At 39.7% G+C, this 138,956-nt stretch overlaps 17 protein-coding genes, 1 long non-coding RNA gene and 1 pseudogene across 40 annotated transcripts in view; 15 read left to right on the top strand and 4 right to left on the bottom strand.

Moving 5' to 3' along the window:
- The first annotated feature begins 2,262 nt into the window (after positions 1-2,262).
- Positions 2,263-4,764, top strand: LOC135336680 (uncharacterized). The gene is made up of 10 exons (XM_064532541.1): positions 2,263-2,404; positions 2,453-2,745; positions 2,793-2,952; positions 3,028-3,162; positions 3,215-3,328; positions 3,394-3,615; positions 3,670-3,780; positions 3,829-3,948; positions 4,047-4,170; positions 4,389-4,764. The coding sequence occupies exons 5-10, from the start codon at positions 3,237-3,239 to the stop codon at positions 4,602-4,604; spliced, it is 885 nt and encodes a 294-aa protein (XP_064388611.1). The 5' UTR covers positions 2,263-2,404; positions 2,453-2,745; positions 2,793-2,952; positions 3,028-3,162; positions 3,215-3,236; the 3' UTR covers positions 4,605-4,764.
- An 85-nt stretch (positions 4,765-4,849) lies between these two features.
- LOC135336701 (uncharacterized) lies at positions 4,850-6,404 on the top strand. Of its 3 annotated transcripts, none has more exons than XR_010394911.1 (6): positions 4,850-5,007; positions 5,064-5,367; positions 5,460-5,622; positions 5,674-5,808; positions 5,855-5,965; positions 6,014-6,080. XR_010394911.1 is itself a non-coding variant. In XM_064532560.1 (6 exons), the coding sequence occupies exons 2-6, from the start codon at positions 5,077-5,079 to the stop codon at positions 6,186-6,188; spliced, it is 870 nt and encodes a 289-aa protein (XP_064388630.1). In that variant the 5' UTR covers positions 4,850-5,007; positions 5,064-5,076; the 3' UTR covers positions 6,189-6,404. The 3 variants fall into 3 exon arrangements, 2 of the variants coding, with proteins under 2 accessions (XP_064388630.1, XP_064388636.1); XM_064532560.1 differs by having other exon boundaries at positions 5,460-5,617; positions 6,014-6,404; XM_064532566.1 differs by having other exon boundaries at positions 5,460-5,617; positions 5,855-6,080.
- A 1,946-nt stretch (positions 6,405-8,350) lies between these two features.
- On the top strand, positions 8,351-12,103 carry LOC135335996 (uncharacterized). Of its 3 annotated transcripts, XM_064531756.1 has the most exons (11): positions 8,351-8,547; positions 8,635-8,918; positions 9,013-9,170; positions 9,239-9,373; positions 9,424-9,534; positions 9,582-9,803; positions 9,865-9,972; positions 10,023-10,142; positions 10,244-10,370; positions 10,559-10,797; positions 11,965-12,103. In XM_064531756.1, the coding sequence occupies exons 1-10, from the start codon at positions 8,502-8,504 to the stop codon at positions 10,772-10,774; spliced, it is 1,527 nt and encodes a 508-aa protein (XP_064387826.1). In that variant the 5' UTR covers positions 8,351-8,501; the 3' UTR covers positions 10,775-10,797; positions 11,965-12,103. The 3 variants fall into 3 exon arrangements, with proteins under 3 accessions (XP_064387826.1, XP_064387818.1, XP_064387836.1); XM_064531748.1 differs by lacking the exon at positions 11,965-12,103 and having other exon boundaries at positions 8,352-8,547; positions 10,559-11,605; XM_064531766.1 differs by lacking the exon at positions 11,965-12,103 and having other exon boundaries at positions 8,355-8,547; positions 8,635-8,906; positions 10,559-11,589.
- LOC135335905 (uncharacterized) lies at positions 12,004-16,480 on the top strand. Its single transcript, XM_064531593.1, has 10 exons — positions 12,004-12,146; positions 12,305-12,597; positions 12,704-12,858; positions 12,916-13,050; positions 13,103-13,213; positions 15,137-15,358; positions 15,422-15,532; positions 15,589-15,708; positions 15,765-15,891; positions 16,071-16,480. Exons 1-10 carry the CDS (start codon positions 12,098-12,100, stop codon positions 16,287-16,289), a joined length of 1,542 nt encoding a protein of 513 aa, XP_064387663.1. The 5' UTR covers positions 12,004-12,097; the 3' UTR covers positions 16,290-16,480.
- Positions 13,708-14,773, bottom strand: LOC135337581 (uncharacterized). Its single transcript, XR_010395190.1, has 2 exons — positions 14,322-14,773; positions 13,708-13,917 (listed from the first exon to the last, which is right to left on the bottom strand). It is a non-coding gene; the product is annotated as an uncharacterized LOC135337581 (long non-coding RNA).
- Positions 16,481-16,837: 357 nt separating the features above from the next.
- LOC135337016 (kinesin-like protein KIF3A) lies at positions 16,838-23,986 on the top strand. The gene is made up of 10 exons (XM_064532914.1): positions 16,838-17,096; positions 17,653-17,752; positions 18,142-18,299; positions 19,008-19,105; positions 19,744-19,830; positions 20,047-20,139; positions 20,446-20,607; positions 23,281-23,407; positions 23,695-23,770; positions 23,924-23,986. The coding sequence occupies exons 1-6, from the start codon at positions 17,074-17,076 to the stop codon at positions 20,070-20,072; spliced, it is 492 nt and encodes a 163-aa protein (XP_064388984.1). The 5' UTR covers positions 16,838-17,073; the 3' UTR covers positions 20,073-20,139; positions 20,446-20,607; positions 23,281-23,407; positions 23,695-23,770; positions 23,924-23,986.
- Positions 20,654-22,928, bottom strand: LOC135335487 (uncharacterized). Its single transcript, XM_064531004.1, has one exon. It carries the CDS (start codon positions 22,880-22,882, stop codon positions 20,795-20,797), a length of 2,088 nt encoding a protein of 695 aa, XP_064387074.1. The 5' UTR covers positions 22,883-22,928; the 3' UTR covers positions 20,654-20,794.
- A 1,413-nt stretch (positions 23,987-25,399) lies between the features above and the next one.
- LOC135336188 (uncharacterized) lies at positions 25,400-28,056 on the top strand. Of its 4 annotated transcripts, XM_064531934.1 has the most exons (11): positions 25,400-25,450; positions 25,537-25,842; positions 25,928-26,082; positions 26,173-26,331; positions 26,395-26,523; positions 26,572-26,682; positions 26,734-26,955; positions 27,011-27,121; positions 27,173-27,298; positions 27,345-27,468; positions 27,641-28,052. In XM_064531934.1, the coding sequence occupies exons 3-11, from the start codon at positions 25,988-25,990 to the stop codon at positions 27,854-27,856; spliced, it is 1,293 nt and encodes a 430-aa protein (XP_064388004.1). In that variant the 5' UTR covers positions 25,400-25,450; positions 25,537-25,842; positions 25,928-25,987; the 3' UTR covers positions 27,857-28,052. The 4 variants fall into 4 exon arrangements, with proteins under 4 accessions (XP_064388004.1, XP_064387996.1, XP_064387987.1 ...); XM_064531926.1 differs by having other exon boundaries at positions 26,395-26,682; positions 27,182-27,298; positions 27,641-28,056; XM_064531917.1 differs by having other exon boundaries at positions 26,395-26,682; positions 27,641-28,053.
- Positions 28,057-28,897: 841 nt separating this feature from the next.
- LOC135334732 (uncharacterized) lies at positions 28,898-69,244 on the top strand. Of its 3 annotated transcripts, XM_064530031.1 has the most exons (34): positions 28,898-29,067; positions 29,462-29,619; positions 30,261-30,358; positions 30,647-30,733; positions 30,895-30,983; positions 31,256-31,414; positions 34,512-34,636; positions 35,002-35,077; positions 35,531-35,706; positions 35,950-36,060; positions 36,350-36,419; positions 36,604-36,705; positions 36,897-36,956; positions 37,132-37,208; positions 37,828-37,912; positions 38,000-38,030; positions 38,131-38,181; positions 38,462-38,576; positions 38,819-38,906; positions 39,063-39,137; positions 39,308-39,403; positions 39,557-39,605; positions 39,871-39,964; positions 40,257-40,388; positions 40,706-40,836; positions 40,933-41,039; positions 41,234-41,352; positions 41,475-41,552; positions 41,759-41,894; positions 42,093-42,191; positions 42,510-42,613; positions 42,942-43,101; positions 51,946-51,966; positions 69,199-69,244. In XM_064530031.1, the coding sequence occupies exons 1-34, from the start codon at positions 28,954-28,956 to the stop codon at positions 69,223-69,225; spliced, it is 3,300 nt and encodes a 1,099-aa protein (XP_064386101.1). In that variant the 5' UTR covers positions 28,898-28,953; the 3' UTR covers positions 69,226-69,244. The 3 variants fall into 3 exon arrangements, with proteins under 3 accessions (XP_064386101.1, XP_064386087.1, XP_064386094.1); XM_064530017.1 differs by lacking the exon at positions 69,199-69,244 and having other exon boundaries at positions 51,946-52,137; XM_064530024.1 differs by lacking the exons at positions 51,946-51,966; positions 69,199-69,244 and adding an exon at positions 43,364-43,519.
- Positions 31,802-34,181, bottom strand: LOC135336533 (uncharacterized). The gene is made up of 2 exons (XM_064532382.1): positions 33,275-34,181; positions 31,802-32,248 (listed from the first exon to the last, which is right to left on the bottom strand). The coding sequence occupies exons 1-2, from the start codon at positions 34,107-34,109 to the stop codon at positions 32,010-32,012; spliced, it is 1,074 nt and encodes a 357-aa protein (XP_064388452.1). The 5' UTR covers positions 34,110-34,181; the 3' UTR covers positions 31,802-32,009.
- On the top strand, positions 44,993-67,786 carry LOC135334236 (uncharacterized). Of its 7 annotated transcripts, none has more exons than XM_064529358.1 (31): positions 44,993-45,330; positions 45,470-45,625; positions 46,132-46,269; positions 46,400-46,540; positions 46,594-46,797; positions 46,872-47,012; positions 47,080-47,292; positions 47,399-47,572; positions 47,642-47,851; positions 47,905-48,036; positions 48,086-48,274; positions 48,326-48,517; positions 48,572-49,798; positions 49,842-49,967; positions 50,025-50,150; positions 50,218-50,357; positions 50,404-50,712; positions 50,792-51,342; positions 51,397-51,611; positions 62,384-62,586; positions 62,636-62,990; positions 63,246-63,491; positions 63,829-64,197; positions 64,492-64,647; positions 64,864-64,983; positions 65,222-65,344; positions 65,493-65,618; positions 65,832-65,948; positions 66,102-66,242; positions 66,406-66,978; positions 67,299-67,786. In XM_064529358.1, the coding sequence occupies exons 1-31, from the start codon at positions 45,096-45,098 to the stop codon at positions 67,625-67,627; spliced, it is 7,677 nt and encodes a 2,558-aa protein (XP_064385428.1). In that variant the 5' UTR covers positions 44,993-45,095; the 3' UTR covers positions 67,628-67,786. The 7 variants fall into 7 exon arrangements, with proteins under 7 accessions (XP_064385428.1, XP_064385420.1, XP_064385448.1 ...); XM_064529350.1 differs by lacking the exon at positions 51,397-51,611 and adding an exon at positions 62,003-62,217 and having other exon boundaries at positions 44,994-45,330; XM_064529378.1 differs by lacking the exons at positions 46,132-46,269; positions 46,400-46,540; positions 46,594-46,797; ... (12 more) ...; positions 50,792-51,342; positions 51,397-51,611 and adding exons at positions 56,666-56,803; positions 57,044-57,184; positions 57,232-57,438; ... (12 more) ...; positions 61,322-61,872; positions 62,003-62,217 and having other exon boundaries at positions 44,995-45,330.
- Positions 69,245-69,386: 142 nt separating the features above from the next.
- LOC135337400 (uncharacterized) lies at positions 69,387-78,541 on the top strand (annotated as a pseudogene).
- Positions 78,542-80,096: 1,555 nt separating this feature from the next.
- LOC135334343 (uncharacterized) lies at positions 80,097-90,478 on the top strand. 6 transcript variants are annotated; one of them, XM_064529517.1, is made up of 27 exons: positions 80,097-80,458; positions 80,599-80,754; positions 80,854-80,991; positions 81,201-81,341; positions 81,385-81,603; positions 81,647-81,820; positions 81,886-82,098; positions 82,288-82,458; positions 82,523-82,729; positions 82,803-82,931; positions 82,993-83,178; positions 83,252-83,443; positions 83,549-84,754; positions 84,811-84,936; positions 85,003-85,128; positions 85,187-85,326; positions 85,373-85,681; positions 85,760-86,310; positions 86,437-86,651; positions 86,815-87,017; positions 87,071-87,425; positions 87,689-87,934; positions 88,283-88,835; positions 89,371-89,427; positions 89,620-89,842; positions 89,894-89,985; positions 90,061-90,478. In XM_064529517.1, the coding sequence occupies exons 1-23, from the start codon at positions 80,224-80,226 to the stop codon at positions 88,684-88,686; spliced, it is 6,042 nt and encodes a 2,013-aa protein (XP_064385587.1). In that variant the 5' UTR covers positions 80,097-80,223; the 3' UTR covers positions 88,687-88,835; positions 89,371-89,427; positions 89,620-89,842; positions 89,894-89,985; positions 90,061-90,478. The 6 variants fall into 6 exon arrangements, with proteins under 6 accessions (XP_064385587.1, XP_064385579.1, XP_064385592.1 ...); XM_064529509.1 differs by having other exon boundaries at positions 89,623-89,842; XM_064529522.1 differs by having other exon boundaries at positions 89,637-89,842.
- Positions 90,086-92,420, bottom strand: LOC135336509 (uncharacterized). The gene is made up of 2 exons (XM_064532345.1): positions 91,730-92,420; positions 90,086-91,685 (listed from the first exon to the last, which is right to left on the bottom strand). Exons 1-2 carry the CDS (start codon positions 91,885-91,887, stop codon positions 90,761-90,763), a joined length of 1,083 nt encoding a protein of 360 aa, XP_064388415.1. The 5' UTR covers positions 91,888-92,420; the 3' UTR covers positions 90,086-90,760.
- Positions 92,421-93,227: 807 nt separating this feature from the next.
- On the top strand, positions 93,228-94,752 carry LOC135336960 (uncharacterized). Its single transcript, XM_064532853.1, has 6 exons — positions 93,228-93,417; positions 93,464-93,543; positions 93,596-94,079; positions 94,147-94,215; positions 94,281-94,431; positions 94,480-94,752. Exons 2-6 carry the CDS (start codon positions 93,479-93,481, stop codon positions 94,677-94,679), a joined length of 969 nt encoding a protein of 322 aa, XP_064388923.1. The 5' UTR covers positions 93,228-93,417; positions 93,464-93,478; the 3' UTR covers positions 94,680-94,752.
- An 845-nt stretch (positions 94,753-95,597) lies between these two features.
- LOC135336012 (fibrillin-3-like) lies at positions 95,598-100,398 on the top strand. The gene is made up of 8 exons (XM_064531778.1): positions 95,598-95,814; positions 96,019-96,138; positions 96,380-96,502; positions 96,648-96,773; positions 96,961-97,077; positions 98,743-98,883; positions 99,040-99,612; positions 99,900-100,398. Exons 1-8 carry the CDS (start codon positions 95,613-95,615, stop codon positions 100,019-100,021), a joined length of 1,524 nt encoding a protein of 507 aa, XP_064387848.1. The 5' UTR covers positions 95,598-95,612; the 3' UTR covers positions 100,022-100,398.
- A 5,210-nt stretch (positions 100,399-105,608) lies between these two features.
- LOC135334227 (uncharacterized) lies at positions 105,609-118,817 on the top strand. Its single transcript, XM_064529339.1, has 33 exons — positions 105,609-105,976; positions 106,164-106,319; positions 106,446-106,583; positions 106,844-106,981; positions 107,045-107,251; positions 107,304-107,444; positions 107,502-107,714; positions 107,965-108,138; positions 108,196-108,393; positions 108,455-108,583; positions 108,643-108,828; positions 108,894-109,085; positions 109,139-110,338; positions 110,396-110,521; positions 110,574-110,699; positions 110,761-110,900; positions 111,015-111,323; positions 111,424-111,974; positions 112,131-112,345; positions 112,512-112,714; positions 112,783-113,137; positions 113,371-113,616; positions 113,972-114,334; positions 114,407-114,562; positions 114,739-114,858; positions 115,055-115,177; positions 115,355-115,480; positions 115,993-116,109; positions 116,281-116,421; positions 116,522-116,662; positions 116,763-116,903; positions 117,072-117,644; positions 118,311-118,817. The coding sequence occupies exons 1-33, from the start codon at positions 105,733-105,735 to the stop codon at positions 118,637-118,639; spliced, it is 7,917 nt and encodes a 2,638-aa protein (XP_064385409.1). The 5' UTR covers positions 105,609-105,732; the 3' UTR covers positions 118,640-118,817.
- Positions 118,818-121,414: 2,597 nt separating this feature from the next.
- Positions 121,415-130,775, top strand: LOC135334441 (uncharacterized). Of its 2 annotated transcripts, none has more exons than XM_064529598.1 (20): positions 121,415-121,781; positions 122,040-122,195; positions 123,049-123,186; positions 125,266-125,406; positions 125,453-125,668; positions 125,718-125,858; positions 125,919-126,131; positions 126,229-126,399; positions 126,460-126,666; positions 126,729-126,857; positions 126,921-127,106; positions 127,152-127,343; positions 127,391-128,611; positions 128,663-128,788; positions 128,849-128,974; positions 129,028-129,176; positions 129,252-129,557; positions 129,643-130,184; positions 130,235-130,449; positions 130,599-130,775. In XM_064529598.1, the coding sequence occupies exons 1-20, from the start codon at positions 121,550-121,552 to the stop codon at positions 130,607-130,609; spliced, it is 4,818 nt and encodes a 1,605-aa protein (XP_064385668.1). In that variant the 5' UTR covers positions 121,415-121,549; the 3' UTR covers positions 130,610-130,775. The 2 variants fall into 2 exon arrangements, with proteins under 2 accessions (XP_064385668.1, XP_064385676.1); XM_064529606.1 differs by having other exon boundaries at positions 126,921-127,103.
- Positions 130,776-132,953: 2,178 nt separating this feature from the next.
- LOC135330789 (activin receptor type-2A-like) overlaps positions 132,954-138,956 on the top strand; it is a 12,196-nt gene continuing 6,193 nt past the window's right edge. The window contains exons 1-7 of one of the 2 annotated variants that reach the window (XM_064525732.1): positions 132,954-133,138; positions 133,325-133,358; positions 134,942-135,058; positions 137,237-137,436; positions 137,878-137,997; positions 138,180-138,296; positions 138,723-138,862. In XM_064525732.1, the coding sequence (XP_064381802.1) occupies positions 133,327-133,358; positions 134,942-135,058; positions 137,237-137,436; positions 137,878-137,997; positions 138,180-138,296; positions 138,723-138,862 (726 nt within the window). In that variant the 5' untranslated portion in view covers positions 132,954-133,138; positions 133,325-133,326. The remainder of the gene's footprint in view (positions 133,139-133,324; positions 133,359-134,941; positions 135,059-137,236; positions 137,437-137,877; positions 137,998-138,179; positions 138,297-138,722; positions 138,863-138,956) is intronic. The other variant, XM_064525733.1, reaches the window with a different exon arrangement.

Consider the following 138,956-nt stretch of genomic DNA (forward strand, 5'->3'; position numbering starts at 1 on the left):
TGGGTAACTCAGTTTGCGCATGTGCACTATCACCCATGCAATAGAGACCAGGCCGTATTTTAATCGGCGTGGCTCAAGGCTAGACTATACTATGAGCCCCCCTTACAAAAAATCTTCGTACGCTATTGGTACGTACCATAGATTGTTGTACGTGCTCAGAGATCTCTCCATGGTGCTTAAGCTTAATTTTACCAACAGGAAGCCACACACATTATTATTATAACTAGGAGCATATATACTGATATGCAGAGCATGTTTGGGGCGAGCGAGCAATTTGTGTATTTGTTGTACAGTGATTAGGTACAATGTGGTAATTTAAATTTTTGAATCGAATGAAGTATCAGTGATTGTGGAGCAGTGAATAACCGAATAGTCTGATGCAGTGGATTAGATACGACTTCCCTGTGCCAGCTGTATACCCGTGACAAGTCACGGTGTAGGGTTAGGTTGTGACTGTGCATGATGTATAATTATAACATCAAGTTGAAACATATCTATGAGTGAAAGTTCAGCATGAAAGAGCTGGCTGTACAAACTAACATGAGGAGCAAGGTTTAGGAGCAAGGATCACTTTTTGCTGGACCCAAATTACAACAAAATAATTACAAGGCTATATATATATATATATAGCAGTCTATACTCTGACCTGCATGTTGTATTAAGCGTGCCTGCATGTATGGCCTCAGAAGTTTCCATCTGAGCTGGCCTGACCTGCCTAGTGCTGTGTTTTCTAAAGGTGCCTGTGCAACTTCAAAAGTCTCCGTCTGAGCTGCTCTGACCTAGAACCTGTTAGTGTATGGTCTTTGTGTTGTTCTGTTGAGCTAGCAGGTTTATTATCACAAACACAAGACTTGAAGTGATATATAATCCAGCTCCTCTGAGTCTATCAGAGTCTCTGTGTCTTTGTCTATAGATAGAGTACGCCTTCGTTGCAGAGTGTTAGTAGACTCGCAAGTCGTCACTGTTGCAGGCGAACAGTACGCCTGCAACAGTGATAGTCGAGCGCCGCTGCCCTCCTTGAAGGAGGTCGGGAATCAAGCCTATCCACAGTTTTGTTCTGGCCTGTTACGCAATAGTATCATGAATATCATTCATGCTATGGTGCTAACCAATAGCATAGATGCCAATAGCGATGAATATGTATTAGTTATTGCACGAGTGATTATGCAATAACTGATTTGTTGTGTGGGAGAAGCATAGTTATAATGACATTCATGCCTTCTGCATTCCTTGTTTTCATACCACAAAAAGTGAGTTGTAGGAACAATATAAAAGAGATCATTCCAACTTTTGTGCAAGCTTTCTGGCTGTGCAAATTAATATATGCACTGTGGAGACTTGTTAGCTTTGTGATGTGCCTGGCTTCACTGTGCAATATGCCATATATTTGTACTGTGGTTTCTTTGATCTTTTGCTCAAACATGCAACAACATTTATTAAAGCCTCGCCCCTCAGTCAATCCAACGTGTGCAAAATAATTCACACGTGGTACAGTTGAGTGGGTGTGATCAATCCCCTTGAGATACGGCAATCTGATTGGAGCTGGTAGAATTGTTGGATTTCCAACAACAGAACAAAACTGTGGATAGGCTTGATTCCTGACCTCCTTCCGGGCAACGGTAGAGGGCGGCGGCGCCCGACTACAACAGTGACGGCTTCTTGCGAGTCTAGAGTGTTAGCTAGCCTCGATCCCAGGCCGAGTTTTGTTCGCCTAACCGTTATAAAAGCGAAAAACTCGGCCTGGGATCTGCTAGGGAAGTGCGGCCTGGGATCGAGGGTAGCCTCGATCCCAGGCCGAGTTTTTCGCTTTTATAACGGTTAGGCGAACAAAACTCGGCCTGGGATCGAGGCTAGCTAACACTCTAGACTCGCAAGCCGTCACTGTTGTAGTCGGGCGCCCTTCCCACTGCTAGGGAAGTGCGGCCTGGCCGGTGAAGGAGGAGGCTAGGCTAAGTGTAGCCTCCACCCCAGGCCGATCCGTCTCCAATTGAACGCTAGGTCGCCTACTACGTATTTTTCAACTTTGTTCTATTAAAAAAAACATCGGCCTGGGACTAAGGCTAGGCTAAGCATAGATTTCTACACTATCAAAGCAGAAGCTAAAGACAAGTACATGTACACAGATCTATCTAGCCATCCTTTTGATATTTTTCTCCCGCCCCCGTCCAATCAGAGAAAAGGGAGTGGCTTGCGAGTCTTCTAGGCTAAGTGTTAGCTAGCTTTGTGCCCATGCGCAGCTTTCACGTAAAGTTGGCACCCACACTTCTTTGTTTAGCATTTATAATGTGAAGTCAGCACAAACATTGTAAAAACGCTACATCTAGATATAACTTCAATAGAGACTCAGAGTCTAAAATGGCTAGCTGTCACAGAGTAACAAGATCTGTCAGCATTGATCATGAAGGTTGGAACATCTTTGTGACTTCTCTAATTATATAAAAGTATTCCATAGAGAAGCCACATATGAAGTCAGCGCCTGTGCTAAAGGATCTAATGAAGGAACTTGTCTCTGTTGTCAACTGGCAACTGCTCATGATCAACATGGGAGTGGAAAAGTTTGAAAATGATAAGATAGAAATTAATTTCCGGTGCGATATTGATCGACAAAAACAGGAGGCCTTTGACAAGTGGTTGAGGATGAAACCTGATGCTTGCTGGAAGGATGTCATTGATGCTTTGTATAAAATGAATGATATCACACTAGCTAGTAGTCTTGCTAGGAAATACGACTGGAAAGACCCAAGGGTACGTACAATTATACTATTATGCATTAAATGTGTGCGCACATGCAGAAATTTGTAAACTGGAGTTTTTTAAGTGCCTCAAAGGCTGCTCGCATCACTGCCAAGAAATTAGTGATATTCCGTGTCGAAGATTTCTTCCTCACATTCGTCCTGGAAGAGATTACTACACCTTAAGAGATGAATCAGTGCAACCAATAATTGATGAAAGGTATAATATCATACTGTACTATACTCCATTATTACACTGCTGTTGTACTCCCCCCCCAACACAACACATACACAGATCAGCAGCAGCCAGGACAAAGCGATTCTCACGTATCTTACAAACTATTCCACGCCCCCACAGTCTGGCCGATTTCTTTAAGAGCATTGAAGATAGTAGCAGTAAGAGTGACTTCAGAGTTGGACTTGAAGCAAGGTAAATTTATTTGCAAGTGCCGTAGTATGCTGAATAAAGCAAATTTTTTCAGGTTTGGACATGTGTACTTGAAAATGTACCCAGAAAGTGCAGAACGTCACACAAACTCAACTGAAAAGGAGTGGATAAGTTCCCAGTTGCTCAAAACAACATCTTTCAGCACTGAGTATTACTTTTTACTATAATTATAGTTTGATTGACTGTTCTGCCATGCTTACTCTATATACTCAGAGTGGAAGAAGCTGATGTTGAGCAACTGTTCACTGGAAGGGAACAGCTCGGGAAAGAGATCACTAGAATAACCTTGAAGTTCAGAGTAGAGGGTCAAGATGAAGGGGTCTACTCAGCTGTCATTTCAACGTATGAAGATGGGGATATGATCTACCTGGATGCTGTGTACAGAGATACAGACACTAAGAATAAAGCAAGATTAAATGTTGCTTTACCAGGACAGTGAGTATATCATAATAGTGATTGATGTTGCTTTCTGTTTCTTTCTTCTTTTAGGAAGTATGATTTGAGGATGTCAGAATGTTCTCAGTGCATCCTGTTAGCTGAGCACCAAAACAGTAATCCATATCAGATGGCTCAAACCATTACTAATGCATTGTGCAGACTGTGAGTTTTTTGCCACCAGTTGTGCTGGTCATTTGATAATTTCTACAGTCCGAATAGAAAGTTTCGTGTCATTCTCTATGCGTCCTTTCGAAACAAGGAAAGCACTTGGAAAGTCAAGTACATTCGACAGCGCGTGCAAAGGCAGTACAAATGGAAACCAGAGAAAGGGTATGTCGAAAAGTGTATACAGTTAGTGTTTTACTGTGTGCAATACATGCATGCATGGGTACCACGTTTACTCAATGTGTGTACACGTCAATATACAGGTGGATTCTGGCCCGGTATGATGTCGATATCTTAGACTATGACACAAAGCAAGCTGTTGTTGACTCTGCCCCACTGAATGAAGGAGTGGACATTGAGTTTGACTACTCAAGGAAAGAAGTTGAGGTTTGTTGTGACTGCACTGTACACCAGCTAGTAGTGTATAGTATGACTGTGTAATGTACAACCTAGTATGTTTATGCAGGACTATATATGGCAATTTAGAGATCGATGCACATGTGTATACACATGCTGTAAACATAACGGAATTTTGCATAAATTATACTCAATTATTGTAGTGGTGGAATGCATTGCTGATTATAATAGTGGTATTTTCCCGGCAGCTTTGGGGTCAAAACATATTCCCAAGAAATGTTAGTGACACCCACCCCTCAAAAGACAAGTACTACTACATGGAAGGGATTGAGGGAGTGCGACTGCCTGGGGGGGAACTCAGGGAGCCGTACAATTGGACCACTGAGAAACTGTTGAAAGATTTCGAGGAGTTTCTGGGAGATGCATTCAAGATTGCTCACATCCTCGATGGGTCACCTAACTAAAATGCCTTCTGTCAATTTTTTAGTTTATTGAACACTTAACTATTGTGTACGTCAGATAGACCACAAAGCACATAAAGTGGTGTGTGGTGTAATTATTAAATATTTGTATAAAGAATTTTCAAAGTGTACGGTGACTATTTTTAATCCTGAATTCCCAACACTTGTTTTATTTCTACTGGGAAGCCAAAGTTGCATGACGCCCACTCAAAGCTAGTGCTAGCCCCACCCCACTTTCTAAAAGAGGTTGTGTCACCTTTGTTTTTTGGAGGCAACAGAGGGCTTGCTGCTCATCTTGTTTTACGTTGCTAGCTAGAGCAGCTAGCAGCTAGACTACTCGAGAGTGAGTTTAAAATGACTAGCCTGGCTCAGGGAGTAACAAGAGCTGTCATCAAAGATCATGAAGGTTGGGAAATCTTTGAGTCTGTGCTATAAATTATAGCCAACAAAATTTATCCACAGAGAAGCCAGATGCATGTATGAAGTCTACTCTAGGCCTATGATGAAGGATCTGATGAAGGAACTTGTCTCTGTTGTTGACTGGCAACTGCTCATGATCAACATGGGAATGGAAAAGTATGAAAACGACAAGATAGAACGAAATTTCGGGTGCGATATTGATCGACAAAAACAGGAGGCCTTTGACAAGTGGTTGAGGAAGAAGCCTAATGCTTGCTGGAAGAATGTCATTGATGCTTTGTATGAAATAGAGGAGATCACTCTAGCTAGTAGTCTTGCTAAGAGGTACAACTGGAAAGATCCAAGGGTACGTACCGTGATTTATAACTGCTACAATAACTCTCAGTTTATGGCTGTAATTAAATTGCTACCCTTATAATGTTTGCGGTATGTATATAGGTATATGTGAACAGCAGCTTTCTAAGTGCCTCTTATTGTGCTCGCATTACTGCCAAGAAAAGTGACTGTATACCTTGTCGAAGATTTCTTTCTCAACCGGCTTGTGGACTAGAATACTATACCTTTAAAGATGAATCAGTACGACCAATTAATGAAATGTAAGGTATTTTGCTAACTCTATGGTGATAGAGAATTGCATTGTACCCACACACAGATCAGCAGCAGCCAGGACAAAGCGATTCTCACGTCTTATACAGACTCATCCATATCCCTACAGTCTGGCCGATTTCTTTAGGAGCATTGAAAATAGTAGCAGTAAGGTTGACTTCAAAGTTGGACTTGAAGCAAGGTATATAACTTATCGTTAACACAAGCTAGTGCCTTTTTTTGTACAGGTTTGGACATTTGCACTGGAAAATGCATCCAAGGGCACTACTTCCCCCATACTCAACTAACCAGGAGTGGATAAGTTCCCAATTGCTCCGAAAAACAACTTTTAACCCTCAGTAAGTTACAATTAGAGACATGCACTTTTCATGCATTTACTTACACAGTGTGGAAGAAGCTGATGTTGAGCTACTTTTTGCTGGGAGGGAGCTGCTCGGGAAAGAAATCACCAGATTGCTCACATCCTCGATGGGTCACCATACTGAACTAAAACATATCTTTTTTTATGCTGTAAGAGCATGGATTTTACTGCTGCATGCACTGCCACCAAATTTCATTTAGTATATTCTATGACATCACTGCATGAGAGGCATCATTTATTTTATTTTTATAACAATTCAAGTATAGGATATACACAATTAGCTAGTAGCTAGCTAGATTTAAAATGCATCCTAAAGAATGTGCATGTACAGAAATATTTAAACACACTGACAGTAACAATATCTTCTATATTGTGTGTACTAACAAGTTTGTTCCATAAAGTTACAGCTATAGCGTGTGGGAAGAATTAATGAGTATTGATGCATTGATGTTTGAAACCTATAATTGGTACCAGGGATAGCCCATTAACTGAACGGCTATTGTAAACAATCTCTGTTCTTTCAACTCGTGGGTTGGGAAAGTCTATCATGTCATGTAAAATTTTGTACAAGTGGCACATTCTTGCAACTAATCTTTTTGTCTCTAGACTTGTAAGGCCAGATGCTGACAGTAGTTCATCCTGCTTTAGATGAAATTAATTCTTATCATGAAACCTTCGTCTAGGAAAGACAATATCACCGTTTTTATGCATGCTATATAGGGAGTGGGTGACAGGCCCTGATAAATTATGTTCAGAATAATTTTAGCATAATAGGTGTCAAGAATGAGTAGATAATCTACTCTTGTAGGTGTACGTGTCTAAAGAATAATTGGGCATCAATGTCCATTTTTGGTAAAGATCATTACATTAAGTTTTGCATAACGATGTTTTTATGGCAAAAAATGGCTGAAGGTGAATATTTAATCAGCCGCCCTTTTAGTTTATGGATATATCAGATAACACGATAATAATATGTCTTGAGTCAGTTGTGTTGTGTTTATTTCTACGTCTTAATTTTCACCTTTTTTCAGAGAATAATCGGATTTTTTATGAGAATAATAGGCACATTATTTTTTCAAGAATAATAATGGGTGAAAAAAAGCATAATTTATCAGGGCCTTAGTGGGTGACTGATTTGTTGGTGAAGTGTATGTAATGGTATCTTTCTTCAATCTGTGATGGCATAATTATTATAGGGTATAACAACTCGTATAAGGCCACTCAAACTGACAAATTAGTTTCCCGTTCATGCTTCCTTGCAAAGAGGATGAGGGAGCGAGGGTATTGTGTATCATGTACCGTATTTCGTGGGTTAGCAATCCTACACGAAAATTAAGTCCACGAAAAGTAGCTATAACGTTGTAAAGATTAAAGGTGTGGCTTCCGGTAAGCAGTCATTCTATGAACATCGTGCAACGAAATGCTTTTAGAGGCCATTCCATGAAATATAAGTGCCTCGAAAATTGTGCACTATAATAATTATTGGATCATGAATAACATTAATATTGGATTACATCATCGTTAATAAAACCACAGACGTTGCTCCAGCACCCCCCTCTGGCCTCAGGCTCTGCTCCACATTTACTTACTGTCTTATATAGCTAGCTAGCTGATATGACAGACTCCGTGCTCAATAACTACGTTGCCAATGTAATATATAGTGTAATGGTGGGTGGAAAGTCTATATCTCTCTGCGCTTATGGGACTCAGCATGTCAAGAAGTTATGATCGACTTCACCCATTTTCGTATCCAGACGCTGGCCGCGTGTTTTTTTTACTTGTAGGTCCAGCCTCTTTTGGAATGTTTGAGCAAATGGTATCCTGAAGTAACATCATTGCCCCAATACCCCCATTATTCTTGTGGGAAATAAACTCGATCTGAGGGATAACCAAGAGACAGTTGAGAAGTTACGAGTGAAACATCAAAGCCCCATCACAACAGCACAAGGAAAAGAAATCAAGAGGTCTGGCGGAGGTATTCCATGAAGCAATCAGAGCAGTGCTCTTTTCTGTTACTGGCAGAGAAGTGTTTGCGTATTGCTTTAAAGTCGTTCCCAAGACGTCTATATAATTGTCTATAGCTATCGTATAAATAAAATATGTCACCTCTTGCATGTTGTAGCTGAATTGTTGTGGCTAGTATAAAGTAGTGATCAAGTGAGTCATTTGAGTGTCAATGAGTGACGCATAACTGCACTATATATATATATATAATTATATACGATCATAATGCTTGTAGCTATGGCCTATATCATATTATCATCAGGAGTACAGACTATTTAGAAATGTGCTGTATAGTAATACCAAGGGCGTACGATCTTGGTAATACTATAATTATATCCAATGAATTTATGGTATGCAGTGCACTTATCCATCTGTGGGAGTCAACCCTCAATTAAATGCATGAGTGATCCATGCAGCTATAGATGCTTTATAGAGCTATTGATGAGTGCATATGTCGATATTTCTAACAAAGTCAGTATCATTCAAGCTTTAGTTGATCTATAGACTAAATGGCTAGCAGTCAAGGAAACTGGAGAGCTGGCAATGATCATAATGGTTGGTAAATAGATGTTTAGATAGCTTGCATGTCGCTTCTAGCTCTGTCAGCAAAATTAATACAACCGTTCATTTTGTTACACACAGGGAAGCCACATATGAAGTCAAAACCTGTGTTGAGAGATCTGTTGCAGGATCTTGAATCCTTCGTTAACTGGCAACTGCTCATAGAGAAACTTGAAAGCATAGAAGGAAATTTCCAGCACAATATTGATCGACAAAAGCTTGAGGCCTTTGACAAGTGGTTGAGGAGGAAACCTGATGCTTGCTGGAAGGATGTCATTGATGTTCTGTATGAAATGGAGGAGATCACTCTGGCTAGTAGACTTGCTAAGAAGTATGCCTGGGAAGATCCAAGGGTACGAAAAAATGTAACTGCCACCTAACTTAATATAGATTAGTCTGATTCTACATTACTAGAATCTATATACACATGCATGCATTATGCTATTGTCCTGTATGCAGGTTTTCGTAAACTGGGGCTCATTAAGTGCCTCAAACGTTGCTCGCATCACTGCCACAAGAATAGGTGATATACCACATCGGAGATTTCTTCCTCAACTTGCTCCTGGACTAGAATACTACACCTTAGAAGATGAATCAGTACAACCAATGAATGAAAGGTAAGTTATTAGTCCATGATAAAGTATTGCATTGCAATCTATACACCCCCACACATGCACACATGCAGATCAGCAGCAGTAAGGACAGAGCAATTGTCACGTCGCTTACAGACTGATCCACGCCCCTACAGTCTGGCTGATTTTTTTAAGAGCATTGAAAATAGTAACAGTAAGGGCAACTTCAAAGTTGGACTTGAAGCAAGGTAAAGGTGCCATTGTAACACTGATCCATGCAAAAAGAAACTTTTCACAGGTTTGGACATTTGTACTGGAAACTGGAACCAACATGTGTACTTCCCGCTAATTCAACTAGCCAGGAATGGATCAGATCCAAGTTGCTCAAAAAACGGGCATTTACCTCTGAGTAAGATAAAATGGCATGTAACTTTTAGTTATGATCACTTTACCCAGAGTGGAAGAAGCTGATGTTGAGCAATTGTTTGTGGAGAGAGAACAGCTTGGGAAAGAGGTCACTAAAATATCTGTGACGTTTGTAGTAGATGGTCAAGATGACGAGATCTATTCAGCTGCCATTTCTGCTAATGAAAAGGGTAACGAATTTCGCCTGGATGCTGTGTACAGAAAACAACCGCTTGAAAAGAGAGCAAGATTAAGCATTGCTTTACCAGGACGGTAAGTATATTTATCACATTAACACCGAGTGTCCATTTTCTCTCCTCTTTCTTCTCTTTAGGAAGTATGACTTGAGAATATCTGACTGTTCCGAATGTATGCTGACGGAGCACCAAAACAGTAATCCATATCAGATGGCCCTAACCATTTCTAAGGCATTATGCAGACTGTGAGTTGCATGATGTTCTGTTCATGCATAAATGAATAAATTATCCGCAGTCCTGATAAAAGACTTCGTGTCATTCTCCGTGGATCATCTCCAAATAATGAGAGTTCTTGGAAAGTCAAGTACATTCGACAGCGTGTGCAAAGGCAGTACAAATGGAAACCAGAGAAAAGGTATAATAGTCTAAAGTCCATATTCTTGTGTGTTCTTTGTTATGCTGTGTGATACCGTGCATTTTTACTTTTAATGTGTTCATCATCAACGGATGTGATAGGTGGATTTTGGCCCGGTACGATGTTGATGTGCTTGACTATGAAAAAAATCAAGCTGTTGTCGACATTGCCCCACTAAATAAAGGAGTAGACATATTGGAGTTTGACTACTCAAGAAAAGAAGTCGAGGTGTGTCAAGAATGTGTGTGCACTTGGTAGTGTAAATAATTTATACTGGTAAGCAAATAAGATACAATTGATGTGTAACCATGTACAGTAAGTCCTGATCGTATTAGTATACTTAGACATGTAATTACCACAGTAGCATTATTCATGACTGCTACAAAGCTAATACCGGCAGTATTTTAACTTTACAGTTTTGGGGTCAAAATATATACCCAAGTAATGTCAGTGACACTCATCCCTCACGAGACAAGTACTACTACATGGAAGGGATTGAGGGAGTGGGACTGCCTGGGGGGGAACTCAGGGAGCCGTACAATTGGACCACTGAGGAACTGTTGAGAGATTTCGAGGAGTTTCTGGGAGATGCATTCAAGATTGCTCACATCCTCAATGGATCTCCTTACTAACTATATGTCATATAAAGTGCATGGTGATGAACTAGTCAGCGCTATAGTCAGTAGAGCTTAAATAATACCATTACCATAATAGTCAGTTCTGTATAGTGATCTAGTGATGTGCGCAGAATCAAGTGGCTATTCATTTCAATCCCCATTCAAATTTACCTATTCTTTTTATAGCCTAAATATGTAGGTCTAAGACATAAAGAGGTATATGTATTTTTGTTCATGAGATCAATCTAGCTCTGATGCATGTATAGTGCTCATTGAAAAAGTATTACAACAGCTCTGTGCTTTTGCAAGATTTATAATAGACTTTAGCTGATCAGAGGTGTAGACCTAGTGTCACATGACTGCATTCTTTTTTATATAACCCATTTTTTCTTGCCGGCATTTAGTACCTATACTGAAAGCAAAAACTAGAAATTACTATATACCAATGATAAGAACATGCACGTATTATATGCTTAAAAATGTACAGTACCAGCATGCATGCAGTATAGGTGTAGTCAAGAGTAGATAAGAGTAAGAGTGTTGAACTGCTGTAGTAATCGTGGAACCGCATTTGCCTTGACATGCGTCATCACTGTCGTCACTATTCAATTAAAATGAGTGCTGTTAAGTAAACTGTGGTCTGTGGTTTGTAGCACTGAACTGTGCAATCGCAGCATGTGGTTTCTGGGAAGTGTTGCTAACATAACTAATCAGTACTGATTACTATCAAGTGATGACACAGGAGCAGGAAATTGCTGTTACTAGCAGTTCAACACTCTTACTCTTAGGCCACTCCAAGTGATACTCTGGTTTCTGGTCCACCGCCCGCATCAGATTTTATTCTTGGATTCTATCTCATTATTGGATTTCTATCTCATTATTTCTACTACGCATGCGCAGAATGGTCCATGTGGGTACGAAATAGTGTGATAATGATATTCATTTGCAAAATAATGAGTTCATAAGGTGAAATTGATAATGACATAATGAGAAAAACCGCCCGCCCGCATGTAATTAGAAAAACTTCAGGACCAGAAACCAGAGTGTCACTTGGAGTGGCCTTATCTACTCTTGGTGTAGTGTATTGTGATCCCATTTTATTGTGCTTGTGGATACTGAGTGGTTTCATGTACTTGTGCAAATGCTTACATATTTCATGCTATCTATAGTCTGCCCACCTGGTCACAGAGTACTCCTGATTTCAGGGCTTGTTGTTATTCATGCACTCCTGGATGGAATGTAAGGACACGCCCACACAAAGCCAGTCATCAGCTCCACCCACACTTCTGTTGAAGCCAAATAAACATTGTAAACAAAACGCTAGCTGATCAGAATCTGATGGCTAGCTATCAGCGCGTAACAAGAGCTGTCAGCAACGATCATGAAGGTTTGTATTATTATAACATTAACTTTGTGTATTCCGTGGGCTTCTATATAAATTATCATAGCCTATACCTGATTACACTGAGCTATGAGCCTATACTATAATAACTAAAAGCCTATACTATATAACTAAAAGCCTATAGATGAACAATTTATCCACAGTGAAGCCACATATGAAGTCAAGGCCTTTGCTAAAAGATATGTTGAAGGAACTTGACTCTGTTGTCACCTGGCAACTGCTCATGATCAATTTGGGAGTGAAGAAGTCTGAAAATGATAAGATGGAGAAAAATTTCCAGGGGGATATTGATCGACAAAAACAGGAGGCCTTTGACAAGTGGTTGAGGATGAAACCTGATGCTTGCTGGAAGGATGTCATTGATGCTTTGTATGAAATGGAGGAGATCAGTCTGGCTAGTAGTCTTGCTAGGAAATACGACTGGAAAGATCCGAGAGTGTGTTATTATTTACTGCCACATGATGCATTCATTATCATAACGTAAATACATTAGGCTATCCTATTAGCTGTATGTATAATAATATAATTATATTGGCATGCAGGTATCTGTAAACTCAAGCTTCTTGAGTGCCTCTTATGCTCTTATCACTGCCAAGAAAATTGGTGATATACCATGTCGAAAATTTCTTCCTAAACCTGCTCCTGGACTAGAATATTACACTTTAGGAGACAAATCAGTACCAAAAATTGATGAAAGGTATTACTCCATGCATGGTGTTGTACTGCATTTATATAACCACCACTTCACATACAGATCAGCAGCAGTGAGGACAAAGCGATTCTCACATATCTTACAAACTGTTCCATATCCCTACAGTCTGGCCGATTTCTTTAGGAGCATTGAAGAAAGTAACAGTAAGGGAGACTTCAAAGTTGGACTTGAAGCAAGGTGCATAACCTATATAATATCTAACCTCACGCAAAAGTGACTTTTTTTAAAGGTTTGGATCATTGTACTGGAAGCTGAACCCAGAGACAATACTTCCCCCATACTCAACTAACCAGGATTGGATCAAATCTAAATTGCTCCGAAAAACGTCTTTCAACCCTCAGTAAGTTATATAATTATATAGGTTAACCTGAGGCGCGTGGGCAGCCACGGGTTATCGTAAGTAGTCCCATTAGTTATGCCTCGAGGCATAACTATAATACTTTTTCACAGCGCAGCTTGCAACACTCGTTTTAGTCATAGATAGAAGAAGGAAAGGGATTGGAAACGCAATAGAAATCCTGTACTATAGGCTAGTTGCGTCATGTGACAGGAAATGCCATATTTAACCCCTAACGCACCATAATTTAACTGGTTCCACATGGAATTTGATGGAAACAAAAAAAGAACAAACAATCAAAGATCAACACAAGAGGCAATTATGTATATGGATACGGATAGTATATCAAATTTGTATTTCATGTTGAAGAAGAAGAGAAGAAGTTGACTGCCAGAGAGACGGTCCAGACTCCCTGAAAGCTTCTGGGAGCCTTCTAGAGCTTTGTGATTTCTACGATAAACACACCATGGATAGAAGACACCAATCATGACACTATGATTATACAACAATTGTATCATTTATGTGTGACATTGAACAATGCTTATACTACGTACTTAGCACATGTATGTTGGTAAAGATTGATCTGGATATAGCTATATCTACTACAGAAATGCTCAATTTATCACAAGTTCTCCTTGGCTTGACTTGAAAGGACCACTTCTATCTTTGTCTAGCATTCCATATTCCCTCTTCAGGTTCCCCATGTCCTGTGTTTGAACTGCTGATAATAAGTTTGTATCGTAATACACAGTACTAATAATAATGGGCATAACATAAAATAATCCACAATAATTGTATAAAACCACAATTGTAAAACAAGTGATTGAGCCTTCATAAATAAGTGTATAGCTGTCTAACCGTGCTATTCCCATTCTACTGTTAATAACGTATGCTACTGTAAAACTATAGTGCTATTGCTCATCGCTGGATAAGGTAAGAGGAACGGAAACATGCTGCTATATTTTGTTCTGTTTGTACCATATGTTTGCTAATGTACCTAGGAAAACTCTACAAAGTAGCTATTCCCATTCTATACATTATAGGCTTTCTCCTCATACTAAATACAGCCTATTACGCAAACCAGGGGTGATGATATAGGAACAAAACTTACAATATAGCAGAAATCCAAGAGAAAACTCCTTGTAACTCAGTAGCTAGAAGTCTGTAGATAGTCTACTATGGCTCTGCATAGCCCTGTGGGTGTTGACTACCCAATACATTGCTGGAGTTTCTCATAAAACGATCAACTGTTCAGACAGTGAGCGAGTTACCAGCTTTCCAGTAGCTGAACAAGCGCAACTAGCCTCTAAAATCATGTTATGACGTCACACGTACAATTGATAGAGCATCATGTGATGCATTTCCAATCCCTTTCCTTCTTCTATCTATGTTTTAATAGTGGCAGATTTTGATTAAAGCGCTATACGTTGTCGAAAAACAACGAGCAACACCATGCACTATCAAGACTTGCACATTGGCCACCATAGAGCTAGCTATATATTATATACACGGCGTTAATTCAAAGCATTTTATTACACATGAGCACTATTAACTGTAATGGGAAAAGACTCTATTGCCTTCTTTGCTGCATGCATGGCTATATAATTATACTGTGCCTACTCCGTCCCACTGCATGCATGTCAGCCTGCATGTGTGTCTTACTTTTAACACGTGCACTCCATACCTCTTTAATTGCTGCATGTGATCTTCTACTTGCATGTCAAGTGTATAACATTATAGGCTTCTTTGCTGAATCTGCTCTATAGTGTATTATACGATCATAAAAATTATAATTTATATGCACTGCCGTTTTCAAAACTTTGTCATAGCGTTCAAATTGTGCCATGTTCGTATATACATGCTACTGATTTTGTAAATCTGCTGAGGATTTAGTAATTCGAGTGCTCTAGTTTTTACTTTATACAGAGTAGAAGAAGCTGATGTTGAGAAACTATTCGTTGGCAGAAAGTTGCTTGGGAACGAAGTCACTAGAATGAACTTGAGCTTTGTAGTGGAGGGCCAAGATGAAGGGACCTACATGGCTGTCATTGCATCATATGCAAATGGTGATGTTTTTTATCTGGATGCTGTGTACAGAAAAACGGACATTGACAAGAAAGCAAGATTAAATATTGCTTTACCGGGATGGTAAGTATAAATTAATCGTAAAACATTGGAACCTCTTTTTTCACTCTGTTTCTTTCTCTTCAGGAAGTATGACTTGAGGATATCTGAATGTACCGAATGTATCTTGTTGGCTGAGCATGAGAACAGTAAACCATATAAGAATGCTCAAACCATTACTAGATCTTTATGCAGACTGTAAGTTGCCTATATAGAAACACGTTGATCATCTGATTAACAATAAATTGACACAGTCTCGATAGAAGACTTCGTGTCATTCTCCGTGGATCATCTACAAATAATGAGAGCTCTTGGAAAGTCAAGTACATTAGACAGCGTGTGCAAAAGCAGTACGAATGGAAACCAGAGAAAAAGTAAATCTATATATTAAGTGGACATTATTACTATTAATGTGCGTGTACACATGCAGGTGGATTCTGGCACTGTATGATGTCGATGTCTTTGACTATGACACAAATCAGGCTGTTGTCGACACTGCTCCACTGAATGAAGGAGTGGAAATATTGGAGTTTGACTACTCAAGAAAAGAAGTAGAGGTTGTTTGAATTGTATGCACGTACATAAGCTTATATATAGTACTTATACTATTGCAGCTTGTGTAGTTGGTGTATAATATACATGCCATGCAGCCATGGAAATTTTAGACGCACAAGTGATGAATAATTTACCATTACATGAATAATACGATATAGCTATATACTTATATTTTTGACAGCTTTGGGCTCAGAAAATATTTCCAAGAAATGTTGACGACACCCACCCCTCACGAGACAAGTACTACTACATGGAAGGGATTGAGGGAGTGCGACTGCCTGGGGGGGAACTGAGGGAGCCATACAATTGGACCACTGAGGAACTGTTGAGAGATTTCGAGGAGTTTCTGGGAGATGCATTCAAGATTGCTCACATCCTTGATGGATCGTCACCTTACTGAACTATAAAACTGTATGTGTCAATGTTTAGTTAATTGTTATGCTATGAGAGTGTAACTGTTACTCTTTTACTCTTTTAGCTGTTAGGCCTTTGTATATATATATAGATTATTTATGCTTTGCTATAATTATTCTTTTATTCTCTCGAAAAACAGCTATATATCTATAGCCTATAATTATTATTCTTTTATTATCTCAGTGTTATTCCTCAGTTTTAACCATACCTGCATGAGTAACAGTTGCATGCATATAGGTATAATTATATATGCATGTGGTGCGTTTGGAATGAGGGATGAATTTCTCTATCAATGGTTAAGAGTGCAATATGGCATCAGTAAACAGCACCATATAATGTACCGTGCTGTTTTGGAATGAGGGATGAAACATTAATTAAAGCTGCATGCATACATGCATGTACAAGCTGCACTACTAGCTTCCACTGTATGTATATGTAACATTTTATAGTATGTTCTGTGCTTTAACGGTATACCATTGAGACTATAATTATATACAACAGGAGACTGCATGCATGCAACTCCATGCATGTACAACTGGAAATGCTGTGGAGGAGCAACTGCCTGCTTTGGAAGCTAGCTGCTCTTAATGCAGAGCTGAATTTACTGGAAGTAAAAATTAGGCTGATTGTGTTTTTTCAGGGAGGGGAATCAGTTGGCCATGCATGAAGCTCTAACTTTCTATAGCAGAAGAAAAATTTTTGCAAAACGTATGGACACATGACATCTTGCTGAGATTATTTTGGAGCTTGGAGAAGTTGTTTGGCTGATCATGACCAAGTGTGTACAGAACTGGTGAGTGATTCACAACATTATGATTATACTCACTCTGATTGATGTATTGCAATCATAATTATTTGTAGCTGATAGTGATCCAGTGTACGCACCCATACCATGACTGGTTGCTGTTGGAGACTAAACGGTAGACATGACATTGATATTTATCAGCTATATGCTACAACTGAGTTCCCTGCATATGTTGCATATTGGGATAACAGTTAACTGTGTCTGCATGGTTAATGTTGAGCAGAGGAGAGCAGCTTGTATCAATCTAGGCTTATTTGACACAGGAGAGGCCAACAAATTTATATATATGATCGAGACCACTTTTCGTATCCATAGCAGACCGATGCATACGTTCTTGATAGTTTTTCGCTTGTTTCTTATGAAAATGACATGTCTATAGCTAGCTTGTCATGGTATAGCGTGTATAGACACATAAAACACTTGTACCTGCATGTACATGCACCATACTGTCACAGTGTGTAGATCTCTAGTTTAAGGTTTGAAAAAGGATATAGCAGCTAGGTTGTCTGCATGCAGTGAGCCCCGCCCTCCCAAAAACATTTAGGTCTTCTGGTCGGAAGGATGCTGCTAAAGGGGACAACTTTAGAGTGGCTGTTAGAGTGAGGCCGCGCATAGCTAGAGAGATCAAGGGCAATGCCGGAGAGGTGAGTTTCTAGTGAGCTGAGAGACAAACAATTCAGTGCCATTTCAATAAATTCTATAGTGCTGGTCTGCATATCTGGCTACATGTAGAGTAATAGGCTGTCCTTAGCATATATTTACTGCTCCACTGTGGCCCTGGAAAACGTTGACTATAGTACGTTGTATGGAGATAGTGGGAAAGAGTGGGCGGATAGTAGGGAAGAAAGGGGAGACAGTGGGCAAGGGATATTGGAAAGAAATGGAAAAGGGCTGCGGATAGTGGGGAAGAGGGGGGGATATAGTGACAAAGAAAGAGGTAGAGTGTCTAACCAGTTGCTATAGCCATATTATAGTTAATTGTTGGCCATTGACATAATGCCATCACTAAGTATCACTTTCCCTCCCCATGCAGTGTGTCCTAGTGAGCCCTGAGGGAAATGCAGTGACTGTTAATAAGCCAGAGTCGAGAAGGAGACAGTCACAAATTGGAATCGATGATTTCAGAGAACTAGTTCGATCGGACACGAACAACACCCACAATTTCTTCTACGATATCGTCTTCTCCCCTAAGTGAGTTTATTTGTAATTGGCTTTACTACTTGAGTGGAGTTAATGCTATCAACATTGCCAGAGCCGTAGCCAGGGGGGATGCTAGGGGTGCATGCTCGAACTCCCAACCAGCCTGAGTCAAGTATACAAATCACAAAGAAATGTATCTGATTATCCAGCTGCATGGGCACCTCTTCTCTTCCAGATCTTGCTGCAGTTAGGCTGTTAGCTAGCTAGTATATAGGTATGGAATACGATTCAGTCTCTATAAACTGTGGCTTAAATCTATAAACTAGTTCTCTTTTGTGATTGTGGCCAGCTTTTCTCTTTTCTATGCAAATAAAGATTCAGCTACGCCTAACTTGGCAGATAAGTTAATTATAGTGTCGTTAAAATAAGAGGTGTGGCGTCCGGTTAACTAAATTCGGTGCTGCACGACTAAAAATCGGGCACTTTGCGCCCTCTTTCATTTATGATATCACCCCTTTCTCCAAAATCCTGGCTATGCCCCTGAGTGCCCTTATAGTTCAACTCAATTAAGCTTCTTAGTTTATAGGCACGGAGTGAGCTTTTAAATACAAAGCCTTTGTTGCTATTTTGTCCGGCTAATGTTCTAGATAGCCATTTAGCGTACAGTTTTTATATAGAAATGTACATGCATGCAGTCAATTATGTTAACATCTATCTCAGAATTTCCCTTATCAGTTGTGTTTTATTTTCTCTTCTCAGTTCAACACAAGACCAGATATTTGGTGTGTGTGCTATGGAGATTGTTGAGAGTGTTCTACAAGGTTACAATGGCAGCCTGATTGCTAGTGGACAAACAGGTTAGTAGTGGAGTCCATGCATGTATAGCCACTAGCAATTCCTATGGCAGGTAAACAAATAAAACTTTAATCGTATATTCATTGAGAGCATTTGACTGTCAATAATGTATGATGTTCATTAGAAGCAGTTGTTTCTAGAATGTACACACAAGGAAATCAGTTCCAACCAGCCAATTTCATGAGCTCGAGTTTATTAAGCTCGTTAGGAAAAATGAAAGAGGGGTTTCAAACTAACAAGCGCGCAGCGTGAGTAGTGAAAGTCATGCGCAGCGCGAACATTTTTGGGGTTACGCCCACTTCTGGTCACACGGTGTACAGTAAGACTATAGGGAAAATCCCATTCTTATAGCCAGGGGAAGTCCCATAATAAGTAGCTAGCCTAGGCTAACCATGCATTGACTTTGATAACTCTTTTGGCAGTTGATACGTCAAAACAACAGGTACAATCATTGAATCAAATTACAATAGCTACAAAAACTGCTAGCTGGTAGCTGTAGTTAAGCCATAATAGCTAGACTGAAAGGGGGGATCCGTGGCACCCTGATCTCCCCCTGGATTCGCCACTGCATTGACTTTTGGTTCCAATCTTGCGAGTATAATTATAATTATAACCTGTCTTCCCCCCCCCACTCACACAGAATCTGGTAAGACCTTCACCATAGAGGGAGGTCATGAGGAGATGACTAGAGGAATCATCCCAAGAGCTACTAAACTCATCTTTAAACGTATCCACAAGTAAACCTATAATATAGCCTGTCTATAGCTAGCTAGCTGTCAGTAGAAGTAGGTCACCTATATATAAGATCTACAGATTTTGTACTGTTTTTCAGGTAACTTTTAAGAAGTTTTTTTGTAGTATTGCATGCAGGCCATCTTTTGTGCAGTATAATTACATCGCAAATGTATTAGGCTATGACTATCTTAACACTGAGTACATGCAGACATTGAGAACTATATATCCCAGTAAAAAGGACAGGTTTCTAGTGAGGACTTCGTATATGGAGATCTACAATGAGAGGCTGTTGGACCTCATGGTATACACGTCTGTTTGTGATTGTGTCACTATACATACGATTGTACTTATACAGCTACTATTCTCTACATGTATGTGCACGAATGGTTGCTTTCTCGAGTTCATTTCGATATTACAATGTGTACGTGTACAGTATGATTATCAGCTAGTAGTATAATACTACTGAGTCCCTATATATGGTGTATACATGCACGTACACACATGCACGTCACCCCTATACTTGCTTTCTTGAGCTTTAAACTATTTATTCAGCTGAACACAAAAGGTTTATTTGAAGTTACAATTCATCCACCGTCCCTCTCTACAGGCATCCCAGTCGTGACAATCTTCGTATTCATGAGGATGGTGTGGGCAGAGTTTTTGTGGATAATCTATCAGAGCACGTTGTGAGGAACACGGCTGGTATATCATGTCACTACTGAGAGAGGGGGCTAGACTCCAAACCACCGCTACTACCAAGATGAACAAGGTGAAACCTATATATAGCTACACATTATTATCTTGAGCTATAGTCTTAATCGATTCCAAAATCAATAAAAACATAACATTAAAATCTGATTGTGATGTACAAAGTTTGAAGTGTCCATGTGTTAGCTACAGTATAGTCAAAGCAATTAACTAACTAATTAATGGTTCTTATAACACAGTACAAAAACTCATGTGCTTTTGCCACATATTTTATCATGCATATCACATAAAAATAATAGTGGTGTGACAATAATTGTAAATATAATAAGGATAATAAATAGCACCACTGTTATGATAATAAAGAGCGAAACAATTGCTACAACAATCACATAAATGTTGGCAATGGCTGTGTATATACTAGCTCCTAATATAAATACACCCCATTCAAAAGAAAGCGCTTCGAACTGAAAGAAGCTTTGAAGAAAAAACGACTCTTCAAAGCTGTATATACCACAAACCAAGAATGTGACAAGAAATGTAGTGTAGACGATGCAGATAATAGCCACAACCGGACTCTTAAAAGGAAGGCGAAGCTTTTTACACACATTCACGTTGTGCAAATTGTCAACTTTTTTAGCCAATAGGCGTTCTGGTATTTTTTTTTCTGATTTGACTGCCGATGAAACTAATGCCATAAGTATAGGGAACTCTTGAGTCCAATATTTCGTCATCACAAAATAATTCAAATAGCCAAACAAAGGTAAGAAGCTCATCACAGCTATCATATACCACAGTCGCGGGCTAACATACACACCCATGTGATCATTGCTTGGAATTCCTGTTTCGTTGGTTGGATTAACCATGGCATTTAAACGGTAAAAAATATCTATTCCGTTGGGAATTTCTGTTCCGCTGGTTGGATTGACCCCAGGCCGATTCAGATGATCGTAACGAATGCGGCCTGAAATGATCACAAGCATAAAAACTTGGGTCACCATTTGAAACATGACGTAGATAAGGAAAAAAGAAGCATACGTAATAACTATTGATTTGTACTTTCTAGAATTCTGATCATCCTGAATGTGTTTGAAGTGTTTCTTGAGTCTCATTATAGCAGCTATTATCATGTACAGTCGTGTCAGAAAAACAGTTACAATAAATATTATTGAATCTACTGCTAACAGCACAAGTCCGATTATACTAGCCACCGTTCCAACGTTTCCATCAGTTATGCTAACCTCAAAGAAGTTGCATATCAAAAGTGGAAACAATATAATCTCGGTAATAATCAATCTAAACATATCAAAAGGATGCTTCTTATTTTCATTTGTTTTTTGGCAACTGTTGTAGAAGACCATCAAGCTATCGATAATCACTAGCACTGTGGAGAATATGGAAAGAGCCAGATGGAAAATATTGAATGCTTCGTTATTTCCTGCCACAAAAACAGCGATAGAAAATCCCAAGTTTACTATTGCAAAAATTAGCTGTAAAATTACCCAGGTCCTTCGAAGTGCATCACCTAGTAGTGAGAAAAGGATATTCTTCACTTCCTTACCTCCCAAATGAGAGGCTTCTTTCAACGTTTTATCTGAAATAAGCTGCCTTTGATGAAAAAGGTTTCCGATCTTAATCGTGCATGAACAATCATACGATGCACAGCAACAGTCTATACATTTCTCAAAACAGGAATCCTCCTCCACCTTAACATCACATTCGACTTCTTCTACTCTCGCTTCGATTGCTAGTGGTTGTTCTCTAACTGCATGGCCAACGACAGTAATCTCTTCAACTACAGTTTCTATACGTGTCACATGCATTGTAAACTGCCCTTGAGTAGCTGGGCCCAAACCTGCTGTGTTATGCTCTGGTGCAGATATGTGACCTTGCACCATTTGAACTGATTCTTTCCTAGCAGTAAAAGCAAATGCGTTTGCGCTAGGTGCACTAGGATTTTGAGGTTGTTTTACATTGTGTTGTGCAGCTGAGTACGCTATAGGAGGAGCTTGCTGCGAATGTGAGTGATGATAATTTGCTGCATAAGGCACCATTTTCTGACTATTTTCAAAGGATGGGTTAGTCGCATGTGGCAAACTGTTACTTTGGATACAAGCATCTCTGTCATAGTTACTCTTATATGGAAATGATGGTTGCGTGCAGCTTACTTGTTGTGTTTGGGCAGGTACCGCTTGGTTGGGTGGTCGTAGCGACTGTTTCCGGGGTGGTACTGGTGGTTGTTGTGGAACAGCATGGCCGTCTGGTCTCAGTGAACAGTCTTCCGAATTTGTCGAATACTGCACCTCATTGTAATTTGGTGGAAGATTATCGTAAGCCATTGCTCTTGGTGTAAAACTTGATACTGTAGAAATGTGTTCCTTTCAAAAAATGAGACCCACTTTATTTATATTTTCATGGTTTATCACAGCTTTTCTTGGTACCTGATTCGAATTGAAAGCTAATTTTCTTACCATGCACTTATTGTTTGTGTTGTGATATTTTACAAACTGTCAGTTGGGATCTAGTTTGTTTGTCAGAAGCTACATAAACCTTCACAACGGATACACGTGTTGTTTCATCCCTTGTTTACATCAACTGTTGAATTTCTATTTGCCTCACACTTACAATAATTCAATTTGCTTATTGCATTGCTTTCTTAACTGCTCTGGTACAATTGCTCTATATTCACAGTTCATAACAATTAATTTATTCTTCTTAATTCTTCTTGTTATTGCAGGAGAGAAGTCGTAGTCATGCAGTGTTCACGATCATAGTGGAGCATGCAGAGCACCAGGCCGACTCCGGGGGTAGCGTGGTTACTATATCTGGAAACTAAGACTGGTCGATCTAGCCGGATCAGAGAGGTATGTGTGAGAAGGGGAAGGGGGGTTGACAGTGTTCAGCTGCGCAATATAGATCTTGGAAACATATAATTTCGTGGATATAAATGGTTCACCGTTGTATATAAAGATTATAAGTAAGAAGAAGACAGCCATTGTAAAAGTTTGTTAGGTGGTAAAGTATACAGTCAATTATAATGGTGCAAGCTGAATTCATAGAGTGGCAAGGTACATAGTGTTATACTATAGCTGTAAGGGCTACACCAGGAGTAAGATCTAGCTGCTGATACTATAATTACTGCCATCACAAGGTTGAACATAGATGCTCAGAGCAAGCAGCAAGAAGAAACTAAGAATATCAACGTCTCACTCCACACATTCGGGAAGGTGAGCGTGCAGTTTGAATAGGAGCTTTCTACTGTAACTGGTCTTTACATCCATTATAATCATGCATGCATCCCCACTAATTTTAAGCACCTCCCACACACACACACACTCACATTTATCCCGGCCCCAATCCCCATTCACACATCCTTACAGGTCGTTACTGCCCTCACGACTCCCGGTGTTGAGTATGTCCCGTACAGAGACTCTAAACTCACACGAATACTGCAAGACTGCCTCGGGGGTAACTGTAAAACAACGCTCATTTCCACGGTAACTGCATCTTCGTCGTGCTATATGGAGTCTATGAACACACTCAAATTTGCAAAGAGGTAATCTCTCCCAACACTGTGCATGCATGCATAGCCTTCCTATTTCTTCGTGTGTGGTACAAATATATGCATGCATGCATGTGTCTATATCCCCATCACTTTGTTACTTGTGATTATATACAGATTCCACTGTGCACATGCAAACAGTGCATTTGGTGCCTAGGGGGCCTTTGTACAGTAGATCATCTCTACAAGTAAATGTCGATTCCATGCTCATTTTAGCAATGATAAAAGTATTTAGTGCGACAGTGCATTCAGTGCAGCTGTAGTATACTGTACGTTAACACACTCCATGTTGCAGGGCCAAGAACATCAAGAACACTGCTCTGGTGAACAAAGATGTCTCCCAGAAAGCTCTCCTCTCAGCCTACCAGAAAGAGATACACAAGCTCAAGGAGCAGTTGGAGCAGAGGTCAGCCACACAACTCAATTGTTTAAAACAAGTAACCAGCCAAACCAACTGTTGAGAGATTTCGGGAATTTCTGGGAGATGCATTCAAGATTGCTCATATCCTTGATGGGTCACCATAATTACACTGAACTAGAACTAAAATGCCTTCTGTCATACAATTTTTGGTTTGTTAAGCAATTATATCATGTTTCACCTCAAATATAGACCACAAATTATCTTCTTGATTCAAAGCATATAAGTACAAGTGCAAACAACGTTTATTGGGGAAGAGTAGGGTTGGTATAGTCTTTGCATGGCTCCAACTAGTTAATTGGGGGTGGGGCTCAATCTTGTCCAGCGTTATAAATGGTTAAATAGAGCTAGGGGATCCAGCGTTATTAACCTGCATGTGTTAATTTCGATCTATAAGAATGATTCATTTGAATGAGGCCTTCGAACTTTTCTTTCCTCTATATATATTGGAACCATGCTGTCCATGCAGCACCGAAACGCATGGTGTAGACTCTATACAGATGAGCCCTGCCCACCAAAAGTCTGCGTATTGCTGTCGGTATTATAGTTAGTGAACAAACTATTTGAGTGTTTGTCGATTCAATGAGACGTATAGAACTATTAACTATGAGGTCGTGTATCTATTTTCCTGCCCTCCATAATTATTGCTTGGCAATATAAATACGGCCTATAATACTTAGATTGGTGTGCATGCATATGCTATAGTAACTGTATCCCAGCATGAATTGATGGTATGCACTGAATTACTTATCCATATGTGGGAGGGAGTCAACCCTCAATTAAATGCATGGGTAATCCAGCTATATGTATGTTATAATTATTACTAGATCTAGCTAAGTGTTTCAGTATAGATCTATATCAGTATCATTTACAGCAAATGCTTCTAAATGGCAAGCCCTCGAAGCAATGTCAGCAATGATTATAAAGGTTGGTGTAAGATACATGCATGGCTTATAGATCTATTATGTAAACTCAGTATACAATGTTATCTCATGCAATATTAATATCCACAGAAGAGGCACATGATATACAGCATAAACATAGGCCTTTGCTGAAGGATCTGGTGAAGGAACTTGACTCTGTTGTTGACTGGCAACTGCTTATGATCAATGGAAGCAGAGAAGTTTGAAAATGATAAAATAGAGAAAAATTTCCCGAACGATATTGATTGACAAAAACAGGAGGCCTTTGACAAGTGGTTGAGGAGGAAACCTGATGCTTGTTGGAAGGATGTTATTGTTGCTCTGTATAAAATTAAAGAGGATACTCTAGCATTTCGTCTTGCTAAAAAGTACCCCTGCCACTGGAAAGATCCAAGGGTATAGCATGACTTTATAATAGCTATACTTATAGTATGTATAATAGGTCCTTGTTTTTATCACATAAACTATAATATAATTATAGGGATCTGTAAATGGGAGCTTTTTATGCACCTCTTATGATGCTCTCATTACCGCCAAGAAGATGGATGAAATTCATCGAAAATTTCTTCCTCAACTTGCTCCTGGACTAGATTACTACATATTTGAAGATAAATCAGTAGAACTAATGAATGAAAGGTAAAATTAATGGTATTGCACTTTTTCTGTGTGGTCAACTACCCCCTCCAACCCCTATCCCAACACACAAACACAAACACACACACACAGATCAGCAGCAGAAAGGACAACTCGATTCTCACGTATCTTACTGAACGTTCCTTTCAAAGTTGGGCTTGAAGCAAGACCAGGAGAACTACTTCCCGCTAATTCAACTAACCAGAAGTGGATCGAGTCTAAATCGGTTCGAAAAGCAGCATTCAACACCCAGTAAGATGTAAAGGCATGAACTTCGTGTATTATTTTACTTTTTATACTCACACACACACACAGATCAGTAGTAGAAAGGACAACTCGATTCTCACGTGTCAAGGTTCCTTGTTCCAAAGGTCTGGAAGATTTCTTTAAGAGCGTTGAAGATAGTGGCATTAAAGGTGCCTTCAAAGTTGGGCTTGAAGCAAGGTATAACATAAGTACCATTGTAATGATGCATATGTTCCAAGATTATAGGTTTGGAAATATGTACTGGAAACTGAAACCGGGAGAACTACTTCCCGCTAATTCAACTAACCAGAAGTGGATCGAGTCTAAATTGGTTCGAAAAGCAGCATTCAACACCCAGTAAGATGTAAAGGCATGAACTTCGTGTATTATTTTACTTTTTATACTCAGAGTGGAAGAAGCTGATGTTGGGCAACTGTTTGTTGGGAGAGAGCAGCTCGGGAAAGAGGTCACTAAAATATCTGTGACGTTCAACGTGGAAGGTCAAGATGAAGGGAGATATTCGGCTGCCATTGCTGCATATGAAGATGGTGACATGTTTTGCCTGGATGCTGTGTACAGAAAACAACCCCTTGAAAACAGAGCAAGATTAAGTATTGCTCTACCAGGACGGTAGCTAAATCACATTATAGCACTCATAGATTCTCATTTCTCCTTCCTAACATAGAAAGTATGACTTGAGGATATCTGATTGTTCTGAGTGCATCTTGTTGTCTGAGCACCAAAACAGTATACCCTATCAGATGGCCCTAACCATTACTAATGCATTGTGCAGACTGTGAGTTGCATGTTCATGAAAAAAATGACAATTTAATAAAATGTTCCACAGTCCTGATAGAAAACTTTGTGTCATTCTCCATGGATCATTACCAAATGATGATGTGAGCTCCTCTTGGAAGGTTGAGTACATTCGACAGCGTGTGCAAAGGCAGTACAAATGGAATCCTGACAAAAAGTATATGCCTGTATTATTTGTATGTATTGTACGATCAATTATGTAGGTGGATTCTGGTCCGGTATAATGTTGACGTCTTTGAATATGATACTAATCAGGATCTTGTCAACACTGCCACAGTGAATGAAAAACAGAACATTAAGTTTGACTACTCAAGAAACGAAGTCGAAGTATGTTGAGAATGTATGTGCACTTAGTACTAAATGTAGCGTTAATTGCTTGACAAGCAATGTACAAGTACTTTGTATATGCATGTACATGCAAAAAAGGATACAATAGCCGACCACAGTATAATTATAACCATAACCGTGCCATACTATTAGTATAATAATTTCCCGGCAGCTTTGGGGTCAAAAGATATACCCAAGAAATGTCAGTGACACTCACCCCTCAAAAGACAAGTACTACTACATGGAAGGGATTGAGGGAGTGCGACTGCCTGGGGGGGAACTCAGGGAGCCATACAATTGGACCACTGAGAAACTGTTGAAAGATTTCGAGGAGTTTCTGGGAGATGCATTCAAGATTGCTCACATCCTCGATGGGTCACCATACTGAATTGTGCTAAGAGCATTGTTTTATACTGTTTTAGCTGTAGTATTATGCACCATTAATAACGTTTATTCACATAGCCATAGCCTTGTCCCCAACCTATATATAGCGCTCCATTAGACAAATTAAACGTCGGCCTGTTAACGAGGCTATATATTATAATAATATTATAATTATAACTCTGTGCATAACGTTGCTGAGAGTTATTTGTATCGTATATGAAGCTAATTTATAGTTCACTTATGTCGACGAAAACTTGTCTTTCTGCATGTCTGAGACACTTTTGATATGCATGCTGTATAGTGTAGGGAGTGGCCTGGGTGACTAGTTTGTTGGATTAGGGTTAGTGCTAGCCTCGAGACCAGGCCGATTAAAATGGATTCGAGGCTAGGTTAGTGCATGTCAACCGTTTTTGTCACAATAAGCACAATAGCGCTGCGAGGTTGTTTTCCTTGCGCTTTATACGTATGATTAGTAATCCCTGAGGGCTTCTAAATCCTATAAGCATTTGTTCTAACATGTTTTAGCTCTGGCGATTGTAGCATAATTGATTCTTTTTGGAGACAAAACTATAACATCAATGTTATACTCATCCATCAGCTATAATTATACTACTAAGAATACCACTCTACTATGTTTAATAATTACCGTGTCAACGTTACGTTAAGCGGAGTACATCTGTGCTTATTAATTTTGACATCATGCAAATATAAACAATTGCGACTTTTGCATCCACAAAAGATGTGTTGTTGACAGTTTGCGCTTGTTTGTATTTTCAGTTTGAGCAAAACGGTATATCCTAATTTTAAACATGATAATGCAATACTCTCATAATAAATTATTGTTCTCGTGGGAAATATTTGAGGGAAGATAAAAATTAAATTTACAAGGAAAAAATGTCAATCACGTCTTGTCATGGTAGCCATTGGTAGGACGTGTAGACAGGTAAACACTATACAGACCCTACTACGGTTGTTGATCAATTAGTGGAGTGTTGGCATAACATAAACCTCAAGAGGTTTTGCACAGAGCGAGCCCCGCCCCCCCAAACAATTTTGGGGGCGGGGCTGCTTGCAATTTTATACATGTAGCTAGCTAGAACCATGGCGGTGAGATCCTCTTCTGGTCGGAAGGATGCTGCTAAAGGGGACAACTTTAGAGTGGCTGTTAGAGTGAGGCCGCTCATAGCTAGAGAGATCAAGAGCAATACGGGAGAGGTGAGTTTCTTGCTAGTGAGCTGAGAGACAAACAACTCAGTGCCATTTCAATAAATTCTGTAGTGCATATCTGGCTACATGTAGAGTAACAGGCTGCCCTTAGCATATATATACTGCTCCAGCTATCTACTGTGCTGGAAAATGTTGACTATAGTTGTATGGTAAGATAGTGGGAAAGAGTGGGCGGATAGTAGGGAAGAAAGGGGAGACAGTGGGCGGGGAGATATTGGAAAGAAAGGGGAGAGGGCTGCAGATGGTAGGGAAGAGAGGGGGATAGTGAGCAAGAAAGAGGTAGAGTGTCTAACCAGTTGTTATAGCCATATTATAGTTAATTGTTGGCCATTGTATACGTACATAATGCCACCACTAAGTATCACTTTCCCTCCCCATGCAGTGTGTCCTAGTGAGCCCTGAGGGAAATGCAGTGACTGTTAATAAGCCAGAGTCGAGAAGGAGACAGTCACAAATTGGAATCGATGATTTCGGAGAGCTAGTTCGATCGGACACGAACAACACTCACAATTTCTTCTACGATATCGTCTTCTCCCCAAAGTGAGTAATTGGCTTTACTACTTGAGTGGAGTTAATGCTATAAAAACAGTGCCAGAGGCGTAGCCAGGGGGGTGCTAGGGGTGCTTGAGCACCCCCAATCAGCCCGAGTCAAGTATACAAATCACCACAGAGAAATGTATCTGATTATCCAGCTGAGCACCCTTCTCTTCCAGATGCTGCAGTTAGGCTGTTAGCTAGCTAGTATAGGCAAGGAAAACGATTCAGTCTCTAAACTGTGAGCTATTCTCTATAAACTAGTTCTCTTTTGTGATTGTGGCCAGCTAGATTTAGCCACGCCGCGCCCAACTTGGCAGATAAGTTAATTATGATGTCATTAATAATAGGTGTGGCTTCCGGTCAACTAAATTTCTTTATGACATCACCCCTTTCTCCAAAATCCTCGTTACGCCCCTGAGTGCACTTAGTTCAACTTATTAAGCTTCTTAGTTTATAGGCACGGAGTGAACTTTTAAATACAAGGCCTTTGTTGCTATGTGGTCGAGAATTTTGTCCGGCTAATGTTGTAGATAGCCATTTAGCGTACAGTTTTTATATAGAAATGTACATGCATGCAGTCAATTACGTTAACATCTATCTCAGAATTTCCCTTATCAGTTGTGTATTTTATTTTCTCTTCCCAGTTCAACACAAGACCAGATATTTGGTGTGTGTGCTATGGAGATTGTTGAGAGTGTTCTACAAGGTTACAATGGCAGCCTGATCGCTAGTGGACAAACAGGTTAGTAGCGGAGGCCATGTGTGTGGATCACTAGCCATTGCTATGGCAAGCAAACAAATATACACGTTTAATATTCATTGAGAGCATTTGACTATCAATAATGTAGACAGAAATGATATTCATTAGAAGCAGTTATTTCTGGAATGTACACACAATTAGGATGAAATCAGTTCAACCCAACCAATTTCATTTTGTTTTTGAGCTCGAGTTTAGGCTCATTGACTTCTGGTTCTAATCTTGCAAGTATATAATTATAACCTGTTTTTCTCCACTCATGCACTCACACAGGATCTGGTAAGACCTTCACCATAGAGGGAGGTCATGAGGAGATGACTAGAGGCATCATCCCAAGAGCTACTGAACTCATCTTTAAGCGTATCCACAAGTAAACCTATTAAGCTTGTCTGTTAGTAGAAGTATAATTAGTATAACTGCATGCATACAGGCCATCTTTTGTGCAGTATAATTACATCGCAAATGTATATTAATAAGCTATAAAATATATATATAGCGATTAATCTTAACACTGAGTACAGACATTGAGAACTATCCCAGTAAAAAGGACAGGTTTCTAGTGAGGACTTCGTATATGGAGATCTACAATGAGAAGCTGTTGGACCTCATGGTATACACGTCTGTTTGTGATTATGTCACTACATATACGATTTTACTTATACAGCTATTCTTTGCATGTACGCATGTGCCTGCATGGTTGCTTTCTCGAGCCATTATTATTATTACTGTACAAGCATATACACATGAAATGAGCTCGATAAAGCAGGCACATACATCTGAGTACGATTACCGCCAGTACTAAAATACGCCTGAGTCTCGTTTTAAACATCAGTCAAACATAATTATCGCCAAAAGGTTTTAATTCATCCACCCTCTCTACAGGCTCCCAGTCGTGACAATCTTCGTATTCGTGAGGATGGAGTGGGCGGAGTTTTTGTGGAGAACCTATCAGAGCACGTTGTGAGGAACACGGCTGGTATCATGTCACTACTGAGGGAGGGGGCTAGACTCCGGACCACCGCTACTACCAAGATGAACAAGGTGAAACCTCCACTGTATAAGACTGCACTATAATTATCGTATGAGTTATATCAGCCACGTTTTTCGAGTGCGAATTGCTTAATTAACTCACAATCGAAAAAAATCACAAAGAGTGAGCATGCGCATGCAATCTCCAATGGAAATTCTAAATGCAACCAACAGTTGCAATTGAGTCGCATTCGAAACCTTATTATGGGATTAGTGCCGGGATTCACGGAGTAACAGCGATGGCAAGGCCTTCCAATTATTGAGGCAAAGCGATTATCAGTGCTATTAATCCTATGAACGACTGCGAGTAATCGTATTATGAGATCGGCAATTTTCATTAGCCGTGTGGAGATATACCAAACATTCCCCTTACTTTGAGAATAATACAAATTTCTGTACAATAATAGTGTATCATAATATTTAATTCCAATTCAGTAGAAATTTGCGTACAAATAATGTTTACGTGTAGTATACTAACGTCTTAATGTGTCTCAAAAGTATCCATACTGTATGTAGTACACATGTGCAGTATATAGCTAGCTATAATGAGTGGTTGATACATACACATATACAAAACTGAATATTTATAATTATTACTAGCTATCAACTATACACTACATTTCTTTTTTAAATAATCGGAAATAAAGCTCAAAATGATAATACTCACCATATATATGAACAACGCTATGATAATACACGTCCAAACGAATACTATAGCGAACACGTAAAGGTTGGCAAGAATTATGAATATACCAGCTCCAAATACGAATTGAGACCACTCAATAGACAGCGCTTGGATATCTATGCTCAAGAAAAATAAGAGCCCCTTTCCATCAAACTGGACCCCTGCACAAAGGAAGAATGCAACAACAAGCGTAGTGTAGGCGAAGCATATAAGGACAACAAATGGACTCTTAAAGGGAAGGAGAATTTTTATACACACGTTCACTTTGTGCAAATCATAACATTTTTCATCTAATGAATTAAAACCTTCGTCTTCTTTCGTGTCTTCTTTTTTTATTATTGCTAAAACAAATCCCATAAGTGCGGGAAACTCCTGAAGCCAATATTTTGTCACCACGAAATAAGTAAAATAGCCAAATAATGGTAGGAAGCTCATCACAATCATCATGTACCACAGTCGTGGGCTAACATACACACCGACATCGTCTACACTTGTTCCGCTAGTCTGATTAAATACACCACCCATTTCATCAGTGCTTCTAATTACTGTTCCGCTGGTCGGATTGACCCCAGGGCGATTTTGATGATCGTAACGAATGCGGCTTGAAATTATCACAAACATTAAAACTTGGGATATCATTTGAAATATGACGTGGACAAGGAAAAAATAAGAGTAACCAATAACTGTTGCTTTATAGTTTTTAGAATTCTGAACCGTTGCTTTATAGTTTTGAAATTTTTTGTCTTTAAAGTGTTTTTTGAGTCTCATTATAGCAGCTATAACCATGTACAGTCGTATTAGAAAAACAGTTGCAATAAATATCATTGAATCCACTGCTAGTAGAACAAGTCCGATAATAGTAGTAGCCATGGTATCTACGTTTCCATCAGATAGGCTAACCTCAAAAAAGTTGCATATCAAAAGTGGAAACAAAATAATCTCAGTGATAAGTAGTCTAAAGAGATCAAAGGGGTGATTCTCTTTTTTTGGTTTCGTTTTCTGGCAACTTCTGTAAAATACAACAAAACTATCGATGATCACTAGCCCTGTGGAGATTATGGAAAGGACTAGATGGATAATATTGAATAATTCATTATTTCCTGCTGCAAAAATAGCGATAGAAAAGCTCAAATTTAGTAATGCGAAAATTAGCTGTAAAATCACCCAAACCATTCGAAGTGCATTACCTAGTAGTGAGAACAAGATGTTTTTCACTTCCTTACGTCCTTCACGAGAGGCTTCTTTCAACTTTGTATCTGAAATGAACTGATTTTTATGGAAAAGGTTTCCGATCTTAATCGTGCATGAACAATCATATGCTAAACAGCAACAATTCATACATTTCTCAAAACAGGAGTCCACCTCCACCTCAACATTACATTCGACTTCTTCTGAATCTTCTACTCTCGCTTCGATTGCTAGCGGTTGTTCTCTAACTGCTGCATGACCAACTCCTAAGGGGACACTAGTAACAGCAATCTCTTCAAATACAGTTATTTCTCTACGAATCCTGCGCACTGTACACTGCGCTTGAGTAGCTGGGCCCAAACCTGCTGTGTTATTCTGTGGTACAGATATGTGACCTTGCACCATTTGAACTGATTCTTTCCTAGCAGTAAAAGCAAATGCGTTTGCGCTAGGTGCACTAGGATTGTGAGGTTGTTTTACATTGTGTTGTGGAGCTGAGTAGGCTATAGGAGGAGCTTGCTGCGAATGTGAGTGATGATAAGGTACCATTTTCTGACTATTTTCAAAGGATGGGTTAGTCGCATGTGGCAAATTGTTACTTTTGATACAAGCATCTCTGTCATAGTTACTCTTGTATGGAAATGATGGTTGCATGCAGCTTACTTGTTGTGTTTGGGCGGGTACCGCTTGGTTGGGTGGTCGTAGTGACTGTTTCCGGGGTGGTACTGGTGGTTGTTGTGGAACAGCATGGCCGCCTGGTCTCGGTGAACAGTCTTCCGAATTCGTCGAATACTGCACCTCATTGTAATACGGTGAAGGATTATCGTAAGCCATTGCTCTTGGTTCAAAACTTGATAACTGTAGAAATGTCCTTCAATAAAATTTAATGAGACACACTTATTTTTATATTTTCGTGGTTTTTCACAGCTTTTATTGGTACCTGATACGAATTGAAAGCTAATTTTCTTACCATGCACTTATTGTTTGTGTTGTGATATTTTACAAAGTTGTCAGTTGGGATGTAGTTTGTTTGTCAGAAGCTACGTAAACCTTCACAACGGATACACCTGTTGTTTCATCACTTGTTTGCATCAACTGTTAAATTTCTAATTACCTCACACAAATAACATGCAATTTGTGAATGGTCAATCGGTAGTTACTATAGCTTTTCTTGGTTGCTCTATATAATTATTATTGTTCACAGTTCACAACTATTTATTTTTCTTATTATTGCAGGAGAGCAGTCGTAGTCATGCGGTATTCACGATCATAGTGGAGCATGCAGAGCACCAGGCCGACTCCGGGGGTAGCGTCGTCACTATCGGGAAACTAAGACTGGTCGATCTAGCCGGATCAGAGAGGTATGTGTGAGGAGGGGGGAGGGGGGTTGACAAGCATTATAGCACCTTAGCTGTACAAGATTACTGTTTTATTACTCTAACCGATTACCCACTATAACAATTTGCTGTTGTTCTATTAATCACCACAAACCCACCACTTTATGTTTCCATGGAAATATTTTTGGGTATTTTGTAGCTTGGTCATTCACCTACACATTGGTATCAGCACCATTTCTTAGAATCGATTTTTATATTTAAGTACAGCTACTCACACATTTGTGGTAATCTACTCTCTAAGCTGGATGCACTGTATGTAGCTGTGGTGTACGCCAGCTAGGAGTAAGATTCATCTATACTAACACTCAATCAATTAATGCCATCACAAGGTTGGACATAGATGCTCAGAGCAAGCAGCAAGAAGAAACTAAGAATATCAACGTCTCACTCCACACATTCGGGAAGGTGAGCGAGCATGCATGCAGTTTGTAGGAGGTACTAGCTATACCGTACTACTAGAATGTTTTGCGAGCATCACATATTTGCAAATTTTGCGAGGGTTGATCAATTCGCAACAATAAAATCCGCAAAACCTATAAATACACACGATCCTTGCCAGAACGCAATAGTTATATTGAAAAGGGTCAATTTTTTGCTGATTTGGCTCATTCGCAAAAGTTGTTCACCCACAAAATATTCTAGTAATACGGTATAGCTTTCTGCTGTAACTGGAGTTATTTGCATCCATTAATGCGGTATCCCCACACTAATTTTAAGTATATACCTCCCACACACACACACACATCCCCCGTGCCACCCCACACCCACACCCCACACACCTCTTAATTTCCCTGGTCCCACTCCCCCCACACCCTCACACTTCTCCCGGCCCCCACCTCCATTCACACACCCTCACAGGTTGTTACTGCCCTCACGACTCCCGGTGTTAAGTATGTCCCGTACAGAGACTCTAAACTCACACGAATACTGCAAGACTGCCTCGGGGGTAACTGTAAAACAACGCTCATTGCCACGGTAACTGCATCTTCGTCGTGCTATACGGAGTCTATGAACACACTCAAATTTGCAAAGAGGTGTGTGCATGCATGGCCTTCCTATTTCTTCGTGTGTGGTACAAATAATTATGTGTCTATATCCCCATCACTTTGTTACCTGTGATTATACATAGATTCCACTATACAGTAGATCATCTCTACAATTAAATGTCGATTCCACGCTCATTTTAGCAATGATAAACTTTTAAAGTAGTTAGTGCGACATGTAGTGTATTGCAGCTGTAGTATACTGTACGTTAACACACTTCATGTTAATTTCAGGGCCAAGAACATCAAGAACACTGCTCTGGTGAACAAAGATGTCTCCCAGAAAGCTCTCCTCTCAGCCTACCAGAAAGAGATACACAAGCTCAAGGAGCAGTTGGAACAGAGGTCAGCCACACAACTCAATTGTTTAGACAAGTAACCAGCCAAACCATTTTTGCTTACACGCATGCACGTACTGGGGTGTGCCCACACTGGTGGGTGGTGGTAGATGTACGAGACAAAAATCACCACCTCTTAGGCTAAGTTCACCACATGAAAGAGGCGTATGCATGTGCGTATTGAATCGAAAATCCTGAGCACATATCTGCCTGTCATTTAAAACAACACTGCTATGCTTTCCCCACCCCTCCATTTCAATAATAATAGTAACTGCATGATAATCAATGGCCCACAGAGGTGATGGTTCTGGACGATTGGAGATTGAGAAACTGGAGAAAGAAAAGATTGAAGCTGAAAAAGAGAAGGTATACGTATAATTATATATGTTTAATCACAGTAGTTTAAGTGCATGTGACCCCTCATGCAATTTTGAGAGCGCTCTAGTACATGTAGCTCCTCTAGTTAATGCATAATAATACTCATTGCATATGACGTTGTAGCAAGAAATATTTTTAGAGCTGATTCAGAATTTTATTCACTGTTTCTTAGGAGGAGGTGTTGTCACAGTTACGAGCCCACCAGAGACGAGTATCCGAGGCCGAGAGTGATAGGGAGAAACTGTTACAAAAAGTCTCCCATCTTGAGGAAATGGTGAAAACGACCGAAAGCAATTGCTAGTTTAATATAGGCCTTTTAAAGAGCTACCTTTAGTTTTGTAATTGGATATGAAGTTGTCGACCACATAGATATACCAAAAAGCTCAAAACACTTTGCAAGAATGATTTATTTTAAGGCTTAAAAATACATTGTGTTGTTTAGATACCCACTCACTATACATGCAGGTACTGTACAGTGGTGAGGAGGTCACTGAAACATCAGAGTTTAAACAAGCTCTGCAAAAGGTTGGCCAGATCATTATACAGTATAGCGGGTTATATTCGGGAATGTATTAAATTGAGGTGGTGCCTATGGTAGAAATTTTCGTATATTGAGCATTATACAAAAATTAAAACTACGAAATTATTTTACCGCATAGATTCAACGTTACTATAAGTGTGTTTTTACATTAAACTCCAGGAGCATGCTCGACTCAAAAGGGAAACAGAGTCGACCATGGAACAGAGACTGAGGGAACTGGAAGATGAGAAGATAAGGTTAGTGATTCTAGCTATAGGTCACTACTTAATTATAGGCCACTGTGTGTGTACACAGGGAATGTGTTAAGCATTGCGAGGTAGTGCCTTTGTATTATTATTCGTGTGAGGTGATGATATAAAAAGAAGGAACTGGGTGGCTTGACTGACATACAAGCATCGCTAGCTGTGTAGGATAAAATACATACGTGTTTGTATTGAGATAGATATGTATGTACTGGGAATGCATGTGCTTGTTTTAGAATAGTGTTTACACAGAGGGAATGTGTTTGGTAGTGTTTGGTAACAATTGTTGGAACAAAACATATAATAGAGACAGATTGCTGGTAAGTTCGTACAGTTCGCGATACATCTGTTAAAAGGACATAGGTTTGAAAAGTACCACGAATTTGAGTGATTTGCTAAAGTGTTCTGTGAAGTGACAAGTAGACGAAGTAGCGCATTCCAAATTAAGCTTTATTTTACTATATACGGTTGAAATAGAAGTGACGGGTAGTACGTATTGTAGTGAGACACACTGTGTACAAGCGTTGGAAATTATTGAATGAGTTTTTCTACCTGAAGCGTTCTGGAGAATTGTGTTTGGTAATAATTGTGGTATTTTCGCTTGACCTCACAGATTACAGACTGAGAGAGAAGAGATTCAGAAACAAAAAGAATACTTTGCCAAAATGAGGACAGAGTTTCAACCAGACGGAGGGAAGGTGAGAATAAAGTGCAATTGTAAGAGTTAATGATTATAACACAAGATCTGTATCTGGTTTTACTTGCATGAAATTATTCACATGCAGGATGAAACTGATGGTGAAGCAAGTACTGAAGGTACACATACAATGTATTATATTAGTTGATGGATGATGTGACTGTACTGTAGTATACGGTTCCATTTTAATTTATGATCTGTGTTCTTGTTTTGCATCAGTTCCTACCAGACCTGTCAGAAGGATTAACAGTGCAACCAAACCAATAACACGTAAGCCAATTAATATCCCTGCTATAAATTATACCCTGCGTGTTGTCACTTTATTTGGTGTATCCCAAATTGGCTTCACTCCACTATTGCAATAGCAGGAGTATACCTGGCCCACTGGTCGGTAGTGATCGATACTATATAGGGCCTAAGCCTAGTTTCTTAAGCAAATTTGTCTGATTGAGTATTGGAAATAGCCACCACCTCAAAAAGTCTGCATGGGCACACATTATCGTCTATGTGAATGTCATTAAATACGGAATCTTCCCTCTCATGCATGCAGCGCCCAGTTCCCTGTCCACCCGCCCTCCTCCCTCTGGTGCACATATTCCCCCGTCCCTCCTCTCCACTGTACCACGAAGGTTCGCCAGTGCCGATGTGCTCTCCGCCTCTGGAAGGTACGTCAGTTACGTAGTGACGTTAACAAATCAACCCACCTTGTATTGCATGGGTCCTGATTGGAAACTTAGAAACTTAACGCTTGTGAGAGGGTTAGAGTATACTACTTTGTGATGGGTATCGTTGTGGGAAAAGTCATAGAGAGTTGGTGCTTCTTGATAGGTACACAATATATCGCAGTTAGCTTTTATTCTGGGGTGGCCGTTAGTAGCAATTTACTATACTTTCTCCTGCTCAACAGCTTTCGTGCGGGTATGCCAGGGCAGGGATGGGCCCACTCTACACGACCACATCTCCACACACCACCCAACCAGCAGACTATTCATCTGGTGAGTGATCCTGTAACTTTGAGTGGTCCTATATAGCTTTTGATTCTATAGTGGCCAATATTGTTTACTGTACAATTGTATAGCTCTGTATATCAAGTTAGGAGGACGTATAATTATCTAAGTTTGTTTTGATTGACAGAACTTCTTTATTCACAGGATAATAGTTCTACTGAGGCTTTGAGAGATTACGCATCAGCCCTGGCCCATCCCACCTCCGGCATCCCCTGTCAGGTGACCCACCCATACAAACACACACTGCAGTCATTTGACTGACTCCAAGAACTTTCCCAAACTATAATTATAATTATAGAGATGTGTTTTATGAGAACACTGTTCGTTTGCACACACACATTCTTTGTAAGCACCAACAATAATGTTTTTTGCACTTTTTACGGATACAGGAGCTCCACTCTGGTGTGCGCATCTTCACTGGCTCTGAGTGTGTGAAGTGGTTCCTCAAGAACATGGTGGGCGTCACCACTGTACAAGCCGCTCAGGTGAAGGGGGGGTGGTAATAATTTAGAAGGGGAGGGGTTACAGTGGAACCACTTTATAAAACAGACACATTGTATAGCTAACAAGTGTTGGTCATTGTATAGAGAGATGGCCTTTTATACACTTTAGTGACAGTGCATGTGTTCCCCATACAGGACGTGGGACAGAGATTGATGGACCTCAATGTGTTCATGGAGATACAAGGTATGCAATTAGCAGGCACCTTAAGTAGTGAGAGAGAAAGTTTCAAGTCAAGATAGTCTAAAATTAATATAGAATCCAGTATTTAGGTGTTGTGTATATTTGGAGAACAAGCATCTGGCCGTTGTGGTCTACGTAGCTTCTATTTGGGACTTGGTTGCCTTCATGGCCTTTTTTCTTATAGCCAAGGATTAAATTTTAATGAATACTCAATCCACTTTTAATTAGGAGGCTTGTAATTTACCCCACCTACCCACTCTCTCCACAGGCCGGAAACAATTTGTTGTGTCGGACTCTGTCTACTACCAGTTCAGTGCGGCCAGACTAACAGGACCACCTCGGAGTGCCCCCACACTAACCAGGTACAGGAGCGGGGGTTAAGGGGGAAGGGGAGAGTTAGGGCAGCAACTGTACTTACAGTGGAACAACGATGATAGGGAACAAAATAGAAGTGGGATATTTGTACACAAACTGTTCACTTGGGACCTGTCCTTTAATTGCAGTTGGTCTTTTTCATAGTATAGCCACTATAAGATGGCCGGTTCCACTGTACTCAAACTGACTGTACATGTATAGTACAAACGATACCCTAATGACCTCTATAATTATTGTACTACATACCTGCTTAATATTCGTAATGCTTGCTCTATGCAGACCTCACTCAATGGCTGGGGGTATCAATTACCCCTCCCACCCACCCCCCTCAAGGGGGTCACTAGGCAGTCTCACTGGGAAATCCTCCTTCCCACAGCGGGCAACTCTACACAGCACCAGTGGATTGTCAAGGTGAAAAAGTGCATGCTACAATGATAGCCTGGTGATTTCTCCTAACCTATTATTAGCTATATAATTTTGTGATGGGATAACTAGAGATAAGAATGTCCAATTACAAAACTAGTATAAGATGCTTTTAGCAGCTCTTTGAAAGGCTATCAATGGTTACATGCCGATTTATTTTCAGACCCTAATTTATACTCCCCAAGAGTTCAACTATAACTTTAGAGTGACTTTTTTTAAAAATGATCGAGCTTTTTTGGCGGCTACATTGTGATAGTTTAGTTGTGTCAATGTTATTACTAACCCCCGTGCCCCTCCTACTCCAGCCAATGGGATTCTCAGTCCACGGCCTCGCTGGCTACCTCGGTGGCCTCCCTCGATATCGGAGGAGATCTGTTAGAACACTTTGGACTGTCTGAACACTTTCCCACTGAGCTACACGTCTCCGCCCTCTATGGTAAATGGGAGGGAGTACTATAGCGATTGCTTTCAGACCATGAAATTAATATTTTAACCCGGCTATTTTCCTCTCCCTCTCTCACTCACTCCACAGGTGATCGCTCTAGACTGAAGGTGTTAGTGAAAGAGCTAAGTGTGGATTGTTTAGATACTGCCGGCCACACCCCCCTCATGTACGCTGCCATTGGGAAACAAGCGAAGGTGAAATGTACATGCATACATCCATTGCATGTGGTATTTTCTGAATCCAATTAAGATTTCTGTTTGCTATAGCAGTTTCAGTGTAGTTGCTGATTGCTATTTCTTAATTTTCCGCATAATTTATAATAATTATATGTGCTCATGATAATATTTATTATCGAAGCTATTTATAATAATTATGAATACTTTTGCAGTGTTGTCTCCAGCTGATTCGACTAGGTGCTGGCGTGAACGCTGCCAATCAAACTGGCCAGACGGCATTGCTATTGGCCACTGCCCTGGATTATGAGGACATCATAAAGCTACTCCTAAAGTAAGTTACTTGAACTTAGTCCCAGCAGCCCATGTACGTACGTTGATTTCCTTAGATAAGCTTCACATGATTTCATTATTACCTTTCCAATTAATAATAATTGTGTTCTCTTGTTTCCATAGAAACGGTGCACTGACCCATTTCGTTGAAGAGTCTGGACAGACTGTGTTCCATCTAACAGCCAAGAGCTCTAACCCAAAGTGAGAATAACTATACACGTGCTAGTATAGGAGTGAAGAGGTTAATTGTCATGTGTTTGGCCTTATTGTAAGCTATGATTCCTGACTGACTACATGTTAGTAACACTAATACCGCATACACACACACACACACACACACACACACACACACACACACACAACCTCCCCTCAATCCACCCTCACGCCCCCTCACTCCATCCACTCAGATGTTTGGAGTATCTGTGTAAGTACTCCACCGAGAATCATGGTATCAGTGATAGGGACCATCACTATCGCACTCCCCTACACATGGCAGTCATCACCGATCACCCCGGCAATGTGCAGAAACTACTAGACGCTAAGGTGTGAATCAAATGCTTATCTCCACATAATTAGAGTCCTAGAATTTATTTTTCAAGTACGCAGCTACTTCCCCCGCACCTGTATTTATTTCTCCATGTACTCCATATTTTTCTCTCTTTGATTAATTGTTTGCACATAACAAGTTGCTACATTATTAAACCTCTCCCACACACACACACATACATGCACATGCTGCAGGCTGATCTGGGTATCAGTGATGTTGATGGTAGAACTGCTCTTCACTATTCAGTGCTGCAAAGGAAACTATCCTGTGCCCATGTCATCGTGGACACTGTGGTAAGCTATAATAGCAGTACCCCTCTCTCTCTCTATGTTATTGTCTGTTTTTAAATGGGGGGGTAGATGTGTGTACGTGTACAAGTCAGTGCATAGCTTTGGATCTTCACATTGAACGCCCTAGAGTTAAGTCTTAACGTTTATAAGAGAGCAACCTATAGGAGCTCCAGAAAACAACTTAAAATTGAACGATCGATCTAAGTAGAATTAAGTTATGTGTATAATTATGTGACCCCTCATGGTATGCTATAATAAACTATACATGTACTTCATTTCGTATCTATTGATAGTCACTTTCCCCCTCCCCATCCTATGTAGCCTAACGATGTGAACCTGGTGGACACAGTTGGATGGAGTGCACTACACGTAGCCTGTAATGATAACAATCTTGAGTTTGTCTCACTCCTAGCAGCCAGTCCAGGGTGAGTGTCTATACTGTACATTCAATGCTTTGTCCTGAAACCACTTCACACATGCACACTATTAATCATTGCACTTTGTTTACCAGGGTATAAAGTTTTGCCTTTTCGTTGATTAAGTATGTACCGTAATATCGCGTGCATGCATGCGCTAGAAAGGAGTTAAAATCCGGGAAATTCTTTCCAATGGTCTTTTTGCAAAAGTTTATACCCTCGAAAATAGCTACATGTATCCTATGCTGTTTACTTGACCGCAAATACCATTGTTTAAACATACATAATAATTATCGATTGCTACTATTGTGCATGCACATTAATTGTCTTTCTATAGTTGTGATCTCAACCTCAAGGACAAGGAGGGATGCACTCCACTGCACATTGCTGTCAAGAGGAACTGCCCTCAGGCCATTAAGATACTGGTTGCCAATGGTGCCAACACTAGCTTCAAGGACAACTCTGGCAAGACTGCTCTACAGCATAGCATGAAAAAGGTATGCCTAAAACAGACCTATATATACAAGATAGGCTTTGACACAAATAATTGGTGAACCTTTATAGACTGATTACACAGTAAAAACACTTATGTTATATGAGATGCATCATCGTATTTTAGTGTCATTTTAAGAGTCATTTTTACATTAAATTTCGCGTTTCATTTATGTTACTGTAACGAATGTGTTTTTACTGTGTAGTACATACATACACACATCTGTGACGGCTGGTGTAGTAATAATAATTCCCTCTTCTCTGTAGGGCCTAACTGAGTGTATCCAGGTGCTAAGCTCAAGTGTGTCCAGTTGAGAACAGTAGACTATTCTATTTCATATTTTGTACATACCTTTACAGAAATGCATTTTTTTACACATTCAAAGAAGTGTCAACCTGTATTTAATTAGATTTTATAGAGTTTATCTGTTTGTTTGGGCGTTATGCTTGATCAGCAAGTTTACCTTGCGGTCTTGCACATGTGCATTGTGTGCAAGTAACTGTAGTGTGATTGACAAATTCCCTGAATGGACCAGCTATAAGCATTACCGCTTACATGTATTACTGTGCTCTACAAAATTGAGTGCATGTATTTGTAATAGTGTAACCTTACATAATTATTGTAACAACAGTTTATGCTACCTTTCAATATGCACAATGTTTTATAATTATATTATACACAATTGCAACGTATGGTTACCATCTGCTATAGACCCAATAGCTAGAGTTGCTATACCCCAATTAACCTTTTACCATGCTGCACGCTTCGATTCACTATAAAGGCCTACGTAACTGCATGTTATAATAAGCCATCTATAATTATTATTTGCTTGAAAATTAAATAATACTATTGCATAATTATAGAGCCAAATAATTAATTTTTGAAGCATATAATTTTCGCGGATTGACCTGAAACCTCGAAAAATGTGAGACCTCTCTACTAATAGGGGGGGTATTGTCATTTGAATCTCTATAATAAGGTGACATATTTTCACAGGTATAATTATTTGTTTGCGATTTCACTGTTTAGCTCATTTTTGCTGGCATTAATTTCTGCTAAAGTTGTGACATTAATCTTATTCATAGCGTTTCACAAATTAATCTTTGAGTACACATTTTTGCGATTTTACTCTCATTCGCAGAAATAGCAGAAACTAATACCAGCAATAAAATCCGGAAAAGAGCAATCCGGGTACATGTATGTGTAGGTTTATGCTTACCTTGCAAATGAACAGCAATGTTTTTACACTCTTGATCTATAGAGTGTACTAATTATTGGTTGCAATCTGTTATGTAACTACACACATCCAAGTCGTTATTGAATAATTATGACCCATCAGGTGATTGAGTTGTACCCTTTACCACGCACTTTCACTAAGGGCTCAGGCAGTGACGTATAGGAAGCAATCTCTCTATGGGGGCTCTAGTTTTTTGAAAAAGTACGGCTATCTACATAGTGCAGCTTAATAATTAAGTCATCTCAGCCTCGAAAGATGGAGCCCAAGTTCAGTTGCTATATATACCAAGCATGGGTAGACAGCATTGCTGTGTAATAGTGACGTGGCTGCTTGCTTACTGTCTGACTATTGTGCTTGTCCTTTGCAATTTTTATAGCGTTTATACTTCTAAGGCAGGCTGCTCTGCACCTTACATTGTCCCAACCTTTTGTTTTAAGTTTATGCTATATCTTGCAATAATAATTATATGCACAATGTTTACAAACTGCTTTTGTTTCTACATAATGTATAATGGTGGTTATCTATACACATTAGGGTATCTTCAGTTTGTACCTTTTACCGCTGTGTGTCTCATGTCCATTTATGGTAGTGTGCAGCTAGTTTGAGAGCAGTATAAAGCCACCATGCAATAGGGCACTGTGTTATATATAGTTGTAGCTGCTCAACTGTAAGCTTCACAGTTCTCATATCAGAAGTACAATTAATTTGCAAGTTTTTTGTTGCAGCTAGACAGACCCAAGTTCAGCTGCTATATAGCAAGCATGGATAGACAGCATTGCTGTGTAATAGTGGCTGCTTGCTTACTGTCTGTTTTTGCCCTTTGTGTGGGCCAAGCTCCAATAGCTATCTGTGAAGAGGATTTTTCCGATAACTTAACGTGTGAGACAATAGCGGATAGGAGGCGCTGCAGCTTCCCCAGAAGTGAACTTTGCAACGATCAAATGTTGTGTGATGATGAACGTGATGAAGGGGTAACCACTGGAACTGGATTGGACTGTGAGATTTGTATTGGCTAAAACATTCATATTTCTGCATTGCCTATAGCAATTGAGAGTATACATTGTCGTGCATAATTATACATTTTACTGCAGCTACATTAAAATTACAGTGAATCATTACTTTTGTTGTATTGCAGGTGATGGTAGTCTCACTGGTCGCAAGGCTGCTGACAATGGCAAAGTGGAGCCTGGATTTCTGTGTTCTAATGGCACTATCCTGGACCTGGTACAACTGTGTGATGGCATGGCCGACTGTGAGGGTGGAGATGATGAGACACACCCTCTCTGTGCAAGTAAGCCTTTTATTGGCTAGTATATTATGCACTTGTGCATGCATACACAGCAAAAACACTGAGATGCATCATCGTATTTTAGTGTTAAAATGACAGAAATTTATGTTGTTTTTACATGAAATTTCAAAAGATGTGTTTCATTTAACAAGTTTTATGTTACTGTAATGAATGTGTTTTTACTGTATCAGAATAAAATTGTTAAGACTCTGCCAATATAAATGTTAGATTAAAATCTACATTGAAAGTACACGAGAAAAGTTACTCAGAGGAGGTATATTGTGTGACTTACCTGCATGCAACTTACTTACATGTGATAGCATCCCGTTGTTAAGCAAAGTAATTTTGTTTGTGCACTAGTATCTAGACATTGTTTTGTCGGTGTCCAGAAGCCCTCAGCCACTTGTAGTATCACCTTCGCTACGCTCGGGATATTAATTAATCAGTGCTTTGGGCTTCTAAATCCCATAGACCTTCCAAAACAGTGTCTATTTATAACTTTTATACAGACAAGTGTCTGTTTCCCTACTATGGAGGATGTTTTCACACAAGAGAGTGCCATTCCACGGCTAGAGAAGCAACTTGCGGATTATGTCGTCCAGGGTTCGCAAGAGATCCTAGGAATTATGAAACTGGCGAATGTGTTGGTATGTGCTTAATTTGTAATGTGCATTACATTGACGTATACCTGCATGTTAAATGTAAACTATAAGGTTGGAATCATTATTAGCTACTTTAATTTGTGCATGGTATGAAAGTTTTGCTATTCACATGCAGAGGCTCGTTTCAGCTTCGAACGTACAGGGTACAGTCTGTGCGAAAATGAGCAAATAGCAGTTGATATGAGACTTGAGACAACTGGAGTTCTTGATCAGAGAGTGGTATTTGATGTCAGGGTAATTGGTGGAACTGCTGGAGGTATATATATGTCAATTATTCTGAGTCATAAAAGGATTTCACCATTTTCACAGTTGGTAATGACTTCAAATTTTCAACAAGTCAGCTTGTATTTGATAGATTTTCTGGTGGAGGAACAAGTAGAGGAGTAGTTATTAGGGCTGTACTCGACAGTGTTTCTGAAGGCAGTGAAACTCTTATCTTAGAAGCTTCATCTGATGATAAGTCGCTCACTACTAGTACTCGTGTTACAATCAATGAGTGCTCTTCTAGGGCAGGTAGGCTTGATGAAATTATACTGCTAATTATTTTAGAAATGATAAAAATTGCTAATTTAATTGTGACCGTACAGAAAACCTGTTCACTGTACAATATTCAAGTGCTTTTGAAAGTGCTGGTTTCTTAACGACAAATGTACAATTGGCCAGTGGAGTTGGTATTCTGACAGAGGATCTCATAATTAACATATCCACCAGCTCTGGATCTGCGATAGGTAAGAAGTATATCACAAGTCTCATCTATACTTATTGTATACTGATAACACCTTTCACTATTCACAGGCAACATTGACTATCAAGAGACACAGTTGACTCTCACCTTTCCTAGCGGAAGCCGAGGAGGAGATAGGATTCCATTTTTAATCTCCTTAATTGATGATAACATTGCTGAACGACGAGAAAGTTTCGTTATTAGAGCTTCAGCAGGCGGAAATGGAATTGGGATATACTCACGATCATCATACACTCGAAGTTTATTCATTAGAGACAACGATCGTGAGTTGTTAATTCAGTCGATTTCTGAATGACTGTGGACCATATGTGTTGTTTTAGATTTTGGTAAATGTGTATTGTAAGTTTTACCCTGTTCAACTGATTTCAGGGTTCATAGTTGAGTTTGAGCACCCAAGTTACACTGTACGAGAAGGAGCGAGTGTGGAAGTCTGTCTGGTCAACACCACTAGTCCAGAAAGGATCCATAGCTTCACAGTGCAGTTCTACACTTCATATGACTGTGATACTTCATCCACTATTACAGTAATAGATGATGCAACAGGTATGATAATTATTATCACATGCACAACAATTTAATTAAACGTTTATAAGGTTTTGTTCTTCCATACAGCTGACTTGGACTATGAAGCAGTGTACAGGGAAGGTGATGTCATATTCCCACCTGACACTAATCGAGCATGCACGATTATCAACACTTACCACGATAACTTGGAGGAAGGAGTGGAAAAGTTCATTGTAACAGCGGTACGTAGCAGTGGAGTTGGACAGGCCTCTCAGTCTTCTCCACACACCACTGATATCTTTATTGTGAATGTGAATGGTAGGTGCATGCATCTGACTAAGAGAAATGATTAAAAATTATTACGCATGCAGTGGATCCAGTGACAGTATCAATTGAAGAGGCATTCTATTCTATTACTCAACCTGAAGATTCTGTGGAAATATGCATAATTGCTTCTGAAGGCAGCCTTGATGAAACAATTGCTCTAAACCTACTAACACAATGTATAATTATATCATCCATGCAGCCATATTTTCATGTTTTACCCTACAGATCAAACCGCCATGGACCTAAGGCTTTCTGCTACTGTTAAACGCATATGCTTTTCTTTTACTTTTTCAAACAACCTATTCTCCAGAAATGGTCGTATGGAAACCATACAAGCTGTGATTGTATCTGATAATCGTCGAGTGACTCTTGACCGATTTCAAGCGGAGATAGTATTGTTTGATGGAAGTGGTGGTAAGTCACATGACCATTGTATCGTTAAATGTGAATTGATATTAATTGCAGTTAAGGATGAGTGTCCAGTCTTACTTGACCCTGCCGACGGACAAGTTGAACAGTTGCTCACTGATGGACAGATTCTCCCTGGCTCCATTGCCGTATACTCGTGTGACGTTGGGTTGGTTCCTGATAGGATACGATTCAGAGAGTGTATGGCTGATCTCACCTGGTCAGGAGTCCCACCATCTTGTATTCAAGGTAAGATCTCTAGTCAATTTCGTTGTTGAATTTATTCAATTTCGTAACTATCAGGTGTGGAGGGCTTGATTGAAAGTTTGTCTAACGAGTTCATTGTTGGATTTACTTCCTCTTATTCGAGTACATCACAATCTCTTATTGTTACAACAGATGATCAACGAAATGTTCCTTTTCTTGCTAATGGGAATCAATTTGAGATTGCTTATAATGTTAGGAACACTTATTATACATTTACTAGCATTCCGAGTTTCTATAGAAGAAAAGAGGTTCACATAAAGGCAAAAGAGGGCGGCAAAGTAGCTATTCATTGCTGGCAAAAAACTGGCTCTCCGTTTTATTCATCTGATATATATTTAGCAATCAATGTTAGGCCTACGGCTGATGTAAAAGAATATGAGTATTATTCTATACCGTACAACTACCCCAGCTTGCTACACCTTGTTGCTACTGAAGACAATACTATTGTTAACCTTGGATCTTCATCCATCTCGCTAGATCGCCTTAAAACACATCAAATTAATGAGAGTGAATTGCTTACATCAATCAGAGTTGTCAGCAACAAGCCTCTTTCAGTTATCAGTGCTAAGAACTGTACTGATATTGGTTTTGTTAATGTTCAATCTTGTGACTACCTAGCTGAACAGTTGTTGCCCACTCACCTATGGGGTAGAAGATTCCTAGTAGCATCATTTCTTGGACTGAAAAACGGAGAGAGTCTACGAATTTTGGCGTCAACATTTCCTACTCAGGTCACAATTGCGTGTGCAGGGAGTAACATTCCTCGTGTACTAGTTCTCTTTTCTCGTCTTGGTCAGTGGAGAGATGTAACACTTGATGAGCAGCCTGGGGGTGTTAGGGACAGGTTTTGTGTAGTAGAAGCTACAAACCCAGTGTATATAATTCAGTTTGCTCGAGTTAGTGTGGGTGATTCTTACATGATGACCATTCCAGCTGTTGAACAATATGGAGAATTTTTCACTGGCTTCTATGTTCCAAAATTTTCTTCTTTTAATTTTGTGAATCTCTATGTGACACCTGAGCATTTTGTTCGTGGAGGGATTCTTGTTGATGAAGATGCAGTGTTGGATTGGACAACTGTACGATGCGCTAGTGGTGAAATTTGTGGGTATATCTCAAGACCTGTTTTATTAAGACGACATTATCACACGATACGGCATCAAGACCCCAGAGGAAGAATAGGAATATCAGCGTACGGATTTGATACTGGGCGGAATAGCACATATGGCTATCCTGCAAGCATGTACATACCATCTCCACAAGGTAAAGTGATTTCTTCTAATCAAGTTACTCATGCAATCCTCAGGTGTTGACGAATGTGTACCAAACTTGGATATTTGCAATCCTAATTCCCAATGTATAAGTGTGAATGCACATTACGAATGTGTCTGTAATAATGGCTATGAGAAAAGAAGAGATGAAACCTGCACCGGTAAATAACACTGACGTATAGGTTCCATACAAATAAGGAAATTGTCTCTGAATGCAGATATTGATGAGTGTGCAGTTGGTACTAGTGGCTGTGATGTCAATGCTTACTGCACTAACACTATTGGTGGGAATAACTGTACCTGCAATATTGGCTTCATTGGAACTGGGAGAACATGTACTCCAGGTGTGTATAATTATGTGCTCTCGATCAAGCTCTGTCTAGAATAGTTTTAATATTGTTTTTTGAACAGAATCGGATTTAACTGAATTCGAGGACTACTTGCCATTCATCAGGGATAAAGAAGAAGCGATAAAACTAAGTGATGACTCATGTCAAAATATTACAGTACCTGCCATTCCTATTGGACCTGTCGAAGTCACTCAAATATGGGTAATGAAATAACTGCACACTGCAATTATTGTTTTCTCTGATGCAGATCTGTGAGAATGGAGTCATTTCTATTGGTGAAAGACCCTTCAATCTGTGGAGACCTCAATGTTTCCCCAGTGACAATCCACTTATTCAACAGGCAAACATCTTAGCTCCATTCTGGAATGATCACGAACCAAATCCAGGTCTTGGAGCTGTGAAATATCAACTTTTTAATAAAGGTCCCGATCAAAGTAACCAAGGCATTAATAGATTCGTTGCTCATCAGCAAGGTCTGAAGGAGTTCAGAGGTGAATGGATGATAGTTGTGAGCTGGGAGAATGTGTCACCATACACTCGATGCAGTGATGTTCAAGTGAGTGCACAATTTGTTCAGCATATATATTTTATCTATAGTATCTATTTACAATGTATATGTTCTTATATACATCTAGGTGGAACAAAACTCCTACCAAGCTATAATTATCTCTGATTTTATAACAACATATGCTGTATTCACGTATGATGCCAATGCATTGAACTGGTTTAGTATTTGTGATGATGTGTACTCTGTTATTGGTTACAACTTTGATCAGAGGACCGCGAATTCGTTTAATCTTCCATCATTTCAAAACCATCGTTTCAGTGGATCAAGTAATATCAAACAAATTTCTCTAAAATTCCAGGCCCAAGGTGTCCAATGGGCCAACCTGATCTATCTCATTGGTAAGGATGAAAGCCCCATACAACGTTCAGCAGCTGAATGTGTGGCAATGGGAAACCGAGATGAGAGTCAGTTTATGGACCGTGGTGTCCGTGTGGAACAAGGTCTGTCGTGTCCATGCTCAGTAGAACAAGCATTCCAAGATCGAAGATATATCCACGCTGCTGCTTATCTGGCTGAGATCACTGGTGACGAAAGATTCCTCTCCAGGAACTGTTTTGTACAAGTGTTTAGGCCTCTCAGAGCTAATAGAGGTGTTCACATGTGCTGCTACAGCACAAGGTAAAGAGTATGTATGCATATAATTATAGGCGTGTAATTAATATGCTTTTTCAGTGAGGAGTCATATGGAGCTCTGTTAGGGTCACCATTCCAAAGTGAAGCAAGTTCTCCATTACGATTCCATCCCTACACTGAGCGTGATGACTATTTGAAATACGACTACCACTTTCAAAGGAGCTGTTGCTTCGGTGAATCAGACAACATGTGCCCAACTTACACCAACCAGCGCAGAGCCGACGAATGCAAGAGCTACACACCCTCAGAGTTTGGTAAGTTCTTATTTAAGTAAGTACTAGATCTAGTCATGCATGTGCTCAATTAAGGTGTGGCTTATAAGATGAGCAGTGTTGTTGTGTCATCTGAAAATTAATCAGTCGTAGTACCGTATATAGCGGGTAATTTTCGTGGGGTAAAATATTCGTTATTTTCGTGGGCAAGCTGACCTCCTGTTTTCGAGAGTTCGAGCTAGTAGAATGAAATTTTTACCCCATGAAAATTACCTGCTATACGTAGTGATTCATTGCTGTTGATTTTCCTCAGCCTTAGTACATGCTTAACTCTTGGTTGTGTTAGTAAAAAAAATAATGTCCCTCTTCTCTGTAGGGCCTAACTGAGTGTACCCAGGTGCTAAGTGTTCAAGTGTGTCCAGTTGAGAACTGAAACTATATTTTAGACTATTAGTGTTTTGTATGTGTAGCTATATGCCTTGCAGAATTACTGTGATACAGTTTTCAGTCTGGTGTAATTACCTCTTAAAAAGTATACACTATATTCATGCAATGTTGATTATAATGAGACACAGTTTACTGTACGTCACCTTTTCCAATGAAAGCAGAAGGCGATAATTTTCAGTCCCATTAATCGTATTACTGCATGAAGGGATCGAAGAGTTCACTTTAACAAGTGGCAATGGAATTGGAATAAGAACATCATAATTATGCACTCGATATTATTGACAACGATCGAGAGTTAATTATGTCTGCATGTGTTCATTTAAACTGTGGAGCCTCCGTTAACGGCTACCTCTGAATAAAGGCCAACTGCAAGCGATATAAAAGCCATGCAAGTCCCAAATGAACAGTTTGCAAGCAAAACGATCTCTGTATAATGGCCAAACTTTAAAATAATGTGTTTGCTATTCACTTTCGTATTATTTTTACAACATTCATAGTTGAATATGAGCCCTCTAGTTAAACTGTACGTGAAGGAGAGAGTGTGGATCCAGATAGAGAGAATACACGACTGCACTTGCAGTCACTGTGAACTTCATGTATTCGCTACAAGTATATATGGTATTAAAAACTTTGTTTTATGCTTGACAATGATTGCATGGTATATATATGAAACTAACCATGCCAGTGGTTACCATGATGTTCATTATTACATGCAGTGGATCCAGTGACAGTATATATATCGATTAAAGAGTCAATTACTCAATCTGTGGAAGTTTGCATACCAGATCTAGAGGCAGCCGGAATCCGGATGAATCAGTCACGGTACTCAAAAGTGGATTCTTAACGTGTTAAATAAAGCATGTTGTATCTTCTCTAGCTGTACAAATCGAACTGTGGAGCTGATATTTTCTGCTACTCGTAACATATTATACTCTACACATTCAAATAGCCTGTTCTCCAGAAATGGTCGTATTGAAACCATACAACCAGTAATTGTATTCTGTCAAGTGACCTTCGACAGATTTCAAGCGGAGATAGCATTGTTATGGAATTGTGGTAATTTACAGTATCATTATCGTTATTAACTGATGGACTGATTTTCTCTGGCTCCATTGCCATATACTTGTGTGACGTCGGATTGGTTCCTGATGGAGCACGATTCAGAGAGTGCATGTGCAGTTGATCTCATGCACTTAGTCCGGAATCCCACCACATTCTTGTATTCAAGGTATAAGATTTAATTGGTGATTTATTTTATTTCTGCATTTTGTACCTATTAGGTGTGGAGGAGGGCATTCTTAAAAGTTTGTCATTATTATTGTTCCTTGGAATCATGAACTCAACAGATTCAACGAAATGTTCCTTTTCTCGTTAATCGAAATCAATTTGAGGTTGTTTATAATGTTAGGAACACTTACTATACATTGACTATAAGCATTCCGAGTTTCTATAGAGGAAAAGAGGTCCAGAGGGTGGCAAATTCCCTGCATGGGCCAGCTATAAGCATTAATTACCGCTTACATGTACGTAACTTGCTCTCCAACATTGAGTGCATGTATTGTGCAACCTTAATTGTAGTTTAGGCCCGAGGGCCGCAGGCCTCAAGGGCAAAGGCACTACTGAGCCAATGTGCGCACAAGTGAGCTGTGTAACAACTGCATTCCTTGTGCATTCCTTTCCGTGTACACATCACTCCTTTTATAGGACAACTAGTTTCAACTACTTGTGGTGGCTGTGGAATGCACCAGACGCATGAAAATCGTTTTCTGCCTACCACTGAATCTGTTTAACGTGTTATACTATAAAAGGGACCGTTTCAGGTTACTCGGTGGAGGGTGGGCTTTAGGTAACTTCAGCCATACTATGCCAGTATCTAGATAGTGGCACAGTTCAAGGCTTGACCTGTGCCATATGGCAGATATTGGCACAGTGTTTCCTTTGATCTGCCCACTCAAAATGCAACAACAAGAGTTATGCTACCTTGCAATATGCACAATGTTTACAAATTAGCTTTTGTTTCTAACACAATGTACTATTAGATGGTCACCATCTGCTCTACAGAGTAATACAGTCGCGAGGTTTATACCCTTTTATCACGCTGCTTCACTAAAGGCCTATATATAATTATAAGCTTCATATAATTATATACTCCCCAAAATAATAATATTTTTCTGGAGCTAATTTTCGCAGATTGACCTGGGATCTTAAAAATTATGCTTCGAAAATTTGTTTTTACTTATGCATGGTATTGTAGGACCTCTCTACTGTAGAGGGGTGTCATTTAAACATAATAATAATACTCAAAAATAAAATTCGGTTAATAATAATATTTTGAGCAATCCGGTATGTGTTTATGCTTACGTACGTACTTATGCAAATGAAAAATGTGTTTTCTACAAGATGTATGCATCTGTTGTGTACACAAATCTAATGGACAGACAGGTCATATTGAATATGACCCATTATAGTTGTATACCCTTTTACCACGCAGTTTCATTAAGCTATACTGCATGAGGGCTGTAACTGCATGTATGAGCTTCTCAGGTTATTTGCTCTCAGATTTGCTTTTGGTTGCAACCAGATTTACTGGCCGAAGTTCAGTTGCTATAGCAAGCATGCATGAGTAGACAGTATTGCAGTGAAATATACAGTGGAACCTCTATTAACAACCACCTCCAAATAAATTAGGCCAGTTGCTATATAACGCCAGGCACCCATGCAGGTCCCAAATGAACAGTTTGTGTACAAAACAACCTCTCAACAAAGGCCAAAACATTGTCCCCCGAAGGTGTCCGTTATAGAGGGGTTCCACTGTATAAAAATTATAGTGGGTGCTTGCTCTGTCACATGGAGTCTGCATTATGATGTGCTTGTCTTTTGCATTCACACTAAGGCTGCTCTGCAACATTTTTTTGTCACTATTGTGCAATTCACCTTTTGTTTAAGTTTATGCTACCTTGCAATAATTATGCACAATGTTTAACAAATCGCTTTTGTTTTCTACACAATGTTGTACTAATGCATGGTTACCACCTGCTCTGCACAAGCACGGTGATGTATGTCATTAGGGTATGTTTATTATTAGATCCATTATAGTTGAGGTTTGAACCCTTTTATTGTAAGTCATATATTTAGCTCATGTCCATTTATAGTAGCGTGCAGTGGCCCTGACAGTATATAAGAGGCCACCAACTAGCTATTGTTTTATAATTATTGCTGCTCAAACTGTAAGCTTCACAGCTCTCATCTCTTCGCTCTAAAAAGTATACAAATTTGGGGTTTGTTTTTGGTTGCAGCTAGACAGACCCAAATTCAGCTGCTATAATTGTAGCAAGCATGGGTAGACAGCATTGCAGTGTAATAGTGGCTGCTTGCTTACTGTCTGTGTTTGCCCTTTGTGTGGGCCAAGCTCCAATAGCTTTTGAAAATGTTTGTGAAGAAGAAGGTTTTTCCGATAACTTATCGTGTGAGAGAGAAGATGGAGTGAGGCACTGCTTCTCCAGAGATGAACTTTGCAACAATAAAACGCTGTGTGCTGATGAGTCTGATGAAGGGGTAACTACTGGAACTGGATTGGACTGTGAGATTTAATGGAATATGCATGTATATATGATGCGCATGTCAAACTTTAGCCTCAGGCAAATAAATTAAATTAAATGTATGTGCATGACATTGATTGTGATTACATGCAAGTATAGTTATGAAACATTCATATTGCGTAATATTGTTACAGGTGATGGTAGTCTCACTGGTCGCAAGGCTACTGACGATGGCAAAGTGGAGCCTGGATTTCTGTGTTCCAGTGGTACTATCCTGGACCTGGTACAACTGTGTGATGGCACGGCCGACTGTGAGGGTGGAGATGATGAGACACACCCTCTCTGTGCTAGTAAGCCTTTTATTATGCACTTGTGCATGCATACACAGCAAAAACACTGAGATGAATCATCGTATTTTAGTGTTAAAATGACAGAAATTTTTATGTTGTTTTTACATGAATTTTCAAAAGATGTGTTTTATTTAACATGTTTTATGTTACTGTAACGAACACTCGTACAATTGTGTGATGGCAAGGCCGACTGTGAAGGTGGAGATGATGAGACACACCCTCTCTGTGCAAGTAATAATAATAGTACTCCTGCATCTGGACATATACTAGTGCATAGTTACATGCATGTTCAACTAGAAAATTTGGCGGGTATATATTACATTTGGTGAACGAGCCATTTGAATTGACTTGGCATTTTTTAATTTGGCGTCTCAGGCATGGTTACTACAGCAATATGACGTTTTATAACTTCAATTTGACAGTTTTAAATTTGCATAGCGATCTTTGGTAAAATCCGCCCAAGTTCCAGTTATACGGTATACTATGAAAACACATACAATAGCACTGTCAATCCTATGTAAAACCTACTGTGTACTAATAACCACAGGTGAGAAGCTCTGGTATAATTATGTTGAAGTTAAATTGATAGATGAAAGGGGAAAAGTAAAATAACAGGATACTATACTTTCATAAGCTTTGCTGCTTCTGGATCCGTGAACATAAACTAGCACCTACCTATCATAATGATTGTTATAACAATACATGTTTTCCTGTATTGTTTTGTTGAGACTGTTAATGTAATCTATATTTCCTATTGTAGACAAGTGTCTGTTTCCCTACTATGGAGGATGTTTTTACACAAGAGAGTGCCAGTCCATGGCTAGAGAAGCAACTTGTGGGCTGTGTCGTCCAGGGTTCGCAAGAGATCCTAGGAATTATGAAACTGGCGAATGTGTTGGTATGTGTATAATTAGTGGTTTTGTTTGTATAGCAATTACAGTTTGAGAGTGTTTCACATTATGTTCGATGTGGTTCGAATCGTTCGCTTACTTCTCCTCTTAGTGTTCTTCTAGCATTATGTACAACCATGCACACCTATTAAGTTTTAAGTAAACATGTTATCAGACTGATAGGAGTACATGCAGGCATCTACATACATAATTTGGTACGAGTATAATTATTTGCAAATTACATGCAGAGGCTCGTTTCAGATTTCAAAGCTCAGCGTACACTATGTGCGAAAACCAGGAAAGAACAGTTTTTGTGACGCTTGATACAACTGGAGTCCTTGATAGAAGAGTGCTGGTGGATGTCAGGGTAATTGGTGGAACTGCTACAGGTAAAATTTACTTTAATTGTTTCTGAATGAAATGACTTTTTTTACAGTTGGTAATGACTTCACATTATCAACAAGTCAGCTTGTATTTGAGCAATTTTCTGGTGGAGAATTAAATAGAGGAGTAACTATTAGGGCTGTACTCGACAGTGTTTCTGAAGACAGTGAAACTATTCTCCTGGAAGCTTCAGCTGGTGATTGGCCATTCACTATTGGAGAGAATAGTACTACCGTTACAATCGATGAGTGCAGTGCAGGTACGTATGTCGGGGATTTACAGCTTGCTAAATTCAGTGTCATGATTAATTTGTGCAGAAAACCTGTTTTTGCTTCCATATCGAAGTGTTAGTGAGGGTTCCGGCTCAATAACTACGTATGTACAACTGGCCAGTGGAGTTGATACTCTCACGGAGGATCTCATTGTCAACATATCAACCAGTTCTAATTCTGCCATAGGTATAAGTAACTTGCTTGTTAGAGTATATCTTTTAGAAATATTTACCACTCACAGGCAATGTTGACTACCTTGAGACACAGTTGACTCTCACCTTTCCTAATGGATCCATAGGAGGAGTCAGGATTCCATTTTCTGTTCCATTAATTGATGATAACATTGCTGAATACCGAGAAAATTTTCGTATAACAGCTTCAACAAGTGGCAATGGAATTGGAGTGTACTCAAGAACAACACGCACTCGATTTGTATATATTAATGACGATGACCGTGAGTTGTTAAGTTCATTGTATGGTAATTAATTATAATTATACTTCAGCCTTCATAGTTGAATTTGAGTACCCAAGCTACACTGTACGAGAAGGAGAGAGTGTGGAAGTCTGTCTGGTCAACACCACTAGTCCAGAAAGGATCCATAGCTTCACAGTGCAGTTCTACACTTCATATGACTGTGATACTTCATCCACTATTACAGTAATAGATGATGCAACAGGTATAATAATTATTCATGCACAACAATTTAATTAAACGTTTATAAGGTTTTGTTCTTCCATACAGCTGACTTGGACTATGAAGCAGTGTACAGGGAAAGTGATGTTATATTCCCACCTGACACTAATCGAGCATGCACGATTATCAACACTTACCACGATAACTTGGAGGAAGGAGTGGAAAAGTTCATTGTAAGGTCTGTACATAGCGGTGGAGTTGGACAGACCTCTCATTCTACAGACATTTTAATTGTAAATGTGAATGGTAAGCTAACGGTTCACCTTGTGCGTAAATGTGATGTTATCAACCATTTATACACGTGCAGTGGATCCAGTGACAGTATCGATTGAAAAATCATTCTATTCAATTACTCAACCAGAAGACTCTGTGGAAATATGCATCAATGCTACTAAAATCAGCCTGGATGAACCGATCCCCATAAACTTACAAACCCAATGTGTGTTCGTTCTTATATCGGCCACCAACACTATTCATACATTATTCCTGTACAGATGAAACCGTGGAGCTGACACTTTTTGCTGCAGTTACTCGTACATGCTCTATTGTTACTTTCTCTAGCAACTTATTCTCCAGAAATGGTCGTATTGAGACCATACAAGCTGTGATTGTGCCTGATAATCGTCGAGTTACCCTTGACCGATTTCAAGCAGAGATAGCATTGTTTGATGGAAATGGTGGTTAGTTGCATGATTGTATTGTTTTTATCATTAATCACTACTTCGTAACTGCAGTTAAGGATGACTGTCCAGTCTTACCGAAACCTGCTAATGGACAAGTTGAACAGTTGCCTACTGATAGACAGATTCTCCCTGGCTCCATTGCCATATACTCGTGTGATGTCGGGTTGGTTCCTGATAGGACACGATTCAGAGAGTGTACGGCTGATCTCACCTGGTCAGGAATCCCACCGGCTTGTATTCAAGGTTATAATTCCTTTATTTTCGATTTCACAAGTCATACATTTATATATTAGGTGTCAGGGGCATTGTCGAAAGTTTTTCTAATGAATTCATTGTCGGATTTGCAACTTCGAATCCTGGGTCGCAAGCTCTTGTTGTTACAACAAATGGTCAAACTGTTCCCTTTCTTGTTCTAGGAAATCGATTCGATGGTGTTTCTAATGTTCAGAACTCTAACTATTTTTGGAATGGCATCCCAAATACCTATACAGGGAAAGGTATTCACATAAAAGCAAAAACTGGTGGAAAAGTTGCTGTTCATGGCTTGCGAAGTATTGGCCGTCCAAGCTATTATCCAAGTTATTCACTCATAGATTTGTATCTAGCAATCAATATAAGGCATACGGATGATGTGAAAGAGTACGAATATTATTCAATACCATACAACTACCCCAGCTCATTACACCTTATTGCAACTGAAGACAACACTATTGTTAACATCTCACGTAATGCAACGCTCATCCTGGATCGCCTTCAAACACACCAAATTGATGAGATTGAATCACTTAAATCCGTAAGAGTGACAAGCAACAAACCTCTTTCAATTATCAGTGCTAAGAAGTGTTTTGGAACATGTGACTACCTAGCCGAACAGTTATTACCCACCCACCTATGGGGTAAAAGATTTCTAGTAGCGTCATTTCTTGGACTGAAGAATAGAGAGAGTCTACGGATATTGGCTTCAAAACTGAAATCTAAAGTCACCATTAAATGTGCCCACACTAGTATCACTCGTACAGAAAATATAGTATCTGGTCTTGGTCAACGTCAATGGAGTGATGTAAAACTTGATGAGCAGGGTAATAGGGACCGGTTTTGTGTATTGGAAGCTTCAGACCCAGTGCAGGTGATTCAGTTTGCTCAAGTTAGTGATGATAATTCTTACATGATGACCATTCCAGCTATTGAACAATATGGAGAATTTTTCACAGGGTTCCATACTTCAAATCGATCTCCTTTTAACTTTGTGAATCTCTATGTGACACCCGAACATTTTGTGCCTGGAGGCATTCTCGTTGACGAAGATGCAGTGTTGGACTGGACAACTGTACGATGTGCCAGTGGGGAAATTTGTGGGTATATCTCGAGGCCTGTTTTATTAAGACGACCATATCATACAGTACGACACCAAGACCCCAGAGGCAGAATAGGAATATCCGCGTACGGATTTGATATCAGATTAAACATATCTTACGGTTACCCTGCAAGCATGTACATACCATCTCCACAAAGTAAGTGATTAGTATCATGCTAACCTCTCTAATGCCTCCCCCCTCAGGTGTTGATGAATGCGTACCAAACTTGAATATTTGCGATCCAAATGCCCAGTGTATAAGTGTGAATGGACGTTATGAATGTGTCTGTAATGATGGCTATGAGAAACGGAGAGATGAAACCTGTACTGGTATGTAACAAGTGTGTTGTACTTGTATTTATTAACACCTTAAAATGCAGATATAGATGAGTGTGCAGTAATTGGTACTAGTGTCTGTGATGTCAATGCTTACTGCACTAACACTATTGGTGGTAATAACTGTACCTGCAATACTGGCTTTATTGGAACTGGGAAAACTTGTACTCCAGGTATGTATGTGCTCTCAAACTCAGTATATCTTTTTAGTCTATTTTCGCAGAATCTAATCTAACTGAATTCGAAGACTACTTGCCATTTATCAAAGATAAAGAGGAAGCAATAAAACTAAGTGATGACTCATGTGAAGAGATAAAAGTACTTGCCATTCCTATTGGACCTGACAAAGTCACTCAAATATGGGTAACAAAAATAATAACTTAAATATGGGTAACAAGATAACTACACACTACAATTATTGTTTTCTCTCATGCAGATCTGTGAGAATGGAGTCATTTCTATTGGTGAAAGACCTTTCAAGTTATGGAGACCTCAACATTTCCCCAGTGACAATCCACTTATTCAACAGGCAAACATCTTAGCTCCATTCTGGAATGATCATGAACCAAATCCAGGTCTTGGAGCTGTGAAATATCAAATTTTTGAAAAAGGTCCTGATCAAAGTAACCAAGGCATTAATAGATTTGTTGCTTATCAGCAAAGTCTGGATGAGTTCAAAGGTGAATGGATGATAGTTGTGAGCTGGGAGAACGTGTCACCATACACTCGATGCAGTGATGTTCAAGTGAGTGCAAAACTTGTCAGCATCCTAGTATGTATAATGTGTATGTTTGTCCATGCAGGTACAGCAAAACTCTTACCAAGCTATAATTATCTCTGATTTTACAACAACATATGCTGTGTTCACTTATAATGCCGAAGCATTGAAGTGGTCCAGTATTTGTAATGATGTGTACTCTGTTATTGGCTACAACTTTGATCAGAGGAAGACAGAGTCTTTAAATATTCCATCATTTCAAAACCATCGTTTCAGTGGATCAAGTAATATCAAACAAATTCCTCTGAAATTCCAGACTCAAGGTGTCCAATGGGCCAACCTGATCTATCTCATTGGGAAAGATGAAAGTCCTATACAACGCTCAGCTGCTGAATGTGTGGTAATGGGAAATCGAGATGAGAGTCAGTTTATGGAACGTGGTGTTCGTGTGGAACAAGGTCTGTCTTGTCCGTGCTCAGTAGAACAAGCATTCCGAGATCGAAGATATATCCACGCTGCTGCTTATCTGGCTGAGATCACTGGTGATGATAGATTCCTCTCCAGAAACTGTTTTGTGCAAGTGTTTAGGCCTCTCAGAGCTAATAGAGGTGTTCATATGTGCTGCTACAGCACAAGGTAAGTGTATATGCATAATTATATGCATGTACGCATATTGTTCTTTCGCAATCAAATCAATATTATTAACACGTAGACATGAGCGCGCTATTAATGTATTATATGTTCTACAAATGATGTCTTTTTTCAGTGAGGAATCACTTGGAGCTCTGTTGGGATCTCCATTCCAAAGTGAAGCAAGTTCTCCTTTACGATTTCATCCTTACACTGAGCGTGATGACTTTATGGAATATGATTACCACTTTCAAAGGAGCTGTTGTTTCAGTGAATCGGACAATATGTGCCCAACTTACACCAACCAGCGCAGGGCTGATGAATGCTTGAGCTATACACCCTCAGAGTTTGGTAAGTCATTGTCATTTTACATGTACCACTCACATTAAATGTTGTAATGCAGGCTTAAGAATGTAAATTTACAGTCTCATTATATCATTGCATGTTTCATTTTCCTGTGAGCTGTGTTATTGTGCTGTATGAATGAGCTCTATAGGAATGCATTGTCTACTCTCAGCCTGGTTTTGGGGTGACCCTCACTTCACAACACTGGATGGTGCCGGCTACACATTCAATGGATGGGGAGAGTACAGCTTACTGGAGATTAACACATCAGATGTCCAGTTCCTTCTCCAAGGTCGGACCAATCCTGTCAACAACTCTAAAGCCACTCAACTGGTAGCATTCGCAATGGAGGCTTCACCAAACAGCCCTGTTGAGGTATACATTGTGTGCAACAAGTACAAATGCTATTTACTATATTGTACAGATACGACTGGATACAGCTACGGATAAGTTTGTCGTTCTTTTCAATGGATCTGACATTACTGACAATGTCTCCACGATAAGAGAACCATACTTCTCACCAAATTCTGATGTCTTTATAACCAGAGATTCCCAAAATGTCATAGTGTGTGGTTTTCCTATTGGTATCTCTGTGACAGTCACCGCCTCTTCGGGGATGCTCTCGTTTGTACTCGGAATACCTGACGATTTCAGAAATATCACTCGAGGGCTCATGGGCAATTATAATGGAATTGAAATGGATGACCTCGCGTATCGGAATGGAACTATGCTTGCTCAGAATTCATCGGACAGATTGATTCATGGAATGGGACAATCGTGTAAGTGTGTGTTTTTGCGCCTATTGTAGACTTATATGGAACCTCATACAGTTAAATAAGCAGGTTACCCTCTATATATAATAAAGCCAGGTTACTGGGTCCTAACATTTCCATAGCATGTTTTTGGATACACATAGCTGCGTTAACACGCCACCTCGATCTGTATTACAGCCACTGTTGGTCTGCAAGGGCCACCACTATAGAACAAGTTTCACATACTTATACTTCACATGATTTTTTTTGTTATTATCACAGGGCAAATCAGACCAGATGATTCAGTGTTTACATATCCTGAGGGCAATACTGCACTGGACTTTGCTTTCCCTGATCACATCCCTCAGTTTCTGGACGAGGTGGTTGCCACGGCAAGTGTGAATGTGTTGACTGCCTGTGGGGACAGTGTACAGTGCATATTTGATGCGTCCCAGACTGGTGACATCAGTATTGGGCTGGAGACGATGATCATAAATGTAGCCAATGTGGACTACAGGCAGGAAGCAAGTACGTTAATGAGGATTTGTGAGCAGCTATACAATCATACATGTTCAGAGTTAAGTCGTGGGCGTATTGTAAAGTGTTTACTTTGTCGTACTTGAGCTTATAAAGTATTTGGTAGCTTTATGGCACAGTAGTCCACATTTCAGTATTGTATAATTACGATCCTTATGAGCAAAGTATTTTGCTGTACCGAGCATTCCTTAGAGAATCTTCAGTCCAATATTGACAATTCGTGTCTACTGCAACGTTGCCCAAACTTACTAAGTATAGCTAACGGCTTACACATGCATGTATAGGTATAGTATCAAGTATCAACTTTCCTTTTTCCTCTCCTTCTCAGTCAACACTCCACCGCTCATTGCTGGTCCCTCTGTTCTCGTGATCACCCTGGGACAAGAAGCCGAGTTGGTCTTCTCTGTAACAGACGACAACAATAACTTAAGCGTGTCATTAATTGGAGGCCTGCCCATCAACTCAACTCTTACAGTATCACCAATGAATGGATTTTCCGAAGTTACATTTCGATGGACTATAACTGAGATTGTCGATGTGTCGCTGTTATTTGAGGCTAGAGACGAACGCAATGCAGTGTCAGTGTTGAGTGTACAGGTGCAGATCTGTGCTTGTGACAATGGTGGTGACTGTACAGTGGATGGACTACGAAGTACTGTAGGGAGCACTCTGGTACTCAACTGTGACTGCCCTGAAGGTATGATATTTTAGCCACTGTATTAGCTGAGTAGAAAATTTGATATGCTGTATTTGGCCTGTATACATAGAAATTTTAACCATTGCCTAGAGCACCAACATATATACATGTATACACTATCCAATACTGGCCTTTTTGTGTAAGTACGTACTTACACCTATATCTAACTGCCACTTGTACATGTAATTAAAATTGTGTGTGCTTTAGACTTGCAAGTATCTCTGTGTTTTCATTGTTTTAATTAATAACCATGCAAACTGTCAGCTTTAATAATTCCACATATTCCTCATGCAGCCTATGATGGTAGGTTCTGTGCTGATGATTCTGATGGCTGCACTGGTGTGATATGCTTTGAGGAGGTGACATGTGTCGATGTCCCTGCCCCTGGAGTTGGAGCAATGTGCGGACCATGTCCAGTAGGGTATTTCGGAGATGGACAGAAATGTGATGGTAAGTTATTGAAATGCTGAAAGTTGGGCTCAGAAATCATACAAGTCATGTGATTATTTTATTGTGATTAGCACATCATCTAATATTGAAATTGGAACACCAGATTGCAAGTTATTACTGTCTGAAGATGCTGCACGTATTATGAATATATACACATGTACAGTTGCTGTGTTATACATAATATCATGATTATCTTACTATCCTATATGTATATAGATATCAACGAGTGTGAGGAGGATGCTCACAACTGTACTGATGTCTGTGTGAATGTACAGGGAGGGTTCGAATGTGCCTGTAACCAAGGTTACACACTAGCCGACACCACATCATGTACAGGTAAGGGAAAATAAATTTAAACATAACTGACGAACCTGTTACGGTGGATTACCACAATCTATACACGACGTTACGATGTGTGGGCAGAATAGAATTTGTCCAATAATGAATTTTAGCTGCCTGCTAATTAAGCCTTTTCTAACAAACTGTATAACCTAAATAAACATTGGTTGTTTGAATATAATGACAGGCCTGCATTGTGTGATGAAACCTGCTTGTAGTAACTAATCTTACACAGATGTTGATGAGTGTAGTGTATTGAATGGTGGTTGCCATCAAGTATGCAACAACTTTGAGGGAGGGTTCGAATGCGACTGTTCAGACGGATTTGGATTGACCAATGACAACACAACATGTCAAGGTGTTACTTGTATAAGCAACTGCCATACATACGTACAATTATAGATTCATTTGTTGCTTGACAGATTATTCAGTGACTGTATTTTGTAGCGTGCACAATTTAATTGTTGGTTAAAGAATTTCTTTAACCAATAATTACATTCGTTCAGTTCTACCGGAGTCTTCTTGTTCTAATGACGCTATATGCTCTCAAAACTGTGTGAGATTGTTCGGTGTGGAGGTGTGTAGCTGTAACCTTGGATACACACTGGATAGAGATAATGTCACCTGTTCGGGTGAGAAGCTATTATCAAGTACATGTCTATATCTGATTCATCCATTGTTGAAGAGATTGTATATGTACAGTACGTATACATTTAGCTGCATGGTTAAATTTATATGAGGATTCACTATTGTCCCAAGTTTATAGACACAATAATAATTTTTTTGTTTGTACTAACAACATGCATGCATGCATAAACATTTGCTGCTGCTGCTTTATCACACAGATATTGACGAGTGTGCTGAGTCACCATGTGATCAAGAGTGCAGTAACTCTGATGGAGGGTTCCAGTGTGTCTGTGAGGAAGGATATGTGTTGGACACGGATGAGAGGAGCTGTTTGGGTAGCTATGTGTTGCAGCTGTGTACAAAGATATGTTTATACTGGACATAAATATGTACTAAGGAATAGCCATGCATATGCTATACCTATACCATGCTTTTAAAGCCTTATAGCTGTGTTACGAATCATTGGACATAATTTGTTGCTCCTACAGATATAGACGAGTGCTCGGTAGCTGCCGAGAATGATACTGACCTTTGCACCTCTCCCATGTTCTGCTCTAATACACTGGGTGGCTTTGAGTGTTTGTGCCCTGGGGGGACTGAGCAAGCAGGTGGCACATGTGTCTCCATAGGTGAGCTATCTCTTATACTATAATTATTACTTGAGTGTACCGTGAAGTCTCTGAACATATATAAGTAATTGTATATTGGTCTAAAGATGATGAGAGGTTCTTATATATAAAGACGATGCAGTGTCCCTTTCAATTGATTGATTGATTTCCTCTTTCTCCTCAGGTACAAATGTTCGTCGAGTCAATGATTCTGTGATTGGAGATCCACTGATGACTGTACCTCTCTACCTCACCAACACAAGTGCACTGCAGAGCAATATCAATCTCGAAGAAAATGAAGTTATTAATCTTTGCTTTGAAATCCACGGTCGATCTGATGAATATTTCAATCTCGTGTCTGACTCTTGTATTAGCGTGAATGCACATTACCAGCGAGCAGATCCACAATTACCCGCCAATATTATTGATGAGATAACAGTTCGAGCAGCTGGTCTTGACGGGATCTGCCGAAATATTGCAGTCAGTGTCGAAAATTGCCAGGCAACAATCGATGGGTCTGTGCTCGATGAAACTTACACAAGTGCTGGAATATCTGTGAGACTGTATCGAAATCGTGTTCGAATTTCTGCTCCTAATTGCCAAGACCTTGATTTGGTGATGTGGGTATTTTGTGAGCAGTCAGAGTTGAGGGGATACCCTGAACTGGGAGAGCCTGATATCGTGGTCAATGTTAGTATGATCCACTTTGTGATTGCTCGTGGACTTAATATCAGAGAATCGGCTCATGGCTTGCTGGGTAAGTGGTGAATAAAGAGCGTCCATAGCTTCTTTGCGATTCTATAGCACTCAATCACGTATGATATAACAGTGGAATGTTTTTATACAAGTATAAAAAAATACAAATGTACCTTTAGAGAACAAAGTTTTGGCAACTATTACTTTGTTGAGAGTTATTGTACAAACTGTTTATTTAAGATCCTTTAATCCTTTAGATTGCTGACACTGCATTGATTACGGGTTCCACTGTATACACAATGAATTAATTTGTTGAATGCTATAGTATTTTGATGCTATTGTTTCTACTTTGATTTATTTTTTCTGTCTACTTTTCTACAGGTCAGTTTTGGAATGTTCCCATCACCATCGAGCGCTATTTGGGCTCTCTCTCTGATGGCAGCACACGAGATGATACCTACATCCTGACTGTCAACTATCCGAACACGTTCCCTCGTCGTTTTGTGACCTTTCTTCACTCTCCGACTTGGGACAGACGAGGGAAGGAGTATTGTTTGTACGGGGGTAACAGACAGGGTGGAGGGATACTTGAGATAGAGTCACCAAATGATCCGATTATCCAGGGACGCTATAGAGACTATATCGTGGGGGAACAGTTCGGAGTGGACTTTGTGTATTCTCATTTCGAATCTTCTGAGTGCAGTCTGTGAATAATTATCGTAGCAATTATAGAGAGACTTCTAAGTGTGCGTTAACTTTAACTATCTTAGTGTCAATATTATTGTTATGTGCCATACTGTGTCTTGTATAACTAGTTATTTTTATTATAATAATGTGTAGTTCCAAGAAAAAATATCTCGTAATTGAACTATCCGCCAAATCATTTTATAACCTCTCAAAGTATGCCAACAAAATGTCTCATTTTGTACATATTTATCTTCTTCCCCTCCCCCCCCAGCTGTAGCCCAACGACGTGAACCAGCTAGTTTTTAAAATTATTAATAATGCGTGCAGCACCTCCAGGTCCAAGTACATCTATACTGCATCTGTTATGTTTTTGAAATCTATAGATACTGCATCTATATGCCTCCCACTTACCAGTAGCCTGTCTATAAAATTATTACTAGCTCATACATGATCAGGCACTCGGTCCCAATAAATTTTAATGTTAGTTTTACTCCTAGCAACCATGCATTCTAGGGTGAATGTCTATACTGCACATTTTTTGCCGTCATAAAATAAGTGGAAAGTTAATTAAATATAACGTATTAAAGTCTCACTGACTGATTCTTGTTGTTAATTACTTTCAGACTGTGTTCATAGGCTTACCTGTTTTCCTTGTGCAAATTACATGTATATAATGCTAAAAGTTTTGTGTTTTTTTTATAATACTTGTATACCTATTCACTATTGTGTGGCCTCCCCCAAAGAGACCACTTTTACTATACTAATGAAAGCATCGCGGGTGCTGATGCCTCGGTAGAGGTGCCAAAGCTACATAACATAAAACTACTAATAGCTAGCTTTTATACACACATTGATTATAATTATCATGATGTTAATTTTGCCTGCATGCAATCTCGGGGAAACTCAAATAGTGTCTAATGATCGACCATGATTGTTGTTAAAAACGATCGATGCCAAAAGTTCAAATCTAAGATTAATGGCTGCAAGTCAGCAGAACCTTGCAGCTCTCTCTTGCAGCTACCAATAGCTAGCGTTCTAGTGCAGAGCTAACTACTAAGTAGAGAAGCAACACTGGATGAACAAGTTTGGCTACGTGCTCTTCTGAAAAGGCTGCAATGGCATTCCAAGTAAGCAAAACTAGGCATAACTCGAAAACGAAGCTTTATTTTGCAAATCCACAAATAGCAAGCCAAGAAAACATGACTAGAAGCCTATAGAAACTCTTACTTGCACTTCATTGATCCTTGAGCAGCTGAAATAGTCTACACACACACACACACACACACACACACACACAGACAAACACACTACCGTACCTCGCTTGCGCATGCGCACCGAGGCATAATTACCTGATACCATAATGCCATACAAGACGGCTTAATAATCTATACCTTGCATGCATGGGTCTAGATGTTGTTATAATTATTTAGCCTGCTTGCTGTTGCTTATGTTGTTTATACAGCTTTAGCTGTGATCTCAACCTCAAGGACAAATGCACTCAACTGCACGGCATTGCTGTCAAGAGGCTTCCCTCACGCGTCAACATCAAGATATTGGTTGCCGAATGGTGCCAACACTATAGCTTCAAGGACAAGTGCTAAGCTCAAGTGTGTCCAGTTGAGAACTGAGACTATATATTTTGTCTTGTACATGCCTTTACAGAAATTCATACCGTATAGCGTGTATATTTCGAGGGTATAAAAATGTTCGTGGGTTTCGCTGATTAAGCATGTACCGCGAACATTTTTATACCCACGAATTTAATATCACATTCATGCATGCTGCCGAAAGGCTGCTATTCCCCAAAAATTAAATCCATGGTTGCAGTACAGTGCTCTGCAAAGGTATGGAAAATCACTGTACACATTTAAGTCTTTAACGATTCATAATTAAATCAATGAGTCTGATCGAGGTTTGTACCTTTTACCTGTGGTAACAGTTAATGTCCATATAAGGAAGTGGTGTGCAGCTAGCCATGTAGTGTATCAGGCCACTAACTATAGACACTGTTTTAACTGTATAGCTGTTCAACTGGTCACTTTTCACAATCTCTCATCTCTTCGCTCTAAAAAGTGTACGATTTGCTTTTGGTTGTAGACATCTCCGACTAGCCAGCATGGATAGACAGCATTGCAGTGTAATCGTGTCTGCTTGCTTACTGTCTGTGTTCGCTCTTTGTGTGGGCCAAGCTCCAATAGCTTTTTGTCAAGAGGATTTTTCGGATAACTTATCGTGTGAGGAAATAAATGAAAAGAGGCGCTGTAGCTTCCCCAGAAGTGAACTCTGCAACAGTAAAACACTTTGTGCTGATGGATCTGATGAAGATGTAATCACTGGAACTGGATTAGATTGTGAGATTTGAATGTGTAATTATGTACATGGCCTCAGGCCAGTTATAAAGTCTACATTGATTGTGTTGACATAATTCTACATATGTGACATTGCTACAATCATTACTTAATTGTTGCAGGTGATGGTAGTCTCACTGGTCGCAAGGCTACTGACGATGGTAAAGTGGAGCCTGGATTTCTGTGTTCTAATGGTACTATACTGGACCTGGTACAACTGTGTGATGGCACGGCCAACTGTGAGGGTGGAGATGATGAGACACACCCTCTCTGTGCAAGTAAGCTATTATGCTAACTCAGCATCTTTTGTGAGTCTTATATAAAGTATCAGCCACTACAGGGTTTTGCAGAATCTTTGAAATAGAGGGTGTAGAGCGTTCCTTATATGGATATCTAATCATTACACATTGTGGTCTCATAAACACATTGTGGTGAAATGCCATGTCTGCAAAATTCAAAAACAAATTGGTTTTTCTTGTGAAAAAAGCTGACCAAAGCATTATTTGGGATATAAGATGGAGAATAGTACATCAGACAGAGCTGCTTGGACTGTCTTATCAAAGTGTTGCTGAGAATCTTCAAGTTGATCCATCAACTGTTTGCAGAATAGTGCATTGTTGACATGCTGACTAAGATCTACAACTTTATGGTTGACCACAGATAACCTTATTATGCTTATAAGGAACGCTCAACGCAAAACGCTTTTTTGTGGATATTGCAAAGATTCTGCAAAACCCTGTATTATAAACAAAAATGGCTACTAGCTTCTTTAGCAGCTCTTTCTGACTCTTGTAGCTAACAAAAAGCTAGCGCTTTAGTGCAAGGCTAACTCATAAGTTGAATAGAAACTTTGTGCGAACAGATGATGCTATGAAAGATTCTGAAGAGACTGCAATAGCCTTCAATGTGAGTCAAACAGCCATGACTCGAGAAAAAAGCTTTAGTTTGCTAATATCCACAAATCAAAATCCAAGAGAACGTGGCTAGAAGCCTATAGAAGCTGTTAGTTTTCGTCACATTGCAACCGTTGAGCAGTTACAGCTGAAACAGACACACACACACATACACATGCACACAGTCAGCTTTACTATCCCTCGTGCGGCTACGCCTCGAGGCATAATTACTCCAGAATATTTGGCACAGGCCTAGCCATGCATGGCTTGCATTTACTTCGCAGTGCCAGCACAATAATTATTATGCCTCGAGGCATAGCCGCACGAGGGATACGGTAAAGCTCAGAGGAGGTCCGACATGCGTGCACGAATCACTACAAGTTCAGTGCATTAATATCATTGCGGTCAAGTGATATATCCAGTAGGCCCTGGTAAATTATGCCGGCATAATTTGGGGCATAATAGGTTAGGTCATTATGCTGGCATAATTGGGGCATAATAATAGGTGAATTTGGTCAGCTTGGTGCAAATGCAACGGTCCTCTGCTGTTGCTGAACGTCTTTTAAATGCTTCTTTACATCTAGAAGATTTATGTTGAATTTTCAGTTATGTTATAAATGTGCAATACAAGAGATAATTATTTTTTACTACTATACTGCTGAAAAAAGGACGTCAATGTGGGGCATAATGGGTTCTTTCCACAAGCATAATAGGCTGAATTTGGGGCAGTGCTCAAAAGCATAATAGGCAGAAAAAGAGCATAATTTTCCAGGGCCTAATATCCAGGCCAAATGCACTAGCACTTATTCCTGGATGTAATGCGCAATTAATACCATGTGTAAGAGAATCGATTTTGAACCCCAGATCCTGGCAGAATCAATTTTTTTCTTTGTTGAGGTCCTGGTAAAGCCACAAACCAATAACTCTTTTTAGACTGCTTGTTAGATACTACTTTCTGTGATTAAACTCTTTTAGACTACTTGTTATAGATACTATACTTTCTAAGTTGTGTGATTGAATTCTGTCTTTAATACTTATCTCATGCATGATCACAGACTACTGACTATGCCTTTGACAACGGTTTGCTCCCACTGTTTGGCTACAGGTCATTTAAGACGATCAGTATGCACTATTAACTGTGGATACCCCTTTCTTGTGAAACAATCAAAGCACATTGCAAATTATTTACCTCTTCTATAACACTAATTCTTTTGAGCGAAAGCAAAAAAAATGGTGAGAGGCATTAGCAAGCGCACGCTTGCAACACTCGTTTCTTTTACCGGTCAAATTGTTGTCAAGGAGCATGCTATCAACTTGTCAATATTGATCAATCGATACTGGATTGCGTGGTAGATTGGAGAGTGTCATGAATGCATTTATCCTGCTGACTTGCGGATTGGCTCTGGAAGCACTATTGACTTTGTACTGTTTTTTATTCTCCTGTTCAGCCATTATCTGTTGCTACTGCTCGTATCTACACCACCTTTAAAGATGCTAAGTTATACTTTCTCCAGACACAACTCATCTTTTGTGTGTCCTACTGTATCCCTTTACCGGTCAAATTGAAGGTTTAGACCAGCTATAGCTGTTAAAGGTGACACATACTTCCATCGAGGCAGCAGTGAGGTATAATCGACTGGTGAGTGTGTGTGTGCACAACCATTGACCCACGCCCATCTTCTAAGCCAAGTGTTCATTGGGGGGGGGGGGGCAATCAAATCAAGCTCAGTTTGTGGGTTGGGCCATAGGTTGGGCCATAGGTTGGGCCGGCTGACCATAAACTAAAGTGATAACCCTTTTCCCCACGGTTGCGAACGACCTGGAAAGGGATAATAGGCAGTCTCTTTGGACTAAGTACTGTGAATGATATTCATTGAGTTGCACATGCGCAGTAGCTCAGAACATGCCCACATTTTTATAATCATATCAATGTTGAAACCACATTTTTGCTGAAGTGTGTTATTTTGCTGCTGAAATTAAAAAGTAATGACTTAATCCCATTTTTTGATGCTATATAATTTCATTGTGTGTTGTCAATTTGAATAATAGATAATAGGTTGTGAGAATAGGCTTAGTGTGGTAATCTTACTTACGGACACGACCGTGACATTAGGTTTTATGTGGAGGTATACCATCCAACTTATACAGTAATTTTGCTCCAGTCTCGTTTATGTGTAGTAGCTTCATACTTATTGCCTATAATTATAGACAAGTGTCTGTTTCCCTACTATGGAGGATGTTTTCACACAAGGGAGTGTAAGTCCACCGCTAGAGAAGCAACTTGTGGACTGTGTCGTCCAGGGTTTGCAAGAGACTCTAGAAATTTTGAAACGGGTGAATGTGTTGGTAGGTATAATTATGTCAATTGAGGAATATAGCATTTACAATATTAATAGTATGAACATTGTACAACCATGCATGCATGCACACCTGTTAAGTAAACATTAACAGACTGATAGAAGTACGTAGAGGAGGCTACATTTACTTGTAATTCTTTGGTACGAGTTAATCTTTGCAAATCATATGCAGAGGCTGATTTCAGATTTCAAAGCTCTGTGTGCGAAAACCAGGGAAGAACAGTTAGTGTGACGCTTGAGACAACTGGAGTCCTTGATAGAAGAGTGCTCATGGACGTTAGGGTAATTGGTGGAACTGCTACAGGTAACAAATTTACTTTTTTCTGATTGAAATTACTCTTTTTACAGTTGGTAATGACTTCACATTATCAACAAGTCAGCTTGTATTTGAGCAATTTTCTGGTGGAGGAACAAGTAGAGGAGTGACTATCAGGGCTGTACTCGACAGTGTTTCTGAAGGTAGGAAAACTATTCTCCTGGAAGCTTCAGCTGGTGATTGGCCATTCGCTATTGGAGGGAATAGTACTACGATTACAATTAATGAGTGCTCAGTGAAGGCAGGTAAGTTTGGTGGATATTATTACTAATTTTTAATCTATTTTAATGCGTATAGAGAACCTATTTTTGCTTCCATATCGAAGTGTTAGTGAGGGTTCTGGCTCAATAACTACGTATGTACAATTGGCCAGTGGAGTTGGTACCCTGACAGAGGATCTCCTTGTCTACGTATCGACCAGTTCTGGATCTGCTATAGGTATAAGTATAATTTGCTTGTTGGAGTATCTTATAGAAACATTATTTTACCGTCGTTCACAGGCAACGTTGACTATCACGAGACACAGTTATTTCTCACCTTTCCTAATGGATCCACAGGAGGAGTTAGGATTCCATTTTCTGTTCCATTAATTGATGATAACATTGCTGAACATCAAGAACATTTCCTTATAACAGCTTCAACAAGTGGCAATGGAATTGGGATATACCCACAAACAACATACAGTCAAAGTGCATTCATTAGTGATGATGATCGTGAGTTGTCACCGTTCAGTACTTTATGCACGGGCCATGTGCTCTCGTATTGTATGCGAAGGACACTACGTATAGTACAGTACAAGCAAATCGCAGGGAAATTGCATGCCCATGCTCACATTCGAAATCCGATAAATTACACGGTACATGTACTAACTGGTAATGCGTGTTTAATTTGGTATCCTTTTTAACACTGTTTTCAGCTTTTATAGTTGAATTTGAGTACCCAAGCTACACTGTACGAGAAGGAGATAGTGTGAAAGTATGTCTGGTCAATACCACCAATCTAGATAGGATCTACGATTTCATTGTGCGTTTCTACACTTCATATGACTGTGATACTTCATCCACTACAGGTATATATCACAACTAAAATTTATCATTATATAAGGTTTTGTTCTTCCATACAGCTGATTTGGATTATGAAGCAGTGTATAGCGAAAGTAATGTCATATTCCCACCTGACACTAATCGAGCATGCACGATTATCAACACTTACCACGATAACTTGCAAGAAGGAGTAGAAAAGTTCATTGTCCACGCCATACACCGGAGTGGAGTTGGGCCGTTCTCCTCACTACAAACAAACGTTTTTATTATAAATGTGAAGGGTAGGTGAAAAATTGACCTGCATTTTTATGATTGTTATCGACTACTATCTTATTACGCATGCAGTGGATCCAGTGACAATATCAATTGAAGAGGCATTCTATTCTATTACTCAACCTGAAGAATCTGTGGAAATATGTCTTGTTACTAAAGGCAGCCTGGATGAAACAATCACTATAAGCCTTCAAATTACCCAACGTGCGTTCTAAAAAGTATAGTATCAAATAATTTATGTACTAATCTTAACCCTAACCCTAACCCTAACCCTAACGTACAGATCAAACCGTGGAGCTGACCATTGATATTGCAATTACTCGTAGATGCGTAATTGCCACTGTTCCAAGTATACACCTCCTGTTCTCAACAAATGGTCGTATTGAGACCATACAAGCTGCGATTGTATCAGATAATCGTCGAGTGACCCTTGATCGATGTCAAGCAGAGATAGCATTCTTTGATGGAAGTGGTTAGTCACATGACTGCATGGCATCATTATCGCATACTTACTTGCAGTTAAGGATGAGTGTCCAGTCTTACCGGACCCTACCAACGGACAAGTTGAACAGTTGCTCACTGATGGACTGATTCTCCCTGGCTCCATTGCCATATACTCGTGTGATGTTGGGTTGGTTCCTGATAGATCACGGTTCAGAGAGTGTACGGCTGATCTCACCTGGTCAGGAATCCCACCGGCTTGCATTCAAGGTAAGATAATGTGGGTCAACTTTCTCTTAATATATGTTTTGCCGTCAGGTGCGGAGGGCATTGTTGAAAGTTTGTCTAACGAATTTATTATTGGATTACCTTCCTTAAGTGTTTATACATCACAATATCTTATTGTTACAACAAATGGTCAGCGTGTTCCTTTTATTGTTCTTGGAAATCAATTTGACAGTATTTCTAATGTTGAGTACACATATAACAGATACATTGTCATTCCGAGTTCCCATATAGGGACAGGCATTCACATAAAAGCAAAAGCAAATGGAAAAATTTCTGTTCAAAGCTGGCTGGATTACGGCTTTTTATATTACTCAATAGATTCTTTTTTAGCAATAAGCGTGAGGCCTATGGATGATGTGAAAAAGTATGAGTATTACTCTATACCATATAACTACTCCAGCTTGCTACACCTTGTTGCCACTGAGGACAATACTATTGTTAACCTTGGATCTTCATCCATCTCGCTGGATCGCCTTCAAACACATCAAATTAGTAATATCGCTTCTCTCACATCAATTAGAGTTTCAAGTGACAAACCTCTTTCAGTTATCAGTTCTAAGAACTGTTTTGATATTGGTTTTGTTAATGTTCAATCTTGTGACTACCTCAGCGAACAGTTGTTGCCCACTCACCTATGGGGTAGAAGATTCCTAGTGGCATCATTTCTTGGACTGAAAAATGGAGAGAGTCTACGAATTTTGGCGTCAAAATTTCCTACTACAGTCACAATTGCATGTGCAGGGAGTAGCATTCCTCGTGTAGTAATTCTATTTTCTCGTCTTGGTCAGTGGAGAGATGTAAAACTTGATGAGCAGCCTGGGGGTGTTAGGGACAGGTTTTGTGTAGTAGAAGCTACGAACCCAGTGTATATAATTCAGTTTGCTCGAGTTAGTGTGGGTGATTCTTACATGATGACCATTCCAGCTGTTGAACAATATGGTGAATTTTTCACAGGGTTTGACGTTCCAAATCTTTCTCCTTTTAATTTCGTGAATATCTATGTGACACCCGAGCATTTTTTTCCTGGAGGGATTCTTGTTGACGGAGATGCAGTGTTGGACTGGACAACTGTACGGTGTCATAGTGGTGAAATTTGTGGGCACATTTCGAGGCCTGTTTTAATGAGACAAGATCATTATCACATTATATGGCATCAAGATCCCAGAGGTAGAATAGGAATATCAGCGTACGGATTTGATACTGCAGAGAACAGTTCATACGGTTATCCTGCAAGCATGTATACCATCTCCACAAAGTAAGTGACAGTATTCATTCTCATGCAGTGATAATTAATTATGCCGTGCTTTCTTTTCATGCAGGTGTTGACGAATGTGTGCCAAACTTGGATATTTGCGATCCAAATGCCCAGTGTATAAGTGTGAATGGACGTTACAGATGTGTTTGCAATGATGGCTATGAGAAACAGAGAAATAAAACCTGTACTGGTATGTAACATGACATTGTGTGTTGTGCTTTTCATAGATTTTTGCACAACTGAATTCAGATATAGATGAGTGTGCAGTTGGTACTAGTGGCTGTGATGTCAATGCTTACTGCACTAACACTATTGGTGATAATAACTGTACCTGCAACACTGGCTTTATTATCAACTAACAATTGATAGATTGATTTCCTCTTTCTCCTCAGGTACAAATGTTCGTCGAGTCAATGATTCTGTGATTGGAGATCCACTGATGACTGTACCACTCTACCTCACCAACACTAGTGCACTACAGAGCAATATCAATCTCGGAGAAAATGAAGTTATTAACCTTTGCTTTGAAATTCACGGTCGATCTGACGAATACTTCAATCTCGTATCTGACTCTTGTATTAGCGTGAATGCACATTACCAGCGAGCAGATCCACAACTACCCGCCAATATTATTGATGAGGTAACAGTGCGAGCAGCTGGTCTTGACGGGATCTGCCGAAATATTGCAGTCAGTGTCGAAAATTGCCAGGCAACAGTCGATGGATCTGTGCTCGATGAGACTTACACAAGTGCTGGAATATCTGTGAGACTGTATCGAAATCGTGTTCGAATTTCTGCTCCTAATTGCCAAGACCTTGATTTGGTGATGTGGGTGTTTTGTGAGCAGACAGAGTTGAGGGGCTACCCTGAACTGGGAGAGCCTGATATCGTGGTCGGTGTTAGTATGATTCACTTTGTGATTGCTCGTGGACTTAATATCAGAGAATCAGCTCATGGCTTGCTGGGTAAGCGGTGAATAAAGAGCGTCCATAGCTTCTTTGCAATTCTATAACACTCAATCACGTATGATAACGGTGGAATATTTACAAATGTACCTTTAGAGAACAAAGTTTTGCATGGTAACTATTACTTTGTTGAGGAGTTATTTTGTACAAACCAGCTGTTCATTTAAGCCTTTAGATTGCAGTTGATTACTGGTTCCACTGTACACGATGAATTAATTTAGTATTTCGATGCTATTGTTTTTTATTTTTTCTGTCTACTTTTCTACAGGTCAGTTTTGGAATGTTCCCATCACCATCGAGCGCTATTTGGGCTCTCTCTCTGATGGCAGCACACGAGACGATACCTACATCCTGACTGTCAACTATCCAAACACGTCCCTTCGTCGTTTTGTGACCTTTCTTCACTCTCCAACGTGGGACAGACGAGGGAAGGAGTACTGTTTGTACGGGGGTAACAGACAGGGTGGAGGGATACTTGAGGTAGAGTCACCAAATGATCCGGTTATCCAGGGACGCTACAAAGACTATATCGTGGGGGAACAGTTCGGAGTGGACTTTGTGTATTCTCATTTTGAATCTTCAGAGTGTAGTCAGTGAATAATTATCGTAGCAATTATAACAAACTTCTAAGTGTGCATTGTAACTATCTTAGTGTCAATTGTTATGTGTCATACGGTGTTGTATAACTAATTAGTTATTTAGTTATTTCATATCATTCTTATAATAATAATGTGTGTAGTTTCAAGAAAACGTATCTCTTAATTGGACTGTCCAAACCAATTTTATGATCTCTCGAAACGCGGGCCTAGTTTTCGAGGCTCCACTGCAGGTAAAATCATCACGTGCACTACTCCGTTTCCTATCCCTCTAACTCTTCAATCTATGCATGGTTCCACTCAGAGGAGGTCCGACATGCGTGCACGAATCACTACAAGTGCTAGTGCATTTGGCCTGGACATATCACGTGACCCCAATGAGACTCTTCGATATATAATAATAATTATGTATATCTACTTCTAATAGACTGTGATAATTGTATTCCATTGTGCATGCATGCATGCTTTTTAGTGCCTGAGCTGCTGTCCTGATGCAAATTAAAGTTCATATTATATAGTTTGTCATATTCTTGGCAAGCTACAATGCACACTTCAGTCTTGTGCCCCTAAAGAGGCACCCTTTTCTACTTTTACCTGAGACCAGGTAATTGAATTGCCATATACATGCATGAGGGCTTAGTTAATATAAAAATCAGCCTGCTTGTACCATTGCTCACACACACACACTCACACATTTTCAGTCTTTCTACATGTAGCTCTGATCTCAACCTCAAGTACAAGGGAGATGCACTCCACTGCACATTGCTGTCAAGAGGAACTTCCCTCAGGCCATCAAGATACGGGCAACACTAGCTTCAAGGACAACTCTAGTGAACTGTAACAGAGTTTAGGCTCCCTTGTAATATTATGCACAATGTTTACAAATTGCTTTTGTTTTCTACACAATGTCTAACGGTTGTGTGTATAATATAATTATACACGTCTATAGTACGTATAAGTCATATTGAATATGACCCATTATGATTATAGATGTATATCCTTTTACCAGCAGTTTCACTAACTAAGGGCTGTAACAGTATTATAGGCTTCATCAGGTTCTTCGCTCTAACAAAGACTTTTGGTTGCAGCTGAACCACCGGCCGAAGTTTAGTTGCTATAGCAAGCAGGGATAGACAGTAGATCCAGTGCATCCAGTATGCTTGCTTGCTGTCTGTGTCTGTGCTTGTATTTTGAATTGTTGTAAGTTTATGCTACCTTGCAATATGCACATTGTTTACAAATTGCTTTACAATACGCACATTGTTTACAAATTGCTTTTTTTGTTTCTACACAATGTTGTACTAATGACCGGTTGCCATCTCTGCTCTGCACAAACATCAAAGTAGCTAGTGTGTGTTCATAACTAACCCATTAGGTATTATATTACATTTAGCTTTCATAACTGTATGGCTTCATCAGGTTCTTCGCTCTAATATTAATAAGTGCTTGCAATCATACTTATAATTATTAGCTAAGGCTGCTCTGCAACATTGTTAGCTATTTATGCAACCTTTTTTGTAAGAGTTTATCCATTATGCACTATGTTTAATGTTTACAAAATAATTATTAATTACTTTTGTTTTCTACACAATGTACTAATGGTTACCATCTGCTCTCCATGAACATCAAAGTCATCAAAAGTATATTACCTGTGTGTATACAGCTCATGTCCATTTATGGTAGTGTACAGCTAGTCCAGTATAAAACCAACTAGCAGTGCACTGTTTTAACTATAGCTGCGCAAGTGTATAAACTTCACAGTGTTTCTCATCTCTTTGCTCTAACAATTGCGATTTGGTTTTAGTTGTATATAGACAGACCCAAGTTCAGCCGCTATACCAATCATGGGTAGACAGCATTGCAGTGTAATAGTGGCTGCTTGTTTACTGTCTGTGTTTGGCCTTTGTGTGGGCCAAGCTCCAGTGGATATCTGTGAAGAGGATTTTTCTGATAATTTATCATGTGAAGGAAAAGATGAAAAGAGGCGCTGCAGCTTCCCCAGAAGTGAACTTTGCAACAAAGAAACATTTTGTGCTGATGGTTCTGATGAAGGCGTAACTACTGGAACTGGATTGGACTGTGAGATTTGCATGAAATGTGTATAATAATGTATGTGCATGTCAAAACTCAGCCTCATGCAGGCCAATAATGCTGAGATTATAGGGCACATGCATTGCAGCTGATTTGCTCATAAGAAAGTAACTTTTTACTCCATGTAGGTGATGGTAGCCTCACTGGTCGCAAAGCTAGTGATGATGACAAAGTGGAGCCTGGATTTCTGTGTTCTAATGGCACTATCCTGGACCTGGTACAACTGTGTGATGGCACGGCCAACTGTGAGGGTGGAGATGATGAGACACACCCTCTCTGTGCAAGTAAGCTAGCATGTTATTGCACCCTTGACTTTTAAAGTGGTGTTTTTTTAATTGATCTGTGTGACCTGCCTTGTTTTAAATACCCATTACTTATTATAGACAAGTGTCGGGTTCCCTACTATGGAGGATGTTTTCACACAAGAGAATGTCAGTCTACCGCTAGAGAAGCAACTTGTGGATTGTGTCGTCCTGGGTTCGCAAGAAATCCCAGCAATTATGAAACTGGAGAATGTGTTGGTATGTGTATTTTATTTAGTCCCATAGAGTCAGTAAGATTAACTGGCATTAATTAGTACATTGGTGTTGTCTTTAATATCTGTATACACCAGGTGTATATATGTTTCGAAATACTTAGGGAGATTTAGACATGTAATATAAATATGTTAGCTATGCTCTTTAATATGTGAACTATTGCATACTGAGTTTATCAATTCACATCCATACAGAGGCTGCTTTCAGATTCATAAGGACAGCGTACAGTGTGTGTGAAAACCAACGAACAACAGTTTTTGTGAGACTTGATACAACTGGGGTTCTTGATCAGAGAGTCCTGGTGGATGTCAGGGTAATTGGTGGCACTGCTACAGGTAACAAAAATACATCTTTGCTCTGATGACACCATTTTTGCAGCTGGTAACGACTTCACAATATTAACAAGTCAGCTTGTATTCGATCAATTTTCTGAAGGAGGAAGAAGAAGGGGGTTCAGTATTAGGCCTGTATTTGACAGTATTTCTGAAGGCAGTGAAACCATTCTCCTGGAAGCTTCAGCTGGTGATTGGCCATTCGCTATTGGAGGGAATAGTACTACCGTTACAATTAATGAGTGCTCAGCACCAGTCAGGGCAGGTAAGCTTATAGTGAGATTTTTGCTAACTTAATAATGCTGCAGAGAATCTGTTTACTGTCCAATATTCAAGTGCTTCTGAAGGCGCTGGCTCAATAACTACGTATGTACAACTAGCTAGTGGAGTTGGTACCCTGACAGAGGATTTCAACATCAGTGTATGGACAAGTGGAGTTGGTATCATATCCAGCGCATTTTCAATTTCTGGATCTGCGAGGGGTAAGTGAAGTGTATATATTTGGAGATATATCTTTCAGAAAATGTTTACTATAATTATGTTACAGGCAATGTTGACTACAATGAGACACACTTGACACTCACCTTTCCTAGAGGAACCACAGGAGGGGTTAAGATTCCATTTTCTGTTCCGATAATTGATGATAATATTGCTGAACATCAAGAAAGTATCCGTATAGATGTTTCAACAAGTGGCGATGGAATTGGGATTTACTCAATGACATCACATTTTGCATTTATTGATATTAATGACAATGATCGTGAGTACTAAATTAACTTTTTGCATAAATGCATGCATGCATGCATTTATTGATATTAATGACAATGATCGTGAGTACTAAATTACCTTTTTGCATAAATGCGCATTTATAAATACAGCTACTATACATGCAGTTTTAGTATAGGTGCGTGTGTATAGTATACTTTCACTTCTCCTACCCTACATACAGCCTTTATAGTTGAATTTGAGCATCCAAGCTACACCGTACAAGAAGGAGAGAGTGTGGAAGTCTGTCTGGTCAACACAACCAATCCAGAAAGAATTGAACAATTCACTGTGCGTTTCCACACTTCATATGACTGTGATATTTCATCCACTGTGGTACCAGTGGAAGCAACAGGTATAAAACGATAATTATTGTTATAATTATCATGCTTATAGTTTTCTTTTCCATATTTAAATAGCTGACTTGGATTATGAAGCACTGTATAGGGAAAGTAGTATCATTTTTCCAACCGACGCTAATCAAGCATGCATGACTATCAACACTTACCACGATAACTTGGAGGAAAGAGTAGAAAAGTTTATTGTGACGGCGGTACGTCGCAGTGGAGTTGGACGGTTCTCTCAGTCTCCACAAACCACTGAAATGTTTATTTTGAATGCAAAAGGTGTAAACTTGACCGTTATGCATCATGTGTTTGAATTGACATCAACCACTTATATGTGTATGATTCTGTGCAGTGGATCCAGTGACAGTATCAATTGAAGAGCCATTCTATTCAATTACTCAACCTGAGGATTCTGCGGAAATATGCATTGCTACTGAAGGCAGCCTGGATGAATCGATCATTATAAGCCTACAAACCCAATGTGTGTTCTAAAACAGTGTATATTTTTTGTATCAGCTGCATGCATGTCTATAATTATATAGATCAAGTTATGGAGCTGACACTTTCTGCTGCTGTTACTCGTACATGCTCTACTTTCGCTTTTTTGAGCGACCTGTTCTACAGAAATGGTCTCATTGAGACCATACAAGCAGTAATCGTATCTGATAATCGTCGAGTGACCTTTGACCGATTTCAAGCGGAGATAGCATTGTTTGATGAAAGCGGTGGTAAGTCACATGATCATAAATAAGTGGTGGTAAGTCATATGAGTATTGTATCCTTTATGTGAATTAATCGCAGTTAAGGATGAGTGTCCAATCTTACTGGACCCTGCCAATGGACAAGTTGAGCACCTGCTTACTGATGGACAGATTCTCCCTGGCTCCATTGCCATATACTCGTGTGATGTCGGGTTGGTTCCTGATGGAGCACGATTCAGAGAGTGTATGGCTGATCTCACCTGGTCAGGAATCCCACCGGCTTGTATTCAAGGTAAGGTATTGGTCAACTTTCTCTTATAATAAGTCCATACTGTATTCAAGGTAATTTCAACTTTGTTCTTTAATTCAATATTTGATATTTGTATTTATCATTCAGGTTTGGAAGGCATTGTTGAAAGTCTGTCTAACGAATTCATTGTTGGATTTGTTTCCTCAAATACGAGTACATCACAAGCTCTTATTGTTACCACAAATAATCGACGAAGTGTTCCTTTTCTTGCTTATGGAAATCAATTTGATCGTGTTGCTGGAGTTAGAAACACACACGCTACTCTCACTGGTATTCCAGGTAGCTATAAAGAGAAAGGCATCCACATAAAAGCAAAGGCAAATAGAAAAATTGCTGTTTATGGCTCACAGGATATTTGGCTTGCATCACATTCAATTGATTTATATCTTGCAATCAATGTGAGGCCTACAGATGATGTGAAAGAGTATGAGTATTATTCTATACCATACAACTACCCCAGCTTGTTACACCTTGTTGCCACTGAAGACAAAACTATTGTTAACCTTGGATCTTCATCCATCATGTTAGATTGCCTTCAAACACATCAAATTGATGAGAGTGAATCTCTTACATCAGTCAGAGTTTCAAGCAACAAACCTCTTTCAGTTATCAGTGCTAAGAATTGTTTTGGATCTTGTGACTACCTAGCTGAACAATTGTTGTCCACCCACCTATGGGGTAGAAGATTCCTAGTAGCATCATTTCTAGGTCTTAAAACTGGAGAAAGTTTAAGAATCCTGGCGTCGGTATTTCCTACTACAGTCACCATTGCATGTGCCGAGAGTAACATCCCTCGTGTAGTAATTTTCTTTTCTCGCCGTGGTCGATGGAGGGATGTAAAACTTGATGAGCAGCCTGGGAGTGTTAGGGACATGTTTTGTGTATTAGAAGCTTCAAACCCAGTGTATGTTATTCAGTTTGCTCGAGTTAGTGTGGGTGATTCTTACATGATGACCATTCCAGCTGTTGAACAATATGGAGAATGTTTCACAGGATTTTATACTTCAAATACATCTCCTTTTAATTTTGTAAATCTCTATGTCGCACCCGAGCATTTTGTGCCTCAAGGTATCATTGTTGACGGAGCAATAGTGGTGGATTGGACAATTATACGATGTGCTAGTGGTGAAATTTGTGGGTATATCTCAAGGCCTGTTTTATTAAGACGACAATATCACACAGTACGACATCAAGACCCCAGAGGCAGAATAGGAATATCAGCGTACGGATTTGATACTGAACTGAACAGCTCTTACGGTTATCCTGCAAGCATGTACATACCATCTCCACAAAGTAAGTGATACTGCATGTCATGTTTGCTAACTCCTCATGCCGCCTTCCTTAATCAGTTGTTGACGAATGTGAACCAAACTTGAATATTTGCGATCCAAATGCCCAGTGTAAAAGTGTGAATGGACATTACGAATGTGTCTGTAATAATGGCTATGAGAAAAGAAGAGATGAAACCTGTACTGGTATGTTATATGTTGTGTGCTGTGCTTCTTAATAGATTTTTGCTCATAAAATTGTCTATAATACAGATATTGACGAGTGTGCAGTTGGTACCAGTGGCTGTGATGTCAATGCTTACTGTACTAATACTATTGGTGGGAATAACTGTACCTGCAATACTGGATTTATTGGAACTGGGAGAACTTGTACTCCAGGTATGTGCCTAGCTCAAACTCTGTATAGAATATCTTTTAAACTGATCTCTTCGAACAGAATCAGATCTAACTGAATTTGAGGACTACTTGCCATTTATCAACGATAAACAAGAAGCGATAGATCTAAGTGATGATTCATGTTCCAGAATAACAGTACCTGCCATTCCTATTGGACCTGACACAGTCACTCAAATATGGGTAGGAAAATAATACGAAATGCCGATATTATCCTAACTTCACACAGATCTGTGAGAATGGAGTCATTTCTATTGGTGAAAGACCCTTCAATCTGTGGAGACCTCAACGTTTCCCCAGTGACAATCCACTTATCCAACAGGCAAACGTTTTAGCTCCATTCTGGAACGATCACGAACCAAATCCAAGCATTGGAGCTGTGAAATCTCAAATTTTTGATAAAGGTCCCGATCAAACTAACCAAGGCATTAATAATTTCGTTGCTCATCAGCAAGGTCTGAATGAGTTTAAAGGTGAATGGATGATACTTGTGAGCTGGGAGAACGTGTCACCATACACTCGATGCAGTGATGTTCAAGTAAGTGCAACATTAGAAAATTTTGTTCAGCATTAATTTTATACAATTTCTATATACAGAGTATGTTCTTCTATGCAGGTAGAGCAAAACTCTTACCAAGCTGTGATTATCTCTGATTTTACAACAACATATGCTGTGTTCACTTATAATGCCATAGCATTAAAATGGTCCAGTATTTGTGATGATGTGTACTCTGTTATTGGCTACAACTTTGATCAGAGGAAGGCAGATTCATTCAATATTCCATCTTTTCAAAACCATCGTTTCAGTGGATCAAGTAATATCAAACGAATTCCTCTGACATTCCAGGCCCAAGGTGTCCAATGGGCCAACCTGATTTATCTCATTGGGAAAGATGAAAGCCCCATACAGCGTTCAGCTGCTGAATGTGTATCGATGGGCAATAGAGATGGGAGTCAATTTATGGAACGTGGTGTTCGTGTGGAGCAAGGTCTGTCTTGTCCTTGCTCTATAGAACAAGCTTTCCGAGATCGAAGATATATCCACGCTGCTGCTTATCTCACTGAGATCACTGGTGATGATAGATTCCTTTCTAAGAACTGTTTTGTACAAGTGTTTAAGCCTCTCAGAGCTAATAGAGGTGTTCACATGTGCTGCTACAGCACAAGGTAAGTGTATATGCATAATTATATGCATGTACGCATTGTTCTTTCGCAATCAAATCAATATTATTAACATGTAGACATGAGTGCGTTATGTATTGTATGTTGCACAAAAATGATGCCTTTTTTCAGTGAGGAGTCATTTGGAGCTCTGTTGGGATCTCCATTCCAAAGTGAAGCAAGTTCTCCTTTACGATTTCATCCTTATACTGAGCGTGATGACTTTATGGAATATGATTACCACTTTCAAAGGAGCTGTTGTTTCAGTGAATCGGACAATATGTGCCCAACTTACACCAACCAGCGCAGAGCTGATGAATGCTTGAGCTACACACCCTCAGAGTTTGGTAAGTCATTTATAATAATGTACCACTCACATTAAATGTTGTAATGCAGGCTTAAGAATGTAAATTTACAGTCTCATTATTTCATTGCATGTTTCATTTTCTTGTGAGCTGTGTTATTGTGCTGTATGAATGAGCTCTATAGTAATGCATTGTCTACTCTCAGCCTGGTTTTGGGGTGACCCTCACTTCACAACACTGGATGGTGCCGGCTACACATTCAATGGATGGGGAGAATACAGCTTACTGGAGATTAACACATCAGAGGTTCAGTTCCTTCTTCAAGGTCGAACCAATCCTGTCAACAACTCTAAAGCCACTCAACTGGTAGCATTCGCAATGAAGGCTTCACCAAACAGTCCTGTTGAGGTATACGTTATCTGCAACATGTACAAATGCTATTTACCTTCTATATTGTACAGATACGACTGGATATAACTACGAATAAGTTTGTGGTTCTTCTCAATGGGTCTAACATTACTGACAGTGTCTCCACGATGGGGGATCTATATTTCTCACCAACTTTTGATGTCTTTATAACCAGAGATTCCCAAAATGTCCTAGTGTGTGGTTTTCCCATTGGCATCTCCGTGACAGTCACTGCCTCTTCGGGGATGCTCTCATTTGTACTCGGAATACCAGACGAATTCCGAAATATGACTCGAGGGCTCATGGGCAATTATAATGGATTTGAAACGGATGACCTCGCGTATCGGAATGGAACTATGCTTGCTCAGAATTCATCGGACAGATTGATTCATGAAATGGGACAATCGTGTAAGTGCATGTGCATGTGTTTTTTGCGCCTATTGTAGACTTATGCTGGTTGTGTTTTCATAGAACCTCATACAGTTAGATAAGCAGGCTACCCTATATGATACAGCCAGGTCATTGGGCCCAAAGTTTCCATAGCATGTTTTTGGAAATACATAACTGTGTTAACAGGCCACCTCTGTATTACAGCCACTGTTGGTCTGCCCTCTTGCGATGGGCCACCACGCAAAACAAGTTTCACATACTCACATGCGTTATTATCACAGGGCAAATCAGACCAGATGAGTCAGTGTTTACATATCCTGAGGGCAATACTGCACTGGACTTTGCTTTCCCTGATCACATCCCTCAGTTTCTGGACGAGGTGGTTGCCACGGCAAGTGTGAATGTGTTGACTGCCTGTGGGGACAGTGTACAGTGCATATTTGATGCGTCCCAGACTGGTAACATCAGTATTGGGCTGGAGACGATGATCATAAATGTAGCCAATGTGGACTACAGGCAGGAAGCAAGTACGTTGATGAGGATTCTGTGAGCAGCTATACAATCATCCATGTTCAGAGTCAACTCGTGGGCGTATTGTAAAGTTTTTACTTTGTTGTACTTGAGCTCATAAAGTATTTGGTAGCTTTATGGCACAGTAGTCCACATTTCAGTATTGTATAATTACGATCCTTATGAGCAAAGTATTTCGCTGTACCGAGCATTCCTTAGAGAATCTTCAGTCCAATATTGACAATTCGTGTCTACTGCAACGTTACCCAAACTTACTATGTGTAAGTAAGTATAGCTAACGGCTTACACATGCATGTATAGGTATAGTATCAAGTATCAACTTTCCTTTTTCCTCTCCTTCTCAGTCAACACTCCACCGCTCATCGCTGGTCCCTCTGTTCTCGTGGTCACCCTGGGACAAGAAGCCGAGTTGGTCTTCTCTGTAACAGATGACAACAATAACTTAAGCGTGTCATTAATTGGAGGCCTGCCCATCAACTCAACTCTTACAGTATCACCAATGAATGGATTTTCCGAAGTTACATTTCGATGGACTATAACTGAGATTGTCGATGTGTCGCTGTTATTTGAGGCTAGAGACGAACGCAATGCAGTGTCAGTGTTGAGTGTGCAGGTGCAGATCTGTGCTTGTGAGAATGGTGGTGACTGTACAGTGGATGGACTACGAAGTACTGTAGGGAGCACTCTGGTACTCAACTGTGACTCATTGCCAGCAATTGCCATTGTATTTTGGACACTATTGTTCTAGCATCCTGTCTAAATATTTGTTCTATTTATATGAAAATTCAAATATTACTCAATCATTTTAACTACTGCGGAAATAAATGCTACTATAGACTATTGTAGTGCGTGCGCAAGATCTTCTCTGAACTAGCTACGTTCACTGCACTGGTGCTGGTGAGTAATATTATTGTTTACCTGTTGGTTGAGCTCATGTAGACTTCTGTGGTAGATTCTATCCTGTGGCAGATCTCTCTAGTCACTGTTACAGGCCGGTACAAGTAATAACAAAATACTGAGCATGCAGTACTGCCAGCTCAGTATTTTGTTATTACTTTTACCGGCCTGTAACAGTGACTAGAGAGATCTACCACAGTAAATAATTATATAGAACAGTACAGTATAGTAGTCAGTTCTCAGTCATATTCTTCTCAGTCCTGTTCTAGTTACAACACTTTTACTAAATTAAATTTAACTTTCTTTCTTGGCTCTTTGTTGTCCGCTTCTTTTGTGCTTTCTTCTTTTGTTTTTTTGGCTCTAAATCCTAGCAACGTGTAGTCTGGATTTAAAACTTCTGACACCTGGACATCGTATGTTTGGCTGAGCCTCACAACTTTCTTTAAATAGTTCTGGGCCTTTTTCTGAGACCCCATCGGAAAATAATGTGTTCCAGTATCATCTGCTGTTGTAAAATAAAATTGTTTTCCCTCAGTTCCCATCTTTACTAGCGACCCAATAGGAAAGGAGTTCCTGTGGTGCCTGATCTCTCGTAAGTCGGAGTCGATGTAGTACGGGTACGGGTGGAAGTGGCAGCAATTTCCCATCTCAATTCTTTCTCTGTTCTTTTTTGTATAGTAATTTACTGATTCACATGACAGTAATAGCATGCAATCAATGGTAGTAAAGTGTGTCAAATGAATAGAGATAAAATCTTTATGGTCACTAATTATTAATCTTCCAGCAGACCTGTTCATGCAGATCGACCTGTTATGGACTCGTCAAAGAGGCAACGACCTGAGAAAGGATACTATTCCTACCTCCATAATATAAGCTCGGCTGACATGGACTTATCTAGCATGCGGGAAGCACGAGATGTGAGAACCACTCTGAGCTGTAAGTCTGATGACAGTCTGCCAGAAGGGGTCTTCCTTGTTGAGAGGATAATTCATCATCGACTAACTAAGGTACGTAACATTTTATGATATATAGCCCTATACGATTGATTCTATTTCTAGGGGAAAACGGAGTATTTGGTAAAGTGGGCTGGTTACTCATTGGAACAGTCTTCATGGGTCGCTAAGGAAGATGTGACTATCTCTACTATCCAGTAAGATTATTAAGTATGGCATGGCAGTGCACTGTGTATTACTATAATTATATCTGCACATTTCCCCCCTTTCAGATCATACAATACACCACAAGCACCACATACCGAGCTTATAAGCGACGCAACAAGAAGATTTGTTCTGTCCATTCAATGTAGTTTAAATTTAGGTACTGTAAAATCCTGTAATTTAACTATAGATTTCCGGCTAGATGTATTTCGTTACCTATTTAAAGATCGAGGAACCCAAATGACCCGCGGAAAGCTCCAACTTCAACAAACTGATTTTAACGATGAATATTTTATAGGTAGTTGGTATATTTTGTATGATAGATATGGCAATGGCTGCACAGTAGATTTTCCTATTGTAGTATGTCCTAGAATTAAGTATGGACCGAAAACATATAGAAATAGCAATGGTGAAATGTTAGAGTCACCTAGACTACTATCTGAAATTGTATGTGTAAATCTGGTGAAAAAACGTTGTTGATCATTGTTAATTGTTAATTGTTAATGCATGCATGGCCCAACCTGAGCAGCCAATACGCACTATGTGACTCATAACTAACTGCTTCAGGCCAATTCTCTACCATAATGCTTTTAATGACTCTCAAACAAATGGCTGGGTCAACACGCATCCCGACTTACAGCTAACCTTGTCAGCCTTCCATTAGAGAGCACGGATTTGCCTACAATTATACATAGACTATGTCATAGTTAAAGCTAGCACCAGATTTAAACATGAACGAATGAATGTAAGACATAATTAGTCACATAGTCATTCAACATTAAGAGAAATGGTTTCTAAGCTAGGACGGTCATGAGCATGATAAGAAAGACATTCCTTAATTACATGGGCAAGTTCAGTTGACTTAATTACAATGGAGTTCATCTTCTTCATTATTCTACCTAATGAGTATATATCGCTCTGTGTGCTCTGTAAAACAAGCCCATCGCGGAGGTCTGGAGCTACTTGAGTGTGTTCTTTTATGTAAATAACTTTCTGTTCCTCGGTCAGGCAGTACTTCTTAGCATGCTTTTCTTTACATGCCTTTCCAAAATCCACAATACATGGCCGGATACATTCTAACAAAGTAGTCCCTAATACTACGTTGTCTACTTTAAGATCATTGTGAAGAATACTCAGCTTGTGCATGTATGATAGACCATCACAAATTTGGATCAGTATTTGCATCCATGTCTTAGGGCTTAATTTAATTTCGTTAGTCGAATACAAGGCAGAATATAATGAAACTTGTTGCTGCTTCACGCTTACATTAGACATTACTAAAGCTCTCCTGGTGGAACAAATACCAAAACAGTGTGGTATATAAGGGCTGGAATTTAATGTAAGTAATATACTGGCTTCATGCCTAATCGATTCGATTGAGGAGTCGGAAGTAAATGTTTTGACACAGACGTCAAAACACTCTTTAAAAATCATACGAGAGCATGTTCCAAACCGACCATTTCCTATATGAACATCACCACCCCCATCTGCTAAACATTTCTCACTTATCTCTGGAACTACAGTAACTCCTCGCATAATATCAGCATTCGTACACATTCTTGGAGTTGCCTTGGGTAGACTGATTGCACTCGTCTTCATGGCTGCTGTTAGTAACTTTAGTGGTCGTTGGTGACTGCAGGATGTTCCCAGAGTTCCTGTCCGTAATTGCTTAGCTCGATACACGTTGAGTTCCCTGTATGAACAATATTATTTACTGGCTGTTAATCAGCAACTTACAGTTTATAATCTATTGCCTTCTTCTTCCAATTCTGAACATTTTTCTCGGCACATTCAAGGCTCTTCTTCTCCATACACAGCTGCTTGCCAATTTTGTCAACTCTAGCTTTTCGATTGAGCCTCTTGAGCTTGGATCTTGAGAATGTCTGGTCAGCCATTTTGTAATAAGTCTAAGAGAACCAGAGGTCGCAAAATACCCGCCATAATGCATCTGAGAAGTGTTATCATGCTATTGAATGAGTACTGTGGTTAATTTAGTGGGTGATAACACCGCAGCCTATTCACCCACCCACTCATATTGACATGGCTAATTAATTTTGTTACATAACAGCTCAAGGGACCTTTTGTTCCATTATCCCGGGCCTCCTAGCTATGGCAGTAAACAAGCAGTCCAGAAGAGCAGAGAGCCTGTCCATCACCATCTCAAATTCAGCAAAGAAGTACTCTGACTTCAGCCACACAGAACCACAAGTACAGCCAAACTTCTCTCTCTCTATTCCTATCGAGTTGCTGCATCATTGGTACATGAACAAGAAGGCAGAAGAGACATTCATTAGCTTAGTTAATAGCATGGTAACAATAGTTAAACTAGCACAAAGCGATCGTCTGGAGAAAAGGCTTGCAGAACAAGCTAGCAAGGTAGCAAGAAGGATACGGGGGCTAAAAGGAAGAAGGAGGTATGCCGTACTTGCTGGAGAATACAACCCCTTCGTGCTTGATGGAGAAGCAGAATCGTATTCTGAAATTGAGCAGCAACTATCCACTGAATCTCCACAGCCAACAACAATCCCCGAAACAAGTAGACCTACCACAGCACACATCAACAAAGGCAAAAAAGTTCACGAGGTATCACCACGACAGGTAAAACGAAAGCTAGCACACTGTAAGAGCTCTGCAGAGCAAGCGCTTTGGTTTTGTGAATCATTCGGTCTTCAGCCAGAATCTTTAGAGCTACGCAAACAGACAGGATCTCCCATCAAATTCAATTTTTTATCTAGCCCATCTCACAAGCCACAACATCAAACGCCAGCTCTTTCACCAAACGATTCTGCGAGGGTACAGCAAGCTCTTTATGTACTTGACAGGTTTGCTGTGAGTGACGAAGCTTATCATGAATTGAGCGTCGCATCTGATTTACCACCACTGTACCGAATCAAGGATGCTCGCCTCTCAATTAACAACTCTCTCGACATCCGACATCTCGAAGGTCCTTATCCTGGTGCTTATAGACCACCGAAAGTTGCAATCCAGGAAGAGCTAGCTAAGATCGTAAGTAAAGAAGAAATTATACATTATTATTATGGATTATTATTTTAGGTTCATTCAGGGAAAGCTATCACCCAACCAGTAAAAGTAAAACTCAGTGGTGACGGAGCCAGATTCACAAGATCATCCAATATCATACTTCTCTCATTTGCATTTCCAGAAATTCAAGACAATGTTTTATCAGGCATGGGTAAGCTTAACAATAAAAATATTAAACGAGAAAGTGGTGAAAATATTTTTATATTGACATTCATACAGGCAATCATACTTTTGCTGGCCTAAAAGCCGAAGAGTCGTATGAAACAATTAGTTCAGGACTATCTGAGGTATTGAAGGAGTTGAACGACATCATTTCACACCCACTACTCACTGTTGATGAAACAGAGTACCGCCTTGAGTTTTTCCTGGGTAGTGATTACAAGGTGAGAATGTATAGTTAATTACTGACTATAAAAATTGCATTATTAGTTTCTTTTACTGAGTATGGGCCTCAACAAAGCAACCTCTATGTACGCTTGTGTCTGGTGTACCATCAAGAAGGATGAAAGGTATATCTATAATTATTATGCTTAAACCTAGCTTCCCCATTTGCCGCTATAGGTGGGATATGTCAAAGGATAGGGCTGACTACACCGTAACAAATGCAAGAACATTGAGTTCCCTACAAGCAAAAGGCGCACTTCCCAGCAGTAAACCAGCAAGTGTACGACTAGGATCAATTACAACACCACTACTGAACATAGAGCCAGACCATATAATACCCGATGAGCTACACCTACTCCTACGTATAGCTGACGTTTTAACAAGAAATCTCATTCTAGAGATAGTGGCATCTGCTAAACAAGACAGACAAGGAAACGCACATATACTCACTCACCTACAAACACTACAGACGATCGTTAAAGACTGTGGTATCACGTTCAGGGTATGGGAAGCAAGGGGTCCAGATGGCAAAGCTTCTGGACATTACGAATGGACATCACTGCAGGGGAACGACACCAAGAAGTTTCTGGAACGTCTCCCAGTGAGGTTTGCTGACCTACTGAAGGAAGAAATTCAAGCTAAAATGGCCCAACTTTGGACAGTGAGTACTAATTAAATTTCCCTTCGCATTTTACAAACATAGTTATTTATATGGTCTGGCTCTATAGGAATTTCTCTCTTTGTATAAGATGGTTTCTAGCTGGACTCCACCTCCCAGTGAAGTGGTTGAGCAAAAGGTATAGTGTTAGTTTACTAGTAGGGAGAACCATTGTATCTAATTTACTATAATCTATCATGATAGGCGAAAGACTGGATAAGGCTTTTCTTGAGCTTGAAGCACAAGTGTCAAGGGTTTCAGGAAAAGAATATTACGCCCTATATGCACACACTGGTCTTTCACTTCCCTTACTTTATTTCAAAATACGGAAATGTCAAGATGTTTAGTGGACAAGGTGAGTTCGAGTGTAAAGAGATAACATTTTAATCACCTTTTTCTCTAGGGGTGGAGAAAAATAATGATGACGCCAAGAGACACTACTTCTCCAGTAATCTGCATGACCCAGTGGGGGAGGTTCTGAAAGCTGAAGCGAGAATAGACGAGACATCACAATTTAAGCGAAAGAAACGAAAGTACATACGAAAAACTCCATTAGATTTAGTAGACATGAACAAACAGCCACGACTTGACTCTGAATCATGATTAATTCTACCCAACATAATAATATAGTATACTATATATCCTGATAGATTGTAGACATTTACTATCTTCAAGTAAATGACTGCTAGCCTATACTTACTTGCAGCCATATACACTCACTTTACATTGCTGGTACATTGCGATTAATGGGGAATTCCCCAAATTAGTGGCTCTACGCAGCTCTTGGGTATGTGTAGATAATGCGATACGTCATTGATAATTGTGGATTTTTTGACAAAACTGGACACATTTTGGAACCGCTTAGTCCACTTTATATCGAGCAGCAGCCGCTTTAAGCAGCAGAGTAGGCCGTATATTTTTGCTGGCAATCGGCAAAAATGAAAATATATGTGTAAGAATGCCGCAAATCAAACACAAAAATACAAAATAATCAAATTTTACAATACAATACACGAGACAAGCGCTGAAACATTGATCAACAAAAGCAGTTAGGGAACTTATACAAGCTGGCTGGCTAGCTTCTTGTGGGATTCCAAGGTTAGCTAAGGTGTATTTCTTCTTCTTTGTATCGGCAAATCAACTGAAAGTAGCTCCCTACAAGGGAAAAAGGGAAGCATAGCCTTTGGTCTCATAAGAACACATATAAAATCATACCGTAATATACAGAAAATTACTAACTGATTTACTGACATATTTTAATTGGTATCCAGTCATTGCTGGCAATGGCCCTGAAGGTATGATATTTTAGCCACTGTATTAGACTGAGTAGTTTTATGCTGTATTTGGCCTGTATACATAGAAATTTTAACCATTGCTTAGAGCACTAACATATATACATGTATACACTATCCAATACTGGTCTTTTTGTGTAAGTACGTACTTACACCTATATCTAACTGCCACTTGTACATGTAATTAAAATTGTGTGTGCTTTAGACTTGCAAGTATCTCTGTGTTTTCATTGTCTTAATAACCATGCAAACTGTCAGCTTTAATGATTCCACATATATACCTCATGCAGCCTATGATGGTAGGTTCTGTACTGATGATTCTGATGGCTGCACTGGTGTGATATGCTTTGAGGAGGTGACATGTGTCGATGTCCCTGCCCCTGGAGTTGGAGCAATGTGTGGACCATGCCCAGTAGGGTATTTCGGAGATGGACAGAAATGTGATGGTAAGTTGGGCTCAGAAATCATATAAGTCATGTGATTATTTTATTGTGATTAGCACATCATCTAATATTGAAATTGGAACACCAGATTGCAAGTTATTACTGTCTGAAGATGCTGCACGTATTATATATGACTATATACACATGTACAGTTGCTGTGTTATACATAATAATAATCATGATTATCTTGCTATCCTATATGCATAGATATCAACGAGTGTGAGGAGGATGCTCACAACTGTACTGATGTCTGTGTGAATGTACAGGGAGGATTCAAGTGTGCCTGTAACCAAGGTTACACACTAGCCGACCCCACATCATGTACAGGTAAGGGAAAATAAATTTAAACATAAGCTGACGAACCTGTTACGGTGGATTACCACAATCTATACACGACGTTACGATGCGTGGGCAGAATAGAATTTGTCCAATAATGAATTTTAGCTGCCTGCTAATTAAGCCTTTTCTAACAAACTGTATAACCTGTTACTAACTATTAGTTGTTTGAATATAATGAGAGGCCTGCATTGTGTGATGGAACCTGCTTGTAGTAACTAATCTTACACAGATGTTGATGAGTGTAGTGTATTGAATGGTGGCTGCCATCAAGTATGCAACAACTTTGAGGGAGGGTTCGAGTGTGACTGTTCAGACGGATTTGGATTGACCAATGACAACACAACATGTCAAGGTGCTACTTGTATAACAGCAACTCAATTAGATTCATTTGTTGCTTGAAAGATTATTCAGTGACTGTATTTTGTAGCATGCACACAATTATGCTCAACGAATGGTTAAAGAATTTCTTTAATTAACCAACAATTACATTCGTTCAGTTCTACCGGAGTCTTCTTGTTCTAATGACGCTATATGCTCTCAAAACTGTGTGAGGTTGTTCGGTGTGGAGGTGTGTAGCTGTAACCTTGGATACACACTGGATATAGATAATTTCACCTGTTCGGGTGAGAAGCTATTATCAAGTGCATGTCCATGCATATCTGATTCATCCATTGTTGATTGTATATGTATAGTACGTATACATTTAGCTGCATGGTTAAATTTATATGAGAATTCACTATTGTCCAAAGTTTATAGACACAATAATTATTTGTTTGTTTGTACTAACTTTGCTGCTGCTTTATCACACAGATGTGGACGAGTGTGCAGAGTCACCATGTGATCAAGAGTGCAGTAACTCTGATGGAGGATTCGAGTGTGTCTGTGAGGGAGGATATGTGTTGGACACGGATGAGAGGAGCTGTTTGGGTAGCTATGTGTTGCAGCTGTGTACAAAGATATGTTTATACTGGACATAAATATGTACTAAGAAATAGCCATGCATATGCTATATCTACAAGTGCAAAAAACATTTTGTGAAAAAATGGGGAAGAGTAGGGTTGGAAGAGCATGCGCACTGAAGTAACAAAAAGTTCGAAAACAAGATTGTGGGTTGGTATAGTCTTGCATGCTCCAACTAGTTGGGGGTGGGGTGCAATCTTTAACAGTTGGGTCCAGCACTACTTCTCGATCGTTACACCTCTTTCTTTATTTGAGACGCTCAATCACCTATTTTACCATTGCATGTGTTTCTACATAAGAATGAATGAGGCTTTTTCGAATTAACTTTTCTTTCTGCCACAGCACCGAAACACACAAGTGTAAAATAATATTAAATTTGAGACTCTACAGATGAGCCCTGCCCACCAAAAACTCGAAGTAGTGCTGGACCCAACTGTTAAAGATTGCACCCCACCCCCAACTAGTTGGAGCATGCAAGACTATACCAACCCACAATCTTGTTTTCGAACTTTTTGTTACTTCAGTGCGCATGCTCTTCCAACCCTACTCTTCCCCATTTTTTCACAAAATGTTTTTTGCACTTGTTTGTAAACTTTTTTCACTGCATGTATTATTTATACATTTTATAAGTGGTCCTGGAAAACACGTACAATATTTTAAGCAATGATGTTTTGTAATCGGGGCGTTCCTTTTAGGGTTACCCATCATCTTGTTCACGTCCGTTTGAGTGGCTCATCCAACATGACATGCAACCGTACTTATCACAATTTTTTTTTTCACAAAAGTTTTTTACACTTGTTTGTACCTACACTTTTTTCTTCACAGGTACCAGCATAGATTTGTCTATGGTTGCTACTGAGCTAGATCAAAATAATATCTTCAGTAGGTGGCAATCCACCTTTACTATGATAAAAGATCTAGCTAACTATACTGAATTTTTATTTGCACTGTTGCAGTTTGTGTCTGTCATGATAATTTTCATGAAGTTTTTTAACCACATGCACAAGCTCGGAGCCTCAGAATGAAGAGCTTCAAATGCTTCAACATACACCAGCATTAACTGGAGCGGTAAGGATCGACAGTACAAAACACTACTGTTGCTATGGACCTCAAGTGGTTGCTAAGAACAGAGGGGTGTGGCCATGCTATCTGAGCATGCTCAGTAGGAAAACAATGGCGACCTCACCTCTGTACCTATTAAAGAGGGCGTAGCTTCCACCCTAGCAAATTTAACTTCCGAGGTAAAATGATTAGTGACTGCACTACCCCAGGCGACACAGAACAGTGCGGTGCCATTAGTTTGTCTTGTGGACCTACAGTTCTCTAGCTTACCTTACTGAAGAAACTGAGGAGAAGAATGACAAAAAGTTTTTGTTTTTTTTGTTTTGCTGTTCTTACAACTTTTTCATACAATGTTCAATTCAGTTCATATTTCACACAAATGGATATGGGCAACAGATATATGAACTCAAAATAACTCTGTCTTGTGTCTTGGGTGAGATCCAGAGGGGGGCTTTTTGCTGTTTTCGACCCAACCCTACTATTAGCACTACCGTGCTAATGATACCATGCTTTTAAAGCCTTATAGGTGTGTTAAGAATCATTATTGGACATAATTTGTTGCTCCTACAGATATAGACGAGTGCTCGGTAGCTGCCGAGAATGATACTGACCTTTGCACCTCTCCCATGTTCTGCTCTAATACACTGGGTGACTTTGAGTGTTTGTGCCCTGGGGGGACTGAGCAAGCAGGTGGCACATGTGTCTCCATAGGTGAGCTATCTCTTATACTATATTACTTGAGTGTACCGTGAAGTCTCTGAACATATAATTGTATATTGTCTAAAGACGATGAGAGGTTCTTTATTCTTTATATATAATGACGATGCAGGCTTTCAATTGATTGATTGATTTCCTCTTTCTCTTTAGGTACAAATGTTCGTCGTGTCAATGATTCTGTGATTGGAGATCCACTGATGACTGTACCACTCTACCTCACCAACACTAGTGCACTACAGAGCAATATCAATCTCGGAGAAAATGAAGTTATTAATCTTTGCTTTGAAATTCACGGTCGATCTGACGAATATTTCAATCTCGTGTCCGACTCTTGTATTAGCGTGAATGCACATTACCAGCGAGCAGATCCACAACTACCCGCCAATATTATTGATGAGATAACAGTTCGAGCAGTTGGCCTTGACGGGATCTGCCGAAATATTTCAGTCAGTGTCGAAAATTGCCAGGCAACAGTCGATGGATCTGTGCTCGATGAGACTTACACAAGTGCTGGAATATCTGTGAGACTGTATCGAAATCGTGTTCGAATTTCTGCTCCTAATTGCCAAGACCTTGATTTGGTGATGTGGGTGTTTTGTGAGCAGAGAGAGTTGAGGGGCTACCCTGAACTGGGAGAGCCTGATGTCGTGGTCAATGTTAGTATGATCCACTTTGTGATTGCTCGTGGACTTAATATCAGAGAATCAGCTCATGGCTTGCTGGGTAAGTGGTGAATAAAGAGCGTCCATGCATAGCTTCTTTTAAGTTGAGCGATTCAATCACGTACGATATAACAGTGGAATTCAAAAATACAATGTACCTTTAGACTTAGAGAACGAAGTTTTTGCCACTACATGTATAAGGGATTGTTTTGTACACAAACTGTTCATTTTAAGACCTGGCCTTTAGATTGCAGTTGATGACGGGTTCCACTGCACACAATGAATTAAAGTATTTCGATGCTATTGTTTCTACTTTGATTTATTTTTTCTGTCCACTTTTTTCTACAGGTCAATTTTGGAATGTTCCCATCACCATCGAGCGCTACTTGGGCTCTCTCTCTGATGGGAGCACACGAGACGATACTTACATCCTGACTGTCAACTATACACGCCCCCTCGTCGTTTTGTGACCTTCCTGCACTCTCCGACGTGGGACAGACGAGGGAAGGAGTACTGTTTGTACGGGGGTAACCGACAGGGTGGAGGGATACTTGAGATAGAGTCACCAAATGATCCCATTATCCAGGGACGCTACAGAGACTATATCGTGGGGGAACAGTTCGGAGTGGACTTTATGTATTCTCATTTTGAATTTTCAGAGTGTAGTCAGTGAATAATTATCGTAGCAATTATAGAGAGACTTCTAAGTGTGCGTTAACTTTAACTATCTTAGTGTCAATATTATTGTTATGTTGCCATATTATACTGTGTCTTGTATAACTAGTTATTTCATGTAATTTTTATAATAATAATGTGTAGTTCCAAGAAAAAATATCTCGTAATTGGACTATCTGCCAAACCATTTTATAACCTCTCAAAGTATGCTAACAAACTGTCTCATTCTGTACATATTTATCTTCTTCCCCCCCCAGCTGTAACCCAACGACGTGAACCAGCTAGTTTTTAAAATTATTAATAATGCGTGCAGCACCTCCAGGTCCAAGTACATCTATGTTATGTTTTTGAATAATTAGCTCAAGTCTTTCAGTAGGTCTACCGAAGCATTGTATGATTCATCTTCTGGTGAGAGTACATCTGGTGATTATAGACCTATACCGAAACCAAGACGAGTCAAAGAAACTGTAGAAAGCGACATTATGCCACCAATTCCAAAAAGACACAGTAAAGTGACTTTTCTCAAGATACTGCATTTATATGCCTCCCACTTACCAGTAGCTTGTCTATAAAATTATAACTAGCTCATACATGATCAGGCAAACTCGTCCCAATAAATTTTAATGTTAGTTTTACTCCTAGCAACCATGCAGTCTTGGGTGAATGTCTATACTGCACATTTTTTGAGGTAATCAGTGGAAAATTAATTAAATATAACGTATTAAGTCTCACTGACTGATTCTTGTTGTTAAGACTGTGTTTCATAGGCTATATATACCTGTTTTCCTTGTGCAAATTAATGCTAATGGTTTCGTGTTTCTTTGTGATACTTGTACACCTATTCACTATTGTGTGGCCTCCCCCAAAGAGACCATGCACCTTCACTACTAATTACCTGAGACCATAATAGACCATACAAGACGGCTATACTTTGCATGGGTCTAGATGTTAAATTGTTGTATTCAGCCTGCTTGCTGTTGCTTTCTACAGCTTTAGCTGTGATCTCAACCTCAAGGACAAACAAAGGTTCACTCCGGATCCACTGCATGGCATTGCTGTCAAGAGGCTTCCCTCACGCGTCGACATGAAGATATTGGTTGCCGTATGGTGCCAACACTATAGCTTCAAGGACAACTCTAGAAAGTGATCTACAAAGATGTAAAAAAGGTAATAGTAACAGATTTGTCATGATTGGTAAACCTTAGCGGGTTGTGCATACAGTTAAACTTTCCTCTTCTCTGTAGGGCCTAACTGAGTTGAGTGTACCCATGCAGGTGCTAAGCTCAAGTGTGTCCAGTAGAGAACTGAGACTATATTTTGTCTTGTACGTGCCTTTACAGAAATTCATACCGTATAGCGTGTATATTAAAAAAGTTTGTGGGTTTCGCTGATTAAGAATGTACCACGAACATTTTTATACACACAAATTTAATATCACATGCATGCACGCTGCCGAAAGGCTGCTATTCTGCGAATAGTAAATCCATGGTTACAGTGCTCTGCAAAGGTATGGAAAACTACTGTACACATTTAAGTCTTTAACAATTCATAATTAAATCAATGAGTCTGATCGAGGTTTGTACCTTTTACCTGTGGTAATAGTTAATGTCCATATAAGGAAGTGTGCAGCTAGCCATGCAGTGTATCAGACCACTAACGCTGATATCATTTTAATTAACCACTACACACCCACTTATTGAGAGTGATGCAGTATGACACTTGTACTAACGTGGTTTACACTATACCATCTGTTGTGTAGACACATCTTATTATAGGCATGCATGCATTCCTACTGTATAGCTATACCTTTAAGTTTATACTCTTTTTTTCCATTCAGCCCCCCATTGAGAAATTGCTTCCTATATAATTATACGCCACCGGATCTATATACAAACTTTCTCGCTTTCCTTATCCTTATTTGCACACATGCATGCTATTGATTTACATGAACATGATGATATAATTATGATGACAGCAAGTTTATGATTATAGATGCGCATACGTATATAGGATTCACTACAGTCGTGACAGCGTTCGTATCTAAGAAGCAGAGTATCGTCGCTGTAACTGCTATAAGTCTTGTCATTACTTGCTTAAAATCATAATAATTATGAGGGGGAGAACTTCCATCATGTTATATCCATCATGATGGGCTGTACTCGATAGTGTTTCTGTCTCCTGGAAGCTTCAGCTGGTGATTGGCCATTCGCTATTGGAGGGAATAGTACTACCATTACAATCAACAAGTGCTCAGTCAGGGCAGGTAAGTTTGCATGGTGACATTATTACTAATTTTTAATCTATTTTAATGTGTAGAGAACTTGTTTTAATTCGCTTCCATATCGAAGTGTTAGTGATAGTTCTGGCTTAATAACTACATATGTACAATTGGCCAGTGAAGTTGGTACCCTGACAGAGGGTCTCATTGTCAACATATCCACCAGTTCTGGATCTGCCATAAGTATATATAAGAAACTTGCTTGTTGGAGTATCTTTTTCATTCACAGGCAACGTATTACCAGTTCTGGATTTGCCATAGGTATACTTTGCTTGTTGGAGTATCTTTTGGGAGCATTATTTTACCGTCGTTTACAGGCAAAGTTGACTATCACGAGACACATGCAGTTGACTCTCACCTTTCCTAGCGGAACCATAGGAGGAGTCATGATTCCATTTTCTGTTCCATTAATTGATGATAACATTGCTGAACATCAATAACATTTTCTCATAACAGCTTCAACAAGTGGAAATGGAATTGGGATATACTCACAAACAACATACAGTTGAAGTGCATTCATGATGATCGTAAGTTGTTACCGTTCAGTACTTTATGCATGGGCCGTGTGCTCTCGTATTGTATGCGAAGGACACTATACAAGCGAATCGCAGGTAAAGCATGGGAAATTACATGCCCATGCTCACATTCAAAATCCGATAAATTACACAGTATATATACATGTATATTAAGCTTGTATGAGCTAAAGAAGCAGTTAGCAATTAAAGCTCCAAGATTTCTTTGAAGCAAGAAATGACTCATATATAGAGCATATACATATAGGTGGCAATCTAAATCTCCCAAGGAAGACCACCTCTCTATATAACGGCCAAAAGGCGTTCTCTAATGGTGTCCGTTTATGGAGGTCCACTGTAAGTAACATTCTTGAAAAGCATTTCCTCATTGTACAAAATATTCTGGATGCATGCATCTAGTCGATATTCGTGGGCGTTTTTCTCACAATTGCGTTTGCTTTCAAGAGGCAAATGACCTCTCAGGGTCCACTTTTCTTATACCTACGCAATTCCGCCATCTTTAAATGACTGTGAGATGGGCGTGGCTGTGACACCGTATTTTAATACAGTGCAGTAAAAAACTAGTGTCGCGGACCTAGACCCTGAAAGAGTGGGTCTGGCTGATTTCACCGTACAGAGTTGTGTTGACCGCGCCACAAATATCGTGGCGCTCTAAATGGATGATAAGTGTTTGAAATAAGTTGTGAAACCGCACAGCTACACCGCTATAGCTACCGTAAGACCTCAATTTAAAGCAACACTTTTTAATTACCAAGCTAGAGGTCGCTTCTTGTGGAGGTTGAAAAATTATATTTAGAGGGTCGCATCTAATTAGAGATAACTTTATTTGCCTCGATTTCAGGCCGCTTAAAAACATTGATTTTCCAGTGGGCTACAATCGAGGCTAGGGAGTGGCTACATTTACCTCTATTTAGAACGTGACATTAAAAAATAATTGTCAACGCAGCTGTTGCTAAATTGCTGAAGCTCCTGGGTGTCGCATGTTTGGAGTGTCGACTTAAATCAAGGTCTTACGGTAAAATAGATTTGGTAAATCTAATTATGTGGTTTCACACATCCGTCCTCTTAACCACTAACCACTTATCAATGCAAACAGCCACTTAGACTGCTGCACATGCGTGCCACCTAGAGAGTAAAATACCACAATAGGGTGAGTAGTTGTACTTACATGTATCTCAACAATTTAAAGAAATTGTGCTGATAGTGACCATTATAATTATAGGCAATTGTTGCATTTTGACCTCTGAGATCAAAGGAAACACTGTGCCAATAATTATCTGCCATAATTATACAGTTCAGATGGTGCATGAACTGTGCCACTATCTGGATACTGCTGGCACAGTATGGCTGAAGTTACCTAAAGCCCACTCTCCACCCATGCAGTAACCCAAAATGATCCCTTTTGTGTTTCATTACTTATACAATGTAGTGGTAAGCAGAAAACGTTTTTCATGCGTATTCCACATGCAGCCGACCACAAGCTATAAAAGGAGTGATGTGCACGTGTACACTGCCACGGTTAGCCATATAAAATCAAAATAATGTGGGCTGGAGGTCAAACCACATGTGTGTTTACTTCCACAGCCGACCACAAGCTATAAAAGGAGTGATGTGCACGTGTACACTGTTAGCCATATAAAATCAAATGTGGGCTGGAGGTCAAACCACATGGGTGTTTACTAAACCAATATACACCTACTTATTGAGAGTGACGTAGTATGACGCTTGTACCCTAACATGGTTACACTATACAACAGCCAGTTGGATCCTCTAATTGTAGTTACACGTACCATCTATTGTGTACACACATCAAAGTCATCACCCATTATAGTTGTATAGTACTAATTATAACAATCTGTTGTGTACACACATCTAAGTCATTGAATATATGACCCATTAGTTGTACCCTTTTACCACACAGTGTCACAAAGCTAGGGCTGTAACCAGAGGAGGTACGACAGGTGCAGCTCAAACAATTAGCTTTTGATTGAGCAATAATTATCCGCCCACGCCCTGCCCACGTCATATGTTTTTGCTGAGAGTAATCAAAGGCTAATTACTTGAGCTGCACCTTATAGGCTTCTCAGGTTCTTTGCTCTAAAAAGTATCCGATTTGCTTTTGGCCCGTTGCAGCTAGACTGGCCGAAGTTCAGCTGGGTAGACGGCATTATAGTGCAATAGTGACTGCTTGTTCACTATTTGTCAGATGAAGTGTTATTATAATTATACGTGCTAATTGTCGTAAGTTTTGCAATTTAACTAACATTCATACGCTGCTCTGCAACATTGTCGCTATATTCACCTTTTGTTGTAATAATTATGCACAAACAAATCTCTATTGCATGGTTACCACCTGCTATGCACAAACATGTGAGTCAGTTTGTTGTATAAGTCAGTTATGTTTACTATTAATTATAATAGTTGAGGTTTGTATTGAGGTTTGTGTCATAATGACACAAACCTCAATACAAACCTCAACTATACAAACCTCAACTATATAATTATAGCTCAGCATGTCCATTTATGGAGTGTACAGTAGCCTGGCAGTGTATATAAAAGGCCACAACTAGCCACTGTTATAACTGTATAGCTGCTGAACTTGTAAGCTTCACAGTTCTCATCTCTTCGCTCCAACAATTTGCGGTTTGTTTTTGGTTGCAGCTAGACTGTCCGAAGTTCAGTTGCTGTAGCAAGCATGGGTAGACAGCATTGCAGTGTAATAGTGGCTGCTTGCTTACTGTCTGTGTTTGCCGTTTGTGTGGGTCAAGCTCCAATAGCTTTTGAAAATGTTTGTGAAGAGGAAGGTTTTTCCGATAACCTATCATGCGAGAGAGAAGATGGAGTGAGGCACTGCTTCTCCAGAGATGAACTTTGCAACAATAAAACGCTGTGTGCTGATGAATTCGATGAAGGGGTAACCACTGGAACTGGATTGGACTGTGAGATATAAATGGAATGTATGATTGTGCATCACAATCAATGTCACATACGTTATCAGCCTCAGGCAAATAATGTATGTGACATTGATTGTGATAACATGCATGCAAGTATTGCTGAATGTACATGTATTTTTACTGCTACATAAATATTAAAATGCATTGGATTACAATTAATATTGTATTGCAGGTGATGGTAGTCTCACTGGTCGCAAGGCTACTGACAATGGCAAAGTGGAGCCTGGATTTCTGTGTTTCAGTGGCACTATCCTGGACCTGGTACAACTGTGTGATGGCAAGGCGGACTGTGAGGGTGGAGATGATGAGACACACCCTCTCTGTGCAAGTAAGCATGTTATTATTGTAGTGCTCTTGCATCATGACATAATTATAACTATAGTGCATATATAGTTACATGCTATACAGTATAATTATACGTATACTAGCTGTCAATCTATTTCCTGTTATATAGACAAGTGTCTATTTCCCTACTATGGAGGATGTTTTCACACAAGGGAGTGTCATTCCACCGCTAGAGAAGCAAGTTGTGGACTGTGTCGTCCAGGGTTCGCAAGAGACTCGAGGAATTACGAAACTGGCGGATGTATTGGTATGTGCCTCATGATGTGGTTTAAGTTAGTCACTAGATGTATGTATAATTCTCGAAATTTAATTTGTGGATTTGCAAATAATGCTTCGTTTTCAAGTTATATATAAGTACCTATAGTTTTGCATGCATGGAGTTAATTGTCTAATTAACAATCATACCGGGAATTGTGGTTATTGTCTTAGTTGTATCTACATGTATTATAATTACTAACTGCTTTAATTCGTGTGATGTAAGCTTTGTCCTTCGTAAATCTCATGCAGAGGCTTCCTTCAGATTCCAAAGTACCTACAGTGTGTGCGAAAATCAGGGAAGAGAAGTTTTTGTAACACTTGATACAACTGGGGTCCTTGATCAGAGAGTGCTAGTGGAAGTCAGGATAATTGGTGGAACTGCTACAGGTAACAAAAACTTCTTACTTTGTAAAAATGAATTCAGTTGGTAATGATATTTTATACATGCAGTTGGTAATGACTTCACAATATCAACAAGTCAGCTTGTATTTGAGCAATTTTCTGGTGGAGAAACAAGTAGAGGAGTAACTATTGGGGCTGTACTCGACAGTGTTTCTGAAGGCAGTGAAACTATTCTCCTGGAAGCTTCGTCTGGTGATTGGCCATTCACTATTGGAGGGAATAGTACTACTGTTACAATCAATGATTGCAGTGCAGGTACGTATGTAGAGGATTTCAAGCTTGGTAAATTTACAGTATTTTTATGTAGAGAACCTGTTTTTGCTTCCACGTCGAATTGTTAGTGAGGGTTCTGGCTCAATAACTACGAATGTACAATTGGCCAGAGGAGTTGGTACCCTGACAGAGGATCTCATTGTTAACATATCGACCAGTTCTGGATCTGCGATAGGTACATAAGTATAACTTACTTGTTGGAGTATCTTTTACCATTCACACATGCATGCAGGCAACATTGACTATCGTGAGACACAGTTGACTCTCACCTTTCCTAGCGGAAGCCGAGGAGGAGATAGGATTCCATTTTTAATCTCCTTAATTGATGATAACATTGCTGAACAACAAGAACATTTCCTTATAACAGCTTCAACAAGTGGAAATGGAATTGGGATATACTCAAGAACAACATACAGTCGAAGTGCATTCATTAGTGATAATGATCGTGAGTTGTTATAGCAGTATACTTATGCATGGGCCGTGTTGTATTGTATATTGGGTTGATAAATGCGAGGTTAGTCGATTGCGAAGGACACTATACAAGCGTAATTGCATTTCTAACTATTGTGAATCGCACGTAAAGCATAGGAAATTGCATGTGCATGCTCACATTTGAAACCCAATAAATTACATAGTATACGTGTATGTACATGTACTTATATAGTAGTGCGTGTTTAATTTGGTACTGTTTTCAGCCTTCATAGTTGAATTTGAGTACCCAAGCTACACTGTAATGGAAGGAGAGAGTGTGGAAGTCTGTCTAGTCAACACCACCAATCCAGAGAGAGTCCATAATTTCATCGTGCAGTTCTACACTTCATATGACTGTGATATTTCATCCACTGTTACCGTAGTAGATGATGCAACAGGTATAATAATTATCATAATTATGCACAATGTATCAGGTTTTTTGTTCTTCCATACAGCTGACTTAGATTATGAAGCACTGTATAGCGAAAGTGATGTCGTTTTCCCACCTGACACTAATCGAGCATGCACGATTATCAACACTTACCACGATAACTTGCAAGAAGGAGTGGAACAATTCATTGTAAGGTCTGTACATAGCAGTGGAGTTGGACAGACCTCTGATTCTACAGATATTTTGATTGTAAATGTGAATGGTAAGCTAACGGTTCACCTTGTACGTAAATGTGATATTATCAACCATTTATACACGTGTAGTGGGTCCAGTGACAGTATCGATTGAAGAATCACTCTATTCAATTACCCAACCTGAAGATTCCGTGGAAATATGCATTGTTTCTAAAGGCAGCCTGGATGAAACAATCACTATAAGCCTACAAACTCAATGTGCGTTCTAAAATGGTATATTGGATATCTAAAATTCATGCACGTTCTACCCTGTACAGATGAAACCGTGGAGCTGACACTTTCTGCAACAGTTACTCATGCATGCTCTATTGTTAATTTTTCTAGTGACCTGTTTTCCAGAAATGGTCTCATTGAGACCATACAAGCTGTGATCATGTCAGATAATCGTCGAGTGACCCTTGACCGATTTCAAGCCGAGATAATATTGTTTGCTGGAAGTGGTGGTTAGTTACATGACTGCATGGCATCATTATCGCGTTACTTAGTACATATATATATATACTTGCAGTTAAGGATGAATGTCCAGTCTTACTGGACCCTACCAAGGGACAAGTTGAACAGCTGCTCACTGATGGACAGATTCTCCCTGGCTCCATTGCCATATACTCCTGTGATGTCGGGTTGGTTCCTGATGGAGCACGATTCAGAGAGTGTACAGCTGATCTCACCTGGTCAGGAATCCCACCTATTTGTATTCAAGGTAAGATCTCTTGGTCAATTTCGTTCTTAAATTCATGTAACTACATGTATCAGGTGTGGAAGGCGTTGTTGAAAGTTTGTCTAACGATTTTATTGTTGGATTTCCTTTCACTGATACGAACATATTTGAGTCACAAGCTCTTATTGTTACCACAAATGGTCAATCTGTTAATTTTCTCACTTACGGAAATCAATTTGATAGTGTTTCTATTGTTAGGAACACTGATTATACTTACACTGGCATTCCAAACTCCTATAGCAGGAAAGGTATCAACATAAAAGCAAAAACAAATGAAAAAATTGTTGTTCACGGCTTCCAGAGTACCGGTTTTTCAATGGATTTCTATTTAGCGATCAATGTGAGGCCAGTGGTTGATGTTCAAGAGTATGAGTATTATTCAATACCATACAACTACCCCAGCTTGCTACACCTTGTTGCCACTGAAGACAACACTATTGTTAACCTTGGATCTTCATCCATCTCGCTGGATCGCCTTCAAACACACCAAATTGATGATATTGCTTCTCTTACATCAATTAGAGTTTCAAGCGACAAACCTCTTTCTGTTATCAGTTCTAAGAACTGTGTAGGATCTTGTGACTACCTCAGCGAACAGTTGTTGCCCACTCACCTATGGGGTAGAAGATTCCTAGTGGCATCATTTCTTGGACTGAAAAATGGAGAGAGCTTAAGAATTTTGGCGTCAAAATTTCCTACTACAGTCACAATTGCGTGTGCAGGGAGTAACATTCCTCGTGTAGAATTTCTCTTTTCTCGTCTTGGTCAGTGGAGAGATGTAAAACTTGATGAGCAGTCTGGGGGTGTTAGGGACAGATTTTGTGTAGTAGAAGCTACGAACCCAGTGCATGTTCTTCAGTTTGCTCGAGTTAGTGTGGGTGATTCGTACATGATGACCATTCCAGCTGTTGAACAATATGGAGAATATTTCACCGGATTCTATGTTCCAAATATATCTCCTTTTAACTTTGTAAATCTCTATGTGGCACCTGAACATTTTGTTCCTGGAGGGATTCTTGTTGACGGAGATGCAGTGTTGGACTGGACAACTGTACGGTGTCATAGTGGTGAAATTTGTGGGTATATCTCAAGACCTGTTTTAGCAAGAAGAAATTATCACACGGTACAGCATCAAGACCCCAGAGGCAGAATAGGAATATCAGCGTACGGATTTGATACTGGACAGAACAGTTCTTACGGTTATCCTGCAAGCATGTACATACCATCTCCACAAAGTAAGCGAATAGTAGATCTATCATGCTAACCTCTCTAATGCCTCCCCCCTTATTCAGGTGTTGACGAATGTGCACCAAACTTGAATATTTGCGATCTAAATGCCCAGTGTATAAGTGTGAATGGACGTTACGAATGTGTCTGTAATGATGGCTATGAGAAAAGAAGAGATGAAACCTGTACTGGTATGTAACTTAATGTGTTAACTGATAAATTAGCAGATTTTGCACCTTACAGATATAGATGAGTGTGCAGTTGGTACTAGTGGCTGTGATGTCAATGCTTACTGCACTAACACTATTGGTGGTAATAACTGTACCTGCAATACTGGCTTTATTGGAACTGGGAGAGTATGTACTCAAGGTATGTGCTCTCGATCAAGCTTGGTATGGAATAGTTTTAATAATTATTGTTCCTTGAACAGAATCGGATTTAACTGAATTTGAGGACTACTTACCATTTATCAACGACAAACAAGAAGCGATAGATCTAAGTGATGATTCATGTTCAAAAATACCAGTACCTGCCATTCCCATTGGACCTGACACAGTCACTCAAATATGGGTATTGAAATAAATGCATTCTTTAAATATTCACACTGCAATAATTATTATTGTTTTAGATTTTGATTTAAGCAAATATAAATTGAACTGCAGTTATTATTCTAACTTCACACAGATCTGTGAGAATGGAGTCATTTCTATTGGTGAAAGACCCTTCAAGTTATGGAGACCGAGACGTTTCCCCAGTGACAATCCACTTATCCAACAGGCAAACATCTTAGCTCCATTCTGGAATGATCATGAGCCAAATCCAGGTCTTGGAGCTGTGAAATCTCAAATTTTTGAAAAAGGTCCCGATCAAACTGACCAAGGCATTAATAGATTCGTTGCTCATCAGCAAGGTCTGAAGGAGTTCAAAGGTGAATGGATGATACTTGTGAGCTGGGAGAATGTGTCACCATACACTCGATGCAGCGATGTTCAAGTGAGTGCAATACTTGTTCAGCATATATATATGCGCACACTAGCCCGTTTACACGACACCTAATAAATAAATTATAGTATAATTATGTTCTTCCATGCAGGTAGAGCAAAACTCCTACCAAGCTATAATTATCTCCGATTTTACAACAACATATGCTGTGTTCACTTATAATGCCAATGCATTGAAGTGGTCCAGTATTTGTGATGATGTGTACTCTATTATTGGCTACAACTTTGATCAGAGGAAGACAGAGTCTTTAAATATTCCCTCATTTCAAAACCATCGTTTCAGTGGATCAAGTAACATCAAACAAATTCCTCTGAAATTCCGGACTCAAAATGTTCAATGGGCCAACCTGATCTATCTCATTGGCAAGGATGAAAGCCCAATACAACGTTCAGCTGCTGAATGTGTATCGATGGGAAATAGAGACGGGAGTCAGTTTATGGACCGTGGTGTTCGTGTGGAACAAGGTCTGTCGTGTCCATGCTCAGTAGAACAAGCATTCCGAGATCGAAGATATATCCATGCTGCTGCATATCTCGCTGAGATCACTGGTGATGATAGATTCCTTTCTAAGAACTGTTTTGTACAAGTGTTTAAGCCTCTCAGAGCTAATAGAGGTGTTCATATGTGCTGCTACAGTACAAGGTAAGATGATGTATATGCATATGCATGTGTGCAAGTAGTGGGAAGTCGTATTCTGACTTTCTCGAATCAATATTTGATCTATCTATAATTATATTTAACACATACACATGAGTGCATCATTTGATTATGTTGCACAAAAGTGATTGCCTTTTTTAGTGAGGAGTCACATGGAGCTCTGTTAGGATCACCATTCCAAAGTGAAGCAAGCTCTCTTTTACGATTCCATCCTTACACTGAGCGTGACGACTTTATGGAATATGATTACCAATTTCAAAGGAGCTGTTGCTTCGGTAAATCAGACAACATGTGCCCGACTTACACCAACCAGCGCAGGGCTGATGAATGTTTGAGCTACACACCCTCAGAGTTTGGTAAGTCATTCTAGACATAGTAATGATTTAAACCATTCACATGTGCATTGCATGCATGCAGGCTTAAGAATGTAAATTTACCGTCTTATTATTTCATTGCATGTTTTAATTTCCTGTGAGCTGTGTGTTATTGAGCTCTTGTGATGAATTGTCTATTCTTTCTCAGCCTGGTTTTGGGGTGACCCTCACTTCAAGACACTGGATGGTGCCGGCTATACATTCAATGGATGGGGAGAATACAGCTTACTGGAGATTAGCACATCAGAGGTTCAGTTCCTTCTTCAAGGTCGGACCAATCCTGTCAGCAACTCTAAAGCCACTCAACTGGTAGCCTTCGCTATGGAGGCCTTACCAAACAACCCTGTTGAGGTATATTATTTATGTTTGCAACATGTACAGCTGCTATTTATATTCTTTCTACATAAATTATTGTACAGATACGACTGGATACAGCTACGAATAAGTTTATCGTTCTTTTCAAAGGGTCTGATATTACTGACAGTGTCTCCACGATAGGGGATCTATATTTCTCACCAAATTTTGATGTCTTTATAACCAGAGATTCCCAAAATGTCCTAGTGTGTGCTTTTCCTATTGGCATTTCCATGACAGTCACAGTTTCTTCGGGGATGCTCTCATTTGTACTCGGAATACCTGATGATTTCCGAAATATGACTCGAGGGCTCATGGGCAATTATAATGGAATCGAAACGGATGACCTCGTGTATCGGAATGGGACAATGCTTGCTCAGAATTCATCCGATAGATTGATTCATGAAATGGGACAATCATGTAAGTGTATGTTTTTTGCGACCAATTGTACCTTCGTTTTAAAACTTTCATAGAGGTCACCTTATAATACAGCACGGTACCCATGCACAGTCTTCCTATAGCATGTGTTTAAACCTAGCTGTGTTAATAGGCCACCTCTTTTATTACACAGCCACTATGGGCAACCACTATATAGAACAAGTTTCGCGTACTGTACTTTACTATGCTTCACATGATTTTCGTTATTATCACAGGGCAAATCAGACCAGATGAGTCAGTGTTTACATATCCTGAGGGCAATACTGCACTGGACTTTGCTTTTCCTGACCACACCCCAGAGTTTCTGAACGATGTGGTTGCCACGGCAAGTGTAGAGGTGTTGACTGCCTGTGGGGACAGTGTACAGTGCATATTCGATACATCTCAGACTGGTGACATCAGTATTGGGCTGGAGACTAAGCTCATCAATGAAGCAAATGTGGCCTACAGGCAGCAAGCAAGTAGGTTGACGAGGATTGTGTGGGAAGCTATACAATCACATGTTCAAAGCCAACTCGTTAATTGGCGTTGTAAAGTGTGTTTTGTCGTACTTGACCTCATAATGTAATATTTGGTATAGTACATAATTAACAACATACTATAGTCCACCATTGTATAATTACAATCCTTGATTCTGAATATGAGCAAAGTATTTCGCTACCTAGCATTTCTTATCAGTATTGTGTCTACTGCAACGTTATCCTGATACTTGATACTAGATACAATAATTATTATAAGCCTGAAGTTATACTCACTTATACATATATAATTATACAAGTTATTAGCTTTCCCTCCCTCCCTCCCTCCCTCCCTCAGTCAACAGTCCACCACTCATTGCTGGTCCCTCTGTTTTTATGGTCACTCTGGGACAAGAAGCCGAGTTGGCCTTCACTGTAACAGACGATAACAATATCTCAAGCGTGTCACTAATTGGAGGCCTGCCCATCAACTCAACTCTAATGGTGTCACCAATGAATGGATTTTCCGAAGTTACATTTCGATGGACTATAACTGAGATTGTCGATGTGGCGCTGTTGTTTGTGGCTAGAGACGAGCGCGGTGCAGTGTCAGTGTTGAATGTGCAGGTGCAGATCTGTGCTTGTGAGAATGGTGGTGACTGTACAGAAGTACAAAGTACTGCAGAGAATACGGTGGTACTCAACTGTGACTGCCTTGAAGGTATGATGTTATATAGTTATGGTGTAATAACCGGACTGTCAGCTTTAATGATTCCACACATTTCTCATGCAGCCTATGTAGGTAGGTTCTGTGCCGATGACTCTGATGGCTGCACTAGTGTGATATGCTTTGAGGAGGTGACATGCGTCGATGTCCCTGCCCCTGGAGTGGGGGTAATGTGCGGACCATGCCCAGTAGGGTATTTTGGAGATGGACAGAAATGTGATGGTAAGTTATTAATTGAAATGCCGAAATTGGGCTCAGAAAACACACGTGATTATTTTATTGAGCATGCACATCGTCTAAAATTACAGAATTCAGAACACTAGATTGCAAGTTATGACTGCACGTATTTACACATGTACAGTTGTTGTGTTATTATTTCACATGATTGTCTCTTATAGATATCAACGAGTGTGAGGAGGATGCTCACAACTGTACTGATGTCTGTGTGAATGTACAGGGAGGGTTCGAGTGTGCCTGTAACCAAGGTTACACACTAGCTGACACTACATCATGTACTGGTAAGGGAACATAAATTTAATAACGACACGAACCTGTTATACAATCTATAGACCACGTTAAGATGTGCAGGCAGTAATATAGAATTTGTCCAATAATGAATTATAGCGCATAATAATGCCTGCTAAGCCTTTTCTGACATCCTGTAACATAAATTATTACTAAGGTTGGTGATTCGAATTTAATTTTTCTCGGCAGATGTCGATGAGTGTAGTGTATTGAATGGTGGTTGCCATCAAGTATGCAACAACTTTGAGGGAGGGTTCGAGTGCGACTGTTTGGACAGATTTACATTGAACAATGACAACACAACATGTCAAGGTGTTACTTGTATAATAGCAACTGCAATACATATACGTACTGTACAATTATAGATTCATTTGTTGCTTGACAGATTATTATAATGATAGTTTTGTGGCATGCACACATGCACAATAATTATTACGCCCAACAACATTTTTTTACCATTTGTGATTAATAATATACATCTTCCTTCAGTTATACCGGAGTCTACTTGTTCCGGTGACGTTATATGCTCTCAGAAATGTGTGAGGTTATTTGGTGTGGACGTGTGTAGCTGTAACCTTGGATACATGTTGGACAGAGATAATGTCACCTGTTCAGGTGAGGAGCTATTATCAAGTGCTTGTTAATTAAATTTTTATTAAATTCCATTGTTGAATATTTACATTACACATACCGTACTCTACCGAGATTACGCCCATGTCCGAAATTATGCCCACTCCCACTTTTGAGTGAAAGTTTTTATGCACCTATCAATGGCAAGCCCCACCTCCCCCAGTACGGGCATAGGTGGGGCTATAAGTGGGGATTTGATCTTGAATTTTTCCCCAGGGGCAGGGCAATTGATCATTGCGTATGCAGTAACTAACACAGCCATGTGCTGATCTGGTACTGATCATTGCACTTATACACGGGATTTGACAGCGAGGCTGCCCCCAGATGTGGTGCAGTTGAATTATGCAAATCCCCACCTATGCCTGTATTGGGGGAGGTGGGGCTTGCCATTGATAGGTGCATTAATACATACTCAGGTCAGCAAGAATGGAAATTATTGCTGAATCATTGACAATTATGCATGCATAAACATTATGTGCTGCTGCTTTATCACACAGATATTGACGAGTGTGTAGAGTCACCATGTGATCAAGAGTGCAGTAACTCTGATGGAGGGTTCGAGTGTATCTGTGAGGGAGGATATGTGTTGAACACGGATGAGAGGAGCTGTTTGGGTATGTGTGTTAGAGTGAAATGTTAATACAGCTTGTGTGTAGATATATATTGGACATAAATACGTACTAAGGAATAGCCATGCATAATTATGGTACCTATACATAATTATACCATGCTTTTAATTAAAGCCTTTATAGCTGTATTATGACGAATCATTGTTGCTCCTACAGATATAGACGAGTGCTTGGTGGCTGCTGAGAATGACAATGACCTTTGCACCTCTCCCATGTTCTGCTCCAATGTACCAGGTGGCTTTGAGTGTTTGTGTCCTGGGGGAACTGAGCAAGCAGGTGGCACATGTGTCTTCAAAGGTGAGCTATCTCTTGTACCAGCTAGTTTATAGTTACATTACTTAAGTGTATACCGTATAAAGTCTCTGAATAGACAACAGTTATTATGACATTCCTACAGATATAGACGAGTGCTCGGTAGCTGCCGAGAATGATACTGACCTTTGCACCTCTCCCATGTTCTGCTCTAATACACTGGGTGGCTTTGAGTGTTTGTGCCCTGGGGGGACTGAGCAAGCAGGTGGCACATGTGTCTCCATAGGTGAGCTATCTCTTATACCAGCAAGTTTATAGCTACATTACTTGAGTGTATACCGTATAAAGTCTCTGAATAGACGACAGTTATTATGACATTCCTACAGATATAGACGAGTGCTCGGTAGCTGCCGAGAATGATACTGACCTTTGCACCTCTCCCATGTTCTGCTCTAATACACTGGGTGGCTTTGAGTGTTTGTGTCCTGGGGGGACTGAGCAAGCAGGTGGCACATGTGTCTCCATAGGTGAGCTATCTCTTATACTATATTACTTGAGTGTATACCGTGAAGTCTTTGAACATATAATTGTATATTGTCTAAAGACGATGAGAGGTTCTTTATTCTTTATATATAATGACGATGCAGTGTCCCTTAGGCTTTCAATTGATTGATTGATTTCCTCTTTCTCCTCAGATACAAATGTTCGTCGTGTCAATGATTCTGTGATTGGAGATCCACTGATGACTGTACCTCTCTACCTCACCAACACTAGTGCACTACAGAGCAATATCAATCTTGGAGAGAATGAAGTTATTAACCTGTGTTTTGAAATCCATGGTCGATCTGATGAATATTTCAATCTCGTGTCTGACTCTTGTATTAGCGTGAATGCACATTACCAGCGAGCAGATCCACAACTACCCGCCAATATTATTGATGAGGTAACAGTACGAGCAGTTGGTCTTGATGGGATCTGCCGAAATATTGCAGTCAGTGTCGAAAATTGCCAGGCAACAATCGATGGATCTGTGCTCGATGAGACGTACACAAGTGCTGGAATATCTGTGAGACTGTATCGAAATCGTGTTCGAATTTCTGCTCCTAATTGCCAAGACCTTGATTTGGTGATGTGGGTGTTTTGTGAGCAGACAGAGTTGAGGGGCTACCCTGAACTGGGAGAGCCTGATATCGTGGTCAATGTTAATATGATTCACTTTGTGATTGCTCGTGGACTTAATATCAGAGAATCAGCTCATGGCTTGCTGGGTAAGTGGTGAATAAAGAGGGTACATGGGCTAAACACGAGCCCCGTTTACATTTAAACCAATCCGGATTAGCGTTCGTGTAAAACGAACCTTATCTGGTTTTAATTCGTATTAGCCAACCCACCTCTGAAGGTGGTGCAGATTGTGTCAGAAGCGGTTTAGGTGTGTGAGTAAACATGAAGAGCTAATTCGTTGTACATGTTTGTGGGTGTTTTTAAAGTAAGCCTGTAACTTCCTATCAGCCAATGTTTTGCGCAAATGCAATTAGTATATAGTCGTTTTACTATGCCCACTACTAAGAAAAATCTGACCCGGATTCAATTGGGACTCGACCCGGATTAGGTATCGTGTAAACAGGGCTCTAGTGTACACACTCAATCACGTACTCTAACAGTTGACATTTTTTACTTTTTAGAGAACAACATTTTGCATGGTGCTATATAATATGCATAATATAATATGGTGACTTTTGTTGAGGTGTTGTTTGTATACACAAGCTGCATGTTCATTTAAGACCTGGGTTTGGGTTAGAGATCACATTTGATGGCCTTTCTTCATGGGTGTACGGCCATTGAGATGGGTTCCACTGTACACAGTTAAGTGTTAAATACTTTAATTACTTTAAATACTAAAATCTTAATTTTTTCTGTCTATTTTTTTTTTACAGGTCAGTTTTGGAATGTTCCCATCACCATTGAGCGCTACTTGGGCTCTCTCTCTGATGGCAGCACACGAGACGATACCTACATCCTGACTGTCAACTATCCGAACATGTCCCCTCGTCGTTTTGTGACCTTTCTTCACTCTGTAACTTGGGACAGACGAGGAAAAGAGTACTGTTTGTACGGGGGTAACCGACAGGGTGGAGGGATACTTGAGATAGAGTCACCAAATGATCCCATTATCCAGGGACGCTACAGAGATTATATCGTGGGGGAACAGTTCGGAGTGGACTTTGCGTATTCTCATTTCGAATCTTCTGAGTGCAGTCTGTGAATAATTATCATAGCAATTATAGAGAGACTTCTAAGTGTGCGTTAATTGTAATTATAATCTTTCTTGTGTCACTGTTATTGTTATGTGCTAGCTAGTCTACTATCGTTTTAATTTGTATACATGACTCTACTAGTGGCTATAATTAGTACAAACTCTATTTCCTTATTCCAATAATTGCTCTACAAGTGAATTAATGATTTACGTGCACATGACAAGCAGTAAGCAAAATTATGCGTGCGTATGCGTGAGCAAGTAAAAATAGTTACGAGACCCAAGCTTATCTACAGTACGTTTTGTTCTGCCGGTGGATATCCACCGGCTTCAATCAGATTGCAGTATTTCAAGTGGATTGATCACACCTACTTAACTTTACCACGTGTGAATTTTGCACATGCTAGATTGATTGAGAGGCGTGGCCAACACCCACTTTTAATACTGAAATGATATTCATTGCTATTGGCCAGCTTATATACAGCCATTAAAAATAACGAGTTCATAATGCTATTGCGTAACATGCCAGAACAAACTGTAGATATAGGATTGGTTCCCATCCTCCTTGAGGGAGAGCGGCAATGCCTGTCACTAGGAATGACCGGCCCTCAAAGTATGCTAGCAAATGTATGCTTTATTTTGATCTCATCCCCCCTCTCCCTACTGTAGCCCAATGACGTGAACCTGCACTATATACACGTATAGCCTGTAATGATAACAACCTTGAGCTAGTTGTCTCACTCCTAGCAGCGAGTCCGGGGTATATATGTGTATGTTAACAAGACCATCGGGCCTTTGTATTGAGAGTTTCATGCATTTCCTCTCTTTTGTACATTATACGTAATACTATATACCATTGTGTACATGTTATGACTACATGTAAGGCCACTCCAAGTGATACTCTGGTTTCTGGTCCACCGCCCGCATCAGATTTTATTCTTGGATTTCTATCTCATTATTGGATTTCTATCCCATTATTTCTACTACGCATGCGCAGAATGGTCCATGCGGTACAAAATAGTGTGATAATGATATTCATTTGCAAAATAATGAGATTCATAAGGTGAAATTGATAATGACATAATGAGAAAAGCCGCCCGCCCGCATGCAATTAGAAAAACTTCAGGACCAGAAACCAGAGTGTCACTTGGAGTGGCCTAATGAAAAGTCTGCATCTAAGTAAAATAGTAATGGTCCCATGCTGCTTACTATACCATTATAGGTATATACCTAGCTACTATATAGCACTTTCTATCTATAGCTATAATTATGTGCTCTCAATCTCAAAGACAATTCCATTTTATAGTTTGTATGGTATACCTTTACAGAATTGCATATTAAAATTTGCCAGTGTACAGTTAAGTTGTTTGTTTGGGTGGTTGATAACTAGCCTCGATCCCAGGCCGAGTTTTTGCTTTTATAACGGTTAGTATATTAATACTAATAGTGCAATTGTGGTACGGAACCAGGTATAATGTTAATTGAACGTTAAATGGCACTATACACTAGCCTCAATTCCTGCATTAATCAGCCTGGGATCAAGGTTACACTATATACAAGCCTGATTGTGTTTCTAGCTAATGCAAAGCAAGGTACGTGTTTGCTTACCTCGCATTATACAATATTTACAAATCCCTTTGTTTTCTACACAATGTGCATGTTACCATCTGCGTGTTTGTATTACCCAACACAAGTGCAACATGCTATAATTATATTACACCATTGCCTATACGAACATAACATTCCATCTTGGATCGGGTCACTATGATTACACAAGGGTGCATGCGATTACTAACGTGTTGCCCAATAACGTCAAACTCTTCTGATTGGTCAAGTTTTTCACTAGTGATAATTATGGTAAATTCTTAGGTTTTCTTCCCATGCACTACTAGTGCAAAAGGCAGTAATAGCCTATAAAAGTGACCAAATGAGTTATTGGGTGGAATGGTGGGGTATAAATTATAAGTCCCAAAAGTAGATTTCTTGCACGAATCTACTGCATTCACGTACGTAACTGTTACAGATGAGTGCATTATGCCATATATATTGCACTGTATTATATGGTTGCTATGCCATGGTAGTGATGCAACATGCCATATACAGGGCACTGGATTGCTTTGATCTGCCCGCTCATTGCATGGGCAACAAATTGATACAGTTTTACCACACAATTTCAATGAAGACTATAATAATTATAACTGTAAAGGCTTCATATCAGGTTCTTTCTCTACTGCATATTGCTTGTCATCCATGCATTAGCCACTGTAACTGCATGCATGCTCAACTGTAAACTTCATATAGTTCGTATACTGTTTGCCGTGCATGCAACAGTTACAGCTTGCGAGTTCATGTCTTCACTCTAGCCTCGATCCCAGGCCGAGTTTTCGCTTTTATAACGGTTAGGCGAACAACTGGTCGCCTAACCGTTATAAAAGCGAAAACTCGGCCTGGGATCGAGGCTAGTCTTCACTCTAGAGGATTTGTTTTTGCATTTGCAATCCAGAAAAGCAGTCACGCTATATAGGCTGCTCTGCAAGACATGCATTTTCTATATTGTGAATGCATGCATGCCTTGCAATATAATATGCACAATGCACAATGCTTGGTGTTTTCTACACAATGTATACTACTATAGTGTTACCACATCTGCTCTGCACAAACATGTCGATCTAATTATAAGTCATTATATATAGGGTATGTTTATAATTAGATTTGTACCATTTATGTGTATCATATAAATATAGCTCGTCTATTTATGGTGTAGCAGGCATGTATATATAGATAGTAGCCCTGTATAAAAATATAACGCTACGATTAGCCACTGTTTTACTTGTAACTGTTCAACTTTATTAAACTTCACAGTTCTCATCTCTTCGTTCTACAATTTGTGGAGGTCATAGCCAAATTCAGTTACTAGCAATGGATAGACAGCATTGCAGTGTAATAGTGGCTGCTTGCTTAATGTCTGTGTTTGCCCTTTGTGTGGGTCAAGCTCCAATAGCTGTCTGTGAAGAGGATTTTTCCGATAACTTATCGTGTGAGAGAGAAGATGGAGTGAGGCGCTGCTTCTCCAGAGATGAACTTTGCAACAGTGAAATATTTTGTGCTGATGAATCCGATGAAGGGGTAACCACTGGAACTGGATTGGACTGTGAGTGAATGGAATGTGCATGCATGTCTAATTTCAGCCTTATAGGCTAGCCTAAGAACTAATTAATGTTCATGACAATGCCTATTAATTATTTTAATCATAATTATTGCCTATAATATATACATAATATAGCAACATAATTTAAGCTGGCATACACTGAGTTTGTAACCATTAAAAAAAGTAGACGCAGTTGCAGTATTTCATGATTGATGAAAAAGCTAGCTATTAGAAGATTGATTGTGCTTATCATTTTGCTAGGTGATGGTAGTCTCACTGGTCGCAAGGTGACTGACAATGGCAAAGTGGAGCCTGGATTTTTATGTTCTAATGGTACCATCCTGGACCTGGTACAACTGTGTGATGGCAAGGCCGACTGTGAGAGTGGAGATGATGAGACACACCCTCTCTGTGCAAGTAAGTGAATAATAGTAATGCACTGTCATAAAAGATATTATAATTGTACATGCACTAGTGTGGTGCATGTGCTCTAAATAAGAGTTAGACACTGCCAGTTTAGGAAGTTTCTAGAAGCCCAAAGGGCTGGTTGTAGTATCCCGAATGCAGTGAGGGTTCTACTATAGCCCTGAGGACTTCTAAATCATGTGGAAACTTCCTAAACAGTGTCTAGATCGGAGCAACCATAGCCAATCAGATTAATTTTTGTGCTGCTTTGATAGACTTTTGTATCACGTTGGCAAGGTAAGGTAAAACAGGTGGTGCAATAAAAGTCATATACAATCTCTTCCGTGTTATAATAATATAATTATAATTATTACATGGTCATGTTACGTCGTAGCCTCGAGGCATGATTTGGTAAGGGGTTGTCGTGGTAGAGAATCCTCGTGTTTTTAAGGCACCTCGCCCCTTGCGGCAGTGTGCTATAAATTAAAACACCTTTGTTGAGGTACACGAGATGCATGATCAGGTGCACCAGACCTAATCCAAGCTAAGTGTTCTAACAAATTTGGCCCATTTCCCACCTCACAGATATTTGCTCATCAAATTGTTGTTGCTAGGTAACGAATTGATATTATCACTACTGCCCATGCTTTAATGCATGCACTCTTTATATCATGCAGGCTATAATAATTATGCTGTGTAACTATTTTTACCTAGAAATATTTATTATGCAAGCATAAAATTATTCATTTTTTGGCCAATTGAACATAATTATGCCAAATTTTGCGATGCGATGTGATTAACTTATTTCACGCCACGATTTCAGTGTATAGTGAGACTACTATACCAAATAAATTGCCTGTTATAGACAAGTGCCTGTTTCCCTACTACGGAGGATGTGTTCACACAAGAGAGTGTCATTCCACGGCTAGAGAAGCAACTTGTGGATTGTGTCGTGCAGGGTTCGCAAGAGACTCTAGGAATTATGAAACTGGCGAATGTGTAGGCAGATAAGCACTCAGGTCTACATTGTCTGCTGTAATTTGTATAATAATATAAATTATTGTGATGCATGCACGTATGTACAGTGGAACCTCCATAAACAGACACCATTGGGGGAACAGCCTATAGAGAGGTGCATGGTCTTCCTTGGGAGGTTTCGATTACCAGCATTGTATGCTCTATGAATCATGCAAATGAATGTTGGAGCTTTGCTATAATTATAACTGCTTCTTTAGCTCATAATTATACACCGATACCAAAGGCGTATAAAAGGAGAGAGGCATGTATCTCCAAATGAGCAGAGTTCAAACGTGGGGCGGATGAATGTGCATGACTGTGCATGAAATGCTAAAAATAGAAATTTCTATTTTTAGCACTCATGCAAATTCACACATTCCTCCGCCCACGTTTGAACTCTGCTAGCTACATGTGGAGTCTCTTCTTTTATAAGCCCTTGCCGAAAAATGCTGTAGGGACAAGGTCCAGCTAAGGTTTTCACAATTGTGCACAAATAATGCTATTTCAGCAATAATTTCTGCTAATTCTGGGTGTGGCTGTCTGTTCCGGGAGGTTATTTTCCATTGCTAAAAGCTGGTTGTGGACTAGCCTCGATCCCAGGATGAGTTTTTCGCTTTTATAACAGTTAGGCGAACAACTACCGTAATTGTCTACGCATGCGTCAAATTTTCGTTGTATTTGTGGTCGGCAAAGTAAAAAGTGAGTACCGTGTAGTGAGTAATTTTCGTGGGGTAAAAAATTCGAAAATGGCAACTACGGTACTAAGCCACGCCTACGTTTTCGTGAGGGAAAATTTCGTTAGGTCAGCTTGTCCACACAAATAACGAATTTTTTACCCCACGAAAATTATCTGCTATAGCTATACGGTATACAAAAGATACACATAGGGAGCTGCTTCACAAGGGAAGTTGCCGGTTGTGCTGCAGCATGATTATAGTGACCCAGGGCAACTTTAGGATGATTGATTGCCTCAAATTACTTTTCAAGAAGGTTTAGCAGGCTGCTGGACTTCCCTGATTCTAGGCCCCTAGCTATTCGTAACTTGTTTGAGAAACGGAGATTCTCTTGATACCTCTGAGTTACCAGAAACAACGCTCGAATAAGCAGATACACTCCAGTCCTGTGAGTAGGAAAACATTAATTGGGTTCAAACCCTTACCTCACACTGTCCAGTCGCGTCCGTTAGTAAAGCCAAGAGGAGCACTGTTGGGATAGCTGGATATTAGCCATTGCTCCTGTGCAGAGAAATAGAGAAGTAAACATTCTAGTGTCAGACAACTAGTGTCAGGCCTAACCGTTATAAAAGCGAAAACTCGGCCTAGGATCGAAGCTAGTTGGGGACTAGAAGCTGCTTGTTACATGGAGTAGAGGTGGTCGCTCCTGAGAGGTTGCTTTACATTGAAGTCATTGTAGTTTCAATCCGAACCTGAGCTCTTGGTAGTACAGTAGACTCTCGTTAATCCGGTCACCCTTGGGACCATGCAGCTTGGCCGGAATAGCGAGGTGGCTCAGGAAATAGCCGCTGCTTAAAAACGACCTTACCTCGAATCTAATGACTACTTTTTGCGGTTCTTGTCTCGAGGATAATGTAGGATAATGAATCATTTTGTTCTCTATTTAAGTGTAATTCAATTTTATTTGCTAAACCACACCCAAAAAGTCATATCCGGCCGTAATACACGTATAAAATTACATTGAAAACCTTGTTTGGGACAGCCAGCACTGGCCGGTAACCGGAATAGCGAGTGGCCGTACTTCAGGGTGAGTTTTGTGCAGTAAACATATAGCTAGCATTCCGTGCCAAGCCAAATGGCCGGTATATCGAGGTGGCCGTACTTCAGGGAGCCGGAATAGCGAGAGTCTACTGTATAATTATAGTATTTGGTTGCTCTTCGGAGGTGGTCGTTTGAAGGCACATTAATGGAGGTTCCACTGTACATGTATTGAGGCGTAGAGGTGGTTTCATTACTATAATCAAATTTGTACAGTCACTCTTTCATAATAGAAATACGTATAGTAATTATGCGTGTGACTTTTATTTATTTTTATTCTTTGCAAATCTCAGAGGCTCGTTTCAGATTTCAAAGTTTATCGCACAGTGTGTGTGAAAACCAGCGAACATATATTTATGTGATACTTGATACAACCGGGGTCCTTGATCAGAGAGTCCTGGTGGATGTCAGGATAATTGGTGGAACTGCTACAGGTAACGAAAGTTTTCGCACTCTGAAAATGATTCACATTTTTTGCAGTTGCTAATGACTTCACAATATCAACAAGTCAAGCTGTATTCAATCAATTTTCTGTCGGAGAAACAAGTAGATTAGTGTATATTGATGCTGTACTCGACAGTGTTTCTGAAGGCGGTGAAACCATTCTCCTGGAAGCTTCATCTGGTGAATGGCCATTCACTATTGGAAGGAATAGTACTACTGTTACAATCAATGAGTGCAGTGCACGTACCCGTGGTGCGTATATAGTTATAAGTGATTTACAGCTTGCAGTGTTATTTTGCAGAGTACCTGTTTACCATTCAATATCAAAGAGTTTCTGAGGATTCTGGTTCCTATAATACCTATGTACAATTGGCTAGTGGAGTTGGTAACCTGACAGAGGATCTCCTTGTTAACATATCCACCATATCTGGATCTGCGATAGGTAAGTAAATCACTCTAAAATATGTATATCTTTCACATGCAAGAATACAAAACACCACAGGCAATGTTGACTACAATGAGATACAGTTGACTCTCACCTTTCCTAGTGGAAGTAGAGGAAGAGATACGGTTCCATTTTCCATTCCAATAATTGATGATAACATTGCTGAACGATCTGAATATTTCCGTATAATAGCTTCAACAAGTGGCAATGGAATTGGGATTTACTCAAGAACAACATACACTCAATATGTATATATTAATGATGATGATAGTGAGTGTTGAATTTCTGCATGTACCGCATGTGTACATGTACTTAAGTAGAGCTATACCTATACCATGAAGGTTTTATTTGTTTTCTTATGTTGCAGCCTTCATAGTTGAATTTGAGTACCCAAGCTACACTGTAATGGAAGGAGAGAGTGTGGAAGTCTGTCTGGTCAACACCAACAATCCAGAGAGAGTCCATGACTTCATCGTGCAGTTCTACACTTCATGTGACTGTGATACTTCATCTACTGTGGTGCCAGAAGAAGCAATAGGTATAAAACCACCATAATTATAATTATTTTATAATGATTCATGCTCATTTCATTCTATAGCTGACTTGGACTATGAAGCAGTGTATAGGGAAAGTGATGTCATATTCTCACCTGACACTAATCGAACATGTACGAATATCAGCACTTACCACGATAACTTGCAAGAAGGAGTGGAAAAGTTCATTGTAACGGCGGTACGTAGTGGTGGAGTTGGACAGCTATCACAGTTTCCACAAACCACTGACATTCTAATTGTGGATGTAAATGGTAGGTGAAATTAACCACATGTGATTAAATTGATGCTAACCCACCACTCTAATTACGTACAGTGGATCCAATGACAGTATCGATTGGAGAGCCATTCTATTCAATTACTCAACCTAAAGACTCTGTGGAAGTATGCATTGCTATTGAAGGCAGCCTGGATGAAACAATTGGTATTAGCCTACAAACCCAATGTGCGTTCTAAAATAGCGTTTGTATATCGGCCATCTAAATTATTCACTTTCTTCTCTGTACAGATCAAACCGTGAGGCTGACACTTTCTGCTACTGTTACTCGCACATGCTCTACTTTCACCTTTATAAACAGCCTATTCTCCAGAAATGGTCGCATTGAGACCATACAAGCTGTGATTGTGTCTGATAATCACCGAGTGACCATTGACCGATTTCAAGCGGAGATAGCATTGTTTGATGGAAGTGGTGGTTAGTTACATAACCATTGTATCGTTAAATGTGAATTAATTACAGTCAAGGACGAGTGTCCAGTCTTAGTTGACCCTGCCAATGGACAAGTTGAACAATTGCTCACTGATGGAATGATTCTCCCTGGCTCCATTGCCATATACTCGTGTGATGTCGGGTTGGTTCCTGATAGGACACGATTCAGAGAGTGTGCGGCTGATCTCACCTGGTCAGGAATCCCACCATCTTGTATTCAAGGTAATTGCATGGTCCATTGTTTTTAAATTTATTAAAAATAATATCAGGTGTGAGGGGAGGCATTGTTGAAAGTTCATCTAATGAGTTCATTGTTGGATTTGCTTCCTCTTATTCGAGTACATCACAATATCTTATTGTTACAACAAATGATCAACAAAACATTCCTCTTCTTGTTTCTGGAAATAAATTTAACCGTCCACATAATGTTAGGAACACATTCTATGCTTACACTGGCATTCCAAGTTCCTACATAGGGAAAGGTATCGACATAAAAGCAAAGCCAACTAAAAAAATCACTGTTCATGGCTGGCAGAGCACTGGCTTTCCATTTTATTCAATGGATTCCTTTCTAGCAATCAATGTGAGGCCTACGGATGATGTGAAAGAGTATGAGTATTATTCTATACCATACAACTACTCCAGCTTGCTACACCTTGTTGCCATTGAAGACAACACTATTGTTAACCTTGGATCTTCATCCATCATGCTGGATCGCCTTCAAATACATCAAATTGATGAGAGTGAATTGCTTACATCAATCAGAGTTGCCAGCAACAAACCTCTTTCAGTTATCAGTGCTAAGAACTGTTTTGTTACTGTTCAATTTTGTGACTTCCTCACCGAACAGTTGCTGCCCACCCACGTATGGGGAAAAAGATTCCTAGTAGCGTCATTTCAGGGACTGAAAAATGGAGAGAGCTTAAGAATCTTGGCATCGGTATTTCCTACTATGGTCACAATTGCATGTGCTGAGTATAATATCCATCATGTATTGAATCTGGAGTCTGGTCAAGGTCAATGGAGAGATGTCAAACTTGATGAGCAGCCTGGGGGGGTTAGGAACATGTTTTGTGTTTTGGAAGCTACAAATCCAGTGCATGTTCTTCAGTTTGCTCAAGTTAGTGATGCCAATTCGTACATGATGACCATTCCAGCTGTTGAACAATATGGAGAATATTTCACCAGATTCTATGTTCCAAATACATCTCCTTTTAACTTTGTAAATCTCTATGTGGCACCTGAACATTTTGTGCCTGGAGGTATTCTTGTTGACGACAATGCAGTGTTGGATTGGACAACTGTACGATGTGCTAGTGGTGAAATTTGTGGGTATATCTCAAGACCTGTTTTAGCAAGACGAAGTCATCATCATACTGTACAACATCTCTACCCCAGAGGCAGAATAGGAATATCAGCATACGGATTTGACACTAGACGGAATAGCTCTTATGGCTATCCAGCAAGCATGTACATACCATCTCCACAAAGTAAGTGATTAGTATCATGCTAACCTCTTTAATGCCTCCCCCCTTATTCAGATATTGATGAATGCGTACCAAACTTGAATATTTGCGACCCAAATGCCCAGTGTATTAGTGTGAACGGACAATATGAATGTGTCTGCAATGATGGCTATGAGAAACAGAGAAATAAAACCTGTACTGGTATGTAACATGCAAGTGTGTTGTACTGATTAATTGCACCTTGTTGTAAAATTAATGCAGATATTGACGAGTGTGCAGTTGGTACTAGTGGCTGTGATGTCAATGCTTACTGCACTAACACTATTGGTGGGAATAACTGTACCTGCAATACTGGCTTTATTGGAACTGGAAGAACTTGTACTCCAGGTATAATTATGTGCCGTTATAGATTTCAATTGATTTGACAACATTTTCAACAGAATCCAACTTAGCTGAATTTGAAGACTACTTGCCATTTATCGACTTGAAAAAAGATATATCGCAAGCATTGGATCTAGCTGATGACTCATGTGCGAGAGTAACAGTGCCTGCCATTCCAATTGGACTCAGTAAAACTACACAAATATGGGTAAGCACTAATTAGCTGCATATAATATTATGGTTCTGAATCAGCAGTTATTATTCTATTTTTACACTTGTATAGATCTGTGAGAATGGAGTCATTTCTATTGGTGAGAGGCCCTTCAATCTTTTTAGGCCGCAACTCTTCCCCAGTGATAATCCACTTATCCAGCAGTCTAACATTTTAGCTCCATTCTGGAACGATCACGAACCAAATCCAAGCCTTGGAGCTGTGAAATATCAAATTTTGGATGAAGGTCCTGCACCTGATTCAGGCATCAATCGATTTATTACTCATCAGCGAGGTCTTGATGAGTTCAAAGGTGAATGGATGATAGTTGTGAGCTGGGAGAACGTATCTCCATACATTCGATACAGCGATGTTCAAGTAAGTATGTTGAAATTCACATACTGGTATCTACGAGTCTATTATTATGTTCTTGTTATTGTACATTATACATGCATGCATGCAGGTACGGCAAAACTCCTACCAAGCTATAATTGTCTCCAATGACACAACAGTATATGCTGTGTTCACTTACGATTCAAGGGCAATGAATTGGTTTGATGTGGATGATGGTGTGTACTCTGTTATTGGCTACAACTTTGATCAGAGGACCGCAGATTCACTAAATATTCCATCGTTTCAAAACCATCGTTTCAGTGGATCAAGTAATATCAAACAAATTTCAAGAAAACTTCAAGCCCAGGGCATCCAATGGACCAACCTGATTTATCTCATTGGGAGAGACGTTCAACGTTCAGCTGCGGAATGTGTAGCAATGGCAAGTAGAGATGAGAGTCATTTTATAGACCGTGGCGTTCGGGTAGAACAAGATCTGCCGTGCCCATGTTCAGTAAAACAAGCATTTCGAGATCGAAGATATATCCACGCTGCTGCTTATCTGGCTGAGATCACTGGTGATGATAGATTCCTCTCAAAGAATTGCTTTGTACAAGTGTGCAGACCCCTCAAAATCGATACTGGTGTTCACATGTGCTGCTACAGTACAAGGTATAAGTTGATTTTTGCTGCATGCATGTAATTGATTACCTTTTTTCCAGACAGGAATCATTTGGAGCTCTGCTTGGATCATCATTCCAAAGTGAAGCAAGTTCTCCTTTACGATTCCATCCTTACACTGAGCGTGATGACTATTTGAAGTATGACTATCACTTTCAAAAGAGCTGTTGCTTCGGTGAATCAGACAACATGTGTCCAACTTACACCAACCAGCGCAGAGCTGATGAATGCAAGAGCTACACACCCTCAGAAGTTGGTGAGTTATTCAAAAGAAGGTTATGGATGGATGCATGCATGTGTTTTTAAAGAGTATTATTATATCATACACTGCGAATCATTGCTGTTGATTTCCTCAGCCTTTATACAACTGCGGATAAATTACCTGTATTTCCCTCTTCTCTGTAGGGCCTACCTGAGTGCATGTACCCAGGTACTAAGTTCAAGTGTGTCCAGTTGAGAACTGAACTATATACTCCTATTTCGTTTTGAGTTTGTATATGCATAGCTTAGAGAATTAAATGCCATTGAGTGGAGTTTTGGAATTTACAGTACATTATATGCTTAACTTACTTCATCAGTATGTTTACCTTACCGTCTGTACAAGTAGGTATAGTGGCATGTGCGATATCAAGAGTTCATTATAGGCATGCATGCATTCCTACTGATATACCTATATATAGCTATATACGTACCTTTAAGTTTATACTCTTCTTTCCATTCAACCCCCATTGAGAAATCGCTTCCTATATATACGCCACCGGATCTATATACAAACTTTCTCGCTATTGATTTAGATGAACATGATGATATAATTATGATGATGACAGCAAGTTTATGATTATAGAATGTGCATACGTATATATAGGGTTCACTATAATTATACAGTCGTGACAGTATTAGTATCTGAGAAGCAGAATACCGTCGCTATATAACTACTATTACTATAAGTTTTGTCATTACTTGCTTAAAATCATAATATGAGGGGGAGAACTTCCATCATGTTATACATCCATGGTAACAGTCTCAATGACCCATGGTCTCAAAGCCTTTTAGGTGTTCTGGTTTTGTGCATCAGTTAATGCACTTCGATTTTTCGTAACCAAAAAAAGTCATGCTTGAATATATAGCATTTTTGTGTGATTACTTTCACACATGCAGGTGCTAGAGATTCTGAAACAGTTTGTTTATGAAGAGAGTGATCATTGCATTCATTATTTTACCAGACATTCACTCGAGCAGTCAACATGTATGAACATGTGGGATGAATGCTGCTAATGATCGGAGCAATTGATTGTGTGAGTTCACACACCCTATATATACTGTTTGATTCTCTGTTATCTGGCCGTCTTGTTTGGTTGTGTATATATAGGCGTATATTGGTTGTGATTGTAGGAGTTGTGCTGATTATTTTATACATGCACAATCAGTGCATGTAGCTGTAACACTGAGTTGCGACACTGAAATAAATGCAAGATTCTCCTAGAAGCTCGAAAACTCTTGGGCTGATTATGTTTATATTTCTACATGCATAGTAAGTAATCCATGTTGTATAAGTCAGTATAATTATTGAGCTCAATGATCCCTCATGCATTATACCGTACTGATAGGGGTGGGTTAAATGTTGTCAAGTTTTATCCCATGATAACATGCATTTAACGATTCATGCATGCACATGGTGGTTTCAAAGAAAAGTCTTGTTTTGTGCATCAATGTAGTCATTTTGACTTTTCGTAACCAGAAACACTTCATTCAATGATAATTGAAACAAAACACACATCATATCGTTTTATGTTACTCAAAACAACTGACAGTGTAAAATGTATGCATGATGACATATACAGCTACAGCTATATTATTATATAGCTAAAAGTTCTTATGAGTTTGTATAATTATAGCTAGATCTAGTTGAGTTCTAATGTTTCTAATGTAAGGATGAAAGTAAGTATTCAGTATAATAGCTGTACAGTCGTGATAAGTACATGCATGCTCGAAGCTGAATTCATGGCATGCACTTATAGCTTAATCCTTTAATCCATCATACCGTCGCTATAACTATACTAAGTCTTGCCATTGTATCTACCAATAATAATATTATGAGGGGGGAAGAAATGCCATCAATCTATTCCATGCATGGTAGCAGTTATTTTACTCAATGACCCATGCTGCATGGTCTCAAAGCCGTTTACTTTTGTGCATCACATCTCTAAAATTGATGGTATACATGTACCAACTTCATTGGCGTAGGAAGATTTTTGCAAGGGGGGCTCAGATGAGGTAATCGGCTGGTTCACGAGACTAGCTAAACATTGCTCTCCATGCAACAAGGGGGGGGGGGGGCAGCCGGCTCCAGGTACGCCACTGCTAACTTATGGATCAGTGGGATCCTGGCTATAGATAGATTATTGAAATTCACTATCAAACCTAGTAGTTTTCACTGTCCATAATTAATAGGCTAGGCTATGTACAGTAACAGGAGTGCATGATCCTGACAGTAACTATATTGAAAGCAGTCTATATAATTATAAAGACTCGGGTTGGTTGCCGTGTTGACTTGGTTATTATGTATCTATAAGTGCTATACATATATTATACATAATTATAGTGTATATTCTGGTTTCATGCTGCTGCATAATGGCTGTATTGTTCATAAAAGTTTGCAGTATAATTATTCCTCCTCTTCCTGTATAAACAAACAACTTCAAAGGAGGGGGCGTGGAGCTCTTATCTATTAGCTCCCCTGGCCATGTGGCCACATGCACAGTGCATGCAGTACAGTGCAGTAGTACAGCTAGCTAGCTACTCACCAAGCTGTACTGTGAAGGTGAAGTACTGAGGTGTGATTTAAAGACGTCTGGGGGTAACTAAATAGAGCTAGAGCTACGCTGTTTTCTCCCTTCTGTGCTGTCCTCAACCCTGTGAGCTGAACTTTATTAAAAGATAAAATGGTGTGTCTCTATGATTATTAACAAACCTAGCTATAGCTAGCTATAAAAGTATAGCTTTACCTGTGTACATGTATATAGCTGTGTCTTATATCAGCCAAGCCCTTACACGTACTGGTAGGTACATGCAGTTGGCCAGCTTGGCTGATAATTAATATCTAGCTAATCTATTGTTGTTTTGTTTGGTAGAAATGGGACTTTGGGTGTGGACTCTTGTTTTGAGGTAAGTCGCCGTGAGTCATATGGCTATGTACATTACCATAATTACATCAATCACAGTGCCAGAAAAAGTAATTATTTTTGCGAGACTATAATTATATAGATGTGAGTGTACGTGTGAATCATTATGGTGCTATAAAAATAATTATGGGCCGAAAATTTGAATTTCGTATAATTAGAGTGGCGCTGTAATTACATCAATTACGGTTTTATACGCTTGAACCTTTCTGTCTCCAGATATAAAACTGGTTTCCTAGACAATCACTGCATTGTGTCCACCGTAATGTGAATACTTGATATACTTCATCTTGTTACAAATACTCCTGGGCCTGAAAGCGTTGGTGGTATAATCTGTTATTGCAATTGATCCCTCTGAAAATAACACTCTAGTTATTATGCCTCGGTGCGCATGCGCAAGCGAGGTATACGGTAGTGTGTTTGTGTGTGTGTGTGTGTGTGTGTGTGTGTGTGTAGACTGCTACAGCTGCTCAAGGATGAATCAAGTGCAAGTAAGAGTTTCTATAGGCTTCTATTCATGTTTACTTGGATTTTAATTCGTGGATTTGCAAATAATGCTTCGTTCTCGAGTTATGCCTAGTTTTGCTTACTTGGAATGCCATTGCAGCCTTTTCAGAAGAGCACGTAGCCAAACTTGTTTACCGAGTGTTGCTACTCTACTTAGTAGTTAACTCTGTACTAGAACGCTAGCTATTGGTAGCTGAAAGAGTGAGAAGAGAGCTGCAAGGCTCTGCTAATGCAGCCATTAATTTTAGACTTGAACTTTTGGCATCGATCGTTTTTAACAACAATCATGGTTGATCATTACCCACTCCTTGAGTTTGCATGCAGCAAAATTAATTGTTCAACATGTCATAGCTATTAGTAGCTTTATGTTATGTAGCTTTGGCATCTCCACCGAGGCATCAGCACCTGCGGTGCTTTCATTCATACAGCTTTTTTTGAAATTTAAAAGCAGAAATGCTAATTGACCTCAAGATGTAACAAACCCTATAGTGTGGGTCCACACTGAATGCTAAGATTGTGTTGTGGTCCCACAAATGGAGCATCATAGTATGGTGTTGATCCCACAAGCTAAACCTCGTAGAGTAAGTCGCCGAACTCCGTCAGACATCAAATTGCGTCAGGTAAAAGGGCGTGTAACGCACAAACAAAACAAGACTGATTCAAACTAATTACACACACTAACAGATGGCCATGGGCCTATTATCCAGCGAAAACTTGGATAGGCCAAGTTGCTTCCAGTCTGAGCAGTGATAACTTGAAAAAAACTACCGAATTTTTCGATTTTCGTCAGAACGTACCGATCCCCGTTTTTGCCAAACTACACAGCTAGAGCTAACTGATACAAGCTGAGTACAATCTAGATATAGTGCAGTACAGAGTGGAGCAATTCCCAGAATCAGGCGACCCTGCAAAGCGGAGCTACACTAGTTTCTTTGTGAGGGTTGTAAGTGCTGAGTCAGCAATATTCTAGCTATAAGCGCTAGTATATAGCGCCTATATATCAGTTAGCTCCAGCTGTGTAGTTTGGCACACACACACACACACACACACACACACACACAGCCTTCTCTTCGAGGGGACTATAGCCACACCCTCAAACAACCAGAATATTGTGTGCGAGTCATTCTCCGGCATGGAGCACATCTACAGGAGGTGCTCAGTATGCACCGCAACTTTTAAGTGAGCAATCATCAAAAATTACCGTATAGCGGGTATATTTCGAGGTTATAAATTTTTGCTGAAATGCGTTTAGTAGAAAGGTTTTCGCGGATTTAATTTTCGTGGAATAGCGCCTTTATGCATGCATGCGATATTAAATTTGCCTAATCCGCGAAAACCACAAACATTTATACCCTCGAAATGTACCCGCTATACGGTATGTGTACACCAGAGAAAAATTATATGCTCAGCCTAGAGCCCAGAATTAAGAAAGGAGTATACTAGAGTCGGCTCTGTAATTAGAGTTCTGGTGGTCCATATTCATCGATGGTATGATTTCAAATCTCCAATTTGAATGGACCATGATTTCCCATTTTCGGAAAAATATCATGGGCCATGTGACGGGTATTTTGTCAAAAACAGGCCTAAAACGAACCTTTGATTTTAACACATCATCTGATAATGTCTCTCTCTAAGCTAAATTTCTGAACAAAATTTCTGTGTGATTGAGCCAATGGAATTGGAACTAAAGTTATGGCTGTAAGTTCAAATAAGCTGTTTACTTAACGCTGCCTACAGTAAAGCATTTTGATCTACATAATTATTCGTGAGCAAATATCACAAGCTAGCCAAATGTTATCAAGGTGAATCATGACATTACCTTGTGGTATATAGCATTACCATGAGGTGGGATTATGGTGTGTACATGTACATGTAGGTTGATGGAGTTGCATTACAGTCAGACAGTGGTAAACATCCACAGAGTTGACCTTTAATCAAGAGCAGATACTCTTGGTCTTATTTATTATAATACACAACTTTAGTACTGTGTTTTGAAATTTGCAAGGCATTACTTGTTGTATGCATGTATGCTTTCAAATTGATAAATGCTGACTTGTACTCCCGATGTGAGCCATGTCTACTGTCTATACTAAATTTCCTAGCAATTAGTCGTGTTTCTGAGGACTCTGCTGTCTTTTAACCAACTATGCAGCTATATCCTTTATAACGTCTGTGTTTGCCCGAGGTCATTGATATTAATCCCAACCAGTTTGTAATTAAGGTTCACCTCCTTATGTTATAATTATGAACACATATATACCTCCCACACCCACACACACACACACACACACACACACACACACACACACACACACAACACACACACACTCACACACACACTCACACACACACACTCACACACACACACACACACACACACACACACACACAACACACACACACAACACATGCACACACACACTACTATGCCTGGGTGCAACCACAATTAGAGGTTAATAATTGTTTTGTGCTTGCCACCACATAGACCCATCCCCATTATCAGATACTACCACCACAAAACCACCTGGCCCAGACCAGAGGAGGTAGGACACTTTCACTAATTATGACCTTTTAATGACATTCTAGGCCAAATTGCTTTTCGTTTTTTGCTGACTCAGCAGTAGTGTCTACTGTACTTCTGCTAGTCTCATATTTCAGCCCCCTCTAAAAATTGGGCGGCCTAATGCAAGTCCAGTTTATAGAGGGCGACTGATTTTTGAGACAATGCTTATGCACGATTTCTGTTGCTAAATCTGTTGACAACTAGTTGTGTTTGGTGTCTGTGACAGTTACTTGGACCTAACCCATACTAGCTAGATCCAGTCGTGTTCTACTGCTGAGTTAGCAAAAACGAAAAGCATTTGGCCTGGAATGTCATTAAAAGGTCATAATTAGTGAAAGTTCAAGTTATGTCCGACCTCCTCTGGGCCCAGACAATACAGCCTGTACCTATAAATTAAGCCTCCCTCAAATGTGAATATAGCTTACAATCAGCGTGGCCCCATGAAGTGAATAGCTTACAAGTATACTAGTTGTTCTGAATGCAACAGATGAATGGGGAGGGTTGGTGCACCGTTAAAGAGTCTTTAACCCATCATTCGCAAGGCTGCGAGCATCTGTTTGCTTTTTCTATACCTGTATGGTGTACAAATATATACAAATCTTGTCGTAAATACACTTAGCATCAGAATAATCTATCTTTAAGTGAGCATTCCGTTTTAGCTAGTATACGTTGCAGTCGACACAATTCCACCCACCTTTTATTTTTTATTTTTCAAATCTCAAACACACACACACACACGTACGCAGGCTTATACCCAATGTACTGTACACAAGCCCCCCCCCACACACACACAGGCTCATAGCCGGAGATAAGTACGAGCTGGACACCAAACGATGCCTGGACTCCCCTCCAGCTGAAACCAACTGCACCACTGATTCTTGTTCATTGGACACATCCGGCAGCAATGTAGAGATCAGCTGCTGTTGCTCATCGTATCTATGCAATGCTTATTCGGGGTTGACATTCAGTGATGTCACCAGAGTTAGCGAATACGGTGAGTCTGAAAATTGAGAAATGAGCGTATTTTTTATCTCCGTAAGTCTAGTTGGGATTATCTAATTTCAGTAATTATGCATTTTGTAGCTCCTATTGCTCTATCAAACGTAAAAATCAATAATTGCTCTCATATTTTTTATGAAATGATAGCTTATGTGTACATACATGCACACATTTACAATCTAAACGTGCTGACCTTAATACACGTAGGTTCCACTTTCTGTTTGCCAACCATGAGGTTGGAAATCCTCATGTATTATAACGTGTAGGTACTATTACCCCCCACAGTGCACATTACACCCTGTGATAGCAGTACTTGTACTATTACCCCCCACAGTGCACATTACCCCCTGTGGTAACAGTACTTGTACTATTACCCCCCCCCACAGTGCACATTACCCCCTGTGATAGCAGTGCTTGTACTATTACCCCCCCACAGTGCACATTACCCCCTATGATAGCAGTGCTTGTACAAACTCGTGCGTGTTGGTGGATGGCAGTCCGACATGCTTCTGTCAGGACGGATACGAACTAGAAGCAGACGGAGTCAGTTGCACGGGTAAATAAATCTCCAACTAATAATTATCTCCGTTCTCGGTTTACGACTAGTTTTGGAAACCATTGTGTGTAGCCAAATTTGAACTTTGCTTATAAAAGATGTCCTTTGTATGCTACGTAAATTGCAATACGACTTTACAATGTGCCCACACACACACACACACACACACCCACGCACACTAGATATTGACGAGTGCAGGATGAATCCCTGCTCCCATGATTGCTGGAATACCATCGGTAGTTTTTACTGTACATGTCCGGTGGATTCTCGTATTATGGAGGACATGGTCACCTGTGACGGTAATGCCATGACCACACCCATTGTTCCTCTATGGGTGTAGTATGTATACAGCTACTCGTATAGTGGGTAATTTTCGCGAACTATACCCATTTAAATTTCGTTTACAGCTCAGGGTAGTGACGTTGAGTCTATTGCCGTAGAATAATTTCGTAGTTTTAAAATTTTCGTATGATACTCTTGAATACAAAATGTCCGAGAAAATTTCCACCATGCGAAAATAACCTGCTATATAGTTATACGGTAACTCTAATTTCTGTTGAAAATGTTCAATGTAGTGCGTACGTTTTTCAGATATCACTCTAATAATGGATGGAAGTTATTAGCCTTCATGCATGCGTATAGTAAAAAAATGTTATTTACCTTTTTTCTGGCAATGCCATATACACGTATATCCTGATATCTAAACGCCCCCTTCCCCTGCATAGAACCTAGTCTGGTGTGTTTTTCTACTACTGAACCGTTGATGTTTCAGTATTGTAACGATGATCTAATGGCGACTGACAGTGATATTTCTGAGTGCAATGCAATATATCAGCTATTGGAAGATGGAACATTTGAACTAGAGGTAAAGCCAGCTATAACTACCGTATAGCGGGTAATTTTTTGTGGGGCAACATTTTGTGCAGTTCATTGCTAATTGTCTATGTATAGACAAGAAT

Source organism: Halichondria panicea, chromosome 1 (assembly GCF_963675165.1).
Source record: "Halichondria panicea chromosome 1, odHalPani1.1, whole genome shotgun sequence".
Classification (NCBI taxonomy): domain Eukaryota; kingdom Metazoa; phylum Porifera; class Demospongiae; order Suberitida; family Halichondriidae; genus Halichondria; species Halichondria panicea.

Coding starts and splice junctions, on each gene's coding strand:
- LOC135336680 (XM_064532541.1), top strand. CDS start 3,237: ATGTACCCAGAAAGTGCAGAACGTCACACAAACTCAACTGAAAAGGAG. Junction 3,781..3,828: donor ACTAATGCATTGTGCAGACT/GTGAGTTTTTTG, acceptor TAATTTCTACAG/TCCGAATAGAAAGTTTCGTG. Junction 4,171..4,388: donor ACTCAAGGAAAGAAGTTGAG/GTTTGTTGTGAC, acceptor TTTTCCCGGCAG/CTTTGGGGTCAAAACATATT.
- LOC135336701 (XM_064532560.1), top strand. CDS start 5,077: ATGTATGAAGTCTACTCTAGGCCTATGATGAAGGATCTGATGAAGGAA. Junction 5,618..5,673: donor GTACGACCAATTAATGAAAT/GTAAGGTATTTT, acceptor ACCCACACACAG/ATCAGCAGCAGCCAGGACAA. Junction 5,966..6,013: donor AAAACAACTTTTAACCCTCA/GTAAGTTACAAT, acceptor TTACTTACACAG/TGTGGAAGAAGCTGATGTTG.
- LOC135335996 (XM_064531756.1), top strand. CDS start 8,502: ATGGCTAGCAGTCAAGGAAACTGGAGAGCTGGCAATGATCATAATG. Junction 9,535..9,581: donor AAACGGGCATTTACCTCTGA/GTAAGATAAAAT, acceptor CACTTTACCCAG/AGTGGAAGAAGCTGATGTTG. Junction 10,143..10,243: donor AAATGGAAACCAGAGAAAAG/GTATAATAGTCT, acceptor CGGATGTGATAG/GTGGATTTTGGCCCGGTACG.
- LOC135335905 (XM_064531593.1), top strand. CDS start 12,098: ATGGCTAGCTATCAGCGCGTAACAAGAGCTGTCAGCAACGATCATGAA. Junction 13,214..15,136: donor AAAACGTCTTTCAACCCTCA/GTAAGTTATATA, acceptor TACTTTATACAG/AGTAGAAGAAGCTGATGTTG. Junction 15,533..15,588: donor ACTAGATCTTTATGCAGACT/GTAAGTTGCCTA, acceptor AAATTGACACAG/TCTCGATAGAAGACTTCGTG.
- LOC135337016 (XM_064532914.1), top strand. CDS start 17,074: ATGACCAAGTGTGTACAGAACTG. Junction 18,300..19,007: donor GATATCGTCTTCTCCCCTAA/GTGAGTTTATTT, acceptor TTCTCTTCTCAG/TTCAACACAAGACCAGATAT. Junction 19,831..20,046: donor TACTAAACTCATCTTTAAAC/GTATCCACAAGT, acceptor GAGTACATGCAG/ACATTGAGAACTATATATCC.
- LOC135335487 (XM_064531004.1), bottom strand. CDS start 22,882: ATGGCTTACGATAATCTTCCACCAAATTACAATGAGGTGCAGTATTCG.
- LOC135336188 (XM_064531917.1), top strand. CDS start 25,988: ATGGATGAAATTCATCGAAAATTTCTTCCTCAACTTGCTCCTGGACTA. Junction 26,083..26,172: donor GTAGAACTAATGAATGAAAG/GTAAAATTAATG, acceptor ACACACACACAG/ATCAGCAGCAGAAAGGACAA. Junction 26,332..26,394: donor AAAGCAGCATTCAACACCCA/GTAAGATGTAAA, acceptor ACACACACACAG/ATCAGTAGTAGAAAGGACAA.
- LOC135334732 (XM_064530017.1), top strand. CDS start 28,954: ATGGCGGTGAGATCCTCTTCTGGTCGGAAGGATGCTGCTAAAGGGGAC. Junction 37,209..37,827: donor CTGGAAGATGAGAAGATAAG/GTTAGTGATTCT, acceptor TTGACCTCACAG/ATTACAGACTGAGAGAGAAG. Junction 42,614..42,941: donor CTCCTAGCAGCCAGTCCAGG/GTGAGTGTCTAT, acceptor GTCTTTCTATAG/TTGTGATCTCAACCTCAAGG.
- LOC135336533 (XM_064532382.1), bottom strand. CDS start 34,109: ATGGCTTACGATAATCCTTCACCGTATTACAATGAGGTGCAGTATTCG. Junction 32,249..33,274: donor CATCTTGTTCTCACTACTAG/GTAATGCACTTC, acceptor TCCTTTGTGCAG/GGGTCCAGTTTGATGGAAAG.
- LOC135334236 (XM_064529358.1), top strand. CDS start 45,096: ATGGATAGACAGCATTGCTGTGTAATAGTGGCTGCTTGCTTACTGTCT. Junction 45,626..46,131: donor GACACACCCTCTCTGTGCAA/GTAAGCCTTTTA, acceptor ACTTTTATACAG/ACAAGTGTCTGTTTCCCTAC. Junction 49,968..50,024: donor AAGAGATGAAACCTGCACCG/GTAAATAACACT, acceptor CTCTGAATGCAG/ATATTGATGAGTGTGCAGTT.
- LOC135334343 (XM_064529499.1), top strand. CDS start 80,224: ATGGGTAGACAGCATTGCAGTGTAATAGTGGCTGCTTGTTTACTGTCT. Junction 80,992..81,200: donor TGAAACTGGAGAATGTGTTG/GTATGTGTATTT, acceptor ACATCCATACAG/AGGCTGCTTTCAGATTCATA. Junction 85,327..85,372: donor ACACAGTCACTCAAATATGG/GTAGGAAAATAA, acceptor AACTTCACACAG/ATCTGTGAGAATGGAGTCAT.
- LOC135336509 (XM_064532345.1), bottom strand. CDS start 91,887: ATGGCTGACCAGACATTCTCAAGATCCAAGCTCAAGAGGCTCAATCGA. Junction 91,686..91,729: donor AAGGCAATAGATTATAAACT/GTAAGTTGCTGA, acceptor TTGTTCATACAG/GGAACTCAACGTGTATCGAG.
- LOC135336960 (XM_064532853.1), top strand. CDS start 93,479: ATGGGCCTCAACAAAGCAACCTCTATGTACGCTTGTGTCTGGTGTACC. Junction 93,544..93,595: donor ACCATCAAGAAGGATGAAAG/GTATATCTATAA, acceptor TTGCCGCTATAG/GTGGGATATGTCAAAGGATA. Junction 94,216..94,280: donor GTGAAGTGGTTGAGCAAAAG/GTATAGTGTTAG, acceptor CTATCATGATAG/GCGAAAGACTGGATAAGGCT.
- LOC135336012 (XM_064531778.1), top strand. CDS start 95,613: ATGCAAACTGTCAGCTTTAATGATTCCACATATATACCTCATGCAGCC. Junction 96,503..96,647: donor TGACAACACAACATGTCAAG/GTGCTACTTGTA, acceptor ACATTCGTTCAG/TTCTACCGGAGTCTTCTTGT. Junction 98,884..99,039: donor TGGCACATGTGTCTCCATAG/GTGAGCTATCTC, acceptor CTTTCTCTTTAG/GTACAAATGTTCGTCGTGTC.
- LOC135334227 (XM_064529339.1), top strand. CDS start 105,733: ATGGGTAGACAGCATTGCAGTGTAATAGTGGCTGCTTGCTTACTGTCT. Junction 116,422..116,521: donor TGGCACATGTGTCTTCAAAG/GTGAGCTATCTC, acceptor ACATTCCTACAG/ATATAGACGAGTGCTCGGTA. Junction 116,904..117,071: donor TGGCACATGTGTCTCCATAG/GTGAGCTATCTC, acceptor CTTTCTCCTCAG/ATACAAATGTTCGTCGTGTC.
- LOC135334441 (XM_064529598.1), top strand. CDS start 121,550: ATGGATAGACAGCATTGCAGTGTAATAGTGGCTGCTTGCTTAATGTCT. Junction 126,667..126,728: donor TCTAATTGTGGATGTAAATG/GTAGGTGAAATT, acceptor AATTACGTACAG/TGGATCCAATGACAGTATCG. Junction 126,858..126,920: donor TATTAGCCTACAAACCCAAT/GTGCGTTCTAAA, acceptor TTCTCTGTACAG/ATCAAACCGTGAGGCTGACA.